General features: G+C 37.8%; 5 protein-coding genes and 2 long non-coding RNA genes across 23 annotated transcripts in view; 4 read left to right on the top strand and 3 right to left on the bottom strand.

The window, feature by feature from the left end:
* Nucleotides 1–10239: 10239 nt before the first annotated feature.
* Nucleotides 10240–13067, bottom strand: LOC145819728 (uncharacterized). Its single transcript, XM_082913616.1, has 5 exons — nt 12193–13067; nt 11904–12065; nt 11217–11810; nt 11037–11135; nt 10240–10830 (listed from the first exon to the last, which is right to left on the bottom strand). Exons 1-5 carry the CDS (start codon nt 12853–12855, stop codon nt 10438–10440), a joined length of 1911 nt encoding a protein of 636 aa, XP_082769742.1. The 5' UTR covers nt 12856–13067; the 3' UTR covers nt 10240–10437.
* A 17997-nt stretch (nt 13068–31064) lies between these two features.
* LOC145819729 (uncharacterized) lies at nt 31065–35067 on the bottom strand. The gene is made up of 2 exons (XR_014360492.1): nt 34904–35067; nt 31065–31656 (listed from the first exon to the last, which is right to left on the bottom strand). It is a non-coding gene; the product is annotated as an uncharacterized LOC145819729 (long non-coding RNA).
* A 6034-nt stretch (nt 35068–41101) lies between these two features.
* Nucleotides 41102–51231, top strand: LOC114287258 (T-complex protein 1 subunit theta). The gene is made up of 13 exons (XM_082916008.1): nt 41102–41372; nt 42115–42377; nt 42470–42616; nt 43686–43847; nt 45444–45521; nt 46215–46348; nt 47062–47134; nt 47220–47297; nt 47400–47522; nt 47712–47806; nt 48822–49031; nt 49534–49591; nt 50857–51231. Exons 1-13 carry the CDS (start codon nt 41225–41227, stop codon nt 50923–50925), a joined length of 1638 nt encoding a protein of 545 aa, XP_082772134.1. The 5' UTR covers nt 41102–41224; the 3' UTR covers nt 50926–51231.
* A 14672-nt stretch (nt 51232–65903) lies between these two features.
* On the top strand, nt 65904–70051 carry LOC114287257 (uncharacterized). The gene is made up of 2 exons (XR_003637849.2): nt 65904–66383; nt 69147–70051. It is a non-coding gene; the product is annotated as an uncharacterized LOC114287257 (long non-coding RNA).
* LOC114287256 (putative LRR receptor-like serine/threonine-protein kinase At1g56140) lies at nt 68934–111008 on the bottom strand. 17 transcript variants are annotated; one of them, XR_014361974.1, is made up of 27 exons: nt 110759–111008; nt 91044–91224; nt 88833–88904; nt 88539–88610; nt 88363–88434; nt 88038–88109; nt 87081–87152; nt 86898–86969; nt 86657–86728; nt 86494–86565; nt 86308–86379; nt 85376–85447; nt 85227–85292; nt 83932–83997; nt 83683–83727; nt 83391–83455; nt 81961–82337; nt 79965–80163; nt 79709–79873; nt 78990–79108; nt 78367–78577; nt 78037–78271; nt 77245–77395; nt 74582–74960; nt 73493–73582; nt 70479–70578; nt 68934–69754 (listed from the first exon to the last, which is right to left on the bottom strand). XR_014361974.1 is itself a non-coding variant. In XM_082916011.1 (26 exons), exons 1-26 carry the CDS (start codon nt 110871–110873, stop codon nt 74066–74068), a joined length of 3183 nt encoding a protein of 1060 aa, XP_082772137.1. In that variant the 5' UTR covers nt 110874–111008; the 3' UTR covers nt 73700–74065. The 17 variants fall into 17 exon arrangements, 10 of the variants coding, with proteins under 10 accessions (XP_082772137.1, XP_082772139.1, XP_082772138.1 ...); XR_014361976.1 differs by lacking the exon at nt 73493–73582 and having other exon boundaries at nt 70479–70593; XR_014361975.1 differs by lacking the exon at nt 70479–70578.
* Nucleotides 111009–134709: 23701 nt separating this feature from the next.
* LOC145819207 (putative disease resistance RPP13-like protein 1) lies at nt 134710–138198 on the top strand. Its single transcript, XM_082913167.1, has 2 exons — nt 134710–134758; nt 137777–138198. The coding sequence occupies exons 1-2, from the start codon at nt 134710–134712 to the stop codon at nt 138196–138198; spliced, it is 471 nt and encodes a 156-aa protein (XP_082769293.1).
* A 5558-nt stretch (nt 138199–143756) lies between these two features.
* Nucleotides 143757–144179, top strand: part of LOC114272191 (putative disease resistance protein At3g14460) — a 7696-nt gene continuing 7273 nt past the window's right edge. Inside the window, exons 1-2 of the mRNA XM_082913168.1 lie at nt 143757–143894; nt 144003–144179. The exon at nt 144003–144179 is cut by the window's right edge and continues 2987 nt beyond it. Of these exons, the coding sequence (XP_082769294.1) occupies nt 143757–143894; nt 144003–144179 (315 nt within the window). The remainder of the gene's footprint in view (nt 143895–144002) is intronic.

Genomic DNA, 144179 nt, shown 5'->3' on the forward strand with positions numbered 1-144179 from the left:
TTAGTTTCTGCCATAGAGATACACATACCAGTCAGTCAGCAGGATCAACAGAGTGTAGCCGGAATGGAGGAAATGATGCGCCAGCTCCAAGAGAGCATGAAACAAATGCAGGAGGACGCCGCCCGCCAAGCAGAGTTCTCTAGACAACAGGCCATAGTCATGGCTCAGCAGGCCGAGCTAATCACTAGATTGTAACAACAAAATGTAGCATCGGCCTCACATCAAGTTCCTCCTCCACCAGGGGTCCCGTTACCCGAGCAAGCACCTACTGTCCAGAATGCTCTGCCAAACACCCAGAACACCTTACCCAATGTCCAGAACATCCAAGAGGACACAGACCTTCCAACGGGGCCAGCTCCGCCCCCGCTTCTGCCTCAACTGTCCAAGACCCATACACCCAACCACCTGGACTCTCCCTTCGAGTTCGAAATAGGCCATACAGCTCTGAAACTGAGCAAGCTCGAGAAGCTTTTCAAGAAATCACAAGGGGTAAAGGCTATTCCGGATATTGAGGACGGATATACCGATGTGGCCGTAACGTTGCCAGATATATTCAAGATGCCCCAGATTGATCGTTTCGACGGATCTGGGGATCCCATTCTCAGATATACTATGGCTAATGGGCCTAACCCGACCACAAAAGCTTTTGCTGTTCGGCCGAACCCTGTCGGGTGTGGCCGCTATCTGGTACGCAAAGTTGGAAGATGAGGTAAAAAGAAGTTGGGATAAAATGGCCGAGGCCTTTGTCGCACAGTACTCGTACAATACCCAGATCGAGATTACAACTCGTGATCTCGAAACAACGAGGCAGGAGCCCAAAAAAACTTTCTCAGATTTCGTAACTTGGTGGAGAGCGAAGGCATCAATAATGACTTTGAGGCCCACTGATAAGGACCAAATCAATATGATTGTGCGCAATCTCCAACCAAAATTGATGCAGAAGATGATTGTACTCCCCTTTCCCACCTTTTTGGATCTACATGAGATGGGGGTACAAATCGAGGATGCGATGAAGCAAGGTTTGATTGACCAGGACAGGGAGCAACCCCGGAGAACATTTAACCGCAATAATAACGCAGGCCCGAGTGGCGCTGCAACCGCAAGAGCTTCGGAGGTCAGCATGGTCGTCACCATTCCCCATCCCCTTCCAAGGCCCATGGCAGCCACACCCTTCTCCGGTGCATCCGAAAGTAATACCCAAACCACTAAATACCAGCCCAGAGGCCAAAGAACCTTCACCCCACTGTACATGCCTTTGTCTAAGGCTCTGGGGGTCTTAATCAGAAAGGGGCATCTAAAACCCCTGGAGCCGAGGCCATTACCAAATCCACTTCCACCCTCTCACAACCCAGCCAAGTACTGTGCATATCACCAGCAGCACGGTCATGATACTGACCAATGTTTCAGGCTGCGTCACGAGATTCAAGACCTCGTTGACAAAAATGTGATTCTACCTCCAGAGAAACCTAACGTCACGACCAATCCACTCCCTACACACAACCAAGCTCCACCTCCCAAAAGAGTCAATCTTATCCAGACTGGGGTCGTGTCTTACGATCCTAGTATCTATATCACCCCATCCCACCTACCCAAGCCGGAGGTGCTCCTTCTTGACTGCACCGATTTCTTATGCATGTTGGACATCTCTACAACCCAACCTGAGCCAGTGGTGGCGATTGTGGAAGACAGCACAACACAGGTTGCAGAGAAGGATGGAATGGTTGAAACAGGGTTTGAGCAGTCTAGAAACTTTGCTGGGGAAGTCTATGATCTGAGTGAGTACATCTTGTCAACAGGCCAGATTGGGCTGGGTTTAGAATTGCCAGGGAAGGAAGAGCTGTGTGTGATCCAACGGAACGGATTTGAGCAAGGGGCAAATGATTTGACGGCTGTGGAGGAGGACTTTGCCAACCTACAGTTTTTCGATGACCAAGAATCAGGGGGCGCAGCAGTCAACTGGTTTGATTATGAGGAATCGGCAGAGGCCACTGGATGGCTGGATGATCAACCAGATGTGGTGGAAGAATCCCAACCAGAACAGGGCCCGGCAGGGGCGAAAGTATCAGCTGTGGCCGGAAGGGCCGGAAGTCAGGTTACATTGCCGGAGAGTGCCGGTACAAAGAATTTCGCTCAGGACAGAAGCATTATGAATGCAGGGAAAGTTGAACAACAAACTGCACTGACGCAGGTAGAACAGCAGGGTTCTGAGAGAACCGGGAAAGCCAAAATCCATGAGGGGATCGAAAGTGCTGCGGGCACAAGAACAGAGGATGCTGTGAGCATGCAGGCTAAAAGTGCTGTGAGTACAAACATGCCCGAGCCAAACAGGTGCCTTTTGAATGCCAACGGAATGTGGTGGGAAGACGATGACTTATGTCTTGCCCACACAGACGAAGACTGGGGAGGCAATCAACCAGACGACACCTGGTACCTCGATGAGGTTGATCACATGACAAGAAGCGGGCGGTACTTCAAGCCCCCGCACCTAGACCAACCCGAGGCATCTGGGAAGGACAAAGAAGCCGAGAGACAGAAAGAGAAGCAGATCGAAGAGGACGCTGTACTGAAACAACTGAAGAAGATACAAGCAGACATCTCCATCTGGGGACTGCTTATGGCATCGCGAGTACACAGACAGGCTGTCTTATCTGCCATGGACAAGGCCAAACTCTCTATAGATACTACACCAGAACAGCTGGTTGGGCTGGTTTTTCCGGGAGGAGGTTCCCCGGCATTAACCTTTTCGGACAAAGAACTACCACCTGAGGGCACAAATCACAACAAACCCCTCTACGTTTCCGTGGAATGTAGAGACAAGTGGATACCGGTGGTACTTGTTGATACCGGGTCCACCATCAATGTCTGCCCAGCCAGAACAGCGTATGCAATCGGGTTGAAGCCCGCGGACTTCGTGCCGACTACTCAAGTAATCAGAGCATACGATAATACTAGCAGGGAAGTGATGGGGACTGTCAAAATTTAGACCCAGGTTAGTCCCGGACAACACAACATCGAATTCCATGTCTTGGACGTTCCCGCAACCTTCAATCTACTCTTGGGGCGGCCGTGGTTGCACCAAGTAAAGGCAGTCTCTTCCACTTTACATCAGATGTTGAAGTACCCTCACGGGAAGGGGGTGGCTATTGTCTTCGGGAATTCATCAATCCATCCGCCGCCGGAAGTGTCCACACCAGTCTTGGAAATCGAGCATGGCACTGAGGATGTGTTCTTATCAGGGTTCACTTTGGCTGAGGCTCGAGTGGTGCAGAATATTATGGCTGTAAATGAAGGGGTGTACGTCAGTGCCCAATCCGTCTACCTCATGAACAAGCTTCAACACATCCCCGGGATGGGATTGGGAAAGAGCGGCCGAAAGGGCGTCGCAGCATTGGCTGAAGTGCCACACAACCCTCATACCTTTGGCTTGGGTTATATGCCCACCAAAAAGGACTGGATAAGGAAAGGTAAAGAGATGGCTGGGAGAGCCAGAGCAAAGAAGGCTGGAAAGCCTTTTGAGTTGATGCATAGGCCCATTCAGGGTACCCTAAATGGACGCTTCGTCCGGGAGAGGGAGGCCTTTCCGTTTTGTGGCTTCCCAGAGCCATGGCTGAACGCGGAGAAGAAGCGCATGCCAGGTTTTGAAATCTTCTTCGACCTGCAACTACCCGGGGATGATATGGCCGAAAAGCAGACAGACCCATCAGCTGAGGTTAGGCAGTGTAAGGCAATGGATTCCAAAGGCACCGAACTTGAGATGGGGGTAGCGCTGGCATGTCTACTTTCAGATCCTTCGGTCAACCAAATGTGCTTGGGGGATAACCTCTCGGTTTCCATCATTGGGGATGAAACGGCTGCGGGCCCACCAGCAACTATTTTGGATGCATCTATCGCACCCTCTCTCACTTGGCAGTACGAGGAGGGATTTTTGTCCAGCAACACCGGGTCAGGTAGTGAGTCGGAATCTGATTCCACCGAGTCTTGTGAGTCGGAATCAGGTTCCAGCTCAATTGAGTCTGAGTCTGGTAATCCTGGGGATGATAACCCGGATGCCACAGTTATGTCTAGGTCGTCTTTTTCTTTCTCATTTGAGTCTGTTGTAATCGAGAATTCGGACGATTTGGATATGCTTAATGAGAATCAAGTAACTGTGGTTTCTGAGTACTTTTCTATGCCCTTAATTTATTGCATAAACTCAGACTTTCAAAATTTTGATGAAAACGACGAGGAGGAAATTCCTTCGGTTTTGCAACGTTTAATTGAGCAGGAGCAAGAGAGATTTGTCAAACCCTTAACGGATGAAATCATTACCGTGAATATTGGTACTGAGGAGGACCCGCGGCTGGTCTAGATTGGGTCCACGTTGTCTTCGGAGGAATGCGAGCGCTTAGTCGCTTTATTAAAAGATTTCAAAGATGTTTTCGCGTGGTCCTACGAAGACATGCCTGGGATCGATCCTGAGATTGTACAGCACCAGATCCCCCTTGACCCCGAGGCCCAACCTATCAAACAGAAACTCAGAAGGATCCGCCCGGACTGGGCTCTCAAGATTAAAGAAGAGGTCACCAAGCAAATCGACGCAGGCTTCCTGCTGGTATCCGAATACCCGACTTGGTTGGCCAACATCGTTCCAGTGCCGAAGAATGATGGCAGGATCCGGGTGTGCGTGGATTTTAGGGATTTAAACAGAGCTAGTCCGAAGGACGACTTTCCCTTGCCGCATATTGATGAGTTGGTGGATTTCACAGCGGGACATGCTTTGCTTTCGTTCATGGATGGCTTCTCAGGGTACAATCAGATAGTAATGGCACCTGAAGATCGGGAAAAGACTGCATTCACCACCCCGTGGGGGACATACTGCTACAGAGTAATGCCATTTGGGTTGAAGAATGCCGGAGCTACTTATCAATGGGCCGCGACCATAATATTGCATGACATGATCCACAAAGAGGTTGAGGTGTACGTGGACGACATGATTGTCAAGTCCAAAGAAAGAGAGGGTCACTACACCGCCTTGCAAAAGTTCTTTCAAAGGATCAGAGAATTTCAGTTGCGGCTAAATCCTCAGAAGTGTACGTTCGGTGTTACAGTGGGAAAAATACTAAGATTTCTGATTACACAAAGGGGCATCGAGGTCGACCCTTCAAAAATCAAGGCCATCTTAGAAATGCCACCACCAAGGACTAAAAAGGAGGTGTGAGGCTTTCTGGGTAAAGTGCAATTCATAAGACGGTTTATCTCGAAATTAACCTTGACTTGTGAACCACTTTTTGGTCTCCTAAAGAAAGGCAAGAAATTCCAATGGGACAGCCGATGCCAAGCTGCTTTTGAACAGATCAAGAAATATTTACAGAACTCGCCCGTGTTGTCGCCACCAGAGCTGGGGAAACCGTTGATATTGTACCTTTCACTGACTGAGACTACAATGGGCTGCATGCTCGCACAAGAATCAGAGGATAAGGTGGAGAGGGCCATCTACTATCGGAGCAAGAAGATGTTGGACTACGAGACCCGCTACACTCCGCTGGAGAAGGCTTGCTTAGCTTTGGTATGGGCTACCAGGAAGCTGCGGCACTACTTGTTAGCTCACTCCGTAATGTTGGTTTCACGACTGGATCCTATCAAATACCTTTTCGAGAAACCGGCACTTACGGGTAGGCTAGCTCGTTGGCTGCTGTTGCTCTCCGAATTCGATCTGAAATATGTGACACGCAAGTCTGTCAAAGGAAGAGCGGTGACAGAGTTCTTAGCCGATCATCCAGTCGAAGGAGGTGAAGCAGTTGAGTACTTATTCCCAGATGAAGCCATTTTGCACATCGATGACGAATATTGGACGATGTACTTTGACGGAGCGTCAAATCAGTACGGGTATGGGATAGGAGTGTTGCTGATAGCCCCTGACAATTCCCGTATCCCTCTAGCCTTCAAACTCCGGTTCAAAGTTTCGAACAACGAAGCAGAATATGAGGCATGCATTGCCGGTCTAGAAGCAGCCCTAGAACTGGGAGCAAGACGATTGGACGTCATTGGGGATTCGAACCTTGTTGTGTCTCAAGCAAAAGGAGACTGGAAAGTCAAAGAAGAAAAGATGATGATGTACCACCAGACCTTGGACTTGTTAATTCCTCGGTTTGAAAAGCTAAACTTTGCTCATCTTCCAAGAGAGAACAACAGGTTCGCAGATTCTTTAGCAACTCTATCTTCCATGATAAACATCCCGTTGGGAATCCGGATGCGTCCAGTCGTCATTGACCAAAAATTTGCGCCAGCCTATGAGTCGATCGCTGCTATAGATGAGGTTCAGGACGAAAACCCCTGGTATTACGACATTTGGAATTTCTTGGAAAAGGAAACATACTCGCCAGGGGTAAATGCCAAGGATAAAAGGGCAATCAGAAGAATGGCCGTTCAGTTCATCATCTGTGGGGGTAAGCTGTATAAGAGAGGTCATCTGGGAATGCATAAGCTGTGTGTTGAAGCCGAGGAATCGAAGCACCTGATGGAGGCCATCCATGGAGGAGAATGCGGTGCACATATGAACGGAGTAATGCTAGCACGGAAGATCCTCAGACAGGGTTACTACTAGTCCACCATGGAGGAGGATTTTATCGGTTTTGTTCGGCGATGCCACAAATGTTAGATCCATGCAAACCGCATGAATATCCCGCCGTCGAGGCTGTACAACATGACTTTGCCATGGCCATTTTTAGTTTGGGGAATCGATGTGATCGGGGCTGTCACTCCGAAGGGGTCGAATGGGCATGAGTTCATCCTGGTTGCAATAGATTATTTCACGAAGTGGGTCGAGGCCCAATCGTATGCGGTGTTGAAGGCGTCGCACGTTGCAAAGTTTATCAGAAACAACATCATATGTCGCTATGGGGTCCCAAACGAGGTCATTTCAGATAATGGTTCCCACTTTAAGAAGGAAGTGATTGACTTGTTGGAGAAATACAACGTGGCATTCCATAAGTCATCCACATACCGGCCGCAAAACAACGAAGCGGTCGAGGCCGCCAACAAGAATATCAAACACATATTGCAGAAGATGGTGGAAACCTACCGGGATTGGCCAGATAAGCTGCCCTTCGCTTTGTGGGGCTACCGGACGTCAATCAGAACTTTTACTGGAGTGACTCTGTGTTCATTGGTTTATGGGATGGAAGCCGTTCTACCTATCGAGATTGAGGTTCCGTCATTGCGAGTATTGGCTGAGTGTCAAATAGCCGAAGCAGATTGGCAGCAGAGCAGGTTTGAGGAACTCATGCTCTTTGATGAGAGAAGACTGAAAGCACTGTACCATGTTCAAGGTTATCAGCGCAGAATTGCCCGGGCTTTCAACAAGAAAGTTAAGTCCAGGAATCTAAAGGAAGGAGATTTGGTGCTCAAGGACAACCGAGCTCCCATCCACGACCCAATGGGCAAGTTCAGACCTAATTGAACTGGTCCCTATATCATCAAAGCTATCTGGTCAGGTGGAGCTGTGGTTCTGATGGACCTAGATGGCTTGGAATTTTCCCAACCGATTAACATGGACAAGTTGAAGAAATATTACCCCTGAGAGGCTCGCTAGGCCGAAAACCCGAAAGGGCGACCTAGGCAAAAGTTAGAGCACAAAAAAATTGGAAAATATAAAAACTGAGCTCGCAAGGTTGAAAACCCGCAAAGGGCGACCTTGGCAAAAGTTAGAGCGTAAAAGGAGAGTGAAAATACTCGAGTGAACCTAAGCCTGAACTACGTAAGGCTTGATTTCCATCTTTGGGATACGTAGGCAACTTCACTCTGAAGTTCAGCCATAAACTTTTCCCCGATCAACTTTGTCCATTTTGACCATCTCAGTCATCTTTATCCATCAGCATTTATCGCAATCTCCGGCGCAGTGCTATTCAGACTAGGGGCAACTTTCCATTGCCACACGGTGTCGCGGTGCTATTCAGGCTAGGGGCAACTTTCCGTTGCCACAAGGTGTCGCGGTACTATTCAGACTAGGGGCAACTTTCCAGTTGCTGGATCCGGGGTTGTGCATCTCAGTGACAGATCTTAGGCGTGTCCAGTTCTGATCCATATCGAAAATGGTTTTGAAAAGTTTTAATAAAAAATTGACTTTGTTCAAATTAATCTCTTTACAACTAAGACCGTTTTTTGACCAAAGCGAAAAATTTTCAGTACCATAACCTTCAATTTCATTGATTTCAAAACAGAGTTCTCTTGCTCTTGCATACAATCGAAGTTGCTTTTTATTACATTCATAAAGAAAACTTGAAAGTACTAATAAAGCAATAAATCCGGGGCATAGTCGAGTCAAGTATCCCTACGCCCCCTCCCAGAGCTGGTCGAAGCCTCTGATGCCAAGCTAGGCCCAACCTGTGCCTCCTCATTAAGCCAGTCCCAACACTCGTCAGACAAAGTGCAACTGAAAGTGGGAGCAGAGGCCAGGAGCTCTCTAGTCCTTCATGCTGTGGCATATCGGGCAAGCTGTGCACCTCGGACCGGGAAAGCAGCCGGGTACTCAATCCCCTCTGGCGGGCAAATCTGATCATGACCGAACTGGCGCAGGAACCGGAACGAAAAGTAGAACACACAGTGGGTCAGACCAATCAACTGGATCCCGATCAGTCGGGACATGCTATAGCTCATTGCCGGGAGATTGAGCCAAGGACAACGCCAAGCAATGCGATCTGCAGACAAATTGCACATCCAGTCAAACCACCACCTTTTATCAGGGGCATTGACTAGGCGCTGTCGAAAGAAATAGCCTCGAGCTGAGTAGGCTGGGCAAGAGTCCACAACTTGCAATTTGTCCATCAACCATACTTGGGGGAAGGATGAAAAATGAGAGAATAAAGAATAGAGAGATGTACGGTGAGAGAAAAGTGAGAAAAGGGTTTTTGTGAGAAAAAACGAGCCTAAGGGCCGAGTGATGTGAGCAAATACATATGTAAGATTGGGTGGGAAACATTACCTGCAGCAGCAGTGGACTCCCAGCAAATCTAGTCGTCTCCCGGCGATAGATAGCATCCAAGCCCATTAGTGTCTCGGCCAGGGTCATAGCGATGCAGCTCTTTCCATCTTTCAAGCCTTGAGCAACTTCAATCAGACGAATGCTAAATCCGCCAAAGCCTGGGGAAAGCAGAAAGTGAGACAGCAGGCACAAACAAAGGGCGTGTTGCCGGAAACCTTGCCAATAATGGTTGCTGCGGTCACCAGCGTCAGAAAAGCGATGAATCAAACCAAGGATATCCAGTTCCCCATTACAGATCAGAGACCGAGCGTCATGCGCAGTGAGTCCACACATCCGCCCTAAAGCTTGGGCGTGGCCAAAGCGGAACTGGGGCAAGATCTCTTCATGACATTCAGATTCCATCAAAACTTGAAAATCTTCAAAGGTTGGACATACCTCTTGCCCGCCGAAGCTAAAGACATGCATCACCGGGTTCCAAAACCTCGCCGTGGCATGGAGGAAATGAAGATGTAGCGGAGTGCGGCTCAGCGTGAATAGTGCATTCAAGCCGAAACCCCGGAAGTTCAACTTTTCCGAACCATCTAGAGAAGCGATCCAAGCTGTGAGATTTTCAATGAGAAGCGCCTCCATTTTTGTGCAAAGCTAAGATGAATTGAATGAACCACGGAGCTAAGGCTTTTAAAGAGGAAAAGACACTATTCGGGAACCAAGTGTCAAAAATTTGACGGTTGCTGACCTGAGTGGCCGGCCGGCCACCTTTTCTGGCAGGCCGGCCATTTCTTTTTTCAAAAACTGGCCGGTGGCCTCTCACTTTGCAATAAATCTGGCCGGCCAGCTCCCAAAAGTAGCCGGCCATGCTCCAACGTGTGTCTTTGGCCCTGTTTTACCCTCTAAGAGAAAGTTTCAAGCATTTCCATGCAACGGGTGTGTCGAAGGCCTCTATTTCCCTCTGTTTCGGATGCGTTCCGTTGCCCAGATCATCCGAAGTACACTTTGTTTTGTTAAGTTTTGTTTATTGAGTTGTTGTTTTGTTTATCGAGTTGTCGTTTTGCTTATCGAGTTGTTTGTCGAGCTGTTGTGTTTCGTGTTTTTGAGTTGTTACTCTTTGTTTAAGCAATTTTTGTTTGAGTCTTGTTTATCGAGTTGTGTTTTACTTATCGAGTTGTAAACTTGCTAAGATTTTGTTATATCTTAGAAAGTTAAGTTGTTGCGTCGGTTCACTACCTGACTGGGCAAAATGCGCAATGCACATTTCCATTCAATCTCATTATGGTGCAAAATGATGCGATATGATGCTAAGAGTTTAAAATACAACACTTTTTTCAAAAGCTGTTTCATTCCATCATGCCTCGCTTGTTACAACATTTTACAGACTAAGGCACAAGTTTTACAGAGAATAAAACTGCCCGATAATGTACAATGTGCTACAACTACTAACAAAAAGATAAATAAAATAGGAAACAGCCGCATCTGTGCTCTCAAGAGCAGGAATAAGAGGCCCTCTTCGTCCTCTTCTGCGAAATAAACTCTCCGCCACCATCGCCATCATCTGAATCGGAGTCGTCATCCTCGGGATCCCCCTCAGCCTCGCCTCCACTCCCGGAACCAAGACCGGAGCCGTCCTCTCCGTTAGCAGATGTCTCCGACTGACGGTCTGCAGCCTCCTCCTTCTCATCCTCACCAGGCTCCTCCTCTACAATGTGTGCTCTCCGTCTACGAGACGACCCCCCTCCAGCTCCTCGAAAAGGCCTGGATGGCCCAGCTCCTCGAAAAGGCCCAGATGGCCCAGCTCCTCGAAAAGGCTCGGATAGTCCACCTCCCCGAGAAGGCCCAGGTGGCCCGGCCTGCGGCTGAGCATATACCGGGGGCATCTGAGAATAAAGAGTTCAATTTAAATACATCAGTCCAAATATGTACATCAGGTGCAGATACAAGAAAACTACATGAAGTGGGTACATGTAAACACAGTGTATAAGTGAGGTGTGTGTCAGATGTGCTCTACACAAGTAGCCTATCAATGCAGTAGAAATCAGCATATCAGCAGAAGTATGATAAATGCCAGAAAACTAAAGGGTACCTGGAAGCCCATAATGGACAACTGCGCCTCCCTCCGTAGGACCATCCCCTCCAGTGAGGCTACCATCTCGAGCACCTGATCCATGTACTCAACAAGGGGCTGCGGATGCATAGGCAAGGGTATCAGTAAAGGAATGAACGTCCAAGTATCTGAGTAATGAATCAAAGCCGTAAAACATACCGGTGGTGAGTCGGGGTCTCTGACATATCGATGACCGGGAATTGGAGGCTCTATCGAGATCGGAATCGGAGAGGTAGTCCCATATTGCCACCCCATCAACTCGGTCGGCATGTCCGGCCATCCAGGATGAGGATAAGTCGGAGGAATCGGGGGAACCAATCCACCCCCACCTCTAGATGTACCAGCCCTACTGGTGGAAGGGGCGTCTGCAGCACGAGCCCGGGCCTGGCTCGAAGATGGCATGCCAGCAGGCCTCATCGTAGGAGTACGAACTCCCGTCAATGGAGGCATTAGGTATATGTGATGGTAAGTAGTGTAATCCCCCTCCTCAAGATGTAGCAAAACGTCAATACCCAGCATAGCACTAACAACATCCCGAAAAGAGAGCCTGTCAGCAATCCGCATATCGACTGGGGGTGCTGAGGGAGGGTCCTGAGAAGTGTACCCCCAGACCTGACGCAAAAAGCGGTCCCCCAAAAACCAGGCCCTACCAACTGGCCCTTCGAACAGGATCCTGTATCGGGAGGCACCCCACCCTCCGGCAAACTGGAATCGGAGACCTTCACCTAAAGGCGCCCATGGCTGCCATGTAATCTACAGATAATAGACGCATAAACCAAGCAGAAATCGAAAATGCACAGGACAAATCAAAGATGAAAACAGAAAGAACTGAGAGTTCTGAAATACCTCCGTCGACCGCACCGTGTCGAAGTACTGCCGCAGATAAAGGAGGGACTCCCGAGGTCTTGGCCGGTGCTGGCCTTCAAATACAAGTGAGTATAGGGTCACGAGAGGTCCCGCTACCACCAACTCCAGGGCCAATATCGGGAAATACACATAGGCCCACAACTGTGGAAAACAAAGCAAAATACGAAGTGCTGAGGGCAAAGTGCACGATACAGAGTATAAAGTGCACCATGTGTGCAATGTGCAAGTAATAAGGAGCATAAATGTAAATCAAGAGGGCAGAAAGTACCTCCCAGGCTCTCCAATAGCCGCCAAGTAAGTCCCCCCGTCCGCGGGAGGTCGCACTCATGTAGCAATAAAGGGTAGCCAAGCCGGCGCCACCCCAGTCATACCGTCTGACCTGTGACAGGTCCACCAAAGCACTCAACAGATAAAGCCCACCAGTGTTCCCCCTGTCGGCAAACAAAGTGGTCCCAAAGAGGAACATCAGAAAGCCGCGGGCATACTCTGCTGCCTCCTCAGGAGTCCCGGGCTCCATCTCCACCCGCCGGAAATGGGAAGAGAACCAGGTGTATCGGACTCTCCCCGAAGCTCTATCAACAGGCGGGCGAACCCCCAGCAAATATATCCAAGCAGCCTCCCATTGGCCCATGTCCTCATCGTAAGGGATGGGCCAACCTCCCACGTCAAGACCAGTCAGTACAGCAAAGTCAAACGGGGTCATAGTCAAGTCCCCCATGGCAGAAAAATGGAAGGAGTTGGTGGTGTCCCACCATCTCTCCACTAAGGCGGCCATCAACGTCCTCCTGGCAGGACAACGAGATAGCCCAGTACAGAAGGGCCCAAACCCCGCCAAGTCAACCAAATCCCGAACAGCCTCCGGGAGCTCGGCGTACCAATCTCTCGCCGCAATAGAGCTATATCCCCGCACAGTGCGAGAAGTCACCTGCATTCAGAATGAATACATATTTCAGTATAAAATGAATAAGCTGCGCGCAGAGTAAAGTAAGTGAGCCGCGTGTTCAGAATCAGTGTGTGCTGCGTGTTCACCTTCAATTCGGGCTGTGTGTTCAGAAAATCAGTGTTTTGGGCTGCGTGTTCAACTCTTAATCAGTGTGTGCTGCGTGTTCACCTTCAATTCGGGCTGTGTGTTCAGAAAATCAGTGTTTTGGGCTGCGTGTTCAACTCTCAATCAGTGTGTGTTGCGTGCTCACCTTCAATTTGGGCTGTGTGTTCAGAAAATCAGTGTTTTGGGTTGCGTGTTCAACTCTCAATCAGTGCGTGCTGCGTGTTCACCTTCAATTCGGGCTGTGTGTTCAGAAAATCAGTGTTTTGGGCTGCGTGTTCAACTCTCAATTCGGGCTGTGTGTTCAGAAAATCAGTGTTTTGGGCTGCATGTTCAACTCTCAATCAGTGTGTGTTGCGTGTTCACCTTCAATTTGGGCTGTGTGTTCAGAAAATCAGTGTTTTGGGCTGCGTGTTCAACTCTCAATCAGTGTGCGCTGCGTGTTCACCTTCAATTTGGGCTGTGTGTTCAGAAAATCAGTGTTTTGGGCTGTGTGTTCAACTCTCAATCAGTGTGTGCTGCGTGTTCACCTTCAATTTGGGCTGTGTGTTCAGAAAATCAGTGTTTTGGGCTGCGTGTTCAACTCTCAATCAGTGTGTGCTGCGTGTTCACCTTCAATTTGGGCTGTGTGTTCAGAAAATCAGTGAGTGGGCTGCGTGTTCAACCCTCAACCGATGTGTGCCGTGTGTTCACAATCAATTTATGGGCTGAGTGTTCAGGAATTCAAGTGATTGAACCGTGTGTTCAGAATGCAAACAGAATGCATGAAAAATTCATAATATGTTACAGAAAAGGTAAGAACGAAGTAAATACCTCTCGTGCCTCATGGGAGAGGTGATACTCTGGCTCCCGCAGAAGGAGATCCCCAGGTGCTCGCTCATCGAAATCGGTGAAGTGATAGAAAACAGCCCGTGGAAGAATGTGTGCCGGTGGGTCGTACCTCTCGAGTATGAAAGGTCGAACTCCCGGAGGCAGAGCCATGATATTGGGATCACCTCCCGCGTCCGAAGGACCTCTACTGTGGGGGAAATGACCAGCCATTTCGGAAAATCTGCAAAAGGGGCAAAAATGAGTAAAAATGAGCCAAAAATTGGAAAAAGTCAACAAAAGTCAACTCTCAGGGAATGAAAAATTCAACAAAAGTCAACTCCCGAGAAAATCTTCCAAATATTGAGACAAACTCACCTCAAGTGGCGAAAATGAGAAAAGAAGCCCCGAAATCAAAATTTAATCGGTTCAAAGTGCTTAAAACTGAAAGATTTCGCGAAAACAACTTGCGTGGGGCGTTGGAAAACGCGTATAGAGCACAGATCTGAGGAAGAAAATGGTTTGGGAAGCAAGAGAAGATGTTTTCGGAGCTGCACTTGTGAGCACGAAGTGTTTGGATGAGTGTATTTAAAGAAAGGAGAGTGAAAGTACAAAGTTGCCCCGAAATTTGGCTAGGTGGCCGGCCGGCCACTTTTTCTGGCAGGCCGGCCATTCCCTTTTCAAAAACTGGCCGGTGGCCTCCCTCTCCCAATAAAACTGGCCAGTGGTGTTCCTCACATGCCTTCCAAGGTCCCTGCAAATTTTGGGGAGGATTGGAGCCCCCGGGGCCTGAAAAAGTACAAGATAAGTGCACTTTCTGTCGCGAAATCGCTCTGCCGGAACCTCAGCTTCAACTTCCGATACGTGTCTCATCATTACTCATCGAAAATGAGATATATCCTTTTGAACATGTTGTAACCTCTCCGGGAGGTGAACCGGAGGTCGCGATCGAGTCGCCCTCGCCGAAACGCGCATTTCCTTGCTCGTTGTTTTGTGACAAACATACATCCTGGTTTACGCTTGTTCTGCATTATCATGCACATAACTTGCATTCTCATGCACATACTTGCATTGTTATGCACGTCTCTTTGATATCACCGAGCCTCCGTGCTTAAACTCGCGTTGTCACGCGCGTTTCTTCCCGCATTGCGATGCACTTTTCCATCAACACCGCGATTCTCTGCATTCGATATCACATTGAACATATGTTGTTAGATATGTTGTGCTTGTTGAGTTTCTTTCTTTTGCAGGCACGATATTGTATGTACGGTTCATTTGAAGCTGGTGCGACCAGACGAATCGCGCAAGTATCATATCTTCTCCGTGTGAGACGCGACGAGAATTGAATAATTCTCTGCATTCCTAACTGCATGAAATGTAGTTGTTGCTTTGCATTCTTGCTTAAAACTGTTGCATCTATTTGCGAATACTTGCCTCATTACAGCTTGCTGCATTTGCATGATCATGAGCTATATTCGGCTTTGTGTATACCGTTTTGCATTTTGCCCCCTGCCTGCGGGCACATCTCTGTTTATCTCACCTGTTTGTCTAAGTCTTCGGCCTTGTCAAAAATGGGTCGTCTCTGGGCTTTGACATTCACTCCCGTCACTTATTACTTCTGAGTTCTGTCAAAGAGGAGTAACTGTAGACACCCCATTTTTGACCGACCTTAAGACTCAGACGTCATCGATTGAGCGCTTGGTGATGTTGCATATCGTGCTCGTTCAGAGGTTTCAGAGTCTTGGCCGCGAGCCTTACCTCCGGACTTCCGGACTCTTTCATGCTTTGCCTCGGTTTGCGAACCAGGCTCTGTTTTCTCTATTTTCTATTCCCGAAGGGAGGGAGAGGTCTCGTAGATCATCTCTCAGTGGCCGTAGGCTACGTTTCGTGGTCGTAGGCCATTTTGCCCGTTTGGAGTCCAGTTTCCGATTTTTCGGAGCCATTGGCCGTGTGCCTCGGTTCGGGACCGCTTAACCACCTCCGTTTGCTCCGGTTTTTGGCATACATCTTATTTGCTCCCTTTTGAGGGACACTGTGGCTCGAGAGACCAACTTTGTGGTCGAACACCACTTCCGGTGCCCAACAGTCAATTTTCGGGGCCTCGGGCTGCGCGTTTTGGCCCCCGAACCTTCATTTTGCATCGGTTTGGGTTCAATTTTGGCAGAGACCTCTGTTTCATTGTTAAGAAGGTCGTAGAAGGGTGGGAGGCCAGTAATTGTTCTGACAACCAGCTTTATTCCTCCATCGCCCTCCGTCGCCCGTTTTTCCTCACTCGAAAGCCAATGTTGACCACCCTATGGCCACTTTTTCTTACCCCAAACCACATATTTGTGTTGTACACACCTGGGAGGCCACCAATATCATATGGCCGGCCAGTAATTCTGTGTGACCCTTTTGAACCCCTCCTAAAAGTGGCCTTTTCTCTCTCCTGGTTCATTCTCTCTAGCTTTTGACCACATGGTTGTGTTGTGCACACATGGAAGGCCACCAATCTCGGGTGGCCGGCCACTAATCATGATTGACCCTTTTGACCCTTGGCCGGCCGGCCATGGGGAGAGCCGGCCGGCCACCTGCAACTTCAATAACCGGCCGGCCATGATCTTCTCTCCAGGTACTTTACTGATATGCATTCTGTTTCCCCCCAGATTTTGCATCCGGGGGGCTGCACTTTTGGAGGGAAACTTGAATTCTTTCCCCCCCTCATTTTTCCCCCCTTTTTCTCCCCTCTTTTGCCTATATAACAGCAGCTCCAGCTCCCATCTGAGGGTTACAAAAATTTGCCCTTAGCCTCTTGCATTGATCCTCCCTCTTCTTCTCTTCCAAGCACCAAAACCTCTCAAGTCCTACACCATTTACCCTACACCCCTTAGCACAAGGCCTCCATACTCCATACCAGCAGCTTGAGGCTGTTTTTCAGAGCTTAGGAGCACCCAAACTTGGTCCAAAAGGCTGTCAAAGATTAGTCTTCAAGGGTAAGTCTCTTTCTCCTCTTCTTGGCTCTATTTTTGCATACAATCTAAGCTATACTTGCTTGCATATTTGGGCTCCGGCCCTAACTGAAAATAGCATTATTTTGAGCTCCTTTTCATGTTTGTTTAAGGGCCTCTCCCTATTTGAAGCTTTCTTTTAGCACTTGCTTCTTTACCTCTCTTGTATGCCTCTTTCTTGCATAGTATTTTTGGCCTATTTATAAACTGTTTTGAGCTTGGTTATAAACTGTGAAGCGGCTTATTTTGATCCCTTATTCAACATTGTTGAAGGTCTCTTCACTATTTGAGGCTTCCTTTTGTGCCTTGCCTCTTTATCCCTCTTTTGGCCTCATTTTTGCATGTTTTGTTAGCCTCTTGTGCTTATATTTTTGGGCTCTTGTCCGAACTGTAAATAGCCTTATTTTAACCCCCTCTTCATGTTTAATCAAGGGACCTTTGCTGTTTGAGGTTCCCTTTTTTCTCTTTGTGTTTAAACCTCTTTTTAGGCCTTATTTTGCATAGTATTTTAGGCTTGCATGTGCACTGTTTTGGGTTTGGTCACTAACTGCAAAATACCATGTTTTGGGCCCCTATTCAACTTTGTTGAAGGGCTCTCTTCTGTTTGAGGCCAGAAACCATCACTTGCTTCTTTGTCTCCCTTTTGGCCCATTTCTTGCACATTGTTTTAGGCCTGTTTGTGTTTAGATCTGTGGCTTGTTGTAAACTGTAAAGTGCTTCATTTTGAGCCTCTCTTAAACTTTGTTGAAGGGCTCTTGGCCATTTAGGGCCAGCAGCTGCTACTTGCTTCATTACCTCTCTTACGGAGCCATTTTTGCATGCTAGCTTAGTCCTATTTGTGTTCATTGTTTGGCCTTGCTTAAAACTGTAAATATGCTTGTTTTGGGAATGCCTTGAATCTATCTTCACACTTCATGTTCAAATAACGCATGTTTTGTATAGCTATAGGCCAATGCATATGCCTAGTTTTGTATTTCGGGTTCATTCCATGCATCGGGTGCCATGTTTCCATGTTTCGGGGCTGTTTTGCATCATATTTCAGCACTGAAATTTGCATGTTTGCATACCATGTTTCATGCCTTGCCATGCCTTGTTAGAGTAGCATTTGTGCCTTAGGTTTGGTCCTCGGTTTGCGTGTATGTGTGCACGCATTTCGAGTGTCTCATTTTTCATCTCATGGCCTCTTATGTGAGTGTGGCTGAGGTCCACTCATGTTGGTGTAATCCCATATTGCATTGTGTATGCCATTTCATTTCATAGCATTGTGTATGCTAGGTTGTGTGTTAGCGCATCGTGTATGCCATGTTATCTCGTGCATCGTGTATGCCATTTCATAGCATTGTGCATGCTAGGTTGTATATTAGTTACATTCATGCATGTCATGCATATTGCATTGTGCTTGGGATAGGAGTTTGCCCGAGCACGGGAAACGAGGGATGTTTCGTACTTCGAGTGACGGAACGTGTCTCAATTCCCAGTCACCGACACTCCGGATTATCCATGATAGAGTTAGGTCTTGTTGTGTTTTCATATGCATTCATTCTATATTGAGTTGCACAATTCGACTCCTCGGCCATCATGCATCGAGATACGTGATTGGTGGCACAAGGATCGAGGCATGCATACATTTGTGAAAATACATTGCCATGCCCTTTTCTTGCTCTCTGTTACAGCAAATCAAGAATCAGTAGCCTTTCAAAGGCCTTGCACAGCATTCCGACATCAATCGCAAACAGAGGCTAATTGGGGCATCGCAGTGGATTTCCGTGCCAAGCAACCCGAGCATGCATCATCCATCATTCGGAACAGAGTCGAGGCAGTCCCTAACTTGCATGCTAGTTTACCGCTTTCCTAGTTAAATTTGTTATTTAATTTGGATTCTGTACATATTTGGACTGTATTATTTATTTGGACTGTACTATTTATTTGGGACTGTATATTATTTTATTCGGACCCTCTGCGCGAGGGCACAACTGTAATAAGTGTGCGTGCGTGTGATGTATGTCTTCCAACCCCACGTCTTTCTCCCTTTTATTTACCAGCTTATGATGGTTAGATTAGGGCATGTTTCAATTAGCATACAGTATGATAGCATGTTTGCATTCATTCATCTGTTTTGCATGCACCGGGCTCGGCGCATCATACTAACTGCATTGTATTTTCAATTCCAAGTTGAATACATGTTAGCTGTAGCATTTCATATACCATGTCTAGAATAGCCGAGCCTGCTATAGTTGCATTTTTACATGTGTTGCATTAGGCATTTCCGTATAATTAGGATCATGCATGGATTTCTAATTAGCTTCTGTTTTGGCTTGGAGTACTCGGTAAGTTTTATGCTTTAGCATCCTTGCATACGTGTGAGTGACTGCCATGAATAGCATGCTTACCATGAGGCTAATTGCTTATGTGATATATCTGCCTGAATACCTGTGGGTGAAGGTTGTGTTATTTGAATTGGAACAATTCATCAAATGTGTGTTTTAAGCCCACTAGATAGTGGCAAAATCATGTTTTTCTAAGCCCACCCGAGGGTGGCAAATCCACGTCTTAGCCTACTTGCGGGTAGCACCATTAAACTATTTTCAAACAAACAAACATGAAATGTTTTGTTCCAATTCAGGTGATCCAGTCTATACTTGTATGCTGTGCGTATCACATAGTAAATCTAGGCTAATAACCGGAATAAGAACACATAATGTTTTCAAAAATAGATATCATGGTTAGTAGAGGCCGATCTTTGATCGGGCGAGCGGGGGTGCTCACGAAGTGACCTTCCCCAATCGTACCCAAGTTCCCGAGCCGAGGCAACTTTGGTGATGACGGACACGTGGCCTTAGGCAAACGAGTCAGGGTTTCCTAAATTTTCCCAAAATAAAATATTTAGGTGGCGACTCTGTATCTGGCAAAGCAGTCCATGTTTGGCACTTCTTTCAAAATCTGTTTTCTCAAAACGATTTGCCGGATTTGGACTCTTTGGTTCAGATTAAGAACTGTGACAATTTTAGAGTCCTGAACTGTAGTGAGCCCAATATCGAACGGAACGGGGGACCTCGTCCTCCCGGGGCGTTCGGGGACGTCTACACCCTCCTCTACTCCAATGCCAGCAATCACACTCTTATGATAGTTAATTTTCTGCCCCGAAAGAATTTCAAAGCACCTGAGAATTCTTTTAATGGTCACCACTTCCACCCACTCAGCTTCACAAAATAGAATTGTATCATCGGCAAATTGTAGATGCATAACTCTTACCCCATTATTACCAATGACAACTCCTTGGATTAAACCCATTTCCTTGGCTCTATCAAACAAAATATTCAACCCCTCAGCCACTATATTGAATAGAAAAGGTGACAGTGGATCGCCTTGCCGTAAACCTCGCTGTGGGCAAAATTCCTCGGTTGGTGAACCATTTACCAGGACTGACACCTTTGTGGAGGTAACACAGGTTTTTAGCCATTTCACCCATCTAGTTCCAAATCCAAAGTTGGATAACATATTGAATAAGAATTCCCAATTGACCGAATCATATACCTTCTCAAAGTGTAGTTTCAAAACCAAACCTTTCTTATTTGATTTTCTCCACCCATCAACTATCTCGTTCGCAATAAGGATCCCATCAAGGGTATTCTTTCCCCCCAGAAAATTTGATTGGGCCTCGCTAATTACCTGTGCCATCACTTGTTTCATCCTATGTGACAAAACTTTAGCTAGGATTTTATACAAGGAACCAATAAGACTTATGGGCCTATATTCACTCAAGTTTGATAGGCTGTCCACTTTTGGGATTAGAACAATAAAAGAGCTATTTAAACCAGAAACTAGTGTGGCATTTTGATGAAACTCTCTAAAGAAGAGCATTACCTCAGGTTTAACTATTTCCCAACATTTCTTAAAGAAAGCCAAATTAAAGCCATCAGGCCCAGGAGCTTTGTTGCCTTCACAGCTTTTGATAACATTCCTAACTTCCTCCTCGCTAAACTCTACTTCTAACATATCCGCTGCTTGGCTTCCACCAATATTTTTGAACTGCCCAGATAATTGAGGCCTAACAACCCACGTTTCAAAGAAAAGGTTCATAAAGTGAGTCATCACCACATGTCTGACGTCCATAGGTTCCTCAACCATTACACCATTTATCATTATTGAACACAGAGAGTTCCTGCTATTTCTGTTACAAGCCATTATGTGAAAATACCTTGTGTTCCTATCTCCTTTTAAGGCCCAGTTCATTCTTGACTTTTGTAACCATGTCCATTCTATCATTTTATTCAATCTCCAAACTTCCCCCATTAGTTCCCTTCTTCTAGCTTGTTCATTCCCCAGGAGTGCTCTTTCTTCAGCAATTAGTTCAATAGCATGGGCTTCCTTTTTGGCAGCTTTGATTTTAAATTCAATCTTTCCAAACACTTCAATATTCCACACTTTTAATTTTTGTTTCAAGGCTTTAAACTTCTTAAGACATCTATACCCAGCCCAACCTACCACCTGAGATTATGACCAAGTTTCCTCCACTAAGGATATAAACTTAGGATGTAGAGCCTACGCATTCAGAAACCTAAAAGGTCTAGGTCCCCAATCTCTTTCGTCCTCCATCAATATTATAGGACAATGGTTAGATAGTAACCTAGGAAGTCCCAATAACTTGAAATTAAAATTTTGTAGCCACTCATGATTAAGTAAAAATCTGTCAATTCTGCTCCATTTCTCTCTAATTTGTGAGTTACACTAGGTAAATTTCCTACCAAGCATTGGTAAATCAATCATTTCTAGTTGGTCAATCATGGTATTAAACTCCCTTATTCCTTTGTCTCTTCGAGAACACCCAATTCTTTCTGAAATGGTCCTTATTTCGTTGAAATCGCCCCCATACACCATGGCCCCAAGAAAGTATTCTTTAACCGAGCAAAATTATCCCATAATTCTTTCCTCTTAACCACCTCTGATGGACCATATACATTAACAATCACACAGTTAAAGGAGGAAAAGAGAGTACCTGACAACAGGATGAAATTTCGGTTGCCACAACAAGTATTTAATTGGAACACCCTTAGATTCCAAATACATAACAGCCCACCTACTCTGCCTTCTTCATCCACTGCCATATACTCAAAATTATCTTCGTACCAGATGGATTTTGCCACTTCGGGAGTGATTGTTGAACTCTTTGTCTCTTGGATCAACACTAAAATGATTTTCCTTTTAACCAGACTTCTTTTAATTTTTCTTCTTTTCTCAGGCCTACCAAGGCCTCTAACATTCCAAGATTGTATCTTCATTACAAGAATTGTTTAGCACCCAAACTCCCAGAACTGAAAACTCAGTTAGCTTCACCTCCCCTACTCCCCACTTTCCTTCTATCGTTGTGTTCACCCTTCTATTCACTGAGTTGGGCTGCTCTTCACCAATAACAGATTCAGAAATTGATTGGTTGTTGGACACCCTTCTAAACTCAAAATTGGATTGCCCCACTCCATTAGCAGATTCAGTGATAGATTTACTGCTATTATCGGCCCAAATAAATGGAGCTTCAGCCTTTTGGGCCGAGCCAATCCTTCATGTTTCAAAATGGGCCCTATTTAAATTCACTTCCAGGTTAATTCCTGGTTGCTTCCCTACAGACCCACTTGTGCTTCTTATGAACCCAGATGTGACCACTTCATCATCAACTCTACCACTACCCTGCTTGCGTGCGCCACCCTTATTTGACACCCCTTTACAGAGCCTCCTTACAGGGCCCTCCTCACGTGAGGCGCCTACCCCTGACGCACCCTCCATCATGTCTGTCTCCTCCACTACGAAAACCACCCTCAAACTGGCATCCTCCTCCAAGTCATTCATGTTAACTTGTGTATCCACCCTAACCCCTTCTTCCACGTCATAGCCTTTAGCCACATCATCGCCTATATAGGCTTCCACATCATCCTCTTCTACCTCTTGTCTGCTGCCTCGATCTGCAATGTTCTCATCTTCTTCCTCTGAACTGTAACTATCTGCATTATTCCTCATGAAAGATTGGCAGATACAGTTTTCTTTCACTATTTGTGATACTATAATTTGTTCCTCACAAATCCGGACTGGGTATAGGACTCATTTGCATTCTAAATTTATGGTATGATTAATGGTGCCCATATGCCTTGTCTCTACCTTTACCTTTCCGCAATGGAAGGATTTCAAATTAGTTGTATCTTCATCCAATTCCAGAACCTCACCCCACTCTTTATCTATGCTGCAAAACGTGTTATTGTTCCACAGTACTAGTGGCACACCATAACAACTTAACCACACCTGCCTTACCTGTTCCAAGACCATGCTGTCTTCCCATTCCTTAACCGATTCACACCAAACTGTGAGCCAATCCTTCATGAACAGTAGCTTTTCCTTCATAGCTTCCACTGATTGAAATGAGAGAACTAATTGTCTTCCACCTCCGACTCGAACTGTGATATCTCCATGTCCTCGTCCTTGTAACTCCTCCTTAAAATCTTCAACTGAGAGAGTTAGCTTTAATCTTACCACTACACTTTCATACAGCCAACCATTACCAGCTTTCTGTACCTTAATAGTGCGAACTGAATTAGATTGAAGATCCCTGGCTTTAACCACATCAGCATATGACTTTCTTCCCTAATGAGTACCAGGTACAGTGTGTTTGCCTTCCTTGACCCACCTCTGCTGTACTAGTTGTGGCTTGCTTTGTTTGGTTTCATACTCCTTTCTGAACTCAGCTATTTTAACCTTTAGCGCTTTGTCATCACACCAAAGGCCATTTGCTTTTTGCAGAGCCATATCAGCTGCTACCGGACAACCATACCTTATGAAACCAAACCTGGAACTTGTTGATCTTCTTCTTTTGTGTGGAATATATGTTAGGATCAAACACACACCCAGAAAAATATCACACATACACAGAGAACACAATATTTACGTGGTTCGGCCCAATGCCTACATCCACGGACAGAAATGAGAATTTTCACTAAAATGGAGCAAAATACAAAATACAGAGGAGGAGATGAAACTCACTCAACTCACAGCTCTTACTCTCCAATTTCTGATATCTCACATCCTCTCCCTCCCATCTCTATTTATACACAAAAGGAGTAGGTGGGAGAGCCTTCATTCTTGACTTGGGTAGCCTCCATTCTTGACCCTTGCTATGGTTGGTGGCTGCCAAGCTTGACTTGGTTGGTTGCCTTCCCATGTTTTTCATGCATGTGGGTTGGAACAACAATTCTCCCCCTCCATACCCATATGCATGACTGACTTCTCACTTGAAGTCCATCCCGGCAATGTCTCTGCAAATTTCGAGTTTGTCTCTCGAGACCACCTTTGTAAGCATGTCAGCTGGATTCTTATCTGTGTGGATCTTGGTCAGTTCCAATAACTGCTTGTCCATCACTTCGCGTATCCAATGATACCGAACATCAATGTGCTTTGTGCGAGAATGGTACATTGAATTCTTGCTCAGGTCTATGGCACTCTGACTATCACAATGTACCGTGAACTTTTCTTGCTTTAATCCCAATTCTTGGAGAAACCGTTTCAACCACAACATTTCTTTCCCGGCTTCCGCTGCGGCAATATACTCTGCCTCGGTTGTGGATAAAGCAACACACTTCTGCAGCTTGGACTGCCAAGACACAGCTCCCCCTGCGAAAGTGAACAGCAATCCTGATGTAGATTTCCTACCATCAAGATCGCCTGCCATATCTGAATCAGTATAGCCTTCCAAGACTGGTTTAGCATCTCTAAAGCACAAACACATTTTTGCTGTACCCTTGAGGTACCTCAGAATCCACTTGACTGCTTCCCAATGCTCTTTTCCTGGATTGGAAAGGAATCTGCTTACAACTCCAACCGCATGAGCAATATCTGGTCGGGTGGACACCATTGCATACATCAAACTCCCTACAGCGGATGAGTAGGGAATCGCCTCCATCTCTTGTCTTTCCTTCGTAGAGGAGGGACAAGAATTCTTGCTCAGCTTGAAATGATTAGCCAGCGGAGTACTGACTGGCTTGGCATCTTTCATGTTGAACTTCTCAATCACTCGTTCAACGTACTTCTCTTGTGACAGCCACAACTTCTTGGCTTTCCTGTCACGCACAATATTCATGCCCAAAATTTGCTGTGCAGGGCCTAGGTCCTTCATGTCAAAGGACTGTAATAACTCCTTCTTCAGTGATCTGATTGTTGTGGCATCTTGTCCAACGATCAACATGTCATCAACATAGAGCAGAAGTATGATAAAGTTTCCACCGGGAAATGTCCTGACATAAACACACTGGTCTGCAACAGTTCTCTTGTACTCATGACCTACCATGAATGAGTCAAACTTCTTGTACCACTGTCTCGGCGCTTGTTTGAGGCCGTAGAGACTCTTCTTCAATCTGCAGACTAAGTTTTCTTTCCCTTTGACTTCAAAACCTTCTGGCTGCTCCATGTAAATTTCTTCCTTCAGATCACCATGGAGAAATGCTGTCTTCACATCCATTTGTTCAAGTTCCAAATTCAAACTAGCTGCTAGTCCCAAAACTACTCGAATGGATGTCATTTTCACAACTGGCGAGAAGATTTCATCAAAATCAATACCTTTCTTCTGCCCAAAACCTTTGACAACCAATCGAGCCTTATACTTGACTAGCTTTCCGCTGCCATCTTTCTTCAACTTGAACACCCATTTGTTCTGCAATGCTTTTCGACCCTGGGGAAGTTTCACCAAATCATAAGTCTGATTCTTCTGCAAGGATTGCATCTCTTCTTGCATAGATTGCTGCCAGCTACTCTTCTCCTTATGATTTTGAGCTTCTTGAAAACTTTCTGGCTCCCCCTCATCGGTAAGCAAAATATACTCAGAAGCAGGGTATTTGGTTGACGGCTTAAATTCTCTTGTTGATCTTCGTAACTGTGGACCAACAGTCTCTGGTAGAGGGGGTTGTGGCTCCCCCTGCTCAACACCCTCTGCTTCTGGATCTTCTTCTTCTAGAAATCCATCCTGCAACTCTACATTATTGACTGCATGCTGCGGTAACTCTTCTTCATCAGTGGCATGCTGTGATGGTGCAGGGTTTGGAATAATTTCTGAAACATCATCAACTTTGGGTTTGGCTGGTTGCCCAAAGTCTTCAAAGGTCTGGCCTTCTTGAAACACCACATCTCGGCTTCGAATGACCTTTTTGTGTTTCGGATCCCACAATCTGTATCCAAATTCTTCATCTCCATAGCCAATAAAGATGCATGGAGTGGCTTTGTCATCCAGCTTCTGTCTGTGCTCCTTGGATACATGTGCAAATGCTTTGCACCCAAACACTCTCAAGTGAGAGTAAAAGATCTCCCTTCCAGACCATACTTCTTCTGGAATCTGAAAATTCAGTGGAACTGATGGCGATCTGTTGATCAAATAGCAAGCAACACGAACAGCTTCTCCCCAAAATGGCTTTGGTAGCTTTGCCATTTTGAGCATACATCTGACCTTCTCCACAATGGTTCGGTTCATTCTCTCGGCTATACCATTGTGTTGTGGGGTTCCAGGAACAGTCTTCTCATGCCGGATGCCGTGAGTAGCACAGTAGGCTTTAAATTCCTTTGACGTGTACTCGCCTCCATTGTCTGTTCGGAGACATTTCAGCTTCTTTTCAGTCTCCCTTTCCACCATAGCATGGAATGTCTGAAAATGCTGGAACACCTCAGCTTTGGTCTTTAAGACATAAACCCATACCTTCCGTGATGCATCATCAATGAATGTCAGAAAGTATTTTCTACCACCCAAAGATTCCACTTCAATGGGACCGCAAACATCAGAGTATACTCTGCTCAACAACTCTGATTGTCTTCTGGATGATGAATGGAAAGCTACTCTATGATGCTTCCCAAACAAGCAGTTGTCACAAGGATTTAATTTTGCATCTTTGGCAAAGGGAATAAGTGACTTCTTTGCCAAAATCTGTAACCCTTTCTCACTCATGTGACCCAGCCTTTTGTGCCACAAATTTGGTGACGTCTCATCTTCTGCTGCGTTGAGACTATTTGAATTCACCTCCACATGAGTCTTGTATAGTGTGCCAATTGCCTGTCCTTTGGCTACCACGAGAGATCCCTTTTTCAACTTCCATATGCCTTTGCCAAAGTAGTTCTCATAGCCTTGTCGATCTAAGGCTATCCCTGAAATAAGATTCAGGCGTAAATCGGGAACATGCCTGACATCTTTCAACACCATCGTGCACCCAACTTTGGTTTGGATATGAACATCACCAATTCCCACAATTTTTGAAAAACTGGAGTTACCCATTTTCACTGTACCAAAATCTCCAGCTTGGTACGTACTGAAGAACTCCTTCTGGGATGTAGCGTGGTAGGAGGCTGCTGTATCTACTACCCACTCGGTGTCGTTGTCTGACATATGGAGGCATTCTTCTTCTTCAACAGAGAATAATGCAATATCCTCTGAGACAGAAACTGCAGTGGTCCCATCTTCGGTCTTTGGCTGTCTATTGCCTTGTTGTTGTTCTCCCTTCAAGGCATAACAATACTTCTTTATGTGACCCTCCTGGCCACAATGGTAACATTTGAACCTTGGCCGGCTCGTTCCTTCTTTGAATTTCCCTCTGTCTTGAGATCTTCCTCTGCTGCGTCCTCTACTTTTGCTTCTTCCCCTGCCCCTGCCTCTGCTTTTATTTTCTGTGACGAGGGCATGGGATTGATCTCCACCCATTTCTTTCTTTCTTGCCTCTTCACTAAATAAGGCATCTGTAACCATGCTCATGGTCAGTTTCCCTTCTGGGGCAGAGTTGCTGAGAGACACCACCAATGTCTCCCAACTGTCTGGCAAAGAACTGAGCAGCAATAGGGCCTGCATCTCATCATCTAACTCCATTTTGACAGTTGTTAGTTGGTTTACCAAATTTTGAAACTCACTGGTATGTTCAGCAACAGAGATACCGCCTTTCAACTTCAAATTCACAAGTCTCCTCATCAGGAGGGCTTTGTTCCGAGCAGTCTTCGACTAGTACATGCCTTCTAACTTTATCCAGAGAGCATAGGCATCAGTCTCCTGGGCGACATGGTGGAAGACACTGTGATCAATCCATTGTCTGATCTGGCCAATGGTCTTTCGGTTCTTCCGCTTCCAGTCTTCGTCTTTTTCCGTTGGTGGTTTAACGCCATTAAGCTCAATGGGGTCAAACAAATCTCGGCAATACAAGACATCTTCCATTCTAGGCTTCCAAATGGCATAATTGGAAGCATTTAACTTTATCATAGAACCTGAAGTCGACGTTGATTCCTCCATCATACAATAATGATCGTTGGCTGAAAAACAAGTTTTGCTGTGGAGTCCGGACTGGTCAAATTAGCCGGAAAAGCACTTCGGATTGCCAAAATAAAAACTTCAAATTTTTCAAAACTTATTTGCAAAATCTGACCGTACGGATGTGTCCGGAATACTCCAAATAGTCGGAAACCACTATTGGATCACCCAAATCGGATCTCAAATGGCTTAGATCAAGCCAAAACAGATTGAATGGTTCAGATGGGCAGAATCTGGTGCGCCTGCGAAGCACCAGATTATTCCTCCGGTTCTGCTGACGTCAGCGGCTCAGTCAGCGGCTTGGTCAGCGGCTTGGTCAACTCGGCTTCGGCTCGGCTTGGTGCGCGCGCGTGCTGATGGCGCGTGTAACGCACGCGCTGGTTCCTCAGTCGTCTTCCTCCTTGAACCGCGCGTGGAGCGCGTGTCTGAGAGTGGGATCACGCGCCGGGTGCCTGAACGGCGCGTGTGGGCGCGTGATGAGAGTGGGATTCACGCGCCAAATTCCAGGGGCGCGTGGGAGCGCGTGCGGCCTCCGTTTGGTGTCTGTTTTATATTTCTGGACTCCTCTCGTCGAGTCCTTGCTCCTGGTATGCTCAAAATCGGATTTCGAGCAATACGATTTCTGGGCAGTTTCGAAACAATACTCTGTTTTTCCGAAAAACGTACAACTTGGCTCTGATACCACTTTGTTAGGATCAAACACACACCCAGAAAAATATCACACATACACAGAGAACACAATATTTACGTGGTTCGGCCCAATGCCTACATCCACGGACAGAAATGAGAATTTTCACTAAAATGGAGCAAAATACAAAATACAGAGGAGGAGATGAAACTCACTCAACTCACAGCTCTTACTCTCCAATTTCTGATATCTCACATCCTCTCCCTCCCATCTCTATTTATACACAAAAGGAGTAGGTGGGAGAGCCTTCATTCTTGACTTGGGTAGCCTCCATTCTTGACCCTTGCTATGGTTGGTGGCTGCCAAGCTTGACTTGGTTGGTTGCCTTCCCATGTTTTTCATGCATGTGGGTTGGAACAACAATATACGCATCCAATACAACTCCAAAATTAGAGAAGAGTTTAGACAGCCCTTTCGCCCCCATAGATACTGGTATGTTGTCCACAAAAACAGAGTATATGGTATTCCCCCTTAAAACCCCAACTCCTCGATCCCCATGTCTACGAACCACTGATTGCCATCCTCCGTTCCCCTGCTTACTTGCTGGCCTTTCAATTCCATGACCTGATCTCTTTGAGAAAATCATAATTCGTAGAAGAGAAAGAAAGTTGCTTTAGATTGAAAACAATGCAAAACCATTCCTCATTACATATGATTCATCCGATATTTTTTAACCTGTGCATAAAGAAACACCATTATATAATTATGAATTGAAAATTACAATGATTAAATATATATATATATATATATATAAAAATTTGAAAAAAAAAAACTTGATTGCTTTAAATTTGGTTTCAATTTCCAAAATCCAATTTTCCAGAAATTGAGTTTTTTATTTTTCGTCTTTTTTTTTTTGTTTTCAGTGAATTTTTTAAATATTTCAAGAAATTTTTTTACTTTTTAGATGCACTTAACTTAGATGTACTTAAAAAATAAAATATTTGTAATTTTTTTTTAAAAATAATAAATACACAAGAATACGAAAATATACTGAATTTTTTTATATATATTTTTTGTATTTTTGGTATTTAGTGAATTCTTCTTAAAAAAAAAAATCACAAATATTGTACATTTTAATTGTATTTATATTAAGTGTATCTAAAAAGTTAAAAATTTTCTTAAAATATTAGAAAGATTCACTATTAAAAAAAAAAAAAAAACTCAATTTCAAGAAAATTGAATTCTGGAATTGAAACCAAACAAAGTGATTAATGTTATAAAATTATTATCGTAATAAATCATCTAATGAAGATAAATAACAAAACCCTAGTTATTTGATTGAAGTTTTATCAAACCCTAAAATGAATATTGTCTAGCCACTCATGTTCATAGAAGAAATATCCATATGAAAGATGATTCCATGAAAAACCTTGCTTTAATCTTGAATTTCGTAGTGAACTCTTTTCTCTTCAAAACAACCCCTTCCTATCACGTTAGGGATTCGACCCCATCTTGTTTGACTAGCTAAAATCTTGTTGCGGTATCTGTTTGATGAGGTAGATACCAAATACATGTGAATCAAGAGGTCAAATCCTTTGTTTCATGTGATTGGGTGACAATTATTATCACTCTATTTGTAGTTGGGACAAGACTTGCTAGTTGCAAAATACTACTTGAAAATATGTAGATACACCACATAACATGAATTGAGTGTGTTAGGACACCCCAACCTAATCTGCTTGGAATTACTCCAAACTTAATCATAAGAAAACACACTAATTTTTTAGTATTGAGATTTAAAAATTCCTCTGTGAATTTATTGACTTAATATATGACTCGAAGTTTGGTTTGAGAAATAAGGATTGGAATTGAAATTGAGATTGAGAGTTAACTATTACGAGTGTGGAATGTTTTACACACTCTATCACACCCTTTCAATACGGTAATCTCTTTTATTGACTTTATCTTTTGGGATCAATTTTGATGAAAAAAAAAAATACTATAATATGAAAGTTGTAAATACTATCACTATAAAATAAATCCCTACCAAATACTATCGGTATAAACATTACTGTGTTCCCCTTTTATGGTCCAGGAATAAAATCCAATATTATGATTGTAAATACTATCATAATTCTTATTTTTAGAGGTCCTGACATTTATTTAACATTATTGGTTAAATCTACCACTGGAGGTTTGCAAACTAGTTCAACTACTATTTTCCAAATAAAAGGTTCAAAGGCTAGTCCAAATACTATCGGCATGAAGATTATCATGTTTTACAGATTTTTGGTTGTTTGAGAACTTCCAAATAAGCCACACTTTTTTGTCTTAGTATTTTTTTAAAAAAAAATTATGTCAATTTTACTTTTTCTTTTTTTTGATCGGCAAAAGAAAAGCTTTATTGATGAAAAACATAACGAGTATGATAAGTTACATCAATAAAGCATCGGGTGCAAAAAGCATCACAGTGAAACATTTGGATCCCAACTAGGTTGGCACCTAAACGCACACCAAATCATCTGCTAGCACACACTCGAGGCTCCAAGATGGTGAGAAACCAACTATCAGAGCGGAACAAAACAAAACAAAAACAAAAAGGCAACAAAAACACTCCACAGCTGGGTCATAAGACAGATCACCAAAGAACCACACCACAATCAACCCAAATCACCAGACAGAGTCATCCACAAAGCAGTAGCTGAGCATAACATACAATAGCAGCCCAGAATCCTATTGTGGTTGCACCGGTAGCTGAGCATAACATACTAGGACCTAAAACTCTGCCATTCAATCACCAATCACCAATCAACATCCATAAACTCAGCCAAATCTGAAGATGGAGAACCAAGACAACTCAGTCCATCCCCAGCCACCACCATCTCAGCAACCCAGATCCAGGACTCCATCAGATTGGATTTGATTAGCAGCCTAACAGCAAGCTCCTATTGTGGTTGCACCTTGACAGACCAACAAAGCAACTCAGTCAATTTTACTTTTTCGATTCGTCTTATGTAGAAAAATATAAAAAGTAAAAATTTCAATAAAAATTAAAAAACCAAAATATGACAACGAAATAAAAAAAAAAAACCAAAATATTAATTTATTGTTTTTCAAATTTAATTTTTAAATTTTTTTTTTCTGTTCATCTTGTGAAGTAAAATCTAGAAGTCTAAACCTTTTTTTAATTTTAAAAAAAAAAAAATCACTAAAGATGTCAAAATCTACCAAAAAAGAAAACTTCAAACATCCATTCAATTAAAAATTTTCTAATAAATGTTATCATATTTACTGAATTAAGGATCTAGGAATTGGCTTAAATACTACTGATATGAATATTATGTTTTTCCAATCTGAAGTCCAGAAGTAGTCCAAATACTATTGTTTAAGTAAGAAGTCTAGCAGTCAAGTTAAAGATTTGTCCCCCGCTGTTCTCTCTCCTTTTCAAGAAATCCTAGTCTCTCCCCCTCTTTCTTTATTCTTTGGGGAGAGAGGGTGGTGTTTCTAGCTGTCATCTCTCCTCCATTTCTTCTCCTGTGGTTTATCTTATTTTTTTTCTTGTACATAACCATGTTAGTTACTACCACTCCTTTTGTTTCTATCATTAGTTTGCCACTGAGGAAGCTTTCAGATCTCTACTCATATTTGATTCTTGATTGAGATTCGACGTTGTTAAACACGTATTTATATGCTAGACCACCACCTCATATCCAGAATGTTTTATTTTGTAATGTAGATGCGGAGATTAAGGTATCACAACTACCAGTTGTGACGATGAACGAATCGTAAAGATGATTTGTAATGCTTGTTTGGTGATGATTTTATTTATTTATTTATTTATTTTGGTAATAGTGCCTTTCTTTGTAGAGGTTTTTTGGCCCTTTCATAGAGGTTTTCTTCTCCCTACACTGGATATGAAATTTCAAAAAGGAAGTAACGACAATGATGCAATGATGGAGGTGATTGTGCTTGTAGTTATGGCAACAATGGCAATTGTTATGAAAGTGAAGTGTTGTAGTTGTTGTAGTGGTGGTAGTAATGATAGTAACAATTGTAGTGGTGGTAATGAATGATGATAGTACCTATAACAAAGATGACAATGGTGATGGAGGCGGAGACGATGGTGCTGACCGTAGTTGCTGTGGTGGTGTAATGGTAGTGGTGGCAGTAATGATAGTAGTAATGGTGATGGTGAGGTAATAACGGTGTTTGTCGATATTTATACATAAATATTTCAAATTTAGTCAATGTTAAGTAAGTTTCGTATTATTTTAAATTTTGTTAACTTTTAATCTATATTGTAAGAGCTACTTAATATTAATGGAATACTAATAGTGATTATCGAACAAATTTAATTGATTTTTATTTAGAGAAATCCTATGGTGTGCACACCTTACTATAAAAATGTGTAACTTTATTACAAAATTTCGTAACATCAATCACAAAATACGTAATTTCATCACAAATTAGTGTAACAAAATGTCTAAAATTTTCTGGTTAATGTTGCAAAAGTTTGTGACTTAGTTACGACATTTTTTGTTACTCCAATTTATGGCGAAATTACGTATTTTGCGATAAAATTACACATTTTGTGATAGGGTGGATATAGTATGCCTCCCTAAATACTATAGCATTTTCTTTTTGTGATAAAGTTACGCATTTTGTGATTGATGTTATGAAAATTTTGTGATAAAGTTAACTTTTATTAACCTTCCAGAGTAAAATGACTTTTACTGATACAAAGTAATCTCTACTGCTTTTATAACTTAGTTTGTAGTTGAAAAGATGCTACCTTACAAATGTCACAAACAATGAGCCAAATGGAAAAGATTGAAGAATTAGAAGTATGGGTTCAATTAAACAAAAGGCAATGACAAAACTAACAACTCTTAAATATAAAAATAAAAATTTAAATACCATTCGACAAGATAAAAGCATATTTTCAATTTAGCATAGGCCATGGTTCGCATCAGAACCTCAAGCTATATTCTAATTGAATTTCCTCCCATACTCGTAGTGCTATGAATAAAATCAATCAATCCACACTAGTGCAGTCAGTCTTTTCACACATGGCTAAATTATATTTTCGCATCTTAACATCAACTGGTGCTTGAATGATCCATCCCCTTATCTCTTATTATGTTGTTAACATCACCCATTTCAACATTGTCATTTCAACTAAACCCACTTCACTTGTAAGTTCTCAGTTGATAATTCAGTACTCTAAAAAAGCATGGTTAACCTCATAAAACTCCATTCATCCCACTCTAAGCTTGGAACTTACAACCAACAATCCAACACATTCCTCAATCTCTCTGTCTTTATAACTAACCGGATAATCAAAACATCAACTTTCAATTATCTATCAGTCAACAAATTTCACAAATCCCCTCCATCATAGTTTAGGTAGTTATCTTTTCGCTTATCAAGGGACCTTAAACTCTAAAGCAACATTGGGTTCACGCAACCCCAATTCAAGTGCATATCCAAGAAATACACTTGGAACTTCATCCTAAATATGCCAATCCTTTTAACGCCTTGCCAAGAGATGAGGGAACTACTACTGAAAGTAAGCCTACTACTATTACTATGGAAAAGCCTCTGATAACATAACCTTATGGTTCTCACATTAGCTACTGCACACCAAACTTTATAAGAATTTCCTTTTAATAACCCACTCCACTTCTTCAACAAACTAATAAAATTATTTTGACGAGCCAAAACACCGCATAAGAAAAGAAAAGGAAGGGGAAATAAACATACAATCGAGGATTAGGGAAGCATCATACCATCAAATTCCAATTCAAATATTCAGCCATGGTTAATAAACATACAATTGCATATTACCAGCCATACATGCAAATAAATACACATCAATGGATTAGGGCTTTCAAACTATTAAGAGAGAAAGGAAAAAGAGGGGGAAATCAAACCAGTTGAACCCAATTTCAAAAATTACAAACCAATTTCAGAATTTAAACTAAAAGGCTAACTATTTTGGCTATCAAACCCTTAAAACTGAAGAAAACAAACGTGTTTTGAACCAAACCAATTTCAGAAATCAACCCAAAATTAAACTAAAAAAATCATATCAAACCCTAGAGTATTGTGTGAGAAATGGGGACATAGATTAAGCGCGAGAGAGAGAGAGACAGACTAAGATCGAGAGAGAGGGATAGACACTGAGAGAGAGAGAGAGAGAGAAACCTGTGATTCGCCAAAGTGGGGGAGGTGATTTGCGGCGGTGGCGGTAGCGACGTGCGACGGTGGTGCGTAACGGTGGTGATCGTCAGTGGTGAGCGGCGATGAGGTTTGGTGCAGACTCTGTTTTCTGTGTGCGTGACACAAAACATAGACCAAACTGTGTAAGTGAGGAGACGCGGGTGCCAAAATTAATTCGTTTCCCTCTAAAAAAAAAAATTCAAGCTTTAGCGACTAAAATACATTTTGTAGCCAAAAGATAGGTTATTGGCGACCAAAATTTCATAGCCAAATGTGCCATTTCACTACTATTGACGACTGAATTTTTTTAGTCAACAAAGCTAAGCATTGGTGACCAAATTCTTTGGTCGGCAAAAAGAATAAAAAAAAATTAGCTAACTGCTTGGCAACTAAACTTTATTTTGTCAGCAAATAATAATATTTGCCAACGAAATTAAATCTTTAGTAGCCCAAAGTTCAGACTATCGCTGACTAATAATTTTTAGTCGCCTATTAGTGAATATTTAGCAACTAAAAATTTTCTTTAGTCGCCAATAAATAAGATATCTCGACTAAAATAATATAGTAGCTGAAACTTGAATCATCGCCAACTAATATATTTTTGTAGTCGCCAAAACTGTAACTTTTGGCAACTAATTTTATTTTGGTTGCCAATTTTAGTCGCCAAATGTGTAAATTGTTGTAGTGGTTACTTAAATCTAGTGTTAATTTCGATTTTACCTCCTAAAGTATCATAACTTTGTCTACTTCACCCCTAAGCTTTTGATTTGATCTACTTGCTCCCTAAACTTTTGGATTTCAATCTAAGTTATCCAATTGTTCACAGCTTTTCGGAACACGTAATGACAAGCACTTCACATGCTTTGCATCCTAACAAATCCATGCATAAAGATGTCTATAATCGTCATTTTAAAAACCCCAAATTATCATTGATTGTATATATAACTTTAATAATCTAGGATTTTCATTGCGATTGAAGATGAAACACTCGTATGTAATATGAAATTTGAAGCACGTCTCTACTACGATGATGGATACAAACAAAATAGATGGAATTGATCGATTACCTCCACGTAAGTTCATTTTTTGAATAATAAAATGGATTCATTACCTCACTGTGTACATAATGGAAAAATGATAAGTTCTTTTTCTAATTTTTCATGTATTTGGTGTATAAATTGTATATGTCACTCTATGCCTTTGGTGTAGTCCCAATTACTTGTTTCATGATAGCAACATAACATCGATCACTGTTGTGAGTTCACTCTATGCCTTTGGTGTAGTCCCAATGAATGTTGTGAGTTCAAGCCTATGTGGGGTACTGGGGTGATACTCTTTTCTTTTCCGTTTCCCACATTTTTAGACTAGAATAAGTCCTAGCCAAAAAAATAAAAAAATAAACAAATCATAATGGAACATGTTTTACTTCAAAAATAACATCTCTCTAGTACTCTATTTTTTCTTTCTAGATAGTTGTATGTGACGGCTAATTGGAGGGAAAGTTTCCCCCACTAGTCCTATTGGCCTAGACCGAGGTGTGGCACATCTAGGCCGAGGTGTGGCACAGCTAGGCCAAGTGTTATCCTTCTTAGCCGAGATCATTGAGACCTTACTTGCCGAAGCCTATGTCTTGATCCGAGGTCATTACCTGCCGGAGTACCCATGTCACCTTACTTGTTATTCACACTTTGTCATGCTCTTGTCTTGTCATTCAGTCACCTTTTTGAGGAAACCCAATCCGGTGGTGCCACGTGTCCCAGCAGAGGGTTAAGTCTGCTGGCAGTAGAGAAACCCATATCATTTGTCATATCTTTGTCCTAGGAAGAGAGAGAAGCTCTAGAAAGAGAGGAAGGGGAGTTCTTGAGAGAGAAGTAGATTTCCAAGCTTGATCCTTAGAGTCTAAACCGTTTGATCCGAGTGTTGAGGTTAGACTCTTGATTTACTCTTGTTTTTCTTTATGTTTATTCGATCGCATTACTTGATCTAGCATGATTCATGAGCCATGCATTGGTTTAAAGTTTGTTTTAGAAAGAGAAAATGATGTTCTTGTGTTCTTGGAATAAAACCACGTTTTGATCCGAAAGTTTGTACCAAGATCCATGTTTTTGTGTTTGTTTTCACAAGACCTTCAAGTACGGGTACCCCGGGTCCATGTTTTTGAACTCATACCACGAAATCTCATATTTTAAATAAAGAAGTAATGATTTTAGCATTTATGTTCTTCATGTTCATATTCTTCATGTTCTTCAAAGGAAACCCAGATTTTCCCCAGACTTCGTTTCCCTGATATGGTCATCGGGACCATACCTCGGCTAAGAGGTGTAGGACCTCGGCCAAGACCTGGTTGGTACCCAACATGTTTTCCCGAGATGAGAAACAGTGTTTTAACTCCCAGCACGTGTTTTGCTTTGTCTTGACTGAGTTTTGAAAGAAATGCCGAGATCATTTACACTTATGCAAAGCTTGTTTTAGGAATGCATTCCATGTCCATTCTTGAGCATCTCTTCTTGTCTTTTTGAAGTGCATTCAATGGGATTTATTATGTACTTGTAGGCCTTGGATCCTTGCTTGTAACCCCCACACCCGAAGAGCTATGTGAGTGGTATTTTTAATAAAGCTATGTTATAAAGTTTTGATAAAGCTTTGTTTGTTTCGTTTTGGAAAAGCGTTTGTTCAAGCATGAATGATTATCCTTAATTTTTGTATCAAGTATTATCTTGTTTTGATGACATTCTTGGAAAGTCCTTAGTGCTAAGGGACTATAATGCAACTAGCGTGTTTGTCTTGGAAAGTCCTTAGTGCTAGGCGACTATAATGCAACTAGCACCCTTGTTTAAGATATCTCCCTTGTCTTGCCACCAACGGTTTACCGCGTGGGTTTGTCCGGAATGTCATCCTTTGTGTTATAATGATGCTAGTAAGCATCCCTTGAAGCTTTGAAAGACTTGATAGATGAACTTGGTTCATCCCTTGATTTTGTACAAGCTATGATATGTATTGTTTTGATAAAGATCTCGTATATCATTCATTTAACCCTTTATTACTAATATCATTCACTGAGTATCCAAGCTCACACTCTCCTTATATATATGTAGGTGACGAGCAAGAAGGCGGTGACGCCTAGATGTGTTTTGCAAGATGTTTTTGGATTCTTATTTTGTGGCATCTAGAAGATTATGCTTCTTGGCTTTGTAATTCATTTCTTTTGTATATGTCAGCTTGAGAAGCCTTTTGATCAAAATGTATTATGTATTTATTTTATTGAGATCAAGTTGTAAGACCATGTTAGAATGTATGTCATTTCATTTGATCTATGCACAGCTCTTGTGGACTAATTAGATTTAAATATATTGCTTCCGCACATGTAAGCCCTATATGTATACTCTGACTGTGTGTGAATCCTTGTAAGTTGGCCTTTGGTGATCTCGGATTACTGGCCATCACGGCACCATTCTACTAGGGGCGGAATGGGGTCGTGACAAGTAAGCTAGCTAATAAATCGGAATAAGAACACATATGTTTTCAAAAACAACATATCATGTTAGTAGAGACCGATCTTTGATCGGGCGAGCGGGGGTGTTCATTTCAGGACCTTCCCCTCTCGTACCTAAGTTCCCGAGCCGAGGCAACTTTGGTGATGATGAACACGTGGCCTTAGGCACGAGTCAGGGTTTCCTAAATTTCTCAAAACAAAATATTTAGGTAGCGACTTTGAAATTTGGCAAAGCAGTCCATGTTTAGCGCTTTTTGATTAAAAATCGATTTTCCAAAACGATTTGCTGGATTTTGACTCTTTGGTGATTTATCAGTCTTACATTACACTTTGTGAGATTAGATTCAGAACCATGACAGGAATCTGAACTATAGTAGCTAGAACCACAATTCCACAATTCGCACCCTTGCGCGCGAAGCGGATTTTGGTGCGGTCTACACAATCATTCATTCTTATCAAAATAGCATTTCAACATAACACTCTTGTAGTAATACAAAGATACTACTCACAGTGGGCTAGCACAGGTGTTGGACCTCGGATAAACCATCTATACAAAACATATAACAAAGATACACATTGCAGCACACGTTCAAAACAAATATTGTACTTTAATTCATTATTCTTACGTGTGTTCCTAGTTTATTCCATGGCTAAGGATGTCTAAATGATACTTAAGAATGCTTAAAAGAGCATGAGGATGCAAATACACACATATAAGTGTTTGCCAAAAATTGCTGGAAATAGGGTCTTTGCTCGAGCGCATCCTTGGTTGCTTGAGCGGTGTGGCTCGACTGCAAAAGTACTAGATGGTGTCAAAGTAGGCTCGAGCCGTCACTTGGTCGCTAGAGCCAAGTGCAATGCAAGGTCGAGTTCGCTCGAGCGCGCACTTGGTCGCTTGAGCCAACTGCAAATGTTTGCAAAAATACTGGATACATGCTAAGTTTGCTCAAGCCACGGATCCGTCGCTCGAGCGAACTAGGCAAATTCTAGGTTTTCCATAATAGAATTCAAGTTCAAAAAGTGTGGTTTCAAGTCTCAAAAGCTTTGTATGGCTAACAAGGACATGAAGAATTGCTCCATAACTCTTAAATACATAATTTATTTCAAACCAAAGCTTCAAAACCTTTTCTACTTTTCAAAACAAAACTTAAACACACATAATTTTGCCAGACATGTAAAGGTAATCAATTCTTTTCCTTCAAACTACCAATGTATGAAATGATGAGTGTAAAATTGTGAAAAAACCTAAGAAACAACAAGTATAAGTTCCATGCATGTATGAATTTTTGGAAAATCAAACTTGAAGATGAGGAATTATGCATGCATGTACACAATTAGCTAAATCCTACAAGAACTCAAGTGATTCTAACCATTTCCTTTCAAATTCATGCAAATGATCCTACAAACTTAGTGAATTCAATTCTACATGAATTATCTACAAGAATTATGGGTGAATTCCATACATAGAGTTTGAATTTAGGCATTGATAGCTTAAGTTATTCAAATCTTCTTCAAATTCTCTGCAATGTCTATACTCACTCTAAAGTGTTGTTTTCACTCTTACTCGAAAATTTCAGTGTAATTGATGTCAAAATGAACTCTTAAACTTATTTAAGGCATATATATATATATATATATATATGTGTGTGTGTGTGTAGATTAAGTTAAGTTAATCAAATAAGATTAGAGCTAATTAATTAAACTTAATTATAATAATCCTTATAAAGTCTAATTGATTTATTCTAATTATTTTGATCAAAATCAAACTTGTCATATGATTCTAAATATTTCAATTAACCTATTGAACTAGTCAATTTCGGTATGAATCCGTTTGGACTTTCAATTTCGAATTCTAAGTTGGCATTCTAACAGATATTTCATAAGCAAACAAATAGACACAAATTAAATATATAATCATGCAATTATGCTCAATGAAATAATATATAAAAATAATACATGTATCCGGGTCGTCACAAAACTAGTATCAAATTTAGGATATCTTAAACTTTTCATCAAATTAAGGATAATTGTGACTTTCAGCAATTATTCATAGTTGTTGGAGCTGCAGTCGTATAACACTACTGGACGACCACCTCATTGCAAAAATTAGTAGAAAAATTATACTAGCCGGACATCCCTGGTCGTCCTCCAAGTCAATCGATAATTTGATAAAATTTCAGATAACTCCATTAGAACGTGTGATATCAGATGAAATTTTTATTCGAATTTGATAAAAAAAAATGTTAAAACGTTGGAAATGTCCTAATAAAAAGTATAATTTAAACAAATAACTATATATAATTTTAATTAAATTATTTATTATATTTAAAAAAAGGATAAATTAAAACACACCCTTTGAAGTTTACTTAAACTATAAATTACTCCCTGTGATTTTATAAATTAGTTATGCCCTTCAAGATTTTTAATTTCATAGCAAATAGGTCATTTAATTAATAAATCATTAAGTTAATTAATAGTTTTTAATAATATTAAAATTTTATTTCAATTAATAATTTAGATAATTTTATTATTGTATAGATGAATAGTTAGAAATTTTATTTTTTTAATTAATTGTGTTAAATAAAAAATTCTGATAAAAAAATATTTATAATTTTTTAAATCACAAAAAATAATTTATATTTTAAAATCTCAAAAAGTATTTATAATTTACTCATAAAAAAAAAAAATAAGAACGTTCTTCTATTTATTATTATTATTATTATTTTGATCACTGCGCCTGGATTTTTTTTAGTGGATTTGCTAGGGTTTACTCTCTCTCTCTCTGGTTTTCGTAGTTGGAAGGAAGGAAGAGAATGGTGTACCAAATGGCACCGTATGGGATTCAATCAATGCTGAAAGAAGGGCACAAGCATCTGTCTGGACTGGACGAAGCTGTGCTCAAGAACATCGATGCCTGCAAACAGCTCTCTACCATCACCAGAACTTCTCTCGGTCCGAATGGTACTTACTTGTATTCTCTTTCTTTCTCTCTTAAGTTTTTCCATGCCTTTTACTTTGAAAAGATTTGTAATTCACTTTCATATATGTAAACTTTGGTGGTCCATTTCTGTACTCTGTTGCTTAAACGTTGGTGTGTGGAGGGAAACAATTACCAGTTTTGTGAGCAAGTAAAACTTGAATAGCTTGATTGAATAATTTTGAGTGGGAGAACATTTTACAACACCAGCAATTTATGATTTGCAACCCCGTGTACGCTTTTCTTCTAAATTGTTAATTTTGTGATCCTAAGCGATATGCAGTTGTGTCCAATTTGTTTTCTTTAAGGCTGTGTTTGGACCAAGTGTTTGGGTAGGGATTTGTAGAGGGAATGTAAAAGGAGAATTGTCTCGAAGATGTTTTCTTTAAGGCTGTGTTTGAACCAAGGGTTTGGGTAAGGATTTGTAGACGGAATATAAAAGGAGAAGGGAAGGTGAATCAAATATAAGTTTTTTTATTTTTATTTATATATATATATATATTTTGGGTTAAGTCCTTAACCGAAACAAAGCCTTTAGGAGGTGGAAAAAATCCTTATGTAATACTTACTTCAATTAAAGAGTAAAGACTTACTTTGCATAACTGGTATTTCAATGCCTGTGGTTTTTTCTATTGTAGAAGCAGTTTTAAGTCTTCATTTTTTGTTTAGGGAACTTTTGGAATATCCCATCATTCTCTTTAATTGTGATTGCATTCATATATTCAGGTATGAACAAGATGGTTATCAATCATTTGGACAAGCTTTTCATTACAAATGATGCTGCTACTATTGTGAATGAACTCGAGGTTCAGCATCCCGCAGCCAAGATTTTGGTTTTGGCGGGCAAGGCTCAACAGGAGGAGATAGGAGATGGAGCTAATTTAACAGTTTCATTTGCTGGGGAGCTCCTTCAAAATGCTGAGGAGCTCATAAGGATGGGATTGCACCCAAGTGAGATAATCATAGGATACACGAAAGCAATTAATGAGGTTTACACTAAGTGTCCAGAATCACTGGTATTTCTTATGTACAAAAAGTACAAGTAATTGTTATATCTCATTATCTTTGACCATGCTTGCAGACTGTTGAAATCTTGGATGAATTGGTTGAAAAAGGTTTTGAAAAGATGGATGTAAGGAACAAGGATGAAGTTATTAAACGAATGAAAGCTGCTGTTGCTAGCAAGCAATTTGGGCTGGAGGATATTTTATGCCCTCTTATTGCTGAGGTGAATCTTCTCTACCTTTGCCGTAGTTTTTAGCTATAGCATCCTCTGTTATCAGAATCTTACGATTCGCGATTCGATTCGCGATTCGATACGTAATTTTTGCAAAATCGATACGAATCTATGAGTGAATCTATTTCGGAAGTGAATCTCTAGTGAATCGCACGATTCACAATCGATTCACGATTCGATTCAATTTTTACGATTCATGCAATTTTTGAAATTATTGTGTTCGACATATTTTCGACTCATATTTTTCATCTTTTTAGTGAAAATGACATAATACAACTTTTAATAGTATTTAATACCAAAATAACTAACATATATATATGATTTGTTATTATTTTAGTGATCATAGAGTTTTTTATAGGATCCAATCAGATTCAGTCTGACCTAACATATTTTTAACATTTCTTCTCATTTTTGTCCCCTTCAAAAAATTGTAATATATCTTCTAAAGATGTTGAAGATTAGAGTTACACTATGAATTATCTATTACTATTTTATTAAATTGAATACTACATGTGTGAGGTCAGTTATACCTGTTAAAATGTTTTAGGCTTTAAAATAAAATATCCTAAATAATTCTTTCTTATTATTTGCTCACTCTTACTTAGAAAAATATATATGCTTATTGTCCAAATATCAATATCGTTGTTAACTATTGTTACTTTAGAAATTAATAGTTTCTATTTGGTTATTACCTTTATTAAGAATGGTTGATAAAAAAATCTAAAAAAAAAAAAAAAAAAAAAAGGTAAGATGGTGATTTTACGTAGGAACCTTTGTTAACTTCTTACCTATTAAATTACGTGATTATCATTCAAAATAATATTTTTGTTGATTTAAGTTTAAATATTTTATATTCATAAGATACATTTAACATCTAAATGTGCAGATATATGTTTTTAAGTGATTAAGAAAAAGTGATTGAATCTTTACGATTCGCGATTCGATTCGATTCGCGATTCGGTACGAGACCATTTCGATTCACGATACGAATCCCGATTTGACAACTATGATAGCATCAGGTACATTAGATTATGACTATCATTATATGGCTGCAATATAGGCATGCATACAAGTATGTCCCAAGAATCCTGCAAACTTTAATGTGGATAATGTCCGAGTTGCAAAGCTTTTGGGTGGAGGTTTGCATAATTGCACTATTGTTCGAGGTATGGTTCTGAAGAATGATGCTGTTGGGTCCATAAAGCAAGTAGAGAAAGCCAAGGTAGGCACTAATCTATCCATTTTCTTAAAGTATTTTCAGTTTTAACAGACATTTTTTTCTTGCGCACTGATGTTGAACCATAGGATATGTTGCAATTTTTTTCCTCCTATGATCTTATCTTGAGTTTCTTCCAGTTCTCTAGTTTTTTCCTTTCATTTTTTCTCCCGAGGTAAATTTCACTTTTCTTGTTGTTTGATGCTTGGAATAGGATAGAGAACTTAGTTTAGTACTTATTCTCTGACTGCTATTCATATAGAAGGTTAAACTTTTACTTGCTATTATTAACCTTTATTTGGATGCTGCTGTTTTTGTTATTGATATGAAGCGTAAATGATTCACATGGTGGAATGGGTTTATGGAATTTCTCAATAAAGGAAATAATTTGAAGCAGTATCAAACTCCAATGATTTACATGTAGAATGAATTGTTACTGTCACTTTTTGTTTGATGAATTAGATCATTGTGATTTCCTCATGGGAAAGAATTTAGGTGTGTTCATGGATCGAATTGGTATTGTTTCAAAGTGGATTTAGCACCAAACTGATCCCTATAGTTCCAGAAAACTTGGAACCAAAACCAGACTATTGAGGCTATGCAACTGCCCCAGAACCAAACTGTAGAAATCAGTTTGGTTCGGTTTTCGTTCTATCATTCAAGGTTATTTTATTCCAGAAAGTCCCAAATATAAATCAATAGAAGAAGATCAATTAATTGCAAAAAAATTTAACATGAAAGTCTAAAGTGTGTAGTGTATGTATGTATAAAATAGGCAAATCTATTTGGTTAGATTAAATGTGATATCAAATTAAATTGGGTTGATCAATTTGCCGTCTTTGTGGAAGCATACCATTGTATTACATGTTTCTGGAAGTTCTCCTTCTACTTGATTAGATAAAAGGCTTAGATGTGTACTATTTCAAACCTGAAGTAGTGACCTGGAACAAAACAAGAATGGCATCTTTTAAAGTCACGATTATGATCCTGAGGGTTAAACCATTGTAACATATTATAGGGTTTCTATATAGCCTTGTGTAGTACAACTTCTTGCTTGTTGTATATGCATAATTCTTTGGTTGCCATATTATTCTGCAAGTCACCACAAGATGTTTAAATTAGGCAGTTTCTGACTTGTGGCAGCGTACAGACTTGTGGATCCTTGACCTTCTCTCTTTCCCTTGTTTTTCCACATTATAAATGTTGCTTAGAAGTTTATATCTACCTGATGCGAGATAGATTACACTCATCAACTTTTAGTGGACTAACTGATAGTATTCTTATTTATCAAAATATATATATATATATATATATATATTCTATGATCATTTTGATCTTGTAATTGCAGTTGAAGGTAGGTTGTAATTGTATTTTTGTGATTACATCTTAAAAAGCTCATTGTGAAATGGGTTTATGGACTATCAACACAATTCTTTTGGCCATATGAGTAAATTATGTGAATGACTGCATAAGAAAATTATTGGTTTTGTAGTTCTTTGACTTTATATGTATAGGCCAAAGATGCACAGGGCATATTGCTTTGAAGTGGAAATTCACTGTGCATCAAGTTATTGAACTTCATTTTTATCCATAATTTTGTAGGTTGCCGTGTTTGTTGGTGGTGTTGATACATCTGCAACTGAAACAAAAGGAACAGTCCTTATTCATAGTGCTGAGCAGGTACATTCTTGATGAAGAAATTGTTCCCCTGTCTACATTCTACCATGTGCTTTCTGTACTTTACTATTTCTGATGTCTTCCTTAGATAATCATGCCTAATTCTTTTTACTTTTGGTGGTTGGGGGGGGGGGGGGGGGGTGTTGTGTGTGAACCTCAAAGTGCTTCTTTTCTTATAATGTGTAAAATTGTCCTGATACATAATTGACTTGTTTACTACTTATTCAAAGCTAATAATCGAAGAAGTGTTGACAAACGGTTTGTCATCTTGAAAGTGATAGTTTAGTTGATAAATTGGAGTTTGGCTGCCTGCTTAGCTTATTGGACTCACTCTTTTGATTGCAGTATGTGTTTTTAGTTAACATATTTGTTGTGAGTTTGAATAGGGTATTTGTGCATTGAGTTGAGAGTGCTTTTAATATATATATATATATATATTTTTTCAGTTTCCCCAAAGGTCCTGCCTGGCTTTCAATAGTATTTGATTGTTTGTTTGTTTTGGTTTGGCTTAAATGAGTTGTTGTTCACTGTTCTTTGGATTGCCAATGCATGCTTGGATTCAGATATTTTTCTATAGCTTTTTTTTTTTAACAGTTGATGCATACTTGTAGTCAGATATTGTTTGTATAGCTTCTTTCATTATTTGATACTAAATTTTCCTGGCAATCTTCCTCTTGTCATCTTGGAATCCTCCAGCTAGAGAATTACGCAAAAACTGAAGAAGCCAAAGTTGAGGAGCTCATCAAAGCAGTTGCAGACTCAGGTGCCAAGGTTATTGTTAGTGGAGCAGCAGTTGGAGAGATGGCACTGCACTTCTGTGAGCGTTACAAGTATATTGTCCCCTACTCTTTTTTTTTGTCTTTGTCATTTCATTTGCTATCATGTTTCTACTGAACCTATGGCCAAACGTTTTTACCAACAATTGTGGTTTGAATAGTTTCGAAATATGGTTAATGTTCCATGTTACACAATTATTTTGCCAGTTGGAATGGTCCTTATTGCATGTGTATGATTCTCATTGCTTATATGCAACATATTAGAATCATAGCTAAGGCAACACTGTAAGGGTATTGTGTATATTCGGAGACATACAAGATTCTTTTCCTTCTGAAGCAGCAGCTGATTTTTAATGAACAGTTGCTATTGTAGTTCAATATTTTTTTCTTCCACTTTTGTAGTTGGTGAAGTGAATAATGTCCCTTAAATAAGCCTCTAGTGATGCATTTACAGACATCAGCTATCATTCTCACATCCTCTTTTGTATTCCTGTCTGTGTATGTATAATATTTTTTGTAAGTTTGTCTGTGTATCCATGTCCATTAGACAATATCATCTATATCTTTTGTATTTGTCATTATTTTATTTTTCTGTCAATTTTATTCTGATTGGTATGCATGATGCAACGTTATCATTCCCCACCCAATTTGAGCCAAGTTCCATGTACGCAATTTCTATTATGTAGTGCTACTACCTTACATATGCTCTTCTGGAGGTTCTCTTAAGCCTGTTTTACTAATCTGATTCACAACAAATTTATTCACAGGCTTATGGTCTTAAAAATCAGTTCCAAATTTGAACTGCGACGATTTTGCCGTACAACTGGTGCTGTTGCTCTTGTAAGCATACTAGCACATTTGCATTTCATTCGGTGCAAAAATTTATTTGACCTCTTTCTCATGTTCTTATTAATTTTGGAAACAGTTGAAGCTTGGTCCACCAAATCCAGATGATTTGGGGTACGTGGATTCTGTGTCTGTGGAGGAAATTGGCGGTGTTAGGGTATGATCAAGCTGCTTTTGGTTTTAATTTTGTTGGGCTTTTGCCTTATGTTTCTTCATCTTCTTCTTCCCCAGCATGATCTTTATATCTAATAAATAATAGGTCACCATTGTGAGAAATGAAGAAGGTGGAAACTCTGTATGCACTGTGGTCCTACGAGGAAGTACCGATAGTATATTGGATGACCTTGAAAGAGCAGTTGATGATGGTGTGAATACATACAAGGTAATTCTGTTTAACACATCTATGATACTTATTTTAGCTAGGTCATCTTTTACCGGTCATTTTTATTTGAATCTATTATTCACTTCATAAAAAGTGTTGCATATTGATGTTTAAAAGTAAGTGTTGCATCAGTTTCTACTGGTCCTTAAGGAGCTAATCTGAATGTGGCTTTATGCATCTTTGTGCCAGGCAATGTGCAGGGACAGCCGTATCGTACCTGGAGCTGCAGCTACTGAAATTGAGTTGGCTAGAAGACTGAAGGAGTTTTCTTTGAAGGAAACAGGGTACGTAGTTTCCTCTCCATAGATAGATAGATAGATATGATGCATGGGTATATTATGAGATATGCTTGTTGAGATATGTTATGCTGTATATATTGTGATGTGATGCATGGGCGAGAATGTTTGTGATGTTTATGCCTAGGCAAGTTAGTGGTTATGTGTGGATCTGCCTTAGGCGTTGGGGGGCTGATGAGATATGGGAGTGCCTAATTTAATGTCTCCTGTACTTCGGGGTTGGGTGAAGTGTTTATGCATCTTTTTAGTATGTCCAACATGTTGCATCACTTTTTTTGAGATCTGTGTAACATTATGGCAGATGATTACAGTATCTTGGGGAGGTTCCGGAGAAGAAGCGTGAATTCTGTTTTGATCATGTTTGTCAAAATTGTGCTTCTTCTTAGTTGTTACTCATCTTACAACAGGCTTATTCAACACATATTAGTGTCATTTCCACCCCCATTTATCATGTGAGACAACTATTTGACACATTCTAAGATCATGGTTGTTAAATTCAGGATCCTACGTAGGATTGCTGAGAGGATCTCGTGCATAAGATTCTGCTTTCTATTAAAAATAAGATAAAAATGCAAACAAGGATGATGTGTATTAAAAGGTGAAAACTCAAAAACCCAGCATCTTACTTACGATCCTTCCTATGATCCTACACAATCCCACACTATCCTACTTGCGATCCTACTATAACACCGATCCTACAATGATTTGAATCGTTTTGGCAATTTAGGATCTTATGATCCTACGATCTGGATCACAATTTTGATAACCATGTCTAAAATGTCTGTGCAAAATAGATGTTACCTTTCTTATTTGTTGATTAGTGCTTATCTCTACTGATGGCTATATTTCAAAATCGTACGTTTTATTATTACCTGTGCATTGGATATTTCTTCTACTAAACTAATGATTGTGAACTTAGGGTTTTCCTTCTTTTGCATAAAGATTCACAGTGCGTAGTGTTTCTACTTGCTTGGTGATAGGATTTGACACTCTTTCTTTGCAGATTGGATCAATATGCTATCGCAAAATTTGCCGAGAGCTTTGAGATGGTACCTAAAACCCTGGCTGAGAATGCTGGCCTGAATGCAATGGAAATAATATCTTCTTTGTATGCTGAACACGCATCTGGAAACACCAAGGTAGGCATTGACTTGGAGGAAGGTGTATCCAAGGATGTCTCTCCCAAGAATATTTGGGACCTGCATGTCACCAAGTAAGCTACTTCTCACTATCTTACAGCCATTTGTTCTTTCCCTCTAAGAGCTTCTTCAATGGTATGGTCAAAAGCTTGCTGTTGTCAAAATATAGCATGGTATATATGGTATAAAAATCATTGTTTGCTTGTATATAGTATATGTATCAATAGTCTATTGGCTATGAACTTGGGGGGACTTTTAACTGAGTGTTTGTCAGCTTTTTGTTTTTAAACTTTCATACTAAAGTAATTTACAGATATTAACTTGGTTATTGTGATCCAACCCTATCTTTTTTGATCATATTATGTGTACACCTGAAGTATTTGTCCAAAGTATTTTGAAGCTGAGGCAAGGTCGGACTTGTGCTGGCCTTTAACACTAATATACCCTGTGTGAGTTGTTCTGAAAATACATGGCAGGAATTGCGGGTTCACTGTTACTTAGATGAGGGATTGGTATGCATGCCATGCTAAAACTTTGACTCATTTTATGTGATTCAAACTATTTTGCTGTTTACAGGTTTTTTGCTCTCAAATATGCTGCAGATGCTGCTTGCACTGTGCTACGGGTAGATCAGGTAAGCCATTAGCTACTGGTTTCATGGTTTACTTTCTTCTGAGATACCACCTTTGAATTGACTATCGAATCCCTCTTCTCTGGCTGTTCAATTCATCCTTCTTAATGATTTCATTTTGAGGGGTAAAGTTTATAAATCAAGCTGTATGATGGGATTTATTTGGGCCATTTAAAGGAACAAATCAAAAGGAACAAATCAAACTTGTTCAAATCAAAGAACTAAAGAATTCAGAGGTTCCTTGAACGAACTTGTTCAAATCACTATGTAGTAATAGGTCATCAATATAATACTGAGCTGGTGAAGAGAATAAATTCTCAACTGAACGATAGGTGGAAGTACCAATACCTAGAGGGAAGAAATATTTTTATTTTGTGATGGACAATAAGTTCAATGAACTATCATCAAAGACTATAGCATTGGAGTACGCAAAATATAGAGAAAAATACAGGGAATTTAAACTTGAGAATGTTGTAGCCACTTGTAAAATTTGTCCAATAATATGTAAATCAAGGGGTCCATTTTGGCAAAAACGGCTGTTATATTTTGGCTTTTGGGAAGGGAGACCAAGTAAGAGAATTAAAGAGAAATGAATAATGAACTATAAAACATGTAGTTAACGAATATGCATGACAGGAGACGACAAAAATTTAAGCGGAAATTACAAGACACTGGGAAATGGGGAAATATTTACCAAAAGATCGAGGTGCACCTTTTGCTGTGGTTTTGTTTCACAGAAAAAGTTGCACCCCCATATGTTTGTAATTATTTCTTGTTTTTTACACTGACTTGTATTTTTACCAAAATTTAATTAGGTGCGTCACACTGAAAATGATCTGAAATGTGGTAAAATCTTAAATCAACTGCTAAAAATGATTTGGGCACTGGTAAAATCTCCATTAGGGTGAGATGCCAGTGCCATAACAGATTCACCTGTGTGATCCACTAGAGTGTTGAGAGGAAATTGGTTGAAATGTAGATTTGATGCTAGTGTTAAAAAGCAGAACTGCTGTTTCCAAAACTTTTTATTTTGTTTGTTCTGGTGGGGAGGGGGGAATTTGGTTGGACAGGCCAAAATCAAAAGGCTACTTGGAGCTGTCACCAAATACATAAATGATTTATCCAGTGATTTTTAGTCCATCTATTGGAGCTTATTGTTTTTACAATATTTAGTTTTCATCCTTTGGAAGTGTAATATCAAACCCATGCAGTCCACCCAGTGTCATTTCTTTTATTAAATCATGTCTTGACTTGTATATATTCTGCAGATTATAATGGCAAAACCAGCTGGTGGACCAAGGAGGGAGCAGCCTGCTGCGGGGATGGATGAGGACTAAGGCTTTGTATGAGCTGCAGCAAGTGACTGTAATGACAATGCTTGGGCTATGTTTTTGTTCTTTTTTGCATGCCAAAAACTTGGCCTAAGAAATTTTTGTTTTAAAATGACATAAATTGGTGTTCCTTCTTGTATAATTTACTTGTATTTATTTATTTATTTTTCTTTTTGAATTTTTTTTTTTGAAGTTTGTTTATGGGGTTGATCCTAATTTTTCTTGCATTAGTGCTGTGGTGCTGAACTTAAAACTGATACCGGGGATACCACTTGGCATAAGCATTTAAATTATTTGGTTGATTTCCTATTACTCTGGGCAGATTTGATCTTTTCAATTTTTTTTCCAGCCAGTGGATGAATTTTCTCTCTTCAAGACAAATTGTAACAACGATAGTATTGTTTGTGTGCTCTCACTATTAGCTTTGTTTCAACGCACAAATTTCAGGTATCACCTTCACAGATGTCAACTGAAAGCCCAAGTAACATTGAACCAAATAGCATGGAGAGAAAGAAAACATGCATGCATTTAACCTTTTTCATAGGCATTTTCTCGATCAATTGATAAGCATTGGCCAAACAGCATCAATCAATACAGACTAACCATCACGCATTACTGGCATACACTCATTTTGCTGAGGCATTAGTATTACTGGTATGATTGCAATCTCTACAATTTTATTCTTGGGTAAAATTGTCAGTCCACAAGCATATCTGCTAGCCCCCTTTCCAAACAGCCCGTCACCCCATACCAGCCACTGACATCTCTCTTCTCTTTATATACCTGGCCGTTTGTTTAGAGAGTTAAAGGGGGAATTAGGATTGATAGTGAGGTGTGATCTACTAATATTGTGTTTGTTTTGAGAGATGAGGAGGGGATTGATAATGAGCTCTACATTAGGATGGGCTTCCCCAAGGGGATTCGGATGAGTTTTTAGGACTTAGTAGTAGAAAAATTGTTCGGTGGATTAGAAATTTTTTATTTTTATTTATTTTTTATTTTATTTTTTACATGTCGGACATTTTTTTTTTAGCATTAATATTTAATTTTTTATATTTTTTGTTAAGTAAAAATTATTATTTTATTTATTTTATTTTTTTGGAAATTTTTTATTTTATTTTTATTTTTTCAAAATTTTTTACATGTTGGGCATTTTTTTTAAACATTAATGTTTAATGTTTTTGTATTTTTTTTATTTGTTTTATTATTTTATATTTATTTTATATAAAAATAATTTAACAATCCCTACACTAACAACTATCATCAAAACAAATACAATTTTACTTAATCCTCTCACTATCAATCTCCTCACTGACAATCTTCTCACTATTAATTCCTTCACTATCAATCTCCTCTATTTTAACTCTAAAAACAAACAGGGTCTCTATTTCCTCTCCAACGGACTATCTCCGCCACGACTACCAACATCACCCCCCACAATCTACTTCTAGTTCTATAAGTCGTATTTTGCCACCATCAGCTTTTTAGTACTCCTGTTCACCTCTCTCCTTTTATTTTATTTTTATTTTTCCTCTATTCTCTTTTTCTATTTTATATTGTATATTGTATGGTCACATTTTTCCCTTTCCTTTTTCAATAGCCATTATGTGAGAGAGTTGTGTTATAGTTATGATGGGGTTCAACGGTGTGTTGTAATTTGGTGATGGTAGATTTTGGTAGTAATAGGTATGCTTTGCACTATCATTGATTTAAGAATGATAGTTTTACCATCGTCTAGAGAGAGAGAAAGAGAGAGAGAGAGAGAGTTAAGAAGAATTATTCCGATCTCTCAATTTAGTCACGATTACTAGATCTGTAGTGAAAATAGGTAGTGGCTCATAGAAAGAGTGGTGACTTAAAGTCTTGTTCACTTTAAGAGTGTTGGGTAAGAGTGAAAATTTTGATAAGGAATATAAGAAAGAGAATGATAATAAAGAACAATTAGATGTTTGATTATTGGTATAAGAGTTATTAAGGGGTATTTGGTTATTTGTATTAGGAAAAGTTAAATTTTTTAAAAATAATGTGTGCGCACAATTTTTTTAGTAAGGGCATATTTAGGCCTTGTTTGGCATATACTAAAAAAGTTAAAAAGTCAAAAAATTACTATTCTATTTAAGTCACATCATCTTGTTTAAGTCATATTACCTCTCTACCACATCACTTCAAACTCAACCCATACCCAACTCATATTTCATAAAAAGTGAAAAAGTGCGCTTATTTAGAATATTCTAAACCACCCCTTAGTTATTATAGTTAAAAATTTAATGTCATTTAAGACTGGGGTTGTTTGAGGTTTATTTATTTAGGAGTCCGAATCATCTGCCGTAGTTTCTTGCCGTGATCCCTACGGTGCCCCAAAACGACGCCGTTTTGGGGCAAAAAAAAAATCCCAGAAAAAGAAGAGATAGAGAAGGAAGGAAAGAAAGAAGAGACAGGAGAGCAACTCCATTGAGTGTAATGAATCCTCAATGGCAACTCTATCATCTTAGTTTCTTCATGGACTGTGAATTGGAAAATATATTTTGGATATGTTGAAGAACCCTCTTTTTTTTCTTTCTGTTTTCCCTTTCCTTTTCTTTTCCATCTTTCAATTTTTGACAAATTCAACATACAGACATAGCCAGAAATTCTCAAGGGAGTTTAACCTCAAATGAAGCCCTGGTTGGAGTTCATCTCATTTGTGTAGGGAAGACAAAATGGAAGTAAAAAATAATTTTTTTTAAAAAAAAAAATCCAGAAATCCATTGACAAATCCAACATCTCTACACGGGCCAAGGATTCTCCTGAAGAACTTGAAATTACATCTGATGAGGTTTTGAGTTTCTGCTTCCCGGGTGGATGGGTCGGACCGGTCCAGGTTCTTCAGACTCCGGCTCAGGGTGATGACTCCATCAGGTGACCTGCATGCAAGCCCAGAGGGGAACGGGGTAGTCTCCCAGTGAACCCTCCGGTGTGAGAATTAGTAGAGTAGAGTATGAGAAAAACTGTGTAGAGAGGGGTTGAGAGAGAGAGATAGCTTAACCTTATTCTTGTCCTCCTATCCTTGCTTATATTCTTTAGTTATCATTTTTCCTGTCTCTTGTGACGTGCTTTCCTTCGCCGAAAGCCTGTGCCGTAGCTTACCTTGTTCAGGGTAATGGAGGCTCTGTTCCGGCGGGGGGGTGCTGTCGTAATAAATGCTGTGATGGGATGCATTAATGGGGATGTGTTGTGATAATAACTCTGCAGATCTTTGTCTGCTGATGTGGCCCGTGTCCCACCTGCCATGTGCCCAAATGCCATTGGCCCTTCATGTCTAGATGGCCTCCAGTTGTCCTGGGCTTTGCCAACCGGGTTATGCCATTGGTCCCAATCGATGGGTTTGGGGTGGTTTACTGTGGGCCGTATGCCTTGTGGGCTTATCCATGTCAGTAGTCCCCCATTTCCGAGTGCAGCTTTAGACCAACGAAGGGAATAGTAAGAAGGAAGAGAAGTGCGAAACGAGTGGAGAGGCCGACTGGAAGGTGTGCCGACCGCAAGGATGACTGGGCGGGAGGAACTGACCGTGAGGGTGGTCGGGCAGGAGGGGTCGACCGTGAGGCGTGCCGACCGCTTGGGTGGCCGAGCGGGAGGGGTCGTCCGTGGGGCGTGCCGACCGCGAGGGTGGCCGAGCGGGAGGGATCGTCCGTGAGGCGTGCCGACCGCGAGGGTGGCCGAGCGGGAGGGGTCGTCCGTGAGGCGTGCCGACCGCGAGGGTGGCCGAGCGGGAGGGGTCGTCCGTGAGGCGTGCCGACCGCGAGGGTGGCCGAGCGGGAGGGGTCGTCCGTGAGGCGTGCCGACCAGGACGGCGCGGGGCTAAAAAATGTGCTGATGTGAAAATGGAAAGGACAGGGTAAGGGGAGGGGACAGTGCATCGTGGCCACACACGTGGCAGTATCGTGGGGGGAAATGAAGCGTTGGAGTAGAAAATGAAACGATAGGTCACGGGGGGTTTTGAAAAGGCGATTTTGGCGGTTGATTTGAAAGGTTTTGAAACGGGCGAAAATTAATGTGGATCCATGGAATACGGGCAAAACCGTAGGTTTTGGGTATAATGCGTTTCACCTACCTTTGTACAAAAACTCAAAATATCCAAGTGTCAACTCCTTCACGGCGTGCGACATATCTGTGTAGCATTCTCTCAACTTCCTTGCGTCTGCGTCAGAAGTGTTTTGTGAGCAAGCCCTAGAAATGGCACAAGAAGAAGTAGTTAATGTGAGGGTGGACCCGTTGGGGGATGATGATGTGGAGGAGTTAGCAACGCAGTACAGGACGGAGGCGTCGGCCTTGATATTGGCCCCAAAGCCACTAAACCAGGTGGAGTCGGAGCAGTGGCACACTAAAGCGGACAAATCCACACTCACGGTGGCGGATTTGGAGGCGATTAGGGAGCGGTACCAGATTTCGGCGGAGGTAGATTTACGGCTGCCAACACCAGAGGAAAGGCCATCTATGGTGAAGCCCGGGGAGTTTTCCCTGTACGAGGAGGCGCTGAAAGGGGGGCTGAGGCTGCCATTGCCTCAAGTGGTGGTTGATGTGCTAAATCGCCTGGAGGTAGCGCCGGGGCAGTTGATGCCCAATGCGTGGAAGATTCTGATGGCCTGTGCGAGTGCGTGGCCTAAGGCGAATGGAGGGGAGGCCATGACGATCGACGAGTTCTTCTCATGTTACAAAGCGTCGGGGCAGCAAGAAACTTAGGTCACCCTACAGGCGGTGATGGGCAGGGGGTTGGTGGCAGGGCTGCCTACGTCGATCAAGGGGTGGCGGCCACGGTGGTTCTTCGTGTCAGTTAATGGGGGGATGGGGGTGCGCACCATCTGGAAGGTGCCAACTCGGTCGATGGAGTCTAGGCTGGGGGCGGTGGCGGAAGAGAGGGTGAAGAGAGTGAGGGAGTGGAAAGAGAGAGAGAAAGCCAGATGGGACGATCTTGTCCAGCCATCTGCACTGTTTGAGGCGGGGCTGGGACCGCAGCCGAAAGGTGGAGACCTCGGCCGGGCGGAGTTGGAGGAGAGGAGAAGAGCACAGGAGGCAGAGGATCGAGCCATTATGGCCAAGGCTGCGAAGTTGATAGAGGCGCAGAGGGACCGACCGCCTGAACCGATCTCGCGGGAGAGGATCCGACCGCGCCCCAGACCGTTGGGAGAAAAAGACTTAGGCAGCTTTGAGCCGCGGCCGCTGCCTGTAGACCCTGTAAAAGAAAAGGCCAGAGAGGCGGTGGCGGCTATGAAGAAAAAGAAGGAGAAGAAGAAGAGGGGAGCCCCAGAGGAGGCTGCAGAGGAGTCTGGGGCCAAGAGGGCGAAGGTGGCCCCAACGGATGCGGAGGTCCCTGCGGCAAAGGACGCCCCAGAAGTGGTGGAGATCATCCCAACGGTGGAGGTTGTGGAGGTGGCTCCACCAGTACAAGTGGAGGCTGGGGTGGGTGAGGCGGCGCCGAGCGGGAGGGAACAGGTCCAGAGGAGGTCCGACCCCCAGGAAGGAGGGGTTCGTGTGGCCACGGCGATTTATCATGCGCGCGCGGTAGCTGGAAGGTTGGAGGAAGAAGAAGGCCCAGCCAGGGCGGGAGCCGACCGCCTGGTGAAGATTGTGGATGAGGGAGCTCTGCGCACGGCATCTGGGTATAGTGAGGCCGACCTGCTGAGGGGGTTATGCTCCGCCCAAATGGAGGTAACCACCTTGGCGGGGGCTTTTCTCAGGAAAGCTGGGGCCGCCAAGTTGAAGGCTGAGGAGGCCAGGGCCCAGTTGGCCAAATTAAGGAAGGACAGTGCCGACTGGGAGACTGCCTATGCCGATCTGCCAGCAGTCAAGTTGGAACTGGAGGACACACGCCGTAAGGTTGTGTCGCTGGAGTTCCAACTGGCTGGTGAACAGAAAAAGTTGGAAGAGTCTGAGAGGGCCTGCGCCGTGGCAGTCGAGCGGCACGAAGAGGCTATGACCAGCAATGAAGAGCTGGTCAGGCAGAAGGATGAAGCGGACTCCAGAATTGGAGACCTGTTGAAGGAGCTGGGGGAGGAGCGCGCCAGAGCAGAGGAGGACAAGGGGAGGCTTCTGAGGGAATGGGAGATGGAGAAGGCGAAGGTGGCGGCGGAGCTGGAGAGTCTGAGGAAGGGGATGGAAGAGGAGAGGGCGACGGCGGCTGCTGAAAGGGTGGCCCTGAAAAGGGAGCTGGACGAGGAGAGGGCGAAGGCGGCGTCTGAGAAGGCGGCCTACCCTGATCTATGCGTCGCAGCAGTGGAGCAATATAAAGGGTCCCCCGAATTCCAGATGGTGGTGGATGCTGCCGTCGCCAGGAGTCTGGCTGGTCAAGAGCCTGGGGGGGTGGGCCCATCAAGGAAGACTGCTGGGGGTAGGACGGAATCAGAGGTGATTGAAAGCTTCCAGCAGTCCGACTTCTATAAGCACGAAATGGCCGAGTTCTGGGACAGCGGTTGGAAAATGTTCAAACGTAGAGCTGAGGAGCTGTTCCCAAACTTGGACCTGAGTAATGTGACAATAGGCGAGGATGATGTGGCCCAGACCCCCCTGGACGAAGGCGTTGAAGAAGAGGATCTAGCATCCAGCGAGGAAGAGTAGCCAAGGAGAAGAAGAGCTAGGCGTGCTCTGTGGTTTTTTTTTTTTTTTAATGAACTTTTTGTATACATTGTAAATCTATGAGTGAATGAATAAATGAATGAAGAGTTTGGTTATGATGAATTTGTGTACAAATGTTATTTTGTGTATGTTGGCAGCTGACTGTGTGGGCCTGTACTGGCCAAAATGAATGAAGTCTTGTTATAACAGTTGGGATAAAAATTGTGCAGTAAAAATTTTGTGCAGTAAGAGTCCACAAATGAGGATAAAGGGTAGGTTGCAAATTGTAACTAGACAGTTAAGTGTAAATTTGAAAGTAAATGTGAAAAATGTAACTAAGTGTTATGAGGAGGTTTCAAAATGTAAGAGTGAGAGTAAGTGTAAACATGAAAGTGAGAGTAAGTGTTATGAGGAAGTCTCAAAATGTGACCAAGTGTGGAAAATGTAGTCTTGTTTGGCTTTGGAGTGCTCGGTCTAGCCGAGGCTCTGAGTGCTCAGTCTGGCTGAGGCTTTGAAGTGCTCAGTCTGGCTGAGGCTTTGAAGTGCTCGGTCTGGCTGAGGCTTTGAAGTGCTCGGTCTGGCTGAGGCTTTGAAGTGCTCAGTCTGGCTGAGGCTTTGAAGTGCTCGGTCTGGCTGAGGCTTTGAAGTGCTCGGTCTGGCTGAGGCTTTGAAGTGCTCGGTCTGGCTGAGGCTTTGAAGTGCTCGGTCTGGCCGAGGCTTTGAGTGCTCGGTTTGGCCGAGGCTTTGAGTGCTCGGTCTGGCCGAGGCTTTGAAGTGCTCAGTCTGGCTGAGGCTTTGAAGTGCTCGGTCTGGCCGAGGCTTTTAGTGCTCAGTCTGGCTGAGGCTTTGAAGTGCTCGGTCTGAGGCTTTGAAGTGCTCGGTCTGGCCGAGGCTTTGAGTGCTCGGTCTGGCCGAGGCTCTGAAGTGCTCAGTCTGGCTGAGGCTTTGAGTGCTCGGTCTGGCCGAGGCTCTGAAGTGCTCAGTCTGGCTGAGGCTTTGAAGTGCTCGGTCTGGCCGAGGCTTTGAAGTGCTCGGTCTGGCCAAGGCTTTGAAGTGCTCGGTCTGGCCGAGGCTTTGAAGTGCTCGGTCTGGCTGAGGCTTTGAAGTGCTCGGTCTGGTCGAGGCTTTGAAGTGCTCGGTCTGGCCGAGGCTTTGAAGTGCTCGGTCTGGCCGAGGCTTTGAGTGCTCAGTCTGGCTGAGGCTTTGAAGTGCCCGGTCGGTTCGAGCGGTACACCCCTCTCAACTCCCCCATGGAGCACGTCCTCAATCAGATCCAGCGGGACTACCCCCTCAAATGGCCCCTACCGTCCCGAAACCCTTCCACCCGGAAAGATCAGTCCAAATACTGCCGCTTCCACCAAGACCATGGCCATACCACCGACAAGTGCATTAACCTCAAAGACCAGATTGAGACCTTCATCCGCCAGGGCCGCCTCAGCCGATTCACAGACCCCCGTCCCCCACAGAGACAAAGAACTGACCATCCAGGAACAATCGCCAACGCACACCGCCCCGCAATCAAGCCCCACCAAACGAAGGCCACGATCGCCCCCCACCACAGCCTCGGCCTCCGGGCAATCCCCCTCCACCAGTCGGAGAAATCAGAGTCATTTCGGGGGGCCTTGCTTGCGGAGGGCCATCCCGCTCGGCTCAGAAGGCAGAACTCAGAAAAATCAGGCAAGGCTCAGACAAAGCAGTGGCGACGGTGGACCGACCTCCCAAACAGTCAAAACAATGGATCGAACCCATCACCTTCACCGATACCGACTGTGCAGGAGTCCGTTACCCACATGATGACCCCCTTGTCATTTCCGCCATCCTCTCCAACTACAAAGTCAGACGAGTCCTCATAGACAACGGCAGCTCCTCAGACATCATCTTCCTCAATTGCTTCCGCCAACTCAAGATTGGGGAAGAGAGCTTGTCCCCTCTCCAAACCCCTCTGGTCGGCTTCACCGGCGACCGAGTGACCTCCATCGGCTCCATCGATCTGCCTATCACCATCGGCGAGCACCCGCGGCAGACCACTAAGCTGCTCACCTTCCTTGTGGTCGACTGCCCCTCTGCTTACAACATTATCCTTGGCCGCACAGCCCTAAATGCCTTCCAAGCCATCACTTCCACATATCATCTGGCCATGAAATTTTCCACCGATCTCGGCGTCGGAACTGTCAAAGGCGAACAAACCGTAGCCAGGGAGTGTTATGTCGCCTCGCTCAAAGAAGTCAAGCTAAAAGAGGCCATGATCATCGAAGGGCTTGACGTCCGAGACGAGGACGAGCTGGTCAGAGGTGAACCTGTAGAGGAACTTGTTGAAGTCAACATCGATCCCACCAACCCAATCAGAACCGCCAAGATCGGCAGTCAATTACCCGCTCAAGCCAAGGCCGACCTTACTGCTCTCTTAACCGAGCACAGAGATGTATTCGCCTGGACTCATTCTGATATGCCAGGCATCGACCCCTCCTTCATAACCCATCGCCTCAGCATCGAACCCCATTTTCGACCCCACCGCCAGAAGCAACGCATTTTCCATCCAGAGCGCAACACCCTTATAGCCGCCGAAGTTAACAAACTCCTCGAAGCCCAATTCATAAAAAATGTGGACTATCCTAGGTGGTTGTCCAATGTGGTCCTCGTCCGAAAACACAATGGCAAATGGCGGCTCTGTGTCGACTACTCTGACTTGAACCGAGCTTGTCCCAAAGACAGCTACCCCCTTCCTCGCATAGATCTGCTGGTCGACGCCACCGCCGGTCATCAAATGCTCAGCTTCATGGATGCCTTCTCTGGGTACAACCAAATCCTAATGCACACATCTGACCAGGAGCACACATCATTTATTACCGACCGAGGTACCTACCACTACCGTGTAATGCCGTTCGGATTGAAGAATGCTGGGGCCACTTATCAGCGGTTGGTTAACACCGTTTTCCATCACCAAATAGGCCGGAATATGGAAGTCTACGTCGACGACATGCTAGTCAAAAGCAAATACTCCTCCGATCACCTTACTGATTTACGAGAAACCTTCGCCACCTTGCGCAAGTACCAGATGAAGCTCAACCCAGAGAAGTGCGCCTTCGGCGTAGGATCTGGCAAATTTTTGGGCTTTATGGTCAGCCAACGCGGCATCGAAGCTAACCCTGAGAAGATCAAAGCCTTGGTTGAGATGCAGTCGCCTCGGAAGGTCAAAGAAGTTCAGAGGCTCACCGGTCGAGTGGCGGCCCTTAACCGCTTCATCTCCCGCGCGACAGATAAGTGCTTGCCCTTCTTCAAAGTTCTTCGGCAGACGTTTGAATGGACAGCTGAATCCGAAGAGGCCTTCCAACAGTTAAAACAATGCATGGCCAACCCCCCATTCTCTCCCAAGCAATCACGGGCGAGCCCCTCTTTCTCTACCTAGCAGTATCAGGAACTGCAGTCAGTGCAGCTCTCCTCCGAGAAGATGGCTCAGTCCAACGACCAGTCTATTACATTAGCCGAGCTCTCAGGGGCGCGGAGCAGAACTACCCCTTGCTGGAAAAACTATCCCTGGCCTTGGTCATTGCCTCTAGACGACTCCGCCCATACTTCCAAGCCCACTCCATAGTGGTCCTCACCGACCAGCCCCTGAAGAAGGTCATGCAGCAACCAGAACTCTCAGGTAGACTGATGCAGTGGTCAGTAGAACTTAGCCAGTTTGACATCTCTTACCGCCCTCGGACAGCAATCAAAGGGCAAGCTATAGCCGATTTCATCATGGAATTCACTAAGCCGACCCCGACCACCACACCCCCGCCCTTACCAACTCCAACAGAGCCAGAAGATCCTCATTCTTGGACTCTCAATGTTGATGGGTCGTCCCGAAGAGAAGGCAGCGGTGCCGGCCTCATCCTCACCTCTCCTGAGGGCGGCCACTTCAAATGTGCCCTCCGTTTCCTGTTTGAAGCAAGCAACAATGAAGCCGAGTACGAGGCATTAATAGCAGGACTCCACCTCGCCAAGGACATAGGGGTCAGCCACCTCCGAGTTTTCAGCTACTCCCAACTCGTCGTCGGTCAAATGACGGGGGACTTTGACGCCAAGAACGACACGATGCGAGCTTACAGAGACCTGGCACTCCCCCTTGCTCGCCTCTTCAATACCTTCCACATCAGGCATATTCCTCGGGCAGAAAACTCCAAAGCAGACGAGATGGCTCAGTTGGCTTCCGCTGACCATCCTACTCTCAGCCATGATGTCCGCGTAGAATATCTACACCACCCGGCCGTTTCACCCAATCTACAAGCTATACAATACATTCACAATGAACCTATCCCATGGGCATCCGACATCCTCCTATTCTTGACCACAGGAGCACTCCCAGATGATCAGCAGCAGGCTTCCAAAGTCCGATCCCGAGCGTCCAATTACGTCATTGTCGACGATATATTGTACAAACGCGGCTTCTCCCGGCCATATCTACGATGCCTCAATCCAGCGCAAGCAACTTACGTAATGCAGGAGATCCATGAGAGGATTTGTGGCAATCACTCAGGAGGCAGGTCCCTTGCCCAGAAGGTACTCCGTACTGGGTATTTTTGGCCAACACTCAATCAGGATGCGACTGACTTCGTGCTCAAATGCGACAAATGTCAACGCTTCGCCAACATCCCTCATGCTCCTCCTACAGAGTTAATCACACTCTGCAGTCCTTATCCGTTTGCCAAATGGGGGATTGACCTGGTCGGTCCGCTTCCCACCGGTCGAGGTCAGACCAAATTCGCGATCGTTGCCATTGATTACTTCACCAAGTGGGTCGAGGCTGAACCCCTTGCCACAATCACCGAGCGGAACACTACCAGGTTTATCTGGCAATCGATCATTTGCCGATTTGGCATCCCTCAAGCCATCATCTCCGACAATGGCAAACAATTCGATAACGCGAAGTACAGAAAATTTTGCGCAGATCTCCAGATCCAACCGTGCTTCTCCTCCCCCGGTCACCCCCAAGCAAACGGCCAAGTTGAGGTCACCAACCGTTCTCTTCTAAAAATCATCAAAACCAAGCTCGAAGCTGCTAAAGGCCTTTGGGCTGAGGAACTGCCAAATGTACTCTGGGCTTACCGAACCACTGCTCGCACTCCCACCGGCGAAACCCCTTTTCGCTTAACATATGGCGCTAAGGCGGTTATCCCGGTAAAGGTCGGCCTGCCCACTCCTAGGGTTTGACATCCGGATCTGGCCTCAGCCGAAGAGCTCCATCGAACAGACCTCGATCTAGTCGAAGAGCTCAGAGAAACCGCTGCTGTCAGATTGGCTTCTTATCGGGTCGGAGTTGATCGGTCAGTTTGGGGGGGCGGTCATTATAGTGGGGTGTTTGGCTATTATACTGGACGGTTCTGGGCTCGGAGTCTTTCCTCTTTTCTCTGGGAGTCGGATTTTTAGGAGTCGGCTCTTGCCGAGCGGCCAGGGAATCTTCAGCATTCATGTATTTCTGGGCTTTGGACAGCAGAGCTGCCATGGTGATTGGAGGGTTTTTGGAGAGGGAGAAAAGGAAATCAGACGACCGCAGGCCGGCCATAAAGGCGGTGAGGATGACCTTGTCGTCATTCTCCGCTACTTGAAGGGCTTCGGTGTTGAAGCGGGTGACAAAGCTGCGGAGCGACTCCCCCTCGGTCTGACGAATGTTAAGGAGCTGGGTGGCTGGGCGCCTCTGACGCTGGGCTCCAATAAAATGGCTGAGGAAGGAGTCACTGAGGTGTTGAAAGGTGGAGACGGAGTCCGCCGGTAGCTAGCTAAACCACAGCCGAGCTGATCCCTTTAGTGTCACTGGAAAAGCTCGGCACATGATCTCGTCAGGGAAAGCATGGAGGACCATGAGGGTGCGGTAGGTTTCCAGATGGTCGACTGGGTCCGTCGTGCCATCGAAGGAGTCAATGGTAGGCATCTTGAACTTGGCAGGCAATGGTTTGTTGCGGATGGAGGCGACAAAAGGTGAGTTGGTGGTAGCTGAGGGCTTGTGCTGAATGTTCTGCATGACCCCTTGTAGTTGGAGTTTCATAGCTCGGATTTCAGCGTCCCAGAGGGGAGTGTTGTCGCCATGGTCGGCCAATGGAGGCTGGACACTGCTAGCTTCCCCCTCAGGGGTCAGTGCTGCCACTGGCGGGCGTGGAGGTGGAGGTGGTAGGTTTTCATGTTGGGGAGGAAGGGGCTGCGAACCTTCTGGGTTAGGCGGAGGGGGTTGTGGAGCAGTATGGCCTGGGGTTGTTCCTTGGTTGGGTGGAATGTTTGGAGGTGGAACGGGGGGGTTTCTTTGGAGTAACGCATTGATCAGGGCCTGGTTTTGTTCGGCCATGCGGTTGATGCTGTTGGTGAGTTCGATGATGTATTGTGGTGGGTTGGTTGGGTGGGAAGGATCTGTTTGGTGATCGGCGGCGTTGTGGTGAGAAGCCATGGACCTAGTCGTGACCATACACCTGGACGGGCAAGAGAGGAAGATGATGGTGAGAAGGGAGGGCTCCGGCGGTAGTGAACACAACTAGCGCACGAATAAACCACTAAGTTCCCACAGACGGCACCAACTGATGAGGTTTTGAGTTTCTGCTTCCCGGGTGGATGGGTCGGACCGGTCCAGGTTCTTCAGACTCCGGCTCAGGGTGATGACTCCGTCAGGTGACCTGCATGCAAGCCCAGAGGGGAACGGGGCAGTCCCCCAGTGAACCCTCCGGTGTGAGAATTAGTAGAGTAGAGTATGAGAAAAACTGTGTAGAGAGGGGTTGAGAGAGAGAGAGAGATAGCTTAACCTTATTCTTGTCCTCCTATCCTTGCTTATATTCTTTAGTTATCATTTTTCCTGTCTCTTGTGACGTGCTTTCCTTCGCCGAAAGCCTGTGTCGTAGCTTACCTTGTTCAAGGTGATGGAGGCTCTGTTCCGGCGGGGGGGTGCTGTCGTAATAAATGCTGTGATGGGATGCATTAATGGTGATGTGTTGTGATAATAACTCTGCAGATCTTTGTCTGCTGATGTGGCCCGTGTCCCACCTGCCATGTGCCCAAATGCCATTGGCCCTTCATGTCTAGATGGCCTCCAGCTGTCCTGGGCTTTGCCAACCGGGTTATGCCATTTGTCCCAAGCGATGGGTTTGGGGTGGTTTACTGTGGGCCGTATGCCTTGTGGGCCTATCCATGTCAACATCCAACAAACTGAAACTTATTATCCCAAAACAAAGAAAGCTCTGTTTGGAGTCCTTTCCATTTTCCTCTGCACAGAGTCTAGCAACTTGCATTCAGGAGGTTGACGAGCCATTACATTCAATCTTGATGGAGTTGCCGCTGCCGTCGCCTCGCTGCCGAAGTCACCTCGCCATCCGATTGCGGGTCTCTTCTTCGTCTTACTGTTTAGGAGGTGCTTAGGTTGTGGCTGTGGTCTTTCAAACTGAGTGGAAACAATACAGGAGGAAAGGGCAAAAAAAAAACAATACAGGAGATTGGGTTTGGGGCCAAACTTTCCCCCACAAAAAAAAAAAAAACCAGATGCAACCAAGAACAAGGATCAAATGAGAAGAAGAAGAAGGAACAAGGAACAAGTTCATTTACCTTCCTTCTTGCTTTTCTCTCTCCTCTTTGATTGTTTCTACAAACCAAAAAAAACTCATCTTTCGTTATATTTTCTATGATCCTCAAGAACCAAAAAATGCTAAAGCTAACCAAACCTAGGATCAATTTTTTCCTTTTCTTTTCTATAATTGAAAAATTGAAGTTCCATTTTTGTTGTTTACTTTCCACGGAAATTGATTCAGATCTGAAGATGACAAATAGAGACGGGTCTGAAGATGACCATCTGTGAGCTTGAGTCTGAAGATCTGAGCTTTGTTTTCGTCGAATTCGAATTTTTCTTTGGATCGTTTTCTGGGTTTGAGTTCTTGGTGGTCGAAGGTGCCGGGTCTTCGGATCGCGGCCCTGAGGCCGCCGTTGGGAGCTGCGGAGGGGTTGACATCGTTGGGGAGGATGTAGGTGTGGAGGCCTTGGAGGAAGAGAATGGGGATCTTGAGGAAGGAGAGAGAGAGAGAGTGAGAAAGAGAGCGAGAGTTGATTCGAGTATGAGATTGTTTGTGAAGAGAAGGGTCAACGGTGACATGATCTTCATCTTCATGAAAATTTGGAAGAATCTCTCTCTCTCTCTCTCTCTATAGATTGTTAAAAAAGAAAACAAATTAGATGAAGCACCAGCTCCTACACTTTACCATAATATAAGAAAAAAAAAAAGAGTCAAAAACGACGTCGTTTTTTACTACGGCAGGGACCACCACAGAAATGTACGGCAGAAGATCTGGACTCATTTATTTAGTACTTTTAACTTTTCATTAAAAATATATATATATATATATATAAAGAATTAATATGACTCAAACAATGCTACGTCTACTAAAAAAAGATAACCCGAATTGACTGAATAAGGAAAACGCAATTATTGAAATCTCATAAAAACTTCACTCTCACAACTCCCACATCATCTTATATGAAAGAGAGGGAAAAATATTTTTTTTAAAAAATAAAAACACACATAAATCAATCATACAGTTAGAACCTGGGGTTCCCAGATTGGGCGTCCAAGCTTTTTCCATAAGAAAAATGGGTTTGCGTTTTGTGTTAGAACCAATTGCGCCTTGTTGTGTGTGCCCTTCACGTGCTAGTAAAATCGAAAATCAAAACACGCTTGTCGACTTCGCCTTCCTACCTCTCTCTCGACCTCGCTTCTGGCTCTCTCCATTTTCACGCCGATGACCACCATCCACCACCGTCGGTGGTGGACGATCGACGACCACCACTACTCTCTCTTTCTCTCTCTCCATTCGCAAACCCTAACTGTTGAATCTGCCATTGCCGACCTAGGAGCGTCCATTGGAAAACAGGTCATCTCTCTCTCTCTCTCTCTCTCTCTCTAATTCCTTTTTGCTCTTTCTTTGTTTGGGGGATTTGTTATGATCCATTGTCGAATTTGGAAGGTGGGTTTTACTTTTGATTTGGTTGTGCAAAATGGGTTGATTCATTTTTATGCCAATGGTGGGTGTTTGATCTATGCAAGACAAGTGTTCAATGAAAGTCCTGAAAGGGATGTTGTTTTTCTTGGACCGCAATGATTGATAGGTATGCACAGATGATTCATGGTTGAACTAATTTGAATTTCTAATTGTTATTGTATATTGCACATTGTTAATTAAAGAACAGATGGGTTTTTTTGAATAGCAAATTCGAAGGAGAAAAAAACTCTACTCTTCATCCCTTTTCATGAAAATGACCGTGTATTTGTAATCCTTTGATGATCATGGATGACCATCATCTTATCTTTTCCATGATCAGAATGGTGGATTTTACTTATTTTGATTTCTCGCCGTTTGATTACTTAATCCACTTCTTCCTTGATCATCCTCATGATAAGAAGTGGTCGATTGTAATTCTTTCATTATTTGTTACTCTTTCTCTCATCTCATGGTGATTGACAATGAGATTCTCTACCATGTTCACTGTGAAGCTTCTATGACTTTGATGGGTTCAATTCTCTCATTATTCATAATGATTGAGGATGAACTCATCATGTCTAGCTTCTAGTGGCATTACAAGAGAATTATTGGTTCTCTCTTACATTCTTATGTTAGAGAAGCACTTTGGCTTGTTTTCCTTTCCATTATCTTATTTCTTGGCTTCTTTTGCTTGGCAGCTTTTCATATTTTTCATCTTGGTAGCCTTGCGTGTGTAGTTAGCTTCTACCCTTGTCATCTTGCTTTCTTTTAGTTTAGATATATTCATGTTTATCTCTTTCTCTCTCTATCCCCTTTTATTTATACCTTTCCATATCTTGGCATTATGTTTTCTATATTCATCATTTTTAATGTCTTGCATCAATTTTTCATGTATAAGACTTGGCTTATTTTTATTATCTATTATTTTGTATCTCTTACGTGATTATGTGTGCTATCCCATGTTTGGAGATGGTTCACATGTCATGTTTAGTAGCCAAGTCTTTAGTTGCATTTTGTGAGTATTGCATTAGTCTCCTCTGTATCTAGGATCATGCATGCTTTTCTAACGCTTGTTTGCTTGGCGTGGAGGAGTACTAGGTGAGCTTCTTTCTTCTTTGCGTCTTGATTGTGTATGTTTTATTTATGGCACTCTTACCATGAGGCTACTTGCTTACTTGACATATTTGTTTGGATGCCAGCGGATGGAGGCTTTTTTGCTTGATTTGGGATGATTTTGATCTTTATGTATGTGGACTCTTGTTTTCTTTAGAGTTGCGCATTTCAAACCTTTTTCTAAATGCATGAGATCAAAGTGTTCTAACAAAAGTGATTTGGTCTATACTTGTTTGTTTCACATAGTAATTTTAGTATTAATAATCGGTACATGAACATATATTAGTTATGAATCTCATATTGTGAATTAGTAGAGACTGATCTTTGATCGGATGAGCGGAGTGCTCAATTCATGACCTTCCCCCCTCATGCCTAAGTTTCTTAACCGAGACACTTTGGTTACAATGAACAATGGTTTTTTGCATCAGTCATGGGTTTCCTAATCTCCCCAAAAGGTTTCCTAATCTCCCCAAAAGATTAGATGGCGACTCTGAATCTGATAATGTAGTCAATTTTTGGCATTTCTATTGATTAGTAGATTTTCTATGCATTTGCCGGATTTGCACTCCTTTTTTTTTCTATTTCACATTGCACTCGTGAGACCAGACCTGAGAGTCCTAAACTATTGGGGTGCTCGGATACTCTCCGGGGCATCCCATACCTTTAAGGAGGAGAAAAACAAGATATTGAAACTAACTTTGAAGAATTGCCACCAGAAATGCTAAAAGGTAGCTATAGATTATACAACAAAATCAAACATCATCTACAAGTTCAGCAATAGATGAGTAAGTCTCAAAAATTCCAGCAACAGTTACAAATTATTCCGATGATGCCCACTTCGTTGTAACTCCAATTCTGATAGGAACTAGAAATTGTCAAATAGAATAGGCATGGAAGCACGAATCAATGCTAGAACAACAAAGATGGATTCGACAATGGCCATCAAGGACTCAAAATATGGAAACACACAAGCCAGAACTACTGTGCTGAACAACAGTAACCATTCTAATCAGCAACCTAACAGGTGTTCAGTTCTTGTAATTTTCTGATAATCTGCTTTCTATGCCATTTGTCACCGGGGTTCGCATCAATGCATATCTAATAATTGGAATAAACAAAGTGGTGTAAATCGCTAATCTGTGCTACCTTTCCCTGTTGGTAGATTCAATGTAATTTGTGATTCGACATCGTCCCCATACATGAGATACCCCACGATTGCCATTGACACGTGGGTTATTGTTGTGACAGTAAAGCTTGAAAACAAGACCTGCAAGCTGGTTATGCTCAGGGAAAGAAAAATGTGATAGGATTTGGAGAACAAGACTTCAAAGAAAATGCAGAGACAATGGACCCTTCCCATTGCAGGCTAGAAAATAGTACTCAATAAGCATTTTATAAATCATTTTTTTAAGAGAACCCATCCACTTTGCTACTGCTAAAAATGCCACATTTTTTCCATTTTTTTTTATGTTCATTTTTTTTTTTTTTTTTTTGGTTGAAGAAAAAGACATTTATAATATTGAAGTGATACACTTTAAACAGGTGCACTTGTTTACTTTACTAAACTGATACACGCCTTGCATTGAAGTGTACACAGAAGGGACAACTGGATGTCCTGCAAAACAAACAATGTACAAGCTGACAGCAGTACGAGGGGCGCGCACATTAACCAAGGTTCCTTACCATTGAAAGCACCAACACAGACAGCGGAGGTGAAGATGATGAGGCAAGAGAACACCCCCGTGGCTGAGACATAGGAGAGTATGCCAAGGTCTGTTAACAGCATTGAGGGAAGAATCACAAGTGCAGTGATTAAAAACAAACAACTGTGTTCCCTCAACAGTTAGTGTTCCAATCTTGATCATGAATTTTGGGAAGAGCTTATGTAAGTTGTCAGCTTCAAGTATCAAGAGGCCCATTCCAAAGAGTTACAACTCCGAGTTCATGATGATTGTGACTATGATTCGGCCTGTTTTACCAATTGCTTGTTCTGCAATGTTGAGGTAAGATCTAATGGATGGATCACCATCAAGACATGTCTTCAGTAGCAGTCCAGTGTAGAAGGTCATTGGGGGTGATGACGAAAAATAACAGGAAGCTTAACTAACCACCACTTGAGAGGGCATAGGGAACTATCAGAAGACCAATTCCTGTGAAATCAAACCATTGCTTATCAAATTTGTAAATTATTTGTGCAGTGAAAAAGAACATCTGAGTTGAAAGAAAATAATTGAAGGAGAGGATGGTTTCTCTCCAGTTCAGTCTTGTGATTGGACTGTTCCAGTCTAGCAATTTGGATCCATAACAGGATCCGTTAAGATGATTCAAATCGTTCCTCTTTTATCTCCATGTGTATTGATTATCCCCATAAAAATTTGATCAGATAGTTGTAATCATATAATTTTATCATATTTGATAGAGCTGCGTGGAGACGAAAGATTCATATAGCTGATTCCATTTGATAGGATTTAAGACTTGATTTGGTTTGGTTTGTCTTTAAAAAAATGGATAGTATAAATTGTTCAGATTGTCTTAGCGAGTGCTATTGCAAGCCTTAAAATTAGAGTGGACTAGTCTAACCAGTCACAAACCCAATTGGAGAGAAATTGCTCTCTAAAAATATGAAGACTAAAAATTAGAGTGGACTAGTCTAACCAGTCACAAACCCAATTGGAAAGAAATTGCTCTCTAAAAATATGAAGACATCTTCAAAATATTTTCTCCTTTACATGTGATAATTTCGGAATACGAAAATCTCAAATGTGTGGTCGAGCAACTCAGAATACACTAAAATAAAAAGATTAAAAATTTGGAGACAAAAGATCTCGGAGCAACTAGGGATGAATTATGATGAGAGAGGGATTAAGAGTTAACCAAGGAATGCATTTGTGGTGTTGAAGCAAGCTTTCAAGAAACTTGATCCTGAACTTTGATGAGTCAGTGGGTCCGTAACTCGTTTCTCATTATTGCTTTCCTTCAATCAACAAGGCTGCTGCAATTAATTTCTGAATTGAGAACGTGACAATTCATGTCCACAATTATCATGAAAACTATATATATATATGGAAAATAGGTGTGATCTATGCACACAAATAAAACATATTTTGTCTGATTTTTAAATTAAAAAATAGTTTCAAAAATTAAACCAAATAAGGTGATTAATTTTCATTTTCATACAATCCGGACAAAAGGTAAGGCGGATCCAAGGGTGGGCGTCGGGTTAGGTCGGGTCGTGTTTGTGTCATCTCGGGTTCGTGTCAGAATTATCTCAATACTAACTCAACCCGTTTATTATTTTGTGTTATCGTGTCGTGTCATTTTTTATTCGTGTCCGATTCGTGTTGTGTTAACGTGTCATGTCAAAAAATTTCACTATTAACTAAAAATATCAAATGTATGAAAAAAATTTAAAAAATTATTCACAAGTTAAATTTAATGAAACTAATCTATATTAAATGAAAATATTTGTAAAAATATTTGATTTCAACTTAATTTTATTTTCTTAATTTATAAATGTAAAATTTTATTATTATATTTTTTACTAGATTAACTTAAATAATAGATCTAAAAAAAGATGCATTGAGTTCAATTAAAAGCAAAAACAAAACCTATATTAAACTTAAAATTGTATTTTACGTATTTCTTAGTAAATTGGATGTAACTATGTAAGAGATTAAAAAATGTCATGATACTCTTTAGTTAAAATAATATTAAATATATACTCCATCCGTCCCAAAATATTAGTCCCTTATTCCATTTTTTATTGTCCCAAAATATTAGTCCCTCTTCAAAAATCAAGTACAAAAATAATATAAATTTCCTATTTTGCACTTCTTTTAAATTAATAAACAATATAAAAAGTACAATTATGACATTGATATTCTCAAAAAATGTACTATCAAAAGGATAATTTTGGAAAATTAACTTTTTTCAAATGCAATAATTGTACTACCAAAAAAAGTTGGATTTTCCAAAAGGAACCATTATTTTGGGACGGAGGGAGTAACTAATTATTCATTATACGGATTATTTGTGTCAATTTCGTGTTATACAGATTTAACACTAATCTAACTTGTTTAATATTTATCTTGTCGGGTCGTGTCATATATATGTTCATGTTAAGAAATGGTTAACCATAATCCGTTAATTTCGTGTCGTGTCACAAATTTTCACCCGTGAGATCCACTCATGTAAGGGTCATCTCTTGAACTCTCTCTTATAATATAACTTTTGTATTTAAGTTCTGTACAAATAGACCTTTTTTGTAAAAATATAGAAGCTATTGATAATATTCTGGAGGCTTGAAAATTTTGGGAATTATTGAAGTCGTGTAGGTTTGGAATTTGTTCATTTGATTAATGTATCAAAACAAATTTGGATTTTTTTTAATAGAAAAATGATTACTATTGGCTCTACCAGCACCTTCTTATTTCCAAATGTGTCCTAAGCCCGGCCGGATTTGCCCTACCATCCGAATGACTGGTGGCCAGTCTACTGTGATTGTTGGTGAACAAACATAAGCTCACAAGAGATGAGGCCCTCTTGTGCCCTGATTTGGTTTCCTGGACAGCATAATAAGGCGTCCGGATCCTCTAGAGTGGGATTCCCTGAAGTGATCCCTGAAGTGAGTGATCCAATGGCTCAAAATAAATCTAACCAAAACGACGTCGTTTTGGTTAGATATTTCAACAACAACAAAAAAAAAACAAACTTTGAGGATAGAGATTTTGCAGTTTGCAGATCGAGAGGGAGGAGGAGAGAGAGTTGGGGAAATAGAGATTTTGCTCCAAAAACAAATAGAGATTGAGGAAAACCAGAGACAACCCGTGTCCAAGAGATTGATTTATTTATTGTTTGATCGAGAGGGAGGAGGAGAGAGAGTTGAGGAAATCTTTATTTCAAAGAATCTCTATTTACAGTTGGGTTGTTGGAGCAAAATCTTTATTTATTGTTTCTTGAATCTATTTCAAAATCTCTATTTATTTATTGTTTCTTGAATCTATAGTTAGGTTGTTGACGAAATAGAGATTTTGCAGAGATTGATTTTTTTTTTTTTTTTTTTTTGCAGAGATCTTGCAAAAGTTTTGATGGGTTTGAGAGATGAAGAAGAAAATAGGTGGATTTGCAGAGAAACCCAAATGAAAATGGATTTGGTGTCATCCATGGCCATGAACTCCCTGAAAATTAGATTTTGTGTCATCCTAGCCCACCAAATCAAGATCCATGGATTTATTAGATCTTCATTTTCCCCCAAAAAACTAAAATCCATTGAAGAAACCAGTAAATCAAGAACACAAATAGCCATGAAGAAGAAGAAAAAGAAGATGAGAGTGAAGAGATGGAAATCTGAAACTCAACCCTTTTCTTTCTCGCTCTATCTCTCTGTGTCTTTGTATTGCTTCATATCTCATCTGCAGAAATTTTGAATTAAAGTTTCTTTCTTTTTTTCTTTTTTTTTTTGTGAAATTACTAACCAAAACGACGCCGTTTTGGTTAGATTTATTTTGGGCCATCGGATCACTCACTTCAGGGATCACTTCAGGGAATCCCACTCTAGAGGATCCGGACGCCAGCATAAGAGCTTCACTTCCAATCTTTACCCAAAATGGGAAATAATCGTCAGTGCCAACTTTGACAGAAAAGCCTAAAGTCTTTCCATACATATATGATGATAGTGGACAACTTCGTAGAATATTTTTTCAAAAAAAAAAAAAACTTTGTGAACTGTACTTGTAAATATTGCAAAAAAGGGTCCAACTCTTCTCAGATCTGGATTCTAGTTAACTGGAGAGAAACCATGTGCTTACTAAAATGGGATGAGAACCTAAGGGTTGTTCAGTGACAATAATGAAAAAAAAAAAAAAAAAAAAAAAACTTTTGAAGCTTACCATGTAATGTGTAGAAAGGATAGCTATTGCTGAGGATAGTTAGCAGCAGACTTCAAAAGCAAATGGAGAAGAACATATCATCAAGAGGACCTACATGTGCTATGTAGCTCAATATTTTGAAAGAACTTTTGGAATTAGCTATGATGTTTAGCTAGTTTAGCTAAACATCCACATTTGCACGGTGAAAACAACATAGAATAAATGACATTGACTCTCCAACCTTCTCAACTTTAATATTGATTAAATAATATTACTTTCAGTGTCACTTTTTCTGATTCCATGCCTTGTTGGTATCTATTTATACAACTTAATCACTGGAGTATGACAAAGATGCAAATGATGGAAGTAAAGCGACAGGATCCAATTCTATCTTCATAACAGGGTACAAGGATTAGATGGGCTTGTGGGGATGCATTTCCAATATAACATAAATGCTTTTGTAGGGAAAAGCTTTTCCCTTCTCTGATTAGTACTGTTTAAGCTCAGCAACACAATTTCCTTGCAAAAGTGAAGCCATGATTGGCAATGGCCAATCTTCTTGGGGCCATACTCTCCAGACCTCATCATGACTCTTCACCTTGACATACTTCCTCTACGATGTAAAAATACGCAAAATCTCAGTATATAATCATGAGAGCACCATCATCTCAATGACTAACTTATGAGATTGAGTTCTACTCAAAATCGTATAATATGATATCAGAAACAAAATACCCAAAAATGGATAGGGTGTGTGTCCCTAACCTGCACACAGTAGGTGTAGCTGAGTGAGCATGCTGTGTGAGCAAGGCTGTGAAGTGAAGTCTCACATTGCCTGGTACAAAAGTAATGTGCAGTATATAAGCATGAAGACACCCTCTCCTCAATAATTAGCATTTGAGATTGAGTTGTTTTACCCAAGACCATGTAGCCATTCCAGGCTTTGAATAGCAAACTTAATTACAATAGGATATGCTTGAAAGTTAACTAACATTTGCAGCGACAAAAGGAAACTAATAAATTCACACAAAATTTGATCTCATGTCATGTATTCCAGGAGAATTGATCTCTGTTTCTCAAAAAAAAAAAAAAAAAACAAGGTTCACCTACCTTCTCCAATGATCTCTTGAAGCATAGGTTTAGCATCATTTATTGGTGACCGGTCTGGATCAGCCACCATGCTTGTCCTAGTTGATGAGCTGTAGTGGCTATGCTCTTTTTTCACAGTTGGAGTATCATTACTCATAAAGCTGGTTGTGTCATTAAAATTCCAGTCGGTCAAATATCCAGGCCGTGTAGTAATAGCACTAACTTCAAAGTCTCCTGAAAGCATTCCCACTACACGCGACATGGATGGGCGTAGCATTGGGGATGTCTGAGTGCACAAGAGAGCTACTCCTATCACTCGTTTTACTTCTTCCTCATGAAATTCGGATAAATTAGCATCCACTAGCTTAACTTCATGGTTTATTTCGTGTAAATGCCAGGCCTAAAAGGAGAAAATTTAAAATATGTCATGAGAATTCAAGATGGGAGGCATCATACATGAATTCCGAATCACATAACTGGAGTGGGCAGCCCATGCTACTGGCTATTTGGATCAGACACAACGTATTTGATGCAAATCATAATGGCAGAGCTACACTGTGTTCAAATTTGGATTTGGAGAAATATGAAAATGGTAAGTGACATAGTGTTCTCTTTCAAAGAATTTGAATGAGTAGCTTTTGTTTCAAAGCATTGAACCAACAAATTTGTTTTCCTTGACGCACTTCCCAAAATTATTTGGTTAGCAAGAAAAATTAAGAAAAATGACCGACGATGCTAGGAAGACAAGATTTTCACAAAATGGAGCACAAATGTGAGCCAATGGTGTGGCAACCACATAAGTGGGGTCCACACAGTGTTATTAAAGGTGTGCGCCTAGGCCCAAGGCTCATCAAGGCGCAGTCAGTGTGCTTTGGAACATCTCAGACTAGGCGATGTAAAATAGGTGCCATAAAAGTGCATGAAGCGTGCAATTTAGGCTTAGGGTCAAGGCGTGCGACTTGTGCGCTTTTTTTAAAATGTTTGTTTATTACAAATATTACCCTTGAATTCACTATCTCATTTTTTTTTACATGCTACTACAAGGGATTAAACTCTTAAACATAACTAACAGTTGTCGTTATTCTTCTTCTTCATCTCCTCAATCTTCTACTCTTTCTCCTCCTCCATAGGCTTATCTTTTAAGACACTTCAATTATGTCACTATTTTCAAATGTTTATGATTTATGAGTTAGATGATTGTGTTTATATGCAACCTTGAATTATTTTTTTATTGGGATTAGTTGGTATTTATGTTTTAAAATATTTAATATTACATTTTACTTATGTTGAACCTTGAATTATTTTTTTTATATTAAGGGTTGGTTTAGGGTGTCCTAAAAAAGTGCACTTTTTGCCTTTTTATGAAAAGATGTGCAGAAAAGTAGAAAGGTAATGTGATGGAAAAAAGATAAAAAGATAAAAAGATAAAAAGATGGATTATATAGGTTATGCCAAACGAGGCCTAAATTATCTATTTTTTATCGTTAACATGAGCCTCGCTTCGATGAAGCCCATGCCTCGCCTTGTATAATAACAGTGGATCCACATATGGAGCCCATCTTTTTATCTCACATTTGTGTTCCATTATGTGAAATTCTTATGTGCACTTACGCTTTCTCAAAAATTACATAACAAACTTCAGAAATAATATTATATATATTATTTTCGTCCCTACTGTTGTAAAAAAGTAAGTTAAGTGAAAATTTTATTTCTCGGTCCCAAAGAGTGAACAAACTAATTTTCAAGAATGTAGTTCATTACATTTCCTACATTTCTTTCAAACAATTTAGAGTCCAAAAAAACACACCGTTTAACTATGAAGCATGGATACAGATATAGGATACGGATATGACAATATGTCAAAATCTAAAAAAGTAGGATACGGAAACGGTGGGGATACGTTCGTAAAAAAATTTATTTTTATAATTTTAATAATGTGATATGCATGAAAATAAAACCTAACGAAAAAAAAAAATTCATAAAATATATATATATATATATATATTACACTTGATGATTTAATTTTTTTTTTTTTTTATAATGGGATCACCTCATTAGTAACCTAACCAACAAAAAATAAAAAATAAAAAATTTCTTTGATACATGCATTCCTATTAGAATAATGCTAATCTCTCCACTACCACTCCACCAACTATATGTGACTTCGAGTATCCGATACTTCAAAATTAAATATCCGATACTCCAAAATTAATGCAAAATTAATTAAAAAAGTATCTGATACGTATCCGCGAGTATTCGACGAGTATCGGTATCCGATTCATATCCAATATGGATACATCTCCCTTTTTAAAGTATTCGTGCTTTATAGCCGTTTAAGCTTCTGGAAGCTGTTTTCTTGTTTTGAATAGCAATTTTTTCAAGCAAATTAAGCCAATATCCGTCTTGGTGACTATCAATAATCCCATGAGCAAATGGCACTCACATGTAAATATGTAATGGATATCCAATTATAAGATGACAAACAGGTGACATCAGAAAACACCCCTAAATTTTTCTAGGTATAGTGATGTTTCCTTCTTTTTTCAAAAGTGAACTACACATAGGTGTTGTTCAACCAATCACAACAAATACTATATCCACAGCTAAAGTGAATATCCATGCATGCAATTGCCAATGTTTCAAAGAATCAATGTTTATTGAGTGCAAAAAAAAGTGAATCATACCCATTCAAGAAGATAAATCTTCTCTTGTTCCAAGCTTGAGTCAGAATTTAGCCTTCCACTGACGATCTCCAAAGCTACAACACCAAAGCTAAACACATCAACCTTTTCTGTGAGGTGCCCACGCATGGCATACTCGGGTGCAAGATATCCACTACACCAACAACCAAGAAAACGTCACAATTTTTTAGATATTACTTCAGCTATGAACTATAAAGCACAGGTACAGATACGAGTACGAGTACTGGTACTGGTACCATATGGGTATGGCTTGGTACGTTTGTAAAAAAATATTTCTTTTTAATTTGGAGTAATGCAAAAATTGATTATATGGTTTAATTTGTTAAGATCAAACCGACAATTAACATTTAATATCAAAAGTAAATGTATAAACCAAAATTAAATGTTATTATATTAAATAACTTACAAACCATAGCTTAATTTTAAAATCATGCTAAGCATAAAACTAAAATAGAAAAGAAGTCTAGTGAAAGGAATTTTATCTCTATAGTAGAAGAAAATATTGTTTCGACTAAGGTACGGTATAGCTTGGGTAGATACTAGGTATGTCTGGATATGCAAAAATTAAAAAGAAAAAATTTGGATACATATTTCATGTATCTAGTACGTATGTAAAAGTACCATACGATGTACCCTACGCTGGTAAGTACTCGGTACGGGTACGTCATGTTTATCGAAGTACCCATGCTTCATAGGCTATGAACAATATCAAAAAATTATAAATTAACCAATATAATGAAAGAATATATGGAGCTTGCCGGCTGAAAATCTTACATCGTCCCTGCAACACGGGTACTCATGTGGGTCTTTTTGTCGTCATAAAGTTTGGCCAAACCAAAATCAGAGATTTTGGGGTTGAGACCAGAGTCAAGAAGAATATTGCTGGCCTTCACATCTCTATGTACAATGCGAAGCCGTGATTCTTCATGAAGATAAGCTAGACCCCTTGCTACTCCCAAGCAAATATCAAAACGAGTGGGCCAGTCTAGATACAAACTTCTGTTTCCTACTTCACAAATACCAAATAGTTAATTATTTCTTGTATTCTCCACATTCAGAAATTCTAATATATATATATATACTGTAAAGGTGATATCCTTATACCAAATAATGCTTGATCAAGACTCCTATTTTCAAGATACTCATAAACAAGCAATCGTTTATCTCCCTCAATGCAGCATCCATACAGTTTCACAAGATTTCGGTGCTGCACAGCAGATATAGTAGCGATCTCTGTGACAAATTGAGTCTTTCCTTGGCGGGATGCTACAGAAAGTTGTTTAACAGCAACCACCCTCCCATCATTGAGCGTTCCCTATTTACAAAACTTAAAAACATGAGATAAACTGTCTAGTCTCAACCATGGATTTTTTTTCTTCTCATGTTCTATTTGTGAAACTTCAAAGGAAAAAGGATATGGACCAATAAATTTCTGTTCTTTATGCACAAAATAGCTATAATTGCAAGGGTTGGATTTTCCATTATCTTCTTTTCTACAAAAACTACATCTCCAATAATGGCACAAAATGTGATGGTAAAAGTGTACTGCTGCTATACACAATGATCAGAAAAAAAATAAAAAAGAAGTGATATGGAAGAATGATTTTTAACTGTGAAGCTAATTATAGAAAAACATAGAATGCTTACAAGTCAGATGAGTGGTATTATTTATGAAGCAATATCAAATGTTTGATAACTGCTTGTCCTTGATTAGAAGAGTGACTTACCTTATAAACAGGTCCAAAGCCTCCCTCCCCGAGTTTGTTTGCAGGATGGAAATCTTCTGTTGCAGCCCTTAGTTCAGCATAAGTGAAGGTGTAAGGCTTAGCATCCATCCCTCGGAGCTCTACAAGTTCAATAAAAACACTTGGCAGTGAATATTTAAAAAGTCATTAATAACTCGGCTTATGTATTTAGTAAGCTTATAATGATATGGTCATTCTCTGGCGCATTGATCAATGAAAGGTACCAGATTATACAAGTAAATGTGTAACCACAAATATACTAATCTTAATTGTAGTTCCAATCCAAAATGGTCTTTGATTAAAGATGAAAAAATTGTTTGGGGAGAAGAAACAAAAGAAAAATGCCATAATGTGTTCCTTTTGTAAGAGTTTTATCTTCTTCTCCCTCACTTTACAAAGAACCAAAGGGTTAAGGTGTTTGGTGGGGAGAAAGGTAAGGGAGGTTGTTTAATAGTAGGACTTCTAAAGAAATCTTCATCATGTATGAACAATATTTGAAGCACAAACAGCATTTAGCAAGTCTGATGTTGTGTTTAACACAAACATACAGGTATGGACAAATTCATTTTAAAGTGCCATTTAGAAAGCATTTCCACTAAAAGAGTAGATCCGCAAGTAGCAAACAAAACATATCTGTCATGGGAAGAAGTCGGACTGCAATAATAAACCTGGCTTATTTATTAATTTATTTCTATTTTTACCTTCATCCTCACTCTTGTGTGATCTTTTTCTTTGTTGAATGAAGCAATATAACGCAAGTACAGACAGAAGGCATACAACTCCAATAGGAACAACAATCCCTACAGTCAAACCGGTCTTATTCTTCTTACTGGTCGGAAGGTTGTTACTAACAGTGGGGATGAAGTCTGTACAAAAGCTTAATTGTCAAAACCTTGGCATCAATAATATAAGACTTAAATTTCTAAACTCACATAAAATGTTTTTGAATCATATTACCTGAGGTGACACTGATTGCTGAAATAGAAGGTCCATATGTACCTTGAGTAGGTACACAGCAAGTCCCTTTACCAGCCCAAAAGAGATGGATTTCAAGGTAGTTTTCTGATACCTGAGCCTTGAATTCCTTCTGAACAGGTTGCAAAGAGGCCCCACCTGCCTCCTTTCGTAAATCAAAATCTTTCCACTCCAGATTCCCCTAGAATGAACAAGTTTAGAGCTTAAGAAACAGAAGTAAAAGAACTTCAGAACTTAAGAAGAAGAAGAAAAAGAATTAAAAGATGGGTAGCTACAAAACATGGGTGTCTTTGACTATGTATCATTAAAAACTGCATGATTTTAGAAATTAACTAATAAAACATTGAGAATAAATCACAGAGGCAGTTGTTGTCTCCCACGTTTTGGCAAAATTTCATTTATATAAGAATAACTATATCAGAGAAAGGGAACACATTCTGGGAATTAAATAAGTGGCTGGTGCAAAGGTAAAAATAAGGCAGAAAAGGGTAAGGCACGGGCTGTAACACGAGACAACATGGTTTAAGTTAATTAAGGACCAAAGATAGATCTATACCCAGTCCCACCCATTCCAACACTCTGGGATGATGAGTACAATAATAGGTGATGGCCTATGACCCTTTTCACACCGTTATTTATATGTAGCTCTTAAATTGATTAAGAGCATCTCCAAGGGAGGACGCAAAAGGGCCACATGAGGCATTTTTGCTAGTGAAGTTAGTTTTCTCTTCCTCGCTCTGCATCACAAGAGGAATTTTGCCCATTTTCATTTTTGCTCTCCACATCTAGCTAGTCTCCATTGCTAGGCAAAAGAGTTTTCCCGCTGTTTTGAGGTCTCTATCTCTGCTTCTCTGCTTGTTCCAACCCATTGTATTTTTAAAAATATGATGTGTAAAAATATTATTTTAAAAAATAATTAATTATATATTTAAAAATAAATAAATATATGCAAATATCACGTCAACATTAGCTGCATTAACAGCGTATCATAAAAAGATTATATATTTTTATTTATGTTTATAGTATTTTTCTTTTAAAAATTATATAAATTAGTTCAATTGATTAGTTAAAATAAAGAGTATGGTTTGAAGTGCACACCAGCTAAACTAGTTGGGAAAAATAAATATTGTACTTTTAGAAGACATTGTGCCTAGCAGCCTTGGAGTTGCTCTGATAACAAACTTAGAGTTGTGTGACATATACATTATGAGATGGGAATCTGGAGAAACTGTTCTACTAATGATCACAAAATAACAAATAATATTGGTCTGAAATACTAGACGGTGATTAATGAAAATGAAACATACACTTGAAAAAATATATAATATAACATCACGATAGTCATATGAAATTAATTCAATGTGCATATGCAGTCGAATAAATGTTTAAAAGACTTCAAGACATTTATGACCTTTAGAAAAAGAATAAAAAAAGAAAAGAAAAAAAAAACAAGGATTTTGTTAATCTTGATGGTATGTGCCCACATAAATCATTAAGTCTAATTGTTAACAACAAAATGGAAACCAGTTTAGCTTAAAACGTTGGATAGAATATGCAAATTTTGAAAATACCTGAAGTATACTACTTAATAAAACAGAATACTGCAGTAGTACATATTCCATGTTAAACCATCTCTTATTTGGTATGAAAAAAGTTTTCACATGATGACATGGAAAATGGATGTGAAACCCTTTCAGTGATTAATGTACTAACTAGTATACCAATTGATGATGTGGCATAATTTAAGAAGTTTTTGCTATTTGTAATGTGATTAATGAGTGAGGTCAATAATAATGTCATAATTAGTGTTGGTACATTAGTTAGTACACTAATTGGTGCATGTAGCACCACCGTTTTTTATTACATACCCCTCATCCAATTCCACACATATATAACGAGAGCTGATAACAAAAAGTTCAGTCAAAAAGAGGACAGGGAAAACACAATTGCTAATCCAATTCCACAACTCAGCACAGACCTGGATATATATATCAAAAACACGCCTTCCAAGACTTTTCCAAGTTGGAGGATTCTCGATGGTTAGCTCTACAAATTGTAGATTCACAGTATAGTTACCATTCTGAAGCCCCAACCCATAGTATCTTAGTGATCCAGCAGATATTCGTGCTGTTTGGAACAGCTCTGAGTCCAAAGTATTTGTGAACTGAGATGAAGAGAAACTTGTATACTGGGCATTGTTGTTCTCACCAAAGCGTCCAACATTACTAACTGCCCACCTGTTTGTGCTAGTCACATAGTATGTAGCAGGACCCAGAGTCTCATTATCCCTCTCATATATAATCTGATTACTAGAAGCAATCTGTGGACCACCACACTTGACTGCAAAGTTGGAATCTGTAAGCCAATGGGAAAGAGGAATTCGTCAGATTTGGGCTTGAAAATGTGCTTTTAATTAACAAAAATCAAAATCAGCCATGCATAACTCCTTATTTATATGCATTATATGCAAGGATTTAAAAAGTGGTCGCAACCATAACGTAAGGCCATTATGTAACGATTGTAGTGGTTACCACCACCCGTTACGACCGCTATGGCGGTGTGACGGAGATTCGCATGTGTAACGGCCGTTTCGGTGTAACATAAACAGTCCGTTAGACACCGTTACACCTTTTTACAATATTCTGAATAGTTTCCTTTTCCCCCCAAAAAAACGAAAGTTTAACAAATACTCAAGTGATCCAAGCCTAAAGAAAAAGTCTTATATGAATTTTTTTTCTTTGTAATTTTTTTTTTAAATTTATGGCACAATTTTTATTTTATAATCCTTTCATTTAATAATTGTGAATATTTTTTATTCAATTATCAGGTATTGGTAAAAAATAATTTGTAGATATTTAAAATTAATTATTCTTAAAATCATTAACTATTGAAATAAAATGTAAAAAGTTCATTTTATAGTGATTTGAAAATATGAAATATATCCGATCATACTTAAAAATTAACAAAAATTGATTGAAATTTATTTTAAATCCCAATAAATGTGATTCTAAAAAAAAAAAAATATGCGTATCGGTAAGTTTTCTTCAAAGTGTGTGAAAAATAAGAAAAATCACGATTCAGGTTACCACAACCGTTACACTACGGCCTTTACACCTAGCAACCGCTACCGCATCACTGCACCAGTTATGGCGACCACAACCGTTTTTCAAAACCTTGATTATATGGGTCCAACGCATTTTAATGGGTTCAATTATGCATTACCTCACTTAAAATGCTGATAGACGTTCAACAGAACGACATCTAATTAATAGTATTACTATATCCATTGGTGCGGCTTGAGTTCGACTCCCATATTCCTACTGATTCTCTCTCTCTCTCTCTCTCTCTCTCTCTCTCTCACACACACACACACACACACACACAAAAGAAGGTCATGAAGGCACTTACAGACAGGAACATTACGATTGCAGGGAAAGTTCCTTTGAAGACAGCTCAATCCTGAAGGCAGAACACTAAAAGCAGACGAAGAATGCAAATTGATTATGAAGGTGTTATATCTGGTGAATCTAAGCAGGATTAAGCACATGCATGTTTCACCGCCGATAAAGGTGCTGGTTACCAGCTTATAGTGTTAAACACCAAACAATATAATAGAAAATAACTGAAATTTCCTTTAGCAACATTGAATGTTCAAAGGCTACTGAATAACGTTAAAAAGATAAGGCCGGGAGAGAATCACCTGTTGTTCGAACCTTCTATTGTGAAGTTATTGGCAACTAAATTCCTGCATATTACATCCCAAAAAATCTCGTTGTTAGTTTCAATGGTATAAAACCAATGCAGAAGATACGATGAGGTACAAAATGCAATCATAACAAATGTTTTGCACTCAAAACTATTACAGGATGCCAGGATGGTAAACCACAAAATCTGAAAATAAAAGCAGAGAGAAGGACCAATTTTTATTTATTTATTTATTTTTACATACAATTGTAAGTCTTGTTGGTTGATCCAAGAAGGAAAGCTCCCAGATAATTCGTTGTATGACAAATCTCTGCAGGCAAAAACATAATGGGAATGTTCAGTCGATGTTCCATCCTACTGATGCCTGATAACTTGGTTAGTCTTAAATTTAGGCACTGAAGTTATGGATTTAGTCAATAGCCTTACATACTCCCATGATTGCATGTATCACCACATGCCAGTTTCCAAAACAACTTTGTTCAAATACATAGACTCATTAATTGTTTCTCCATGTCTCCCCAAACACAATAGCAGCATACTATTAACATAAAAAAGTTTCTAAGCAATAAATAGAGTTATTTACATTCCTAATTGTATCTCGTTAATGTTTAAAGAAATTGTACATTATGATCTTGAAATTGGAAAGTAGTGAATCCATAATGATTCTCGTAAACTTCTGTGGGTCACACTAAACCTTCACATGTTACATGGCTTATCAAGGGTTGTGTTTCATATCAACTTTAACATAACATGACTTCCATATACTTTCTGCCTATTCACAGAATCAAGTACTACCTGATTTTTCAAAAAAATAAAAAATAAATAAATAAATTAAATTAAATTCGTATTTTGTAGGTAGAAGTTTATAGTTATATAACACGACATTTTCACTGCCACTTTTCTATCAAATAGAGGCATTAATAGGACATGGTTATCGGTAATAAATATATACCCTTTGAATCAAACCAAAAAATGATGTGCATCCAAGAAAAGATCATCTGAAAAAAATGCTAGGATCCTGATTTTAGTGTATGAAATTGTCCATCAAAGAAAAAATAAATAAATAAAATTAAAAAAAAGAAAAAAAAGAAGAAAAGAATCATCACAGGCAGATGAAGATGCAAACAGAAATCTAGTGTATGTCCAAATATTTAATATTTACCTCCCCTAGTGTGTTCCCTAATGTTGGCTATTTTTGTATACATCTCTACATTTACATTTACACATACATGTATACTTGGATCTTTGTCTTGCTTAATACATGATTTTCTAGCATGCGGTAGCAGGGTTGTGTGACAAATATGCTGCTGTCAAGAATACTTATGGCAAAACGGATTAAATCTGTGCTGCATCATAGACCTGTTCGAAGGTACATTATGCTTCAGAAATTATATAACCTTCATATTTGGGAAAAGAAAACCATTTTTGATAATCATTATGTGCCAGAAAACGAAAGAACTTCTCAACTTACATATAGTTTTTCGATAACAGCACTTGCATTCTAATTAGACTGTGGGTTGTTACGTAAGATGTACTTACATATTCAGCAGAGATGTACTCTTTTGTGCAGGAAGGGTACCAGTTAATTTATTATTCCCAAGAAACCTGGGCATAAAGAAATTAGTTCAAGCAATAAACAGTATTTGTTGGAAAGATTCTAAAATAATACAGCACAAGATGTTTATTACAAATAAGAGAGAGAGCTCAAATTGAACAGCGAATCAGGAATCTGTCCAGTTAATTTGTTGAAGCTCAAATCCCTGAAAAATTATATAAACCATGGCCAAGTAAATTCATTATATAATAATGTAAATAGAGGTGTGCATAATACCGCCGAAACCGCCGAAACCGCCAAAACCGCACCAAACCGCACCGCCAAGGCAAATTCGTTATTATTTGTCAATCAAACCGCCGGTTTTTGGTAAGAAAAATGGCAAATTCTAGTGACACTTTTATCAATCCGCCGGTTTCTATTTTTCTTCCAAACCGCACCGACCCGCACCACTATTAAATCATGTTTTATAGGATTCTAAAAATTCTTTTTTACTTAAGTTTGCTTGTTGTTCTATACCTTAGAATATAGTATTACATTACTGCTCGAGGGGAATTTTATGTATTGTATTTGATCACTGTAGCTTCCACAGATGCTTGTAATGAACTGATGGCATAATCGTTGATATTATCATGTTGTTGCTACACTTGCTGCATCAGAAGAAAGCTTCGCAAGATGCTTAACATCATGATATCTCTCGTCTTTTTTTTACTCTTTGATTTAATTTTTGTAATTTGAATTATATTTTTTATAAACCGCCAATCCGCCCGAACCGCCAAGGCAAATCCGCCATTATTTGCCAACCGAACCGCCGGTTTTTGATAAGGAAAATGGCAAATTCTAGTGACACTTTTATCAATCCGCCACCCGCCATACGGTTTCTATTTTTCTCTCAAACCGCACCGACCCGCACCGCGCACACCCCTAAATGTAAATACATTAAAAATATTTGCTTCATAGAGTTGGCTGTCTGGTTTTGACCCCATCTTCCCCCATCGGACTCTGAACTGGCCAAATTTCAGGTTGAAGTATAAGGGAGCTGACCTGAAATTAATAGCAATAACTTACAGTTGTAACAATCTTTGATAATCTCCAATATTGGATGGGATAGAACCAGAAATATTGTTATTCCTCAGAATTCTGCAAGGCATGAAACCACATGGTTATATTAGTTTTGTAAAAGAGCAATTAAGGAGCATGAAAATGAAAAATTAAAACAGAATAGATTTGCCAGCAATAACCATATCGCCTTACAAGAGATTCAAAGACTTCATATCCTTAAGAAACGCCAATGAAGAACTTCCATCAGATAAATCACTTATTCTCCTAGATGAGCATGGGTATATTATAAAAGAGAAGATTAGCTTTATTGATATTCTAAATATGAACAAAAGCTGTTGAAAGAGTTAATGCTCACAAGTCCTCCATCAAGGTTAAGTTGGAAAATGTTGTTGGTATTGGACCTCCAAAGGAGTTTCCCTGAAATCTCCTACAAAAAAAAAAAAAAAAAAAAAAAAAAAAACAGAAAAAAGAAAAATGAAGTGGATTGCTGAAGAGTGTTATACATCTCAGTTACTACACATTGCTATTTTAGAGTAAAGCTATAATTTGAGTGTGATTGTCAAAATAAAGAGAACACAACATAGAAGATTGCTTACAAGCTTTTAAGCTTTGACCAATTCCCAATGAATTCAGGTATGCTACCAGTGAGTTCAGTGTCTGAAGCCCACCTGAGATCCCCAAAATTCTTCCTCAGTATAATTGATAACAAAAACAATTAATCTGAACACAATATTTTAGTTTCTCAGATATGCAAAAAGGATAGTTCAGAAAGCTCTTACACTGTCTGCAGATTTTGTAGAGCAGCAAACGTTGAAGGTATAGCACCACTAACTCCAGAGCTAACAAAGTAACTGTCAAGGTGGATAATGTTCAAGAAACAAATGCGACACTTTTTTGTCCTCAACACCAGAGTTAAATTTAAATTTTGTTCGTTGATGGTAAATCCCGAGGTGACAACTCATGAGATGGGTTGCAAGCAATCAGCTAATCAGTAGAAAGGTACATGATACATATAACAGATCTTTATATCTAGTGACTGACATTTCTTATAAAAAAGGATCGTGCTTACTGCTTAGTTATGCCCAGAAATCTAGGCTCTCCAGTATGTGTCTTAGAATTTTTATGTGATGTGGACTAGCATACCTCATTAAACAGCCAGATGGATGAAATGTTTATTTCAGACTAGACTGGATGACACTGGTTTATAGATCGTGATAATTAAGGTTGTACGAGTCTGGTGCACCTTACCTGTGCGATACAACAAGGGGCATTAGCATAGTTCTGTATTCAATGTGTGGGCCTGTTTTATTATTTTAACAATTCTTTATGGGTTAGCATTGGTTGGTTGGCTCAGTTTGTCTCTGCTCTCACTGACAAACAAGTTGCAGTCTTCCTTTGGACTTACCAATGTAAGATTAGAGAAGAGAGTAGAAGACTTCCCTATGCTTCCGCAGGAATTCTCTTCTGATTAAAGTCAACGGAAGGGACTGTCTTACGAGGGAAGAAGTGAAAAGTCGAGGGAAAAGTATTTGGTTAGCTTCCTCATCTAAGCAGTGAGCAAATTAGGGATATGTTCAATATACAGCACAACTGCAGTAACACAAGAATTCTTTGCTACTAGAATCTAGTGCACAATAGTATGGAAGTGGCATTCTTGCACCATTTCCCAATTCTAAGAGAAGCAGCATTTTTCAGGATAACAAAATGAAAAAGTGAGCAAATGTCTCAGCACTTACAGTTGCTCTAATTTTGTTAAATTCCCAAGCTCTAATGGTAGAGCGCCAGAGAAGTTATTTGTACCAAAGGCCCTGGTAAAGTATCAAGTCAACAACATCAAAATAATTCAAATAAGGCAACATTTGAATGGTATGCACAAAAGAGGTATGTCTTGAATGAGGTCCAGAGTACCCACTATAGCAAAAGACAGATTACAAAGAATAAAAAAAATATATTATTTAGAGAATATTTGTTGGCACGAACATACATGTACATATTTGCATATATGCCTATGCATTGGCATTAAGTTGCCTCTTAAAAAGGTACAAAAATTAAATAACATACAGTGATCTCAAATCAGTAAGTTTTCCCAGTTCCTTTGGAAGCTCCCCCGATAATGCATTAATACCCACGGTCCTAACAACATTTAAATGAGGTGCCAAAACATTAAAGGAGTGTATCTACACATGGATAAAATATTAGCAACCAGCAAAATTTTAATAAAAAATAAGGTGGCTCACAGGTACTGCACGCGAGATAGGTTGCCAATGGATGCAGACAAGCTACCTGTCAGGTAATTTTGGCGCAAGTCCCTGCAATATTATGAAAGGAACTTAGCATCATCAATGACTGAAAAAATTAGAGGGCCTATAAAGGAAAACTACCCAATCATGCACAGCACATATTTCAATAAGGTGAGATTCTGAATTATAATTTCAAAGGTTGCAATTTGATAGTGGTTTACATGGAGAGAATAAAACGGAAGAAGGAAAAGGGCAAGTTTATTAATTAAATCAAATATCAATGAACCATACAAATTGATGAGGAAAGTCAAAGTCCATAACTCCTCTGGGATTACACCAACAACATCCAATGCATAGACTTTCCTGTAACAAACGAAAAAAAACTCACACAAAACTAAAATGATTAGTCACATTTCTTAGTTCGTAACAACACCACAAGATTACTATTATACTAACATAACCACAAAATCAATCATAACTATCACTTGAAGATGCACACCATAAATTCAGTAGTAGTCAGTAACTTTATTGGAATGACATAACATACCACAAACATTCGTGTAACTTAAACCATAATAAATAAATAAATAAATAAGGAAATTTTAGTTACACAACACATTTATCTCTTTACAACCTCCATTTGAGAACTTTTTTTTTTCCAATTTTACTCGTGTGAAATTACCTTTAAGAACAAAAGTTCAAAATTAAATAGATTTGATTATTTCTTTATACCCATTACACTTCAATCCCTACTTTTTTTCTTCCTTTCTCATTTCTTCTTCTCTACCGTACATCTACTTTCAAAAAGTGAGAATCATAGTGTTTTGATCATAAAGTAAAGTAATGGACGAATAAATGGTGATGAAGGACTAGCAAAAAAGTAAAATTGTGAGTTTTTTTTTCTTTGTTTTTTATGTTTTCATTTTGTTTTTTAAGAGGGATGTTTGACTTTTATTCGGTGTACCAAAACCGAACAAAATCAAATAGTCCGGAATTACACTGCTGAACAAAAAATATATATATCCAGTAATCCACTGCCGAACAAAAAATATTAGTTTAGTAACCTACTGCTTAATAAAAGTACATGTCCGGTAACTCACTAACTCATCACTAAACATTTTCAGTTTTATTTTTCTAACTTTTTTATTTTTTTTGCTTTGAAGGATTATGCTTCTATTTATTGTAGTAAGGCTAGTAGTGCATTTTTAATGGACTACCGTTATGAATTCATTACATGCGAGATTTGTTAGATTTATCTGCTTCCTAGTCATCCAATACCTCCAAAAGCAAGTAATTTGATCCATTTTCATTACTTGTGTACTAATGGATGAGAGAAAACATATACTACCCGTATTGATCAATTCCGTACGCTTGTCAGTCCTGATGTAATAACTACCAAAACTATTAACATAGATAGATTGTGATAACATAGTAGTATGTTTTTATAGATGTTTGTATTCATAAATTTAAAGATATTTGTATTGATGAATTTTATGAATATTTTTATGGATGTATGCACATTTCATGTTTTTATAGATTCTTAATGTTTAAGGAAAATGAATCTGTAAACGTGCGGCAACAGATGGCTGAACAAATCTAGTTTGTTCGACAATATGACATCGAAATAATCCAAATTTTTTGGCAATGTATAACCGAACATGGCCGTCGTAAATTTAGAAAAAAAATAATGATAATAGATGGGGCTGGACAAATATAGTTTGTTCGGTAACATAACCCTGGAGTAATTCAAAAGGAATAGGTGCAATAAGAAAAATTTGTAAGGGCTTGAAAAGTGTTTAATTTAGGGTTAGTTTTAGTATTATAAAGGGCGTAATAAAAATTTCAATTATTTCGCAAAGGTGTAATGAGAAAATAAGTGTAAAGAGATAAAATTGTAGCGTAGGTAGAATTTCCCTAAAAAAAAAAAAAGTAAATTACACTTTGCCCTTTATATGTTTGGCCACTTTCACCCTTAAAGTCTATTTTTTTCAAATTTTTCCCACTTTAATCCTAAAACTAATTTATGTTAAAAATTAGACAAAACATATCACAATCATGTGACATAAAAATATTTTATTATATATGATCCACATCATTGACATAAACTTAAATTCTAATATAAAAATATATTTTTTTATATTATGTGATAGTTATTGTGGTATTTTTTTGTCTAATTTTATACACACTTTATTTTAGGAATAAATTAGAAAAAAAATAAACTTTACATGAAAAAGTGACCAAACATAAAAGCATAAAAGAGGCCGAGCCTAATTTATCCTAAAAAATAATAAGAATTTGCCTCTTTTTGGGAGTGCACACATGCATTTCTCCAACATTCTATAAAAACCCTATTGGACAAATTTACAGAGCTTTCTTTTGAGGTAATCTAATCCCCATTTGGAAGGCATGTGAAACAGATAGATAGATAGATAGATAGATAGAAGGATAGATAGATAGGGGTGTGTGGTGAAAAGTGATGGTGGTAGAGTGTTTGCTACTTACAGACGGGTAATGTGGCAAGTAGTCCCATCGCAATCGCATTTGATCCCGGGATTGTAATTGCCATTCGTGGACTCGATGCTTGTTAAGTCTATGGCTGCTCCGCTGCATGGTTCTCCGCTTATATTCCATTGATTCGATGCCGATAAACCCCATTCTCCGAATATGGTATTCAAAGCATTCACTGCCAAACTTACATATTTTATTATACCAAACAAATATTTACATTACTAGTCTAATTCAAATGCTTACGAAGATCAAATAAACAAATCTAAACTGCATTTTAGATTTCAATTTCATACTCCAATATTTCTATTCTAAAAAATAATAAACTCCACTACACAAACCAGACACCCGTCTAGGGTGTGTATATTCACTTTTAATTACGATTTTTCTGTTCTTAATTATGATAATTTATTATGTTTTTAGTTATAATAATTTGGTATATTAAATATAATATTAATTTAGTTATGATTTAAAAATTATTTAATTAAAGCCCATACCATATGTGATTATAATTTAAGCCAAGTTTGCTTGGAGGTTTAGGGAATGTGATTGGATTGGTAATTCGTGAATTCTACCTATGCCATGTTTATTTGCAGGTAAATGACATGGGATTGCTAATCTTAACTCCAATCACATTCTTTACTTTTTACTAGTTAAAGTTTGAAAAAAGTACACTCTTTATGCTTGTAAAAAATCACGTCTATCGAATATTGCTAAATACATAATCAAATCAATTTTGTATAAAAATAGATGGTGTTATAGTTAACCGTTAACAAAAAAAAAAAAAAAACTAACATGATCAGATAGCTATAGATATCCAATTAGCGTGATTTTTTACAAGCATATAGTACTCGATGAGTTCTACACATTGACGATTCCGATTAGTAAAACGAGACCCACGACGAGCCCCCATAGGCCGAACAGAACCGACCAATTTATGCCCGAAAAGTAGAGAATCAATCTCCTACACAACCCTCTGTCGCGCTGCCCTTTAGGCTTCCAACCGTACGACCTATTGCATCACTTTATTCCCCTATACACTTATTTATACAATTTTTTAATACACATTTTTCATAAAAAGTCAAAAAATTAACCTAAACATCCATATTTTTTCCTCAACTTTTTAATCCAAAAAGACAAAAAGTGTACTTATTTATGACATCCCAAACAACCCTTTAATTACTTTAGCTATTGTTGTGACGCCCCGAATCTACACTATTGGTTGCAGTCAAGGGAGAGTCACTAATGAGTCCTATGGTCAATAATCAAGTAAGATTCCAGTTCGCCGAAAGAGTCAAATTAGCCTCCCTTCTAAGTCCGGCTTTCTTAGGCAACGCACTACCCTTTTGACAGATCTTAAAAGGCATTGACACAAGGTCTCATAAGCAACGATAAGGTTCAAACATATACGAATAATATAAATACATAACAACCACGAATATCCTTACTTCAAAAGCTTGTTCCGTTACATTACATCCCAAGAAAATTTAAATCTTCACATGAGTCTTACAAAACAACAAAAGAAAATTTCTAACTTTACTAAGATAGTCAAAAGTCTTCGAAGGTTTCAGGCTCTTCGTCTCCAGCTATAAGTTCCTCTTCGTCACCTGGCATGATACACCGTGAGCTTTGAATGCCTAGTAAACACACACACACCCCGTCCTTTTTTTCTAGTCCAATACACAATCTCAAATATAACAAGTAGTGAAGCATGATACTCAAAATAGATAAACAAAGGGTTACAAGTTAGATGTTAGCAAACTAGAAATCCCCCCAAGAGATTTCGTTCTCCCAACCACAAGAATCGGACGCGGATTATTCGGTATGCCCCCTCTTTTGCTACTTTGTTGCAGAACTAACATCGGATGCCTACCATCGGTTATATACCGCGTAGAGCCAACCGTAGGGCCTCAAAAGAGACGGTAATAATGGGCCTTGCCCAAATCCCTCCTCACACCAAACCACCTAGGGTCCGAATACAACCGCTCCGTTCAAGGATTCCGAAAACCACTTGCGCAAGACTTTAACTTCCAAGTAGGGAACGCATCCCAACAATCCACACATCACACATTATCATCATTACTCAAGTGATCGAAAACCCAATATCATCCCAATTAAGTTTCACGTTAAGTTAAATGTTTTAAAACAAAGTTAGACCAACTTAACAAGATAATAATATCCACAAAAGCATGCATCATTAAGATGAAGATGATAAAGAACATAACCATAACACATATACTATCATGCCAAGATATGATCATAAGCTAATAAGTATCATCATGACTACTAGAGCATAAAACATCCATGCACAACAGAATTTCCAGATTCAATATCACATAAGGATTAGAATGAAAAGGGCTATTCTAGAATTTTTACCTGACTCGGCCTCCCTATGGTTTGTGGAGAATTTAATCTAGTTTCCAGAATATATTTCGAAAATGGGATAGAGAATTTAATCTAGTTTCCAGAACATAATTCGAAAATGGGATAGTTTTTCTAGATTTTAAGTTATTTAGAAAACACTCTAGCGCTATCCAGATTCGTTGACCGTTACGAAAGATTTTCTTGCAAATTGCTCACTTTTTTTCAATGAAACAAATTTTAGTTGAAAGCTAACTCCTTAAGGAAGATTTTGACATAAAATAGAGGTCCAGAATAATTTTCTACATTTTTCTAGAAACTTAGAAAGTTGGCTGTGAAAACAGATTTTAAGGCATAATACCCAAACACAAGAAGATTTGTGACAAAAGAGATCCACTAAGGAAAATTTTTGTCTCTTTTATGATGAAAACATGCTAACTAACATATGTCAATGACACATCTGAAAACAATATTTAGAACCCTTAAGAACATGTATTTGAAAAAGGAAAATGAAAGAGAAGGTTGTGTTGTGGCTTACTTGCTAAGCTTTGAACAAAATGGCTCTCTTCTCCCTTCCTCTTCTTCTCAAGACTTCTCTCTTGTTCTCCTTCCCCTCCTCTAGCCGAAAGTGTGTGTGTAAGTGTGATGCTTGTGTTTGCCAAGCTAGGGAGTGGTGATATTTATAGGCAATTTTGGTATAAAATGACATAGAAGCCTACTAGTTGGAATTGAATGGACAAGCTAGAATTTACTTGGAGTTCAATGAATTAGGAGTGCTTAGGGAGCTTAACCTTGGGAAGTTCAATGAATTATATTTATATAGATCTCAATTAATTGATGGTACTTATAGTATAAGGTACATGTACTAGTTTTGGAAAAATTTTGAATTTAAATAAAGAAGTGAGGGCTTGAGGTTAAATTCATGTATTGGATGTAGAATTTAATTAAATTAGGCTACAGAACCTAATCCAGCTAGGATATTCTGGTTTTGATAAAAAAAAATGCTAACCGACAAGATTCGAAATAATTCAAGTAACTAAGGGCTTTAAGAAAATAATTTAAACATTAGGGTTTTTAAAGATAAAACATTATTCAGGGGCTTCACAATTGTGTTCTCCAAGCACACTCTTTATTTTAACTAATCAGTCAAACTAACTTAATTAATTTTTAAAACAAAAAATACTAACCGTTTATATTTTACTAATGTAAATTTGCAATAATAATAAATTTGCCCATACAAGCATACAAAACCTGTAGAATAAGGAGAAAAAAAAATACAAAATATAAAATAAGTTATTTCATAATTCATCAAACAGAATTGAAAGAACATATAAAATTGTTACATACACATATACATATATACAATATATAAAATCCTAATTCCAAGATATAAATATACAAAAATTCAAAACATATACATACATATTTGTTTGAAGAGAGCATCTCCAATGCACTAGGCATACAATACTTGTTAGTTAAAATGCCTAGTGTGATTCACTTTTTTCAATTCCAATGCACTAGGCATATGATTAAGCATTTTGGCTCAATTCATATTCACTAGCTACATGTAGCTAGCCTTCAGCGCTAGGCAAAATGTATTCAATCATTAGGATCATTTCCCTCCATCTTTGTTGTTGACGTGTCATTCTATAAAATTAGTAGTATTTGGATAAATAGCTAAAATAAAGAGTATGGTTAGAGTAAAAACATAAAACAGTTGATAGGCAAAATAAAATATATACTTTATAGGAATATTTAGTAGGTAAAATGCCTACTACCGTTGGAGATGCTCTCTTTAATTGTAGCTAGCAAAAAGGTAAGATGGTAAAGTAGCTAACCCAATAGCCAATCCATTGGAGTCCAAAATTAAAATTGCATTGACTAAAATGCCTAACAAGCCTTTTTTAACTATCTCCTTAGAAATAGGACTATCAATCCCTTCCCATAGTGAGATTAGCACAGCCATGGGAGCGGTGGGGTTATTAGTCCACTCCTATGAACCCAAAAAAAACCAAAAAAAAATCTAAAACCAAAAAAATCAAAAACCCTTTTTAAATTAGGCTTTTTAGTCTCAGATTAAAATAGTCAAAAAAACTAAAAAACTAACCCACTTCCCAAATCACACTAGAGCCAAATAAACGAGATCTTAATTTGTTTATTTTTAATTATGACTTTAATTATACTATTTGTAATAATCAAAATCACAAATAATATAACTTGCCTACGGTTCACACCTGGGCACCATCATAGCTCTCTCTGCTTCTTCCCGCCTTTCCCATGAATGAACAATTGGATTAAAAATTGATTTTATTTATTTATATATTCTTATTGTTTATAGATTGATATTTATTATTATAATGAGGGTAAACTATAGATATATCTTATGATTTTTTTTTTAAAAATACTAATTATCATCTATGATTTTACAAATTATATTTTACTTTTTGAATTTCTAATTTCATAATAAATAATCATGTTATTAATAAATCATCAAATCAATTAACAATTTCTAATGATATCAGAAATATATTTTAATTAATAATTCAAATAATTTTATTATTGTATGGGGGAGTAGTTATGAATTTTATTTTTTTAATTAATTCTGCTAAATAAAAAATTATGACAAAAGAGTATTTATAATTTTTCGAATCATATGAAACAATTCGTATTTTAAATAAATCTGAAAATGTGTATTTATATTTTACTCTTATAATTAAATTAAAGAAAATATCACATCAATGGAGTATTGAAAAAATAATTACAAATTAATAAGAAATTTTATGAATATTAATAATTAAATTTTTAATTTTTTTCATAAGTTTATATTAATTTTTTTATACACCACTTGGAGGTAATAACCCCATTAAATTAAGCAAGCGGTCGAACTCTCTCCTAATGCTTTGGTTTGAACTCACCCAAATAGACGAGCAAGCAACTTAGGGTTATTTTTTGCTCATATTATCTCTCACATTTATAATTTTTTTAAAAAAGATTAAAAAAAAAAAAACTTTTAATCAATTTTTCAAAACAACCCTTATCTAAGGAAAAAAGGGACGAGTAGGTGGGCTTAAAAAGGGGTCGGAGAATTAATAGGGAAATCTCAATTCATTAGACCTTTCAATCCAATCAAATAGAAACCCAAGGGCCCCATATTCTAAAGCATAGTTTGAATAAAATGGAATCAAGTTATAACAATTACAATTGCATAATGTTACAGTATTTGCATTCACACCAGAGTTATTTGACTAATATAAAGTGAATGTTGAAAAGAAAAACACAATTTGAAAGGAGAATTAAAAAACTATAAACGACGTCCATTGGTAGTTTTTTATTTTTATTTTTTTTTAGACCCATGGTGACCTTGCCTCTAGCCACCACTTCCGATTCTCTTCTCTTCCCCTTCTTCTTCTCTCACCTCCACCACCGTCGTCTTCCTTCCGAAATCCCATATCTTCCATTGCAATTGCAAGTCCTCATCCACTGCCATTTTCTTTCTGGAATCGCAATCACGATTGTCACCACCGCCTTGCGATCTGAGAATCGCAATCTCTTTCTTCTTCATTCTCAGAGAGAAAGAGACAGAGAGAGAAGCGGAGGGTCGTGCAGTAGTGCGAAACCCTACATCTATAGGGTGGCGTGGCTAGAAAAGGGGGTCTGGCGGTTAGAGTAATATATTATTGTCTTATGGAGCATAAATCTAGAATGGGATCGCAAATTTATTGGTAACAGCGTTGGAAAATTGTCAGGTTTGGTGATCAAAGATGAAATGGCTTGAGAATTATAAGAGAATGTGCTGGAACTCTGAGATTCAGTAATGTCGACACCAAGATTGTAACTCTCAAACCTCTCTTGTTATGTCGATCAAAATCATTTTCCAACGAAGCACTCATTGAAATCAACGAAAGATACAGAAAGAGAGTAATGAAATTTAGGTTTTTTGCATTTTGGGTTTTCATAGTGGGGTGGTAGAGATGGGTTGGTAAGGTTTGATTTGGATGATGGTTGTAAGATTTGGAAGGAGTGTGGGGATAAAAGTGTTGGAAAAAATGGTTTTATAGTGACTTTAATATGAAATTAAAGTAGTCTTAACCACTGATTGAGGTGAGATTAAATGAGTTTAGATTCTTTATAACAAGATCTTTACACCACAAAAAAAAAAAAAAAGACTAAAAACCATTACGAACTGAATGAGAAATTGTCTCATAAAGTTTGCTTCATGAATGAGGTATTGAGAATAGTGTATATCCCATATTGATTGTAGAGGAAAGTATTGATGGGTATTTAAATCCCAAGTTTTGGATAAAGGCATGAGCCTTTTGGGGCATCCAAATTTTTCGAAATAAGGGAGTTATGGATGCTTCAAGGTTAGGTTTGGGCCAAAATTATGTCCAAGTTGGTTATGCAAAAATTGTCACACGCGTGTGTCACCTGCCCGACTGGACTGGGCTGGGCCATGGTTTGTAATTAGTGGATCTTGGGACTTGGGGCTTCAGGCTTGAGGCTTGCTGGAATGAGTTAGGTTTGGGCTAGGTCGGATTGGTGGCTCATCAACCTAATCTTTTTGGGCTAAGTTTATTTGGTGGATGCAGATATACACACATGTCTATACTGTGCGTAACCTCTACACTTAAGATAGTGATTTACACCATCAGTTTTCCTTGCATTACTTCTTCAGTTTTGCAGAAATTGAATTCTGCATTTGTTGTAGAAAGGCTCCTCCTCTCTCTCCCATTGTGTATAAAAGAAGACCTCCTTCTTTGGTTTTAGGTATGGAATTTTTGGCTCTCATATTATACAATCAGTCTACTCCTATATTCTTCTTTCTGTGTGAGAGAATGCTATTATTGTCAGTTCGCCAAAGCTAAAACAGAAGGTGCTTCTGCGTTAGCAGGTCTAAACCGTCGTATCTTGGGAGACAGACACCGACATACCTCTAGCACCCACAGTGAGACGGCGAATCTATTTTAAGAATATTGTGGTACCACACAGGCTTCGGTTTGATTTCTTTTCTTGTTTATCTTGTTATGTATTTATGTTCATCTAATTGTTGTAAATTCCATCATAAGTTCTTGTTTTGTAATTTAAATTATTAAATATGAATATGTTTGTTTTTTTATTTAATTACACAATTTGGACAACAAGCAGCACGGTGAGGAGGGTTTATGGGGGCGGTGGATGTTATATATACTACTGTTGGGAGATGGTGGTAGTTAGTGGAAGGTGTTGTGATAATAGGGTTGTAAGTTCAAGAAGTGGCGGGTAATGGTCGAGCATTTTTTTAAAAATATATGTATATTTATATAGTAAATAGTAAATTGACCAACATATCCTTTATCCGTTAATTATTATATGTACCACAAATAAATGGATAATTGGAACTATATCTATTTTGAAAATTCTGTTTGGTTTAACTCTGGAAATGTGATTCCACCCTTATGTTTCAATGCTTTTTTTGGTTTAAGTTTTCAAAAATTGATTTCAAGGTCACATTTCAACACTCATATGAGAACATGTTTGGCAGAGGAGAGAGTTTTTGAATTTTAAATTTTGAAAAAAGCGGATTGAGTCTATCCGGTCGTCGGCCCGGACATCCGACTGGTAGACCGGAACATTTTTACTTTTATTTTTTTGCAATTGGCACTTGTTATTTGAAAAAAAAAATTATATTTGTTTTTGATATTTTTTAAATATAGAAATTATTTTTTTTTAGACCAAAATGACATATTATTTGGCCATTTATTTAAAATTAACAAAAAAAAAAATTAAATAAAAATTGATTTGTCATAGTAATTTAAAAAAAAATTAAACAAAACAATTAAAAAAAAATTCCAACCAAATATACAATCAAAAGTAATTTTAAAGCACTAGCTGAATATTTTTTTCTAACAAAAAATAATATACATTTTTTAATATTTTAAATAAAAAAATTATTTTTGGAATTTTTTAAATAAACAAATTATTTTTTTCAATAATTATTTTTTCGAATTAAATTTTAAAAAGAGTTTGGTTATGAGTTTTTAATAAAATTTTCAATAGAGTTTTAAGTTGTGTGTTTGGTTATGATTTATAAGTTTTTAAAAGTTTCGAAAATTCTTTTCAAAACTCATAATCAAACAACTTTTCTTATTTCAAAACTCATTTCAAAAATTCAAAACTCAATTCAAAATTTAATTCAAAACTTTTTTCAAAACTCATAACCAAACAAATTTTTTTTTTTCAAATCATAATTCAAAAACTCACCAACTCAAAATATAACTCCATTTTCAAATCATAATTATAAGACTAAACTAAATGCAACTTAAGGTTTGTACACACTAAAAATTTAGGATTTAATTTGTTATTAAGATTAGATCTTAAGTAGTCTCTCTCTCTCTCTCTCTCTTTTTTTGTGTGTGTGTGTCTGTGTGTTTATTTTTTTTTTTAAAAAAAAGAAAGATCCAGTTTTAATGCACTGTAAAATGCATCTCTAGAAAGGATTCATGGTCAAAATAAGTTGAACTTCATCTAAATCCCATCTTAGTCTTTCAATCTCATTTCCATTACAACATCTTGAAAAATCTAAAATCTTTGAAATATTGATTCGTGATTATGTTTCAATTTTAAAAAGCGAACACCAATCCTAATCAAACAATATATAACAAATCGACACAACGATTTAACGAGGAAAAAATCACAATTGGAGCACCTCCAATTGTAATAAAAAAAACCATGGGCCAAAGTTAAAAAACCGTGGGCCAAAGTTATAAAACAATCCACTAGAAGACAAAAAGGAATTATACAAGTGTACCCTCAATTACTTAACGAATCCACGCCTGGGTTTTGTGGTTTAATATTATTATCCATGTCTTGTCTTCCCCTCATTTGTCTTTGAGATTGAGTATTGGAATGTCTTGGGCATGTTCGGAGCAGGTTAGTTGTTAGTTGTTGTTGTTGTCCAAAAATTAACTTTTTCGCTTGAGTGAGGCTTCTTGCGCTCGAGCGAGCCTTGTGAAGTTTGCTTCTTCACTCGAGCGAGGTTTCTTGCGCTCGAGCGAGCTTTGAGGGTTCCCAATATTTTTCCCCAAACTTGCAAAACTTCTTGAAAGGTAATGTTCACTCTTGCACTCGAGCGATGATGTGCGTCTGTAAAACTTTTGGGAGTATGTATTCTGCGCTCGAGCAAGGTCACTTATTGTGTCTGGTCGCTCGAGCGAGTCTCACGTATATCAGTTCGCAGCAGCTCATTTTTACACATAATTTTGTATCTTTTCACCCCAAAACCCTAAATTGGCACTCTCTCTCTCTAAAACACACACTTTCTCTATAAATACTCCTTGATCCTCCTTGATCTAAGCATCTCTCAACCCTAGTCCCTTTGTTAAAGAGTTGGAGCATCTCAAGGACTTTCTTTTAATCCGAGTCAAATCGAGTTTGGGGCATTTTTGAAGCTCTTCTTTATCTCTTTTGAGCTTCTACACTTGAGGTAGGGACATTTTATACCTTAATATGGTTTTTAACCTAGGTATTTGTTGTTATGCATAAATGATGGGATTTGTGAGGATTTGGGTAAAGTTAGGGTTTGGTTTTAAAATTTAAATAGGGGTTTTCCATGTTGGCTTTACAAAATGACTATGGGGCCTTGTACATGAGATTCTCTAGTGTTAAAATAGCGAGATTTAGCATTTGGGTTGATACTTGAAAAAAAAGGGGAAATTTCCCTAATATGAGCTAAATGAATATTTCATATAAATAATGGAATTGATATGAGATATGGGAAATGTGAAATTGAAAGGGTGTATGAATGAATGGTGTAATTGGATTTGTTAAATCACTCACCTATGGAAATTTGATAAATTATCTATTATAAAGAGTTTATATCTGTTTAGAAATATCTGTTTGGGCTATCGGTGGATGATAGCTATGATTGTTGTAGAAATTGCATGAGGATTAGGTGAATTGAAACTAATCACTTAATTTATGTCATTGAATATGACGGTATAATTGAAACATTGAATATGTGTGGTGGATAGTCATTGTATATGTTGATGCTTTTAATACATTGAATATGTATCATTGTTTGAAAGGAAAAAGGGGATGTACTCCATTGTTTGGGAGGAGATAAAGGATGGACTTCATTTAAAATTAAGTTGGCTGGAGTGTTTAGGGTGAAAGTCCTGAAACCTTATATATATGTGGGTGCCGATTCCCTTGGAAGAAAATTCTGTAAAATGATATGTTGAAGTGTTTTGAATGATAGTTGTTGTTGAATTGTGAACTAATGAATTGTAGTTTCATTTGGTTTGTTTAGATGACATTGAACTTGACTCATGAATTGATTTAAAATGAATGAATGGAAATGGGTTGAGATGTAAATATCTATGTTGAATGGTCATGAAAGGATGCAAGTCGGTTATGTATATTGAGCATTTATTTGACACTTATATCTTAGTTAAACCTCATATATTGTGTTAGTTTATCTCTATTGGGCTTTGGCTCACCCTACTTGGGAAACCATTTTCAAGTACAGGTGACATGCCTTCTCCAAGGACGTAGCTTGGGAGGACTTAGGAGCTGGAGGCTCTGTTTTTGTTATTTTTGTGTTTAAATGTTATTTGAAGCCAAAGGCTTTAAATGTATAAGCTTATGACTCTCTTTGTTTTAACCAAGTATTATCTTGGAAAGGTGTAAGCCCATAGGGCATTTATTTCATTGTTATTAACATGTATTACATGCTGTAGATTCAGGATGAATGTTTATGAATGTATAATGCATGTAATATATTTTGTAATAGAAACTTTGATGAATGAAGTATATCATTTTATTATGTTCATAGATCTTGTGGAATGGATTATTTGTATATTATTTTGAGGGCGTTACAAAACATATAGGCTAACCACTCGAGCGCAACATTCACTGCTCGAGAGGTACAACTTGCTTATCAGAAGTTCAGTTTGTAGGTAGAGATACTGAATTCGCATCTAAACACTTATAGTTAGCGAAGTGGCAAACACAAACATAATTCGGGTTGAATTCGCATCTAAACACTTATGTCCTCACAAAACTAAAAAGTGAATAAAATTACAACTGAAAGGAGTTTTGTCAAACAGAGATTGCCAATTACAAAAACCTAACACATCTCTTATTGTTTAAAAGTTCTAAACGCAATTTAAAATTTTAGTTGGTCACCCCAAAACATCTAATTAATTCCACTTTTACCCATTTCACCCACTTGTTGTTGGGATTGTCGCCACTGTTGAAGCCTTCTCTGTTGCCGCTTCCACCTCTAGACACTGACCACTCCCTCTCAACCATTCACCACCCCTTTCCTTTCCCTCGCCGTCCCCACTTCTACTTTTTCTTCTCCCTTCTCCCCATAAGGTTTCACAACCTCTTTCCAAAAGCCTATAAGGGAAAGGAAAAGAAGAATAAGGGATTATGAAGGAGGGTTTGTGACTAGCCACCACTATTGGGTATACCTTCTTAATAGAGTATGGGACCTAATTGGTTTATTACAAATATTTAATTTGGTTTGGTGTTGATTATAATATATTTTCTATATATTATATCCAACTTTTGGAAACCCAATAGGCATTTAATAATCTGTTTGGTAACAAATAGGACTTTGATAAAAAAAATCCAAGAGATAACAATATTTTTAGATTGTTTTATCTTTGAAAGGGGCAGTGCCTATAATGACTGATTTATCATCGGTACTGTGCTCGGTGTATTTTTCAATTGGTGACTAAGATTGGTAAATGCTGGGTGCTTGATTTGTTGATGCTATTGTTGTCTCTGCTTTTGAAGCTGTTTTGGGTTATTATTTTTCAATCTCATGAACATACCTCATATTGAGGAAACCACGTAAAAATTATTATGTTGTTATTGATTTAATTTTTTTGCATTAATTTTTATTTCCATTGATTGATTTACTTGTGAAAAATTATCTATTTTCCCTAACAATTAGTATCAGAGCATACAACTTATTTATGTAAATCAATAGAGGGGAATGTGATTCGTATGTCTAGCTTCAATGGAAGCAATTGGGTAACTTGGAAAACTAAAATGGAGGACCTATTATTTTGTAAATATTTGTATGAGCTTATTGAGGGTAATAGTGGCAAACCCGATGGTATGAAAGATGATGAATGGAAAAAGCTTAATCGAAAAGCTGTGGGTATTATTCGTCAATGGATTGCTGATAGTGTGTTTCATCATGTTGCTACCGAAACTTTGGCACATGATTTGTGACAAAAATTAGAAGGTCTTTATGACAGAAAATCTGCCACAAATGGAGCCTTTATGTTTCGAAAGTTGTTTAATTTAAAATATAAAGATGGTAGCCCCATTCCGGAACATTTGAATGAAATAAAGAGTATTGTTAACCAACTTGCTTCTATGAAATGTTTTTGATGATGAGTTGCAGGCTTTGATACTACTTAGTTCTTTGCCCGAAAGTTGGGAGGCTTTAGTTGTGACGGTTAGTAATTCGGCACCCGATGGAGTTGTCACAATGAGCCAAGTCACTAGTAGTTTGTTGAATGAAGAAACTATAAAAAAATCAACAGGTTCTTCTCATTTAGAGGCATTCGTTGTGAGAGGGCGAAGCAAAACAAGAGGGAGAAGTAAGACTCCTCATGGTCATGATCAAAGCTTTGACAAATCAAGAGATGGTTCTTTTTCAAAGAAAGACATTGAGTGCCATTATTGCTATGAGAAAGGGCGCATGAAGCGGGAATGCCGAAAGCTCAAGAGCAAGGAGAAAATGCGTGACAAAAGTGTGGATAAGAAACAAGAAAACACAACAGCGGCTACTACCGATGGTGATCTCATGGTTGTTTGTGAAGATGATTGTGTCAATTTTGTAAACCAAGAGAGCAATTTGATGATTGATTCTGGCGCTTCTTTTCATGTGACTTCTTGAGTTGATTTCTTCACTACCTACACCAAAGGAGATTATGGGTGTGTTTGAATGGGTAATGAAGGCTTTTCTAAGGTTGTTGGCATGGGTGATGTTTGCTTGGAGACAAATTTGGGCTGCAAGTTGTTGCTTAAAGATGTGAGGCATGTTCCAAATATTCGCCTCAATTTGATCTCTACCGGGAAGCCAAATGATGAAGGCTACAACATCAAATTTGATGATGGAAACTAGAAGCTCACAACGGGTTCTTTGGTGGTGGCTAAGTGCAAGAAGACTCACACACTTTATTCGATGCAAGAAAAAATTTGTAAAGGTGTTATCAATACACTTGAGGATGATGCTTCTACCGAATTGTGGCACAAGCGGCTTGGGCACATGAGTAAAAAAGGGTTGCAAGTTTTGTTCAAGAAAGAGCTTCTACTCGATTTGAAAGGTACACATCTTAAAACTTGTGTTCATTGCTTGACAGGAAAACAACATAGAGTTTTTTTTTATAAAAATGTTGCTTTTAGAAAAGAAAATGTTTTGGAGTTGATTCATTCAAATGTTTGTGGTCTTTTAAAAGTTAGAACACATAGTGGTGTACTTTTTTTTGTTTTTTTCATTAATGATTATTCAAGAAAAGTTTGGGCTTTTGCAATAAAAAAACTAAAGATTAAGTTCTATATGTGTTTAAGCATTTTCAGGTCGTGGTTGAAAGAGAAACAGGGCCGAAATTGAAGTACATACGAATAGACAATGGTGGTGAATACATTGGGCCATTTGATGAATATTGTCGTAGCTAAGGTATTCGGCATCACAAGATAATTAAGAAGATTCCTCAACAAAATGGTATTGCTAAGAGAATTAACCGCACCATTGTGGAAAGAACAAGGTGTCTGCTTTCATATGCTATATTGCCAAGATCCTTTTGGGGTGACGTAATGAGGACTTCGGTTGATGTGATCAATTTGCTTCATTCCTATCCTTTGAATGATGATGTTCCTGAAAGAGTTTGAACTGACAAAGATGTGTCTTATGAGCACTTGAGAGTGTTTGGTTGTCGAGCCATTGTTTACATTCCAAACGATGAGAGGTCCAAGCTTGATAGTAAGTCAAGACAATGCATTTTTCTTAGCTATGGGTGTGATGAATTTGGTTATAGATTGTAGGATTTGGTCGACAAGAAAGTTATTTGAAACCATGATATTGTGTTTCTTGAAGACCAAACAATTGAAGACTTTGGCAAATGTGATCAACCAGAGCCAAAAACTAATGATCTTATTGACATGGATCTATCTCCTTCATCTTCAGTGGATGATGAAAATGTAGGAGATGTGCATTCACCTATTGAAGATGTGGAGGATGATGCTAATCCTAATAAAGTTGAGTCCAAAATTAAGGAAGAGCATCCAACTCAAGAACCGTTACCACAACTTGAGTTGAGAAAATCTACAAGGGACCAGAAACCTTCTAAAAAGTATCCTTCCAATGAACTTGTGTTAATAGTAGATCAAGGGGAGCCCGAGAGCTACGAAGAAGCAATTGAGCATGCAAAGAAAAGTGATTGGAAAAAGGTCATGGAAAAGGAAATGAATTCCTTGCTTGAAAATCACATTTATGATTTGGTAAAGTTGCCTAAGGGAAAGAAAATTCTGAAAAATAAGTGGGTTTTCAAATAAAAGAATGATGGCAAGAATCTAACGTACAAGTCACGCCTTGTTGTGAAAGGCTTTGGGCAAAAGAAATGTATTGGCTTTGATGAAATTTTCTCGTCAGTTGTAAAGATATTTTCTATTCAGGTTGTACTTGGCATGGCCGCAAGTATGAACCTTGAAGTTGAACAACTTGATGTGAAGACCACATTTCTTCATGGTGATCTTGAAAAAGAAATTTGCATGGAGCAACTGGAGGGTTTTGTGCAAAAAAAGAAAGAGAAATTTGTTTGCAAATTGATTTTTTTTTTATGGCCTTAAGTAAGCACCGCGACAATGGTATAAAAAATTTGACTCTTTCATGATGAATAATAATTTTTTTAAAACCACTTCACGTTATTGTGTGTTTGTGAAAAAAATTTCGGATGTCAAATTTATTATTCTTTTGCTTTATGTTGATGACATGTTAATTATGGGTCAAGATTTTACCATGATTAACAAGTTGAAGTTAGAGTTGAGTAAGTTTTTTGCTATGAAAGATTTGGGACTGACAAAGTAAATACTTGGTATGAAAATTGTTCGTAATTCCAAAAAATTGCTAATTTGGTTGTCTCAAGAAAACTACATTGAGAAGTTCTTGAGAGGTTCAACATGGATAAAACTATAAAATCTAAGTTATAAGTAGAATAATTTTATGGAATAGATTAGTAATTAAATTAATTTATATGGGTCATTTAGTAATATTAAGGAATTAGTTATGAGATGGTATTATAATTTCTATAACTTAGATGGACAATTTTGCAATTTTAGAAAAACTAGGTTAAATGAGCAAACATGTTTTGCTTCAAGTCTTGGAGGAAAAAATAGAGGCCTCGGCAGGGGTTTTTTGAAGGCTGCCGTAGGGTTCAAGGAAGGAAAAAAGAAGAAGAAGAAAACGAAGAGGGAAGATTCATAGAGCGGTAAGATTTATTTTATTGTATTCCTATCTATGAATTTAGTTTCGATATATCAATAGATGATTTGTATAGGCACATATGATTAAATAAATATATTGATGTAGTCTATGTTGGGAGTGTCGATTTCGTCAGACTTTAGAGTGTATTTTGCATTCAGTTTGGGTGGTTGTATTTTGGGATTGATATGTGATGGGTTAAGTTTAATGGTGGTGTGTTTGTGGAATACAAGATTGACTGTAAGCAGTTACAAATTTATGCATACATATATATATATATATATATATATAAATAACAATGGAATAATATAAATTGAGAATTTTTGAAGCCATGATGGCTCTGTTTTGATGCTGAAGTGTGGGAGTTCTTGATAGACTATTGGATTAATTTATTTTATTGTTGTTACAATGAAAGGAATGATGGGTGCAAACAATAATTGTTTATGTGGTATAATATTTTATTAGGTTTGTGAGATTGAGGTGATCTTGGTAGTTTGAGATTAGTTTGGAAGATATTATTTTAGCTGTTTGAGGTAAGTAACCCTCTATCACTGTTGGTTCATTTTTATTCCTATCGAATCGTTGGAAATTATAAATATTTATTTATAGCCTTCCTATTCCCTTAAAATAAAATATGGGTCAAATATAAAATAACATCGGATATTATTATGAAATTTATTTGAATATTTTGTGAAATTATTCTGAAAATTGTACCAAATGTTTGTTTTGAACATATCGAATATTTATTTAAAAGTTGTGTATTGTTTGAATTCTGAACATCACTCTAGTCTGACTATGATTTGGACCCTAGCCAATAGGGGTTATTTATTGGGACAAAAACTAATTTCTTTTGGGGCTTCACCACCGGCCTATGTGTGGTTCTGGGTTTGGTCATATGCTAAGTGACCATAGTCACCAAGGCTTGAGTTTTGTAAATCAAATCATTGAACTATCTGAATATCGAACCATCGATTTGAACAACGAAATTACTTTGAATTATCTTATTATCTTTTCAATTAAAATGTATTGTTACATTGTTTATTTTCAGCTATGAAACCATCTTACAAAATAATTGTTCATTTATTGAATTGTAGCGAAAATATATTTATTGGTTATCGACGATTTGTTTTTTGTATACTTGATCCACCTAGTAGTGATAGTTATTTGCTAGGCTGTCTAGCTTACCCATATTTTATTTTATTTTTCAGATTCTGAGGAGTAAAGCTATGCGGGTTTTTACTTATGGGAGTGCCGATAGTAGGACTATGATTTAAGTTACTTAGATTACTATTTTGTTAGTGGATTATATTAGTGAACTTGGCGGACAATTTCATTTGATAAGGATCGTTTATTATTTATGGATTTTGGCATTATGACAATTAAAGATTTAATTTGAGTATTTTATATTGTTGTTTTATTTGATTGGACTCTTAGCCTTGCATGCTTACTTAGATGAGTGTACGGCATTGTCACGGAGCTTGGGGCGTGACAATTTTGTGGTATCAGAGCCAAGTTGTAATTTTGAAGGCTAGTATAGAATAGTGGTGAGATTGGATAAATGTAGGATTGTGAACGCTTATAATTTGGTATATTATTAATTTTATTTATATGGATTTGAGAATGGCGTAAGATAATGTTTTATTATTGATGCATATAGGTTGCAATGGAACATGAGGAGACATTGGCAAATATGGCTAGGAATACACACCAAGGTTAGACGAATCGGCAGACTGGTAATAACAACTGGCGAGGGAATGTGACTAATAATGGTAGTGGTTCTCAAGTGGTTAGAGGAAATCAGGGGGCAAGAGCTGGGATAACAAGAACGAGCTGCAATCCCCCATCCAAGTGCTTCAAATTTTGGCCGGGGTGGTACAACAACAAACCACCATAGATAATAACTTGACTAGACTTATGGAGCAACAACAACGGTTACAGTTGGGAGTTGGGCCACAACTGAGGCCACGTTGTAACTTTACTGAGTTTAAGAAGATAGCCTTGGCATTTGAGGGAGCCACAGACCCTTTGGAGGCTGAAAAATGGCTGATAGAAATGGAAAAGTTGTTTCCTATTTTTGAGTGTACGGATGATCAGAAGGTGACGTATGCCGTGTTTATGCTACAAGGGATAACTAATGATTGGTGAAAAATGGAGAAGCGCAAATATGAGCACGATGCTAACCCATATAGATGGGAAAGGTTTAAGAATGCATTTAATGATACTTCCCTAGGAGTGTTCGTCTACAGAAACAGAGGGGATTTTCAAAGTTAGAGCAAGGAAATAAGACTGTTGCAGAATATAAAGCCGAGTTTACAAAGTTGTCTAAATTTGCACCAGCATTTGTAGCAGACGAGGATAGCAGAGCTTGAAAGTTCGAAGGTGGGGTAAGAATAAACATTATGTAACAGGTGGTTCCTTTCAAGTTAACTACTTTTGGAATAGTGTTGAATGGTGTTGTTATAATATATATATTTTTATATATTATATCTAATTTTTGAAAACCCAATAGGCATTTAATAATCTATTTGGTAACTGCTAGGGCTTTGATAAAAAACCCAAGAGACAACAATATTTTTTGATTGTTTTATCTTTGAAAGGGGGGGCAACTATAATGATTGATTCATCCTCGGTACTGTGCTGGGTGTATTTTTCAATTGGCGACTAAAATTGGTAAATGTTGGGTGTTTGATTTGTTGATGCTGTTATTGTCTCTGATTTGAAGTTGGTTTGGATTATTATTTTGAGTCTTCTACAACTCTGTTTCGAAAATTTTTGTTTCCTCTTGTTAATTTTACGTAATTGTTTTTGTTTTCTCTTATTTATTTGTAATTATTTGGAACTCACTTAAGGGTGATCTATGAGACTATTCGTGTCTCGTTTGTAATCGTTTAGAAACTTTTGGTTGATAGTGGAATTGAATTTCAATTCCGTAGATGTACCTCACATTGAGAAAATTACATAAAAATTCTTGTGTCATTATTGATTTAATTTTTTCACATTAATTTTTATTTTTATTAATTAATTTATTTGCGAAAAATCATATATTTTCCCTAAGAAACTACTACACACCACTTCACTGCAAAGCCATAACCATCTAAGGCCCATCTCCACAAATTCTTTCACTCCAACCATTGACAGCTACTACCACAAAACGTATTACCATCATTGTTGGAATTTTGTTCAAGTTTTAGATCTGAATGATCAACCTTTGTTCAAACATAGTCTTGTTCAATCTCTGACATCCAAACCAAAGGATATTGTTCGATCATAGAATGTCTAATCACTAGCCACGATTTGCAAAATCAAACTTCTGTTTTTTGTCTCTCATTCGATGATGATGGGTGGTGGCGTTGGGTGCTGAGAAAAGGGCTAGGTGGTAGTGTATAGAGTGAGAAATTACATTTTAGGATTTGTCCAAAATAAAATTTTGATGAAGGAATAAAATCATAATTAAAAAAATCACTTAGGATTTTTGATGTGGGAAAATAGACGCCCCAAAAGTCACCTTGCAAATATACCATCACTTAGAAAACAGAAAAAAGTTGCTAGATTAATTTACATCCAAACGTCTGGAGTTGCTTGTAGTTGTTGAAAAGGCACCTTTCAAAAGCCTTAATTAAAAAAAAAGGTTATATTTTAGTTTATTTGAAACTATTTTTCAAGATCACCAAACACTTCAAATCTGTTAAAAACGTTTTTGTTATTATAAGCAACCTTGTTTAATCATATATACTGGAGTGGGGGAGCCCATCAATGGAATCACCCCATCAATCAAAACAACTTGTTATTTATCATAAACTTTAGAACTAGAAAATTAAAATGAAAAAAAAAAAAAACCATGACTACAAGAGAGAGAGAGAGAGAGAACCTTCAGAAGGAGTTGTAGTACCATTTGTCTGAGCTTGAGCTCGAGCTATCTGAACCAGGCCAAAGATGGAAAGCAAGCAAAAGGCCAAGACATAGAATGATGGTGATTCGGCCATGAGTTTCAACTTCCGTGGTTAGGTTAGTTGATGAATGATTTTTGAGCTATGGCTTCAGGACTCTTACGCAATTGTTGCCTTCATAAGATAGTATAGACATACGGAGAGAGAGAGAGAGAGGTTTCAAGATTGGACAGTGGAAAATATCTAACATATTGCATTATTATTTTTTTCCGATGTATTAAAAATATATATATAGCGTTATTGATTGCAAATTATCCTACTCAAACAAGAAGTAAATCTCACAGCTAGATGAAAGTTTGGTACTCATTAATTTCTTACATCTAATTCTTCTTAGTTTGAAATTTTAAATATAATTATAATCTTAAATAAAAGTTACAGGGTTGGCCTAGTGGTGGAGGCTTGGGACTTAGGAGTTTGCTCCTCTCTAGGTCTCAGGTTCAAAATTTCTTAGGTGCTATCAACTCTTGTCTCCCAGGAATTAGTCGAGGTGCGCGCAAGCTGGCCCGAACACCCTGAGTTATCAAAAATAAAATAAAAGTTACAGAAAATAATTAATAATGTTATAGAGTCTAAAATAACTTACTCAAAAAGTTATCAGAAAACGAAAATTGTAAACCAAATTCACTATTAGTGAGACTTATATTAAGATTATCTACACGCTACACACTTCAGTTTTGAGACTCTCTCTCGTTTTTTTATTTTAAATATTCAATCAGAATGATTTAATTATGATATTTTACAAATAAAACTTAGTTTTTTATTTTTTTTTTTTAAAAAAAATTCCATTTTGAACACATCAAAAAATTCTGTCTTTCATTTATGGGAAGCTTCTATTTGACATTAACACTTGTATTTTGTGAAAAAAGACTTGCAATAAAGAAATATTAAGATAGTGTAACAAGAAAGTTTCTCATTTATGTGGTATGTACAAAACACCCCAATACATGCATGTAGGAAAGCCCAATTTAGGATTAGGAATTAAACGTCTAATAAATTTATTTTTCCCAGCAAATAATAGTGTGGAAATTCAAATCTTTGTACCAAAATATTTCAAGTGATGATGATGAAAGTTTTTTTTTTTTTTTTTTTTTTTCAAAAAAAAAAAGGAAGAAGCAAAGGTCAAAAGCAAATATTTTTATTAATTTATTCTGGTTAGGAATTCTAGATTGGAGAATGGACTAATCGTAAGAAAGCAAGCCGACCTGATGGATGGTGAATGAACTGAAGACAATGACAATACTATGATCATTGACTATATTTACATATATTTATGTATTGAAAGGTGTTTATCATCTCATTGATAATATAAAGAAAAATGCTATGAATTTCACCTTACAAATTCCGAATGTATTTCGCATAAGAATTGTGCAGTTGAGGTTGAATTTGAATATAAATCATAAGATGACTATTCTGGGTAATTTTTAGATAGTTAATTTTGAATTTGTAATATTACTATAATATAAATGAGTGACTAATGCAATAATTATATATGAATTAACAAATAATTTTTAATACATGCATTATTATGATGGCCCTAGCATTGTTGGAATTTAAAACCATCAATACATAAATAATATATTATGCATAAAATACATTTAAGGTCTCTAAAGTGTACGCTCTCTGGAACAAAAATAAAAAAATCATGTCATTTTGGTTGATATTTAAGTTTTTTTTTTAATTAATAAAAATCAATTGTTAATTATTATATTAGTTCTGAAGGAAGTTAAATATCTTGCAAGTTACTTAAATGTTACTTTCATGTTATAAGCTACAAGGCCATGTACATTTAAGTTTTAATTTTATAAATTTTATTTTTATTATGTCAAATTTGATTAATTTTTAATTATTGTGTAAATCATCAAAGAAATGACAATAAAATACATATACACTGTCTAAATTTTGTTTCATGTGACTTTGCCCTTTAAAATTTTTATTTATCTAATTTCAATCCTAAATTTTTGAGTTATATATATTTAAATGACTGAAATTTAAAGAGAAAAATCATTACGTGAGGATTTGTGAATTAGTCTATTAAGATATGATCAATATTTGACAAGTTGCCAGGCTATTGAGGTGGGCATTGAACGGTCCAAAAACACCCAATATAATAATATGATTTTTCGTTGGATGTATTTTTTCTAATAAATGTCAAATTACATAGCAAAGTCAAGCCCACCATACCAAACATTGATCTTTTTTTATTTTAATCTAATAGTAGTAGGTACTTCTTCATCAACTGTCAAATCCACTGTTAATTTCGTTGAGATATAATATATAATATATATATATATATATAAATAGTAAAAGTATATTTGGTATGATAAAATGAAATAAAATAAAATAAAAACGAAGTGAGAGTGAAAATGGAATACTAAGGCCTTACTTCTTTTCTTTTCTTTTCTTTTTTTCTAAAAAAATTACAGTAGTATGTCTTTTCTATTTACATATAAAATTTTATATAAACTCAATTCAATTATAATAACCAATTTTATATGAATTCTATTTAAGAAATACTTGTTTTTCATATATTTTTTATCGTGTATATTCAGTTTTGTCGTTATCATATTTCTTTTTTATAATTGATATTTTAATTTAATTATTATGATATTTTTAAAAAAATTATCTCGATATACAAATAATAAATAAATAAGACAAAATGTACTTAATTATGTGCATCACACTGATCAAATTTATATTTTTTATATTTTTTCTTTGTTGTCTATCTTATTGATATCTTAATATTAATTTATATTTAATTTTTTTATTTAACATGAAATTATTTATTACAAAATATTTATATTTAATTTAAACTTTATATACCTATGTACAATAAGTATGAATAATTCAAAAAGAATATTAAGGAAAAAAAATCAATACTCTAAATAATTAATTTATATATTTTCTTCTTAATCCAATCACAACATATTGTATTTAATCTTTTAAATAAATTTTGTGTAGTTCTACTTACATATTTTTATTTTCCAAATAAATATAAAAATAAAAATAAAAATGAAATTAAATAATTAGAATTACTTTTAGTTTTATATTGCTAATTCTTTTTCTAATTTAACTATTATTTTTAATATCAAAATGAGTATTTATTTTAGGGGTAATTAGTCTAACATCCCTCTCTAACTTTTGATAATGGAAGAGGTCAGCCTAACGTCCCTCACACCCGCACCCATATCCACTCTCATTCTCTCTCACTTCAATCGGTTCTCTACTTTGTCTCTCTGCGTGTGTGCGCGCGCGCGCGCACACGCAATTGTTGTTTGAAAATCGACTACAATGTTGCAGCAATAGCTAGATCTAGGTTCTTCGCAAAAAGCTTCCTTAACACCACAACCAATTCCGATGATTCCAACATTGAATGAGATGTCTGGCGTTATCTCTGGTGTCTCCGACGTCACCAAAGCTGACATGTCCCTTGATGAAGCTGTTCATCACCTTAATTCACTTGTTTCCTGATCGTAAGGCCTCAAAAGAAAGGTATATATGTATTGTATTGTATCCCCACCAAACCTTAACCTCCTTTCGCTTGGTTGCTCTGATAATTACTCCTTTCTGGGAACTAGATTTAGATTGTGTAATTTTTCTGGACATTGAAACAAATGAAACTTTAAGCAAATTCAACATTGAATTTCAAGTTATTCACATTAGGTTTTCAATTTCAATTTGTGATTTGGAGATCGCATTTTTGTAATTTTGTTGAGTTTTTGTTTTTAAAGCTTTATTCGAGTTGATTTCAAGTTGATTTTGAGTTGAGTTCTAATTGTGGAGTCCATTTTGAATTGATTTTCAATAGAGTTCGTTGTTCATTGATTTCGAGTTGATTTGGCTAGAGAAAATCACAGAGGGAAGTGTGTGATTTAGCCAGAGAAAATCAACATAACAAGAGGAAGAAAATCATATTTCTCTGGCTATCACACAGAGAAATTTATCCTAGTCTTTCAAAATGTTCATTGTAAAGGCAGAAAAATCTCACGATAAAGAAAATCAACATGCTAGAGAAAATTGCACACATCGATTTTGAGTTAATTTGTAGCCAAGGTATTCGTGGTTTATTGATGTCGAGTTGATTTGGCCAAAGAAAATCACGAGGGAGTGTGTGACCAGAGAAAATCAATATGACAAGGGCAAGAAAATCAAATAATCACACAGAGAAATTTATTCCAATGTTTCAAAATGTTCATCGTAAAGTTAGAGGAATTTCGTGACAGAGAAAATCAATATACTAGAGAAAATTACATATACACAACTAGTTTGAAGAAGAAGCTCAAAAGAGGAGTAATAAGTAAATTTCAAAGAAAATCAACAGGCACAAGGGGAATTCCAAAGAAATTTCATATCTCAAGTGGATATCTTAATGCCAGAGAAATTGCAGAAAAAATCAACATACTAGAGAAATTTCATTTTTACAAATTTCTCTGGCTATCATACACAAATCTGGAAGTCTAATATGGTTAGAGAAATTTCAAATGCCAGAGAAAGTTTCGTGCACACACACACACACACAACTAGCTTGAAGAGGAAGCTTAAAAAAGAAGTAGTAAGTAAATTCCAAAGAAAATCAAAAGGCACAAGGGGAATTTCAAAGAATAAGAATTTTCATATCTCAAGAAGACATGTTAATGATAGAGAAATTGCAAAGAGAATCAACATGCTTGATAAATTTTATTTTTACAAATTTCTTTGGTTATCAAACACAAATCTGGCCAAGGTTTTAGGCAAACAACATCAACTTATCAAAAGATAAATCTTTCACAAAATTCTCTAAAATGGAAGAAAAATTAACTTATCAAAATACAGAGACAATTTCAAAACACAAAGAAAATTAGGAAAATTGAGCAAACCAAAGAAATTTCAAGCGAAAGAAATTTCAAAACTTATTTCTCTAGATCGAAATTAGACAAATTTCATTGGATCAAAATTTTTCTGGAAAAATATTGGTGGGCACCGATCAATATAAAAATATTATATATCTTTTATCCTATATATAAAATCTTAATTCTAAGGACCTTAAAAAAATACCCTTTTATTTTATCATCTTATAATTTAATATATATTATATAAAATCATTATATGATAATTACATTTTTATAGTACAATAGAACTAAATTATCAAAATAAACAAATATTTAACTAAATTTATTATATATAAGTATTCAAGTAACACTTTTATATAATGTTAAGGTTAAGATTATTAAAATAAATAATTAAAATTAAAATTTTATTTTAAATTAGAAATAATAATATTCTTTTGTAATACATATCATAATAAAATACATCATGAGTTATAACCAAGTCATAATTTGTATTATAGAATTTTTTGTTATTTTAAATTTTTAAAAAAAAAAATTTGATACAAGTGGAATTCATGAATCTTGGTAAATTTGATTAACCCAATTGATGATTTAATTTCACGTTGAGAATACACATTTTTTTTTTTTTATAACTTTGAAAGAAATTATTTTTATAAGTCTTTTATATAAAATGACACACAGTTTCAAAAATTTTCATCAACATTAGCAAATCTATTTGTATTTAGCTTTCAGTTGCAAAATTCTTTTACACATAAAGTATTAACACTCAAAATCAATTTTTCATTTTAAAAATAAATTCCCGTACATTGCACAGGTTACCTACTAGTGTATATATATAAGTAGTGTTTTTACATTTCTTGGGTGATGTAACGCCCTCAAAATAAACCTATAATATCATACATTCACGATAAAGAAAAGAGATTTCATATTACAATCATCAGAGTATTCTTACAAAAGGTATTACATGTTGACAACAAAAGTAAGTGCCCTATAGGCTTACAACTTTTCAAGTCAACACTTGGTTACAAAAGGAGAGTACTAACTCTACACAAAGTAAGCCCTTGACTTGATATACATGTAATACAACAAAAATGAAAAAAAAGGGTCTAACAGCCTCAAGCCTCTCAAGCTATGTCCTTGGAGGTGACATAGCACCTGCACCTGAAAATGATGTCCCATATAGGGTGAGTCAACGCCCAGTAGAGATATGCTAAACATAATATGAGCAACAACTAAAATATGAACATTTGATAAATGTTTAACTCACATAAATCAATTAATAATTTCTTTCAATTACATGACCAATATGTCCATATTTCATTTCATTTCCCATTACTTATCCAATTCTCAATTTATAAATAAGGCTCAGAACCTGGTCAATAATTTAATGAGACTATAGCTCATATCAACAATACTTTCATAATTCATAATAGATACACATATTTGCTGTATCAATAACACATTTAAACACTTTCATACTTCACAATAGATACACATATTCGCTGTATCAATACTTCAATAGATACACATATTTGTTGTATCAACACTTCAATAGATACACATATTTGTTGTATCAATGGAGTCTATCCCCTATCTCCTCCTAATTAATATCCGGTTTAGGAGTCCATCCCCTATCTCCTCCTAAACCATGGAGTACATCCCCTATCTCCTCCCACACAACACAATGTATATAAACACATATCATATACATAATCAATCAATACATAAATTTGATGTATTATTCCAACCGTCATATTCAATGACATATTCAATTGATTAGTTTTAATTCACCTAATCATCATGCAATGTCTACAACAATCAAGACTATCCTCCACCGATAGCCCAAAACAATTATTTCTAAACAGATAATGATTATAACAACAGATAATTTGTCAATAATTTCCAAGGTGAATGATTAATAATTCCAACTCCACCATTCTATCTCATAATGAGCCAATTACATTATTTCCAACTCAATTTCATATTTCCATAGTAAATGTCATTAATTACACTAATGACCCAAATATACCCAAACATGGCATTTTCCCCATTTTTCTCAATATTGACCCAAAGGTCCAAATATTATCAATAACATCAATAAACTCCTTTTTAGACCCAAAACACAAATGTTTGAATCAAAAGCACAAAACCCCATTTTCCAATATAACCCATCTCAAACCCTAACTTTCCAAATAAAACCATTTATACAAAAAGCCCAACATCTATGTTAAAGTTCATAAAGATGAGTAGGAATCCCTACCTCAAGAGATGAAACTCAAAGGAGATGCTGAAGAAATCTCGAAATGCTCCAAAACCCAAGATTTTCGGATTGATAGGAAGCCCAAGCCAAGCTCTACACTCTTTGCAAAGACACTAAGGGAGTAGATCACTCAAGCTAGATCAATCCCTAGAGAGAATGTATATTCTAGAGAGAGGAGCTCTCAAAAGAGGGTTTAGAAAAGTAAGAGAGAGAAAGGAAATGTGAAAAGTGATTCAAAATCACCCAGCTGCCATATGATATACGACTATCCCGATCGAGCGGAGAATAGGACGCTTGGGCGTCAAACACAAAAAATTGAACCCGCTCGAGCGCCAAGACACAAAATCAAAAAGCACCCAGTCGAGCGCAAAGGGAAACCCGCTCGAGCGCGACCCGCTCGAGCATAAGGAAATCTACTCGAGCGTAAAAAACGCACCTGCAGTAGTTTTACAGAGGCACAAAATGCTGAAAGTGTGTAAACTCCACTTGAGCGCAAAGGGATCCGCTCGAGCAGAACACCAAAAATCTGGGCAACAAGGAATGGGACTAAAGATCAACCAGCTTGTTCGAAACACGCCCAATGCATCCTAAAACTCAAATATATGGAATTAAAGGATGACGACAAGACATATACAACAACCAACTCCACGGAACCTAAGTCCGGATACAACAAATAAGGAAGGGAAAATCGGGATCGCTATAGGTGACACATTTTAAGGACTTACTTTTGTTTTAAAAAAGTCATATCAGCATGCATTTTCTATTTATATAGAGTTACACAAACTCAAACCCAAATCCAATTTAAATCATACTAAATTTACCTATTTTATTTTATATAAACTCTATAAAATAGTCGTTGACTTTATTTTATTTAGTTTATATTTAAATTTAATTACGAGTGTTTATTTTACAATCTTATAATTTAATATATATTATATAAAATCATAATATGATAATCCAATTACAACATATTTATACATATTTTTATTTTCTAAATGAATATAATAGAAAATTAAATAGTTAAAATTAATTTTAATTTTATGTTACTATTTTTTTTTTCTAATTTGACTATTATTTTTAATATCAAAATGAGTATTGCTTTTACTATCCTATAGTTTAATATGTATTATACAAAATTATTATATGACAATTAAACTTTTATAATACGATAGAACTAAAATTATCAAAATACACAAATAATTTAACTAAAATTAATATATATATATATATATGTATATAAGTATTATAACACCAATATTATCAAAATAAATAATTAAAATCATACTTTAAATTTAAATATACATTTAAATTATTCTTTTATAGCACACACATCGTATAATCAAATATTTTTTTATAAAAAAAAAAAAACAGCACATGCATTGCATGGGTCAACTGGTAGCATATATATAAAAATAGTATTTTTTTTTTCTTACTTAGGTGCACATTTTATAGGCTTACATTTTTCTAAAAAAGTCACATCAGCATGCATTTTCTAGTTATATAAAGTTTTACTTAAATTCAATTTCAATTATAATAACGAATTTTATATGGACTCTATTTGGGAAATACTTATTTTCTATATATTTTTCAACATGTATTTAGTTTTGTTGTTATCATATTTATTTTTTGTAGTTGATATTTTAATTTAATTATTAAGATATTTGAAAAAAAATTATCTCGATATACGAATAAATAAATAAATAAGACAGAATGTACTTAATTATGTGCATCTTACGGATCAAAATAATATTTTTAATATTTTTTTTAAAATTTTTTGTCTATCTTATTGATGTCTTAATATTAATTTATATTTAATTTTTTATTTAACACTAAATTATTTATTACAAAATATTTATATTTAATTTAAATTTTATATAGTTATATACAATATGTATGAATATTTCAAAAATAATATTAAAGAAAAATCAATACTCTATATAATTCATTTATATATTTTCTTGTTAATCCAATTACAACATATTTATATTTAATCTTTGAAATAAATTTTCTGTAGTTCTATTTGTACATATTTTTATATAATTAGAATCACTTTATTGTACATATTTTTATATAATTAGAATCATTTTTAGTTTTATATTACTAATTCTCTTTCTAATTTAACTATTATTTTTAATGTCAAAATGTGTGTTTATTTTACTATCTTATAATTTAATATATATCATATAAAATCATTATATGATAATTACACTTTTATAGCACAATAGAACTAAAATTATTAAAACAAATAAATAATTTAAGTAAATTTATTATATATAAGTATTCAAGTAACACTTTTATAAAAAGGATAAGATTAAGATTATTAAAATAAGTAATTTAAATTTAAATTTTATTTTAAATTAAAATTAATATTATTCTTTTGTAACACATCATAATATAAAATATCGTTATATTAATTAAAGTTAACTCCATTGTGATTTTATGTCAGACATTATATTTCTAGAAGTGATTTGCATACACGTGTAGCGTCAAATTTGATATTGATTAGTTAAAATAATCGGTGGTGCTATATGCACCAATTAGTGCGCCAACTAGTGTGCCAACACATGCTATGATATTTGTAAGGTCCTGGTGTCCCACATTGAGAATGGAGGGGGAGTTCTTGGACTATAAAAGTAAAAACCTGGATCCTTATATAGCATCGAGGCCTTTTCCCAAGTGGTGAGATCCCTAGCAAAACTCCCCAATTAAGCGTGCTTAGGCTGAAGTAGTTTTGAGATGGGTGACCCACTGGGAAGAACAAATCCGTGCGGACGTGGCCCAAAGTAGACAATATCGATGACGTGTGAAGGGGTGGGGCGTTACAAATGGTATTAGAGTCGACTCTCCGAAGTACCGAGTGTGGGTCCCTGGCGTCTCTCAGTGCATGTGGGCGGGCTTGTGGGTTGGCAGGCTATTGCATGGGGACGTGCAGCCCTAAGGGGGGTGATTGTCAGGTCCTAGTGTCCCACATTGAGAATGGAAGGGGAGTTCTTGGACTATAAAAATAAAAAGGGGGGTGATTGTAAGGTCCTAGTGTCCCACATTGGGAATGGAGGGGGAGTTCCTAGACTATAAAAGTAAAAACCCGAACCTTTATATAACATTAGGGCGTTTTCCTGGATGGTGAGATCCCTAGCCGAACTCCTCAGTTAAGCGTGCTTAGGTTGGAGTAGTTCTGGGATGGGTGACTGTAACGCCCCACTTTTTATTACTCGAAGTCATTACCAAATTCATTAGCTTAATTCAAGTTCAGAGATAACATGCGGAAATAAACTCTTTAGTCCCATGGGTAGAAATAAATAACAATTCTCTCATCTGAATGCAAATTAAATACAACATGAGCATGCTGAATAAAATGCCCGAAGGCTTACATTATTAAAGAATCAAAAGAAGGGTGTAACCCTTTTACGTATATGGCATTCCGCTAACACAAAAGAGGTCCCGTGGGCAACAAGTAAGAAGATCCACATCTTGTAACACATCCTGCATAACACCTGAAAAAAATTCAACAACGTGGGATGAACATATAGTCCAGTAGGGATCTCTACATGATCCTCAACAATAACAACTTACAGATAGCTATGATCATGAATGCTCAATCTCATACTAGAATAATAATGTGGCAGTTTATACAAAAGTATACATTAGTATAAGCTTTTCTCAAAACAGCCATTCCATTCAGCGCTATAAGCGATTCATCTCTCATTTCATTTCATTAACCCTTGTTCCCAAACTTTCACAACAATAACTTCTTAGGAAATCAATTTCTCTAAGCCCATTATCTTTCTCCCATTTTCCATACTTACAACGGATGTTCCCTTTTTCAAAACATACTTTCAAATACCCAATTTTTCCTTCACACCTTCCCAAAATCTCACAATGGCATTTTAGTTTGTTTCCAATACATTCATAACTATGCATGCATGCCTTCAATATAAGGGAGATAACAAATCATCAACATGTATAAAATCAACAAACGGGGTAACTCGGCCCTCCAAAACTGTAACCATCACAATCCATGATGTACTCAGATACACTGAAACAAAACAATAAAACTCTGCTCTACCGGCTATATGCACAGTAAGCCAAAGATACAACTCTCACAATGGTATGTCATTTTACCAGGTGCTAGCTGGAAGGGTATGATACCTTAGATTCTCAGCGCAGTCAGTTCTCCAGGCGCTAGCTAGAAGGTAACGGTACCTCTGATTATAAGCGCAGGGTATAACACCAAGAATCACAATACAACAGAGTATAACCAACAAGTGTAATACATACACATAAACTATCAAGATACATAAGCAATGTGTTAAAGTATATGAACACATAAGTATGTGTGGAGTACATCCTCTATCTCCTCCCACACACTAGAATACATCCCTTTTCTCCTCCCTAACAATTATACATATATAATGGCCTCGTTTGGGAAGTGGCTATTTTAGTAGGCTATTTGGCTTTTTTGCTATTTTAGTAGGCTATTTTAGTTTTGTGTTTGGGAAGATGAGATGAATTTTTAGTTGAGTTCTTGTATTGGAAAGTGTGTTGAAATGATGTTTAAATTTAAAATGATAAATTTGCCCCTAACTTTTTATTTTTAAAATTGATATAAAGGGGCAAAATGGTAATTTTGCCGTTGATGTACCAATTTCCGGCTGTGACAGCCTACACTGTCCAGCGCAGAGCCTATTTTTTTTTTTTTTTGAAAAAACTGTGAACAGTGCCGTTTTTTTGCTTATTTCTCATTTTAGGCTATATTAGCCTCACCCACCTCTTCCCAAACGGCGCCAATGTATCATAGCACTTCATTACATACAATGTTCAATCAACACAAGTGTAATGCATACACGACAATACAACACAATCATGTCATCCTCCACCGATGACCAAGGACAAAACCTTTAGATGCATGATTTTAGTACATCTATTATAAAGACTCAACTCTCATGAGATCTTAAACCCAACAACAACGCTAGGATGATAAGTAAAGGTAAAATCCCAAATGTGTGTATTCAATACTCAAGATACAATATTCCAATTTCCAAATTCACAAAACCAATATCATTCATCTCATAACTTTCCAAATCAATTATGCAAATTAATTCATAACAGTAAAATTAGGGCTTTTCTCCCTCTTTCTCAATATTGACCAAAAAGGCTCAAATACCAACAACAAGCAACAATAACCACATTTGAGACCCAAAATACAAATGTTGTGGCCCAAAGTACAAAACCCCTCTTTTAATTTATCAAATCAAATATAAATTAGGACTTTTTCTTCTTTCAACAATAATATACTAATTTACACCCCAATTAGTCCAAATCACCATCAATGATAACAAACCCATTTTCAAGCAACCAACCCTAGGTTCACCCTCATGATTTTCGAACAAACTCAACATGGATATGATTTTCATACAATACAAAACTACCACATGTCTATCTATAGACGAAGCATTGTAAAAGAATAAGGAAATCCCTACCTCAAATGGAGAACCCAAGGGGAAGAAAAGCCAAATTCGGAAGTGCTCCAATCCCAAAGTTTTTTGGATCAAAACGAAGCCCACGCAACTTTCTAGCTTTCTTACAAAGAGATGGAGGTAGGAACACCCAAGAACTAGATCAATCCCTAGAGAGAAGTTGTATTTTAGAGAGAGAGGCTCTCAAAAATAGGGTTTTGAAAAGTAGGAGAGAGAGAGAGAGAGTGTAAAAAGTGATTTAAAATATCACAGTTCAGATCTGATATACGTATGACCCGCTGGAGTGGATAGTAGGACGCTCGAGCGTCAAACACAAAAACTGAACCTGCTCAAGCGCAAAAATACTCGCTCGAGCTCCAAGACACAAAAACAAAACACACCCGCTCGAGCGCAAAAGAAGAGCTGCTCGGGCGTAGATTACACTCATCCAGCATTTATACAGAGTTCGAGCACCCGCTCGAGTGCCAAGATACCTGCTTGAGCGCGACCCGCTCGAGCGTAAGGAAATCCGCTCGAGCGTGAAAAACATATCTGCTGTAGTTTTGCAGACACCCAAGATACTGAAAGTATGCGGACTCCGCTCGAGCACAAAGGGACCCGCTCGAGCGGATCACCTAAAACCTGGGCAACAACACTGGAGACCAAAGCTCAACCAACCTGTTTCAAACACGCCCAAAACATTTCTAAACTCACTTACTAAGAGTTAAAGGATGGAAATGCAACACAGACAACAACCAACAACCACGGAACCGAGTCCGGAATACAAAAAAAAGAAAGGGAAAACCGGGATCGCTATAGTGACTTACTGGGAAGAACAAATCCGTGCGGGCGTGACCCAAAGCGGACAACACCAATGACGTGTGAAGGGTTGGGCCGTTACAATATTATTACTGACCCCACTCATTATACAAATTATAAATACCCAAAACCTCTAAAATCATGTCACATTATCTATTAGTACACTAATTAGTATACCAATTAGTGCATATAACATTATTCTAAAATAATAGAACTCAATACTTTTTTTTATTAAGTTTTTAGAAGATAAATTGACAAATGTCAAATGATAAATAGTGTGGAATATTATTTTAAAGAGTAAATTTTTTTTAGAAGAATAATGATTTATCGAAAATGATTGTGTATATTTAAGACACCTATTAATGTTTCTTGAATAATTTTTAAATAAAAATTTTGAATTTGTAGTATTACTGATAATGCACCTTCATGAGCTATGCCATAAAATATTTGCAAAAATAATTTAGCTAGAATAAAAAATTTACAGTTATCATGGTGTGTCACATAATTAATTAGAATTCATTTGAGAACTGAAATTATTAAAATTATAGAAATTTTGTACTTGATTCCCTTTGAGGACACTGTTTATGATTTGAATTTGTAATTTTTTATGCATCAATGTGAATAACTCTTACGATCTTATTGATATAAGTATAAATCTTACTTTTGAGGCAACCCACCTTAAGTATTTTTTTGTGTAATAAAATACTTAAATATTGTCATATAAAAATATTATAATAGATAATAATCAAATACCGCTTGAAGTATAATTAAAAACCTGATGCACCACTTTAGACATAATAGAAAACATAAGAAATTAGCAAAAATCTTTTTGATTAATAACCAAAATAATACACCATGAGTTATAACCAACTCATGATTTGTATATTATAGAATTTTTGGTTATTTTTATTTTTTTCAGAAAAAGTATTTTCATACAAGTGGAATTCATGATTTTTGGTAAATTTGATTAATACAAATGCGGATTTGATTTCAGGTTTAGAATATATCCTTTTTTTTTAATCTTGAAAGAAATTATTTTTTATGAGCCTACTTTACATAGGATCACACATAGTAACAAAAATTTTCATCAATCATTAACAAATCTGTTTGTATTTAACTTTTAATTGTTAAAATTTTCTACACATAAAGTATTAAGATTCAAAATTAATTTTTTATTTTAAAAATAAATTCCCATAATCAGGCGGGTCACTTACTAGTTTCTTACTAAATTTTATGCCTAATAATGTGTTTGTTGGAGAGGAGCGTAGTTTTTATAATAGAGAAATGTTATAATTATTTTAAAAAAACAAATTCTTTTTTTTATATCACCTTATACAAAGATATTCATAATTGATTGTTTAATTTTGATATAATTACTAAAAGTACTACGTAATCTGGTCATATAAAAATGAAAAAAACAAGTGATATATAGCAATGCTCTTTACAATATCATTTCAAGCTTATTTTTGTTTGAGTAATGATTTACAAATATAGAAGTTAAAAAAATAATAAAAGTTTTTTTTGGGTACAAAATGATGTGATTAAATTAAAATTAAATCAATTTGAACAAAATGAAAGCACTAGTTACTGTTTCAATCTTAATAAGTTGTGTAGGCCCTGAAGCCTTAAGAAAAACGGTCCACTATCAAAGACCATGGATTGATGGCAACCAACACACTATGGGCCATTACTTGGGCCTCCAGTTCGAGCACCAACATCCATCCTCCCCCTAATTTCATTTTTCGCTTGCATAAATTGAACACGTTAATGGTTATAAAAAGTTTTTCGAAAATGTGAAGTCAATGAATGTCACGGCTCAGTTTTTATAAATCGGAACTCATTATCAGATTCATTAAATTAATTCAATATCACAGATAATATGCGAAAAACTCTTTATATTAACAGGTAAGAATAATAAAAATTCTCTCATCCGAATACAAATTAAATGCAACATGAGCATAACTAAATAAATTGTCCGTAAGCTTACATATTTGAAAGTAAAAGAAAGTCATTTGACCCTTTTACATCAATGGCATTCTACTCACAAATAAAAAGCTCCGTAGCCAGCAGGTAAAGAAGATCCATGACCTTGAAAACACTTCTCGATGTTCACCTAAAAAAGGATTAGCAACGTGGGATGAACATAAAGTCCAGTAAGAATCCCAACATGATCCTAAACAATAACAATATACAGATAGGTATGATTATAAATGCTTCATATTATATTGTATACATATTGTGACGGTTTTTAACCAAAGTATACATACATAGATACATTTGTTATCAAAATCTTCAAATTAGTTTAAGGATACACCAATTCACATTTACTTCTCATTTTCCTATCTTTAACGAAAAAAATATTACAATATAAATTATCTAGCCTTTGAAACAAATCACAAAGATCCGATTTTTCTTTTCCTTGTTTCTTACAACCTCAATTCATAAATACCTTCATTACATTTCCATGTCTTAAAATCCAAGGTTAGGGAAAATACTATCAATACTCAATTTGATACACCCACATATACACAACCATTTAGCGCAAGAGATGAAATCAACACACACCCAACCACTACTTCCTCAACTTGTATGACAACTCGATCTCCCTGAGCCACAATTATCACATACAAGACATATCACAGTCACACTGAAACAAATATAATAACGCTCTACTTTAACTGCCTTAAGCACAGTAAGTCAATGGTATATCTTTTCACAACAAAATGTCAATTTTCCAGACACCGGCTTGAAGGTAATAGTACCTCTACCAAGTTCTCCAGGCGCTAGCTGAAAGGTACTGGTACCCCTCATTCTAAGCGCAGCCAATTCTCCAGGTACTAGCTGGAAGGTAATGGTACCTCTCATTCTCAGCGCAGTATACATTTTTCCAACCATCACATTATACAACAAGCATAGATAACTCGAGTGCATTACAAACACAAAATTCTTTCAACATCACAATGTCATCCTCCACCAATGACCAAGGACAAAACCTCTAAACATTATGTATTAAATTCATGTAATATAATCATCCAATTCTTATGTGGCATTAAGTCCAACAACAACAATAATGTTCTAAGGCTTTCAACTTCTACCTAAGGTTCATTCTTGATTTGCGAAAGAGTTATAATTACCTCTACATTCCAAGGTCAATTTTCACAATTCCCAATCCACAATACACCAATTCTATGTAATAAAAGAAAATGAAACTCGTTTCCTTCATTTAACCAAAACCTAATACACCGATAACAAAATCTTAATCCACCCAATTTCAAATCAACAAAAGTATAACCCATAAATCTTAACCCTTGTTTTTCGCACGTGCGGCTTCACCTCCCGCACGTGCGGCCCTAGTTCTCCAGCCCGAAAAATCTTCGGCTCCACTCCAGACATTTCGGACCCGATCCCACACCCTTTGAAACAAGTGCAGACTTGGAATTGAAACAAATGAGAAGGAAGATTTTTTTGAGGAGAAGTTTTTCAAAAACTACGAACCCAACAGTTGATAGGACCACACTTTAAAACCCAACATTTTAACGAAAGTAAATCCAATATAACTCAAAAGAACAAGGTGAATTACGTACCGGTCATCACAATGAAATAGGTTTTCCCTTTTCTGAATTGACAATAAAAAATAAAAATTATCCAGAGTTTGTCACCAAATAATAATAATAATTTACTTATATACATGCTATATATATATGTGTGTGTGTGTATGTGTGCACGTATTAGATAAAAATAGCAAGAAAAAAAAATTTGGAACCGACCATTCAAACCTTTTACGTTCTTAATAAAATCTAGAACGAATCACACTAACGGTCCTTATAATTTGGACTTGTGTGACATTCGTCCCTAACCTCTTTAATTGTGATACATTTAATTTTGAATTTTAAATCTCGCTTTAAATAAGGATAATTGAAGACATTGTTACCCAATTTCAATGGTAAAGTCGTCAATTTGATAAAATAAAAATTATTTTGAAAAAAATAAATGTCAAAAAAATTATTTTTGAATTTTTATTTCTACCGATAAAAGATAAGATTATATAAAAATTATAAATTTTTTATTTTTTTTATCAAATTAATTTTAAGTACGTGTTTGGATAATAATCATGTAATGGGTGGTTATTTTTGTTAATATTTTTGGATGGTCATCATATGGTAGTATTTGTTGTTAACAAATATTTTAAATAGTTATCATGCAATAGTTGTGTTGATATGATACCGCATTTTGTTTGGCATTCTAAAGCAATCACACAACATGTGATCACCAAATTTATTAAAAATATTGAAAATAGAATTTTAAAATTCACTAATATGTATATAATATTAAAATATATTTATAGTATGAATTTTAGTCTATTTCGAATCTATTAGTAAAAGAGACAGATTTCATTTAGAATCAAAATATTATTACGAACAAAAAAATCTGAAATACTGAAGTCATGATATAATTCATCATATCAAAGTAGGTGTTGATACCTTATCTTTACTAATTCTAAAAAAAGTAAAAATAGTAAACACAAATAAAAAAAATATAAAAGTAAAGATAAATAACAATAATAATAATAATGATACTAATAAAAATAAACAAATAAGAATAAGAATAAGAAACAATAAATAAATAAAAATAAGCAAAACAACAAAGCAAGTAACAAATAAATAATGATAAAATAATAAGTAAAGAACTAAGAAAAGAAACAAAAGAAAATAAATAATAAAAAGTAAAGTAAGAAAATAAATAATAAAAAGTAAAGCAAATAGAAAATGAAGAATGCTGCGGCAAAGAGATAAGGATCAAGAACAACGGAGACTTAGCAATTCGCAAAAACAGATGCGAACCGCAACAAATAATTATTCCATCACCACTTGGCAGGCCACACCACCTCAATTTTGCCAATTTTGCCTATAAATAGGCAAGCTCAACAGCAATACGGGGAGTAATCAACAATAGTAAAAACCAGAGAGAGAGAGAGAGAAAAAAAAAAAAAAAAAAAAAGAAACAGAAAGAAAGAGAAGTAAGGGAGAAGAAGAAAAAGAAAAGAAAAGGAGAAGAATAATATGGTATTAATCACAAGTTAAATCTCTGTAAGTAAAGGTCAATTTAAATAACTTAAGTTGAACCTCTGCTCAATTTGTGGAAGACTATTGAAATAAATCAAGGTGAACTTTTGCCCAATTCAAAATAAAGTATAATCCAACAATTTTATTAATTTATTATAGAAATAATTTTTTTGATATTTATTTTTGTTAAATTAGTTTTGATTTTTTCAAAGTCGAACATGGCGACAACTTTGATGTCATTATTAAGCCTAAATCAAAAAATCCAAAACTAAAAATATTTCATACATTAAATATATCAATTATACATTAAAAGCCCAATAATAACTATACATTACATGATAACCATCTAAAAATATTTGTTAACAACAACTATAACCATCTATTACATGATTACCCTCCAAAAATATTAACAAAAACAACAACCTATTAAATGATTATCATTCAAACACATACTAAAAACTAATTGGATATAAAAAAATAAAAATATAAAGGATTTATCATTTCTATATAATTTTGTCTTTAGTGTGTAGAAATAATTTTTACAAATTAAAAATATTTTTTTGACATTTATTTTTGTCAAGTTAGTTTATATTTTATTAAATTGATGACTTTGCCCTTAAAATGAAGCAACAATATCTTCAATTGTCCTTATTTGGAACGAGATTTAAAATCCAAGGTCAAATGTATCACAATTGAAAAGGCAGAGTCCAAAGTGACACAAGTTCTAAATTATAAGAACCGTTAGTGTAATTTGTCTTATACATTTTAGTAGAATTTTTATAAGTAGAAAAAGAATTCTTAACATGATTTCAATAACTAATTTTATATAGTTATTTCAAAGTTATAATGACAAAACTTTTCACTCAACGTTTAAGTTATAAGTTATAAGTAAACTATCATATCTAAATTTGATTTTCGAATAAACTAAGTTAATCCTCTTGATTTCAAATTCATATATATCCAAACGCATTCTAACTTAAAAGTATTGGAGATCCGTACTTGAAAATATTCAGTGTGTTTGATTTCAATTTTGAATTCAATTTTTTGAAAATTGAGTTTTTTTTTTTATTTTCGTGTTTTTTTTTTATTTTTAGTGAATATTTTTAAAATTTTAAGCAATTTTTTTTTTATTTTTTTAGATGTGTCTTACTTGGGTATATATAACGCCCTCAAAATAATACATAAATCCAACATCTAACAGTTCTATATAAATGAAAGATAGATCACTTTTCCATACATACATCAGAGTTAATATTACAAAAGAGGATTTCATAAAGTAACAAATGTTTACAACAATAATAAAATGCCCTACGGGCTTACATCTTTCCAAGTTGCTACTTGGTTATACAAAAGAAGAGTTTTAACTCTTTTACCAGTAAAGCCCTCGGCTTGCATTTACAAGTAATCAATAAAACAAATAGCAAAGTAGTTCAATTCTGAAAACTTCCTAAGCAAAGATCTTGAACTTGGCACGTCTCCTGTACCTGAAAATGGTGTCCCAAGAAGGGTGAGCCAAAACCCAGTCGAGATAAACTTAACCCAATATGAGAAATAACTAAAACATTATCATTCGACAAATGATTAACACGTGCAGACCAATTCATACCCTTCTCATCGCCCGGCAACAAATACATCCATGCTACCATCCACTTCCCTTATTTATCCAATTCAATTCCTCAATATGGTTCATTATCTAACCAAACATTAGGTGAGACTACAGCTCGACTCATTTATACTTCCGCTATCCACGATTCAAAATTTAGACTACAACTCATGTAATTTATACTCCAATTAACAACTCTATTCATGCACTTCAATTTATAAGGTTTCGGGACTTTCACCCCGGACATTCTAGCTAGTTTAATTATCTATGGAGTCTATCTCTCATTTTCCCCCAATCAAGGATACATATACAATGTATTTAGGCATATAATCACATATGAAGTACATCCCCCATCTCCTCCCCAAACAAAGATACATAAACAATGTGTTAAAATATATGAACACATATGGAGTACATCCTCTATCTCTTCCCAAACAAAGATACATAAACAATGTGTCAAAGTATATGAACACAAATGGAGTACATCCACTATCTCCTCCCAAACAAAGATACATAGATAATGTGTTAAAGTAACACATATGGAGTACATCCCCTATCTCCTCCCAAACAAGGATACATAAATAATATGTTAAAGTATATGAACACATATGTGTGTGGAGTGCATCCCCTATCTCCTCCAACACACTAGAGTACATCCCCTATCTCCTCCCTAACAAATTTACATATATAAAGTATTTCAGCACTTCATCACATACAATAATCAATCAATACACATATTTGCTATATTAATCCAACCGTCATATTCAATGACATAACACATTCGACTAGTTTCAGTTTTCCCTAATCAATATGCAGTGTCTACAACAATCAAGACTATCCTCCACCGATAGCTCAAAGCAGTTATCTCTAAACAGATAGTAAATTTATCCACCGATAAAATATCGACATTTTCATGGGTGACTGATTAAATTATCCAACTACACCTTTCAATCTCATAATTTTCCCAATTTCATGGATATCAACTCAATTTCATATTTCCACATTTTCTCCAAATTAATTATACAAATTAATTTATTACAAAAATCAGGGCATTTTCCCGTTTTCTCAAATATTGGTCCTAAGACCAAATTCCACCAATTTAACTCTCAAACTCATATTTCCAAGGCCTTAAATACACATGGAGTTATTGAACACAGAACCCCTCTTTTATAAATTACAACCCAAACCCTAATTTTTTCCAAAATTACCCAACAACACCAACTAATCAAAATGACAAATATTTAAGCCAAAACCCATAAGGAGTAGGATATCCCTACCTCAAATGGAGAGACCAAAAGGAGAAGAAGGTGAAAACCCGAAATGCTCCAAACACTAACTTTCTCGGATTGAAACGAAGCCCACACCAAGCTCCACACTTTTTACAAAGGGACTAGGGTAGGAAACCACTAGAACTAGATGGATTTTTAGAGAGAAGGTATGTAGAGAGAGAAGAAGCTGCCGTTCTAGGGTTTTTAGAAAAAGAGATAAAGAAAAGTGATGAAGAAGAAGCTGCTGCGATCTGATATGTTCAAAGCTCGCTCGAGCGAAGGAGTGGTCGCTCGAGCGGCTAGACACAAAGAAACCTTGCTCGAGCGTAGAAAGACTCGCTCGAGCAAACAATACGAGGCTTCAGGTCTGCAACCCAGAAGCACGCTCGAGCGAAGAAAAGCTCGCTCGAGCGAAGAAACCCAAAACATACAGCTCGCTCGCTCAAGCGAAGAAAAGCTCGCTAGAGCCAAGAAATGCAACTCTCAGGTCAAAATGAGACGCAGACGCACGCTCGAGCGCAAGACTTCTCGCTCGAGCCACCAGACACAAAACTCAACTCTCGCTCGAGTGAAGGAACCCTGGCTCGAGCGAGGGATCTAAAACAAAGAGCTCGCTCGAGCGACAAATTCCTTGCTCGAGCGAAGGCACAGAATTCTGGGCAGCAACACTTAGTTCAAACTCACTACCAACCTATAACAAACCTACCCAACGCATCCTATAACTCAAATACAAAATATTAAAGGACGGAAAGAAACAAATACAACAACTGACATCTACGGAACCAAATCCAGATTACAATAACCACTGGAGGGAAAACCGAGATCGCTATAGTATATCTAACTAGTAAAATATTTGTGAAAAAATATTTTAAAAAATTAATAAATACATAAAAATATGAAAAATAAACTGAATTTTTGTATTTTTTTTATGGTATTTAGTGAAGTTTTTAAAGATTTTTTTCATAAATATTATACTTTTTAAGTGTATTTATGTTAGGTGTGTCTAAAAAATTTTAAAAAAAAATTACTTAAAATATTAGAAAAAATTAATGAAAACAAAAAAATATAGAAAACAAAAAAAATAGAATTTTTTGAAAAGTAAATTCTGAATGGAAACCAAATGGAGTGATTGAGATTTCTTTCACACCAACCACCTCATAAGTGAATTTTTTTTTTCATATTACCTTTATTTTTAGTAGGAGAAATTGTAATTCAATAGAAGATTAAAAAAAAAATTTCAAATAATGATAAATTTTATCAACTTTAAAAATTAAGGTTATTAATTTTTATGAATTTTTAAATATTTTATAAATATTTGACAAATTTGTAATTTTTTCGATTTAATTATTTTTACTAAACTTATATTTAAAAAAAAAAACTTTTAAGTCGTCGTATCAATGTTGCCGTGTGGACCCGAGGCTAAAGCAATCAAACTTAGATCTCGTTTGGGAACATGTTTTTTTTGAAACTTTTTTGATTTTTTGGTTAAAATGTGATGTAAAAAAAATTAGTATATTTTGAATGACTTTTTGACTTTTTACGAAAAGATGCGCAAAAAATAAAGAGAAAAAGAAAATCTTTAATTTTTTAGTATGAATTATTGACTTCTTAATTTTTTTAATAATTTTTTTAATTTTTTAATTAAAAAAATTACTTGTCAAATGAGTCCTTGTGGGGGAATTGTGGAACCAAGTAAAGCAGAAGACAAACCATTCTCTCATTTTCTCTCTCTAAGGTTGACTTTTGTGAAGTTTTTCCTTGTTGGTGATGAGGTGTGGGACCATTGCTAATGCAAGCAATCTTGATAAATTGTACAAGCAAAGACCATAAACAAGAAAATTATTAATTAAGGGGCTCTGCTTATTTTATCATCAATCAATCAATTAATCACTAATTGTTATGCACTCTTTATCGTTTTTCGTGTCCAAACACAACGGCCATATTTGATTGGCGGTTTGAGAAGGAGAATTGTATTAGTAATATGTGAGCCTCACTTAAATGATATTTATTTATAATATGAGATTGTTAATTCATGGACTTCATCTCGTGATGTGATTAACATCTAATGAAATGGTTTAAAATTATTAGTCCAATCTCATGGATTGATGATTAAAAGACCATTGTGTTTCTCATTTTACAAAACTAACAAAGTTGCCTTGTATGCGATAAGGTTTTTACGTAATTTTCATATTTAATCTCAATTAACTAATATCATCTCACTAGTGCATAGATAAATGCATTTATCTTATATTTTTAACCTAATACCATCATAATAATTCCATCACTCAATTCCATCCATCTTAATTCACCAAACAAGTATGACCAAAATCATGACATCTACTTCTTTTACCAATCATAACCTCCTTGCAACACCGCCTAACCATGGAATTGAGGTGGCTATTGTGTGGAGGGATAGTAGGACCCCTATCAGGATCCATTTCGACAACCAAACCATTACCTTTAGGATACAAAATATACCTGCAAAAAATAAAATTGATCGATATCGATAGCCCTTTCATTGAATTGTATTTGTATCCATAAAAAATAATGATAAATGTGATTTAAAATATAAAACTGAATATGCAATTCGATGAAAAGACGATATCCGATCAACTTGATTTTTTTACAGGTATGTTCTATTTGATATACCTTACAAAGTCAACAGTTTGGATTATCAAAAGAGTTAATTACTTACAGGTCTTGTGATAAGAACATGTGCACCATTGAGTACCACAAGTGTATTTATAGATCAAAAGGTTCTAATAGTTGGACTTAACTTTTTGTGATGATTTTATGAATCTATCACTAAAAACTAAAAATTAGTGACGATTTTCTAAATCTCTCATTGAAAAATGACAATTAATAACTTTTTTGTAAAGAATTTTTTAACTTGCATTGAAAACTTATAATTAATAACACTTTTTATGAAAATACCGCTAACCAAAAAAAAAAATTGTAACAATTAAAAGTGAAAGGAATTTTTGCTACACCAAAAAGTCAAGAAGATTTATTGGTGCATTCATCTTTCTAATAAAATTTTGCAGTCAGATCCCTTTATCAAAATTGACTCAAAATTAGTCCCATGGATCGAACAACAGTAACTATTACCCAAAATTACTAAATAATATTCCGCATAAACAAAGCATATACTATGTGGTTGGGCAGCTATCTCTGAACTTTTGTGGGTTACATACTTGTTATTTTTTATTTTATTATTTTATTGGTTGTGTGATTGATTTAATAATTTCTATCACTTGTATTTATTGGCCAGCGTTGCCGTGTCAGGATAGAAGGAAAAAATTATGGAAAACTATTTCATTATCACTCATCTTTCTAAGTTTTATATACTTTTTTTATTTTTATTTTTATAACAACAATATTACATTCTTCTAGTTTATCACCCTTAATGACGCTTAATGATAATGACCTCTAATAATGTGGCATTAATGTTACACTCTGTATGATCGAAGTATGACAAATCAAAATTTAGTACTTGTCAATTAATAGTAAATTTTAAAAATGATAAATCAGATATTTCAAGTATTTTTCTTATTTTATTGGCTCTGTGATTGATTTAATAATTTTTATCACTTGTATTCATTGGCCAGTGTTGCCGTGTTAGGTTAGGACATGAGGAAAAAGCTATGGAATTTCATTCGCACGTCTAACGTTTGTAAATTTTTGTGTGTTTGTCTTTGATTTCTTTTTTTATTTTGGTTTTTTAGTGAGTGATCATTTTTTATTTAAAATAAAAGCAATACTATACAAATAAAATTTTAGGGTAAAATTTATTTTACCCTCTTGTGATTTAGGGTTGGAGCGCTTTTATAATTCAAATATAAGCAGATACCTCCCTTGTGATTTTAGACTAAATTATAACACAAACTCCGTTAAAGTTAATAATAAAAAGTCATTTATACCCTCCTTTGTTTTCTTCTACATTATTCTTTGCGAATATATATTACACCTCATTAAGTATCAATTTTTTTATAACTCCAATTTACTACCCTTTAAACTTAATTTGTAAGATTTATTATTTTTCTAAGCTTAATTAAGAACGAATTTATTTAACTTTAAAACTTAATTTCAAGTTTAATAAAATATTAAGGGCTTTTTATTTTTTATTTTTTAAAGATTGGAATGAAATATTAAGTTATACATGTATATATGTATATGAAAAATGGCGTTTAATTCCTCTAGTTTTGGTGGTCAATTATAATCTAGGTTGGAGATATGTGAGTCTAGATCTACGAGACAATCACATATGTTAGTATAATAAAATGTCTAAACTTTTGTAATTCATTACACATTTTATAGTTAATGTTATGAAATTTTGTGATAAAGTTTCGTCAATTTGTAATAGGGTACATATGAATGCACCCCTTTGAGGTGCTACCCATGGAGTTTTCCTTGATTATCACCTATTTTGATGCTAGTTAAAATTTAGTTATGACTTATTGTAGTGTTGGTTATGACTCATTCTGTTATCAATTATGATTTATTTTGATTATTATTTTCAAAAAGTCTTTGGTTATATATATATTTTTTATGTGATGTTCTCTTATGACTCATTATTATTTTATTTTTTTTAAGTTATGACTTCAAAAGATTTAATTAGAATATAACTTGCATATGATACACACTTCAAAATGGATGTGAATAGTAGTATGACCTGGAATAATTTAAGTTGAGATAGAATACATACATATATATATATATATATATAAGTAGAATTTTTATAAATAGAAAGAGAATTCTTAACATAATTTCAAATAACTAATTTTATATAGCGATAACTATTTCACTCAATGTTAAAGTTCATAACTAAACTAACATATCTAAATTTGAGTTATAATTGTTGAATAATCAAGATTAAATTTCTTGATTTGAAATTCATATTTATCCAAACGGATCCTTAGTTAAAAGTATTGGGATTTCTTTCATAAGTTATTTTTTATAAAAATAAAAAATAAAAAAAATTCAAATTACTTTTATTTTTAGTAGGAAAAATTACAATTCAGTGAAAGTTTTTTTTTTTTTTTAAATAAAATCAAATTAGTGATAAATTTTATCAACTTTAACAATTAAAGTTATAATTTTTAAAATATTTTGTAAATATTCGACAGATTTATAATTTTTCCTTTCTAAATTTTTTTTAAAAAAAATTATGCTTAAAAAAAAAAAAAAAAAAAAAAAACACTTTTAAGTCTCTGCAATCAACCTTACCGTGTGGGCCAAGCCTAAAGCAATAAGAGTTGGTGGATTGGCTATTAATTTCCTACAAAGCAATTAAAGTGGACCCGAGGCTAAAGTCGGATTGTGGAACCAAACAAAACAGAGCAGAAAACCAATCATTCTCCCGTACATTTCAATTTGGCAAAGAAACTGGCAGATTGCAAAAGCACAAAACAATCTTCTTCTATTCTCCTTCAATTTCTCCTACTCTTTCCTTTCCAAAGACAAAAATATGGCCGAAATGATGATAGCAGGGTCTCTTCTCTCTGCCTCCTTCAAAGTGTTGTTTGAACGATTGGCTTGTCCCCTGTTTGTGAAATTCTTTAAGAGTCTAACGCGCCATAATGAAGGTGATAAACTACTCAAGAAGCTCAAATCAAAATTGCTGCGAGTGTCATCCTCAATGATGCAGAGAAACAACAATTCACTAATCAATTAGTGAAAGATTGGCTGGACGAGCTTAAAGATGCTATCTACCACGCAGATGACTTAGTGGATGAGATTGCTACTAAAGCTTTGGGGTGCAAGGTAGAAGCTGAGTTTCGAAGCGCTGTGAAAAACCAGGTAACAACCTCAACCTCGACTTCTGATTCAAGTGTATATGATGCAAAGCTAGTGTCCCAGATGGAGGAGATCATTAAAAGACTAGAATGTTTTTTAGAAGAAAAAGATGATCTTGGTTTGAAAGAAATTGCTGATCTGAAGTGGTCTCACTCTCACAGATTGCCATCAACTTCTTTAGTTGATGAATCTGGTGTGTATGGGAGGGATGATGACAAGGAGAAGATAATTAAAATATTGCTTTTGGGTGAGGCGAGTAGTAATAAGATATGAAAGAAATAAGAGAATGTAAGAAATCTCTTGTATATTAATTGTGTCAGACAGTGTAAGAGAAGACTCCTATTTATAGGAGCTATGGTTTACAACATCATTATGTTACATTACATAAAATATTAGAAAGTGGCCGAAAGCAGCCGAAAGTGAAGGAAGGCGTGCTCTGGCGTGCTCTGGCATCCTATCACCTTATATATATATATATAATATATTAGTGTAGCTGTGTGTGTTTAATATATAATATATATACATATATGTTACATGTGTTTAATATATATTAACAGCCCCCCTCAAACTCAAGGAGGACAAACATCAACCAACTGGAGTTTGGAGACAGGGTCAACGAAGCGGCCAGGAGAATGAGCTTTGGTGAAGATATCAGCAGGTTGATCAGTAGAGGAGATTGGATGGAGATGAACAGTACCACGAGTGACGTGTTGACGAATAAAATGACAGTCAATCTCAATGTGCTTGGTGCGATCATGAAAAACATCATTGTGAGCAATTTGAAGAGCACTTTGATTGTCACAAAAGAGGGCGGTAGCGCCAGAGGGGGAAACGCCCATGTCAGCAAGAAGCCAACGAAGCCAGAGAAGCTCCTGAGTAGTATCAGCAAGAGCACGATATTCGGCCTCAGTACTGGAGCGAGCAGTAAGAGATTGTTTCTTGCTGCGCCAAGAAATAAGAGAATCACCCAAGAAAAAACAGAACCCGGTAGTAGAGCGCCGGTCAGTAGGATCCCCAGCCCAATCAGTATCGGAAAAAGCACGAAGCTGGAGAGAGGAGCGGGCGGAATAATGAAGTCCATGAAACAAGGTACCTTTGAGATAACGAAGGATACGAACTAAGGCAGCATAATGAGGGGTACGAGGAGCTGACATAAACTGGCTGACAATATGAACGGCATAGGAAATATCAGGACGAGTAACAGTGAGATAGACAAGGCTGCCAACCAGCTGACGATAGAGGGTAGCATCAGAGAGAAGAGTGCCATCAAGAGGTGTAAGACGACTCTGAGGCTCCAGCGGAGTGGAGGCAGTCTTGCAATCCGTAAGCCCAGCATGGGTGAGAAGATCAGAGGTATACTTAGCCTGAGAGAGAAAAGACCCCGTGGAATCATGGAAGATTTCAAGACCCAAGAAATAGCTGAGAGGACCAAGGTCTTTCATCTCGAAATGATGGCTAAGAAACTGTTTAAGGCATAGAATACCATCAAGATCGTCACCGGTGATAATCATGTCATCCACATAAAGAAGAAGCAAGGTGGTCCCTTGAGCAGTGGTCCGGATAAAAAGAGCAGTATCATAAGAACTGGAGGTGAAACCACAATCATGAATAGTAGAGCTGAACTTGGCAAACCAAGTGCGTGGAGCTTGTTTGAGACCATATAAAGCACGCTGAAGTTTGCAGACTTTATGAGGTGGATAAGTAGACCCAGGGGGAGGTTGCATGTAGACCTCCTCAAGAAGAACACCATTAAGGAAAGCATTTTTTACGTCCATTTGATAAAGATCCCAGTGGCGAGTGGTAGCAACCGCAATCAGGCTGCGAACAGAGGTGAGACGAGCAACAGGAGCAAAGGTCTCTTCATAGTCAATACCATATTCTTGGTTGAAGCCTTTGGCAACAAGGCGAGCTTTGTAGCGCTCAATAGATCCATCAGAACAAGTTTTGATTTTGTAAACCCATTTGCAACCAATGGCAGTCTTGCCAGGAGGAAGATCAACAATGTCCCAAGTGTGAGTTTTGTCTAAAGCCTGCAATTCATCAGTCATAGCTTGCTGCCAAAGAGGATTAGAGCGAGCCTCACGATAGGAGGTTGGTTCATAAGTAGAAAAAGCAGTAGAACCAACAATAAAGTCACGAAGACGAGTAGAAGGTTTGGTTACCCGGTGTGGTCGAGTAGAGGCAGGAGGAGCCAAAGGGAGAGACGCATCAGGAGGGGAGGATTCCGAGGGAACAAGAGCAGGACCATCAGAGGTAGCAGGTGCATGGGACAGACCAGTAGGCAAGGCAGGCTCGAGAGAAGCTGGTGGGGGCGGTGGAGCAAGCTCAGCAGAGAACTCGAGAGAGGCTGGCAAGGGTGGTGGAGTAAGCTCATCAGAGAACAGATCCGTGGAAGGGTCAGTAAAAAATAAAGTGGATGAGGGAACGGACAAACGGAAGAGAGAGAGAGAAGAAAACATTTTGTGTTCCCAAAAGACTACATGACGAGAGATACGGAGTCGCTGGGAGAGAGGATCCCAACAACGATACCCCTTGTGTTCAATACCATACCCTAAGAAGCAACAGAGGCGAGAGCGTGGTTCAAGTTTGGTACGTTCATGAGGTTGGAGAAGAACAAAACAGGCAGAGCCAAAGACCCTAAGGGTGGTGTAAGGGGGACGGGTGCCATGCAGACGCTCATAAGGAGTGTGATTATGAATGACAGGTGTAGGAATACAATTGATAGTGTAAGCAGCAGTGAGAGCTGCCTTTCCCCAAAAATGTTCCGGACAAGAGGAAGACAGAAGGAGGGCGCGAGTAGTGTCAAGGATATGTCGATGTTTCCGTTCAGCACGTCCATTTTGTTGAGACGTGCCGGGACAGGAACGATGAGGTTGAGTACCATGACGCTGAAGAAAAGAAAGAAAGTCAAAATCTTTATATTCCATGGCATTATCGGAGCGAAAAAGCTTAATAGTTTTAGAAAATTGTGTTTTAACCATGGCAGCAAAATTGTAATAAAGTTGTTTGAGCTCAGAGCGATTTTTCATAAGAAACAACCATGTAAAACGGGAAAAATCATCTATAAAAACAACAAAATAGCGTGCACCCCCCATAGTAGGAGTAGGAGAGGGTCCCCAAATATCAGAGTGAATGAGATCAAATGGGGCAAGAGAAACAGAGTCACTTTTATTAAACGACAAGGCAGGTTGTTTGGCAAGTTGACAAGACACACAATCTAAAACATCAGAACTTACGTGACCTAAATGACCACTGGAAATTAAAGATTTTAAACGACCAACAGAAAAGATGGCCCAAACGACAATGCCAAAGCTGAAAAGGAGATAAAGGAGGAGCAGTGGTAGCAGTGGTAGGAGCTGGAGGAGCAGTGGTAGCAGTGGTAGGAGCGGTGATCTGAGAGGAATCTGGAACATGAAGATGGATGAGTTCGTAGAGACGTCCATGCTTACGGCCTATCCCAAGAGTTTGCCCCGTCCGAGGGTCCTGCACTAAACAACCAGAACGAGAAAAGGTAACAGTTAGACCATGCTCACATAATTGACTAATGGAGATAAGATTTAAAGTAAGAGCAGGCATAAGATAGACATGAGATAGAGATAAGTGAGAGGTTGAAACAGAACCAACATGACTTACAGACAGAAGAGACCCATCAGCAGTATGGATAGAAGGAACATGAGGAGTAGAAGAGAGAGGAGTAAAAATAGTAGGGTCAAAGGTCATGTGATTACAACAAGCGGAGTCAAAGTACCAAGAAGAGTTACCTGCGGTGGCAGAGAAAGCAGTAGATGGAGGAGTACCGAAATTCTGCCAAAAATGTTGAAACATGGCTTCGACATCGGATTGAGAGAAGACTGGAGTGGAAGGGTCTACAAGAACAGAGGAAGGTAAATCCTCGGAGGCAGCAGCAGCAGTGCGTTGAGCAGGCAGTGGTGGCAACGGGGTCCCAGAACGGTGAGAGGGGCGGCGAGAGAAATTCCCGGGGGAAGGACCAGGGCGAGAGGCACGGGTGGGATTGCGGAAGCAATCTTGTTGAAGATGACCAGGGCCAGTCTTGTTGCAGAACCGACAAAGACGAACTGGACAATTAACCAGAAGATGAGTGGACGGAAGATTGCGGTTGTGACAGTAAGTGCAGGCATTGGGCTTCTTTGGTGAAGGTGGGGAAGGAGAACTGCGAAGCTGGGGAGTGGCAAGAACAGAGTCCACAGGATGCGGATGGAGAGTACCAAGTCTGGTTTCCTCTGACAGGAGTTCAGAAATTGCTTGCTCAAGAGTGGGTAAAGGAGTGCGATGAAGGAGAGATGCGCGGACTGGCTCAAATCGGGGAGTGAGAGCCATGAGAAACTGAACCAAGCGTTGTTGGTCACGGTAAGTAGTAAATAAGGCAGCATCCTTAGTACAATCCCAAGGAGGTTCAGAAAGAGCGAGCTGATCCCAAACAGAATACATTTGGGAGAGGAAATCATTAATGTTCTGAGTGGTGTCTTGGCGCATACGGTGAAGATGACTCAGAAGCTGATATTGGTGAGCAAGGCCAGTAGTTTGATAGCGTTCTTGTAAAAAATCCCAGATGGCTTTGGCAGGAGAGGAAGCAGAGTCAAGTTGGAACCGACCAAACTGAAGACTGATAGAGGTAATAGAAGTATTGCGAAACCAAGTGATGATCTGATAGTTTTTACTATCCCAATCTTCCAGTCGGTCGACATATTTGGTAGTGGAGTCCGTGGCAGCAGAATCCGGGGTCCCTTGAATGGGTTTGCACACATCCCCAGTGATGATGCGCCAAAGTTTCTTTCCTTTGAGGAAGCCAGACATAGCTTGGGCCCATAGGACATAATTAGTCCCGTCAAGAATAACGGAAATAGGGTGGTTAGAGAAGTCCAAGCGATCCATGAGAGAAAAATAGCACAAGCAAGGGAGAATCTGAAAATTCCAAGGGCACCAGTGGGTGCAGAAGGGCCAAAATAGTCAGAAACCGGGCTGAACCGGTCAAAAAGGTCCAAAAATGGGGGTGAACCGGCTTGGAAAAGTGACTGAACCGGTTTTAGTGGCTGGACCGGCTGGAGCCGAGTGGGGGACCAGCAGCTGCAGGCGGTGCAGAACGGCGCGAGGGACGTACGAGCCGGCGCGAGGGACGTACGAGCCGGCGCGAGGGACGCGGGTGGATGGCTCACGCGGACGGCTGGAGTGGCTGGCGTGGCTGGCGGACGCGGAGCGCGTGGGACGCGGAAAGAGGCGGCTTAGGCGACTGGGGACGCGTGGAGAGCGTGTGATGCTGAAGGCCGAAGCAGGCGACGCGCCGGCGACAAAAATAGCGCGTGACGGCGCGTGTGACGGCGAAATGGGATGAATCCGGTGGCCGTGGGTCCGTAGTGAAGAGATGAAGGCTTCGGTGGTGTCCAAACTGTAATTGAGAGAAGGACGAGAGGGGCAGCAATCTGCAGACTGCCAAGAGAGAGAAAAAAAAAAAGGATGCTAGGAAAGAGACTTAGGCAGTATACTTGTGCTCTGATACCATGAAAGAAATAAGAGAATGTAAGAAATCTCTTGTATATTAATTGTGTCAGACAGTGTAAGAGAAGACTCCTATTTATAGGAGCTATGGTTTACAACATCATTATGTTACATTACATAAAATATTAGAAAGTGGCCGAAAGCAGCCGAAAGTGAAGGAAGGCGTGCTCTGGCGTGCTCTGGCATCCTATCACCTTATATATATATATATATAATATATTAGTGTAGCTGTGTGTGTTTAATATATAATATATATACATATATGTTACATGTGTTTAATATATATTAACAAGATAGATGTGATTCCAATCATTGGGATGGGTGGAATAGGCAAGACCACCCTTGCTCAACTCATATACAATGATGGCAGAGTAGTTGAGCATTTTGATATGAAAGCATGGGTTTGTGTTTCTGATGAATTTGATGTTCTTAGGGTTACAAGAACAATTCTTGAGGCAATCACTTCAAGTAATTATAACACACAAGACCTAAATATGCTTCAAGTTAAGTTGAAGGAGAGATTGGCGGGGAAGAAGTTTCTAGTCGTTTTGGACGATGTCTAGAATGAGAACCCTAGTCATTGGGAAATCTTGAGGACTCCTTTCACAGCTGGTGCATATGGAAGTAAGATTGTTGCAACAACCCGTAATCATAGTGTCGCATCTATCATACACACCATTCCTATTCATCATTTGCAACACTTATCGAATGAAGATTGTTGGTTAGTTTTTGCTCAAATT

Source organism: Camellia sinensis, chromosome 2 (genome assembly GCF_055761805.1).
Source record: "Camellia sinensis isolate YWXY chromosome 2, ASM5576180v1, whole genome shotgun sequence".
Classification (NCBI taxonomy): domain Eukaryota; kingdom Viridiplantae; phylum Streptophyta; class Magnoliopsida; order Ericales; family Theaceae; genus Camellia; species Camellia sinensis.

Coding starts and splice junctions, on each gene's coding strand:
- LOC145819728 (XM_082913616.1), bottom strand. CDS start 12,855: ATGCAGGTGACTTCTCGCACTGTGCGGGGATATAGCTCTATTGCGGCG. Junction 12,066..12,192: donor GCTATTGGAGAGCCTGGGAG/GTACTTTCTGCC, acceptor TGTTTTCCACAG/TTGTGGGCCTATGTGTATTT. Junction 10,831..11,036: donor TGTCCATTATGGGCTTCCAG/GTACCCTTTAGT, acceptor CTTTATTCTCAG/ATGCCCCCGGTATATGCTCA.
- LOC114287258 (XM_082916008.1), top strand. CDS start 41,225: ATGGTGTACCAAATGGCACCGTATGGGATTCAATCAATGCTGAAAGAA. Junction 42,378..42,469: donor ACACGAAAGCAATTAATGAG/GTTTACACTAAG, acceptor CCATGCTTGCAG/ACTGTTGAAATCTTGGATGA. Junction 42,617..43,685: donor TATGCCCTCTTATTGCTGAG/GTGAATCTTCTC, acceptor GCTGCAATATAG/GCATGCATACAAGTATGTCC.
- LOC114287256 (XM_082916009.1), bottom strand. CDS start 110,873: ATGGCCGAATCACCATCATTCTATGTCTTGGCCTTTTGCTTGCTTTCC. Junction 86,970..87,080: donor CTACAAAATCTGCAGACAGT/GTAAGAGCTTTC, acceptor TGGGGATCTCAG/GTGGGCTTCAGACACTGAAC. Junction 74,307..74,581: donor TCAAGAGATCATTGGAGAAG/GTAGGTGAACCT, acceptor CTTTTGTACCAG/GCAATGTGAGACTTCACTTC.
- LOC145819207 (XM_082913167.1), top strand. CDS start 134,710: ATGCAATTCGATGAAAAGACGATATCCGATCAACTTGATTTTTTTACA. Junction 134,759..137,776: donor TCAACTTGATTTTTTTACAG/GTATGTTCTATT, acceptor TCAATGATGCAG/AGAAACAACAATTCACTAAT.